Source organism: Grammomys surdaster, unplaced genomic scaffold (assembly GCF_004785775.1).
Source record: "Grammomys surdaster isolate TR1022 unplaced genomic scaffold, NIH_TR_1.0 63, whole genome shotgun sequence".
Classification (NCBI taxonomy): Eukaryota; Metazoa; Chordata; class Mammalia; order Rodentia; family Muridae; genus Grammomys; species Grammomys surdaster.
Window position 1 is genome coordinate 380794 of NW_021604565.1, and position 140213 is coordinate 521006.

At 37.0% G+C, this 140213-nt stretch overlaps 3 protein-coding genes across 6 annotated transcripts in view; all 3 read right to left on the reverse strand.

The window, feature by feature from the left end:
* Nucleotides 1–4350: 4350 nt before the first annotated feature.
* On the reverse strand, nt 4351–41739 carry Lrrcc1 (leucine rich repeat and coiled-coil centrosomal protein 1). Of its 4 annotated transcripts, none has more exons than XM_028767468.1 (19): nt 41506–41739; nt 39261–39466; nt 38923–38988; nt 38078–38245; nt 35425–35600; nt 35121–35324; nt 30035–30231; nt 28349–28496; nt 27507–27655; nt 23780–23984; nt 22665–22804; nt 19680–19881; nt 17107–17292; nt 16048–16222; nt 15068–15231; nt 14378–14586; nt 14150–14287; nt 13632–13767; nt 4351–4601 (listed from the first exon to the last, which is right to left on the reverse strand). In XM_028767468.1, exons 1-19 carry the CDS (start codon nt 41592–41594, stop codon nt 4578–4580), a joined length of 2982 nt encoding a protein of 993 aa, XP_028623301.1. In that variant the 5' UTR covers nt 41595–41739; the 3' UTR covers nt 4351–4577. The 4 variants fall into 4 exon arrangements, with proteins under 4 accessions (XP_028623301.1, XP_028623282.1, XP_028623284.1 ...); XM_028767449.1 differs by lacking the exon at nt 4351–4601 and adding an exon at nt 10106–11018 and having other exon boundaries at nt 41506–41663; XM_028767451.1 differs by lacking the exon at nt 4351–4601 and adding an exon at nt 10698–11018 and having other exon boundaries at nt 35169–35324; nt 41506–41663.
* On the reverse strand, nt 41652–95574 carry LOC114620635 (solute carrier family 7 member 13-like). Its single transcript, XM_028766771.1, is given in 5 exon segments — nt 41652–41814; nt 75747–76018; nt 84831–85191; nt 94953–95286; nt 95289–95574. Coding segments are annotated over 5 exon segments (1416 nt in total).
* Nucleotides 95575–124600: 29026 nt separating this feature from the next.
* LOC114619564 (solute carrier family 7 member 13-like) overlaps nt 124601–140213 on the reverse strand; it is a 24309-nt gene continuing 8696 nt past the window's right edge. Inside the window, exons 2-4 of the mRNA XM_028765388.1 lie at nt 131299–131430; nt 129204–129565; nt 124601–124858 (exon numbers count right to left, since the gene is read on the reverse strand). Coding sequence (XP_028621221.1) covers nt 124601–124858; nt 129204–129565; nt 131299–131430 — 752 coding nt within the window. The remainder of the gene's footprint in view (nt 124859–129203; nt 129566–131298; nt 131431–140213) is intronic.

The window sequence follows — 140213 nt, forward strand, 5'->3', positions numbered from 1 at the left end:
GATGTTAACCATTTCTTTAAGTGTTTCTTGGCCATTTGAAATTCCCTTGTTGAGAATTCTCTGTTTAGATCTTTACCCCATTTTAATAGGATTATTTAATTTGTTGATGTCTGATTTCTGGAGTCCTTTATGTATTTTGGATATTAGCCTACTGTCAGATGTGGAGTTGATGAAGATCTTTTCCTATTCTGTATGCTGCCAGGTTTTTTGTTTGTTTGTTTGCTTGCTTGCTTGCTTTTTTTCCCCTATCAATGGTGTCCTTTGCCTTATAGAAACTTTTCAGTTTCATGAGGTCCTATTCATCATTGTTGATTTTAGTGCATGTGTTATCAGTGTTCTATTCAGGAAGTTGTCTTCTGTGCCAGTGCTTTCAAGGCTGTTCCCCACTTTCTCTTCTATTAGATTCAGTGTATCTGGTTTCATGTTAAGGTCTTTGATCAACTTGTTCAGGGTAATAGATATGAATCTATTTTTATTCTTCTACATGTAGACATCCAGGCAAACCAGCACCATTTGTTGAAAATGCTTTCTTTTTTCCATTGTATATTTCTGGCTTCTTTGTCAAAAATCAGATTACATAGGTGTGTGGATTTACTTCTGGGTCTTCAATTCCATTAATCAATATGTCTATTTTTATGCCTAGACCATGCAATTTTTATTACTATTGTTGTGTAAAACTGCTTGAAATCAGTGATGGTGATACCTCTAGATGCTCTTTGATTATACAGGGTTGGTTTAACTATCCTGGGTCCCTTCCCCTCCCCCCCATATGAAGTTGAACATTGTTCTTTCAAAGTCTGTAAGAACTCTGTTGGAATTTTAATGAGGATTGTGTTGAATCTGTAGATTGCTTTTGTTAGGACAGACATCTTCATTATGTTCACTCTACTGATTCATAAACATAAGAGATCATTCCATCTTCTGAAATCTTTAATTTTCTTCATCAAAGACTTTAAGTTTTTATCATATGGGTCTTGCACTTGTTTGATTGGAGTTACCCAAGATTTGTAGTATTTGTGGCTATTGTGAAGGGTATTATTTCCTTGATTTCTGTCTTAGTCCCTTTTGTCATTTGTATATAAGAGGGCTATTGATTGTTGTTGGTTTTGGTGGGTTTTTTTTTGGTGTTTTTGGTTGTTTTTTTTTTTAAAGTTAATTTTGTATCCAGTCACTTTGCTGAAGGTGTTTATCAGCTGAAGGAATTGTCTGGTAAAATGTTTGGGGTCTCTTATGCATAACATACCATATGTGAACAGCAATTGACTTATTCATTTCCAATTGGAATCCCTTGATCTCCTTTGATTACAATATTGAATAGATATTGAGAGTAGGCCACCTTGCCTTGTGCCTGATTTTAGTGGAATTGTTTTGAATTTCTCTCCATTTAATTTCATGTTTTCTATAGACTTGCTGTGACTTGCCTTTATTATGTTTAGGTTTGTCCTTTATATCCCTGAACTCTCACAGATTTTTTATCATGAATGGGTGTTGAATTTGTCAATTTTTTTCAGTGTCCAATAAGATGATCATATGTTTTCCTTTCACTTTTCTTATACGGTGGATTACAATGAATATTTTTCATATACTGAGTATTTCCCATGTGTTTGGCATGAAGCCTACTTGATCATCATGGATGATCTTTTTAATGTGTTCTTGGATTTTTTTTTTCAAGATAAGGCTTTTCTGTATAACAGAGCCCTGGCTATCCTGGATTCACTTTGTAGAACAGGCTAACCTTGCACTCTCTGAGACCTGTCTGCCTCTGTCAAAGGCATATACCACCATGATCGGCTTTGGATTTGTTTTTTGTTTGTTTGCTTTGTTTTTTGTTTGTTTAAGATTTATTTATGTGTATGTATACACTGTAGCTGTCTTCAGACACACCAGAGGAGGCCATCGGACCCCATTACAGATGGTTGTGAGCTACCATGTGGTTGCTGGGAGTTGAACTCAGGACTTATGGAAGAGCAGTTAGTGCTCTTAACCTCTGAGCCATCTCTCCAGCCCTGTATTTTTTTTTAATTGAATATTTTTACATCAGTGTTCATGAGGAAAATGGCTGTATTATTCCCTTTGATGAGTCTTTGTGTGGATTAGGTGTCAGGGTGACTATAACCTCATAAAATTAATTTGGCAATGTTTCTTCTCTTTTTATTTTGTGGGATAATTTTGGGGTATTGATGTTAGTTTTTCTTTGAAACTCTGATAGAATTCTGGGCTAAAATGTTCTGGCTCTCGGCCTTTATTGGTTGGGAAATTTTAATGTCTGCTTCTATTTTCTTGGAGGTTATAGGTCTATTTAAGTTGTTTATCTGATCTTGATTTAACTTTGGTAAGTGGTATCCATTGAGAAAACTGCTCATTTCTTTTAGATTTTCCAATTTTGTGTAATACAGGTTTTTGAAGTAGGACCTAATGATTCTTTGGATTACCTTAGTGTTTGTTATGTCCCCTTTCTGTTTCTGATTTTAATTTGGGTATCCTTCTCTGCCTTTAGTTAGGATAAGGGTCTTTGTTGTCTTTGTTGATGATTTTCTTAAAGAATCAAATCTGTTTCATTGATTCTTCATAATGTTCTCTGTTTCTATTTTATTGATTTCAGCCCTGTTTTATTATTTCCTGCCTTCTACTCCCCTTGGGTGTATTTGTTTCTTATTGTTCTAGAGCTTTTAGGTGTGCTGTTGTTAGTATAAAATATCTAATTTCTTTATGAAGGCAAATAGTGCTAAGAACTTTCCTCTTAGCACAGCTTTAAGCATGTCCCACAAATTTGAGTAGTTGTGAATTCATTTCCATTGAATTCTAGCAAGCCAGTGGTCATTCAGTATAAAGTTCAGTTTTCATGAGTTTGTAGGCTTTCTGTTATTTGTCATTGCTGAAATCCTTTAATCTGTTCTGATAGGATTCAGGAGGTTATTTCAGTTTTCTTTTATCTGTTGACACTTGCTTTGTGACCAAGTAAGTGTTCAGTGTTGGAGAACATTCCATGAGGTGCTGAAAAGGTATATTATTTTGTTTGGGTGAAATGTTCTGTATATATCTGTTAAGTCCATTTGGTTAATAACATTAGCTCCATTATTTCTCTGTTTAGTTTATGCATGCATTACCTATCCATTGGTGAGAGTGGGGTTTTGACGTCTCCTGCTGTCAATGTGTGAGGGTTGATGTGTGGTTTAAACTTTAGTAATGTTTCTTTTACAAATGTGGGCGCTCTTTCATTTGGGACATAGATGTTGAAATGGTATCTTGGTGGATTTTTCCTTTGATGAGCATGAAGTGTCCTTCTACATCTCTTTTGATTAACTTTGGTTTGAAGTCTATCTTGATAAATATTAGAACAGCTACACCAGCTCATTCCTTGGGGCCATTTGTTTGGAAAAAGTTTTCTAATCTTTTACTCTAAGGTAATGTTTATCTTCGATGTAGAAGTATGTTTCTTGTATGCAGGATGGTTTTGCATCCATTCTGTTATTTTGTGTCTTTTTGTTGGGGAATTGAGTTCATTGTTATTGAAAGATGTCAATGACCAATGATTGTTAATTCTTGCTATTTCATTGTCGTTATCGTTGGTGGTTTTGTGTGTATATGTGTTTGTATATGTTTTGTTTCTTGAGATTTTAATTAAGGATCATTCTGCTATATATACTAGGTCAGAAATTGCTGTGAAATAAAATTATTGCTATTTCTAAGACAATTTTTGTGTGTCTTACTTAGCTCATGTTTCCTACTACATCAGAAACTGGTTATTTAAACTGAAAATAGTCTCACAGTTCAGGAAGCGGCAAGTCTAAGATCAAGGCATAGAACTTCCTGAGTTCTGGTTAGGAACCTTTGGCTGGCTTGTGAATGGTAGATTGATTCTTTGCACTTTGTCTTTGAGTGGCTAGTGAATAGCTTTAGATTTCTCTTCCTACAAAGGCGCTAATGCAAACTTCCCTCTCATGATGACATCTAATGGTAATGATCTTATAAAGCATCTCCAAATATCATAAGGGAGGAGAGGGCTGGGGCTTAGGGGATGCATTAGAGTTTCAAAACATTAGTTTTGGGAAAGCAACCATACAATTTTACTTTTTCAATAATTTTCTGGGTAATTTTGTAAACACGTTTTAATATAATAGTTTAGATATTTTAAAAAGAGAAATATGACTATCAACTCTAAAAGTTTGATTGGTAACTATGGTTTCCAGAATAGAATATTAATTTGTTTAAATTTTCTCGGTCTCAAGTATAAATGTGTTAACTAATTAGCAAACATTTCAATTAGCCATCAAAATCTTTTTTTTTGCTGCCTGATATTGAAAATAAAATTAAACTACTGTTTCCCTAATTTCAGAGAGAAAAATGTTATAAGTGTAGACTTTTGCCTTTATTCTTTTATTTGTTGTAAAAACATTTCATAGATGTAAAATTTATACACAATACAATTCAGTCTTTGTGAGTCGTAATATATAGAGCAGTGCAACTGTCATCAGCATTGTCAAACACAGAACAATGTCGGTGCTTAAGTCCAAGCTCTCAGAAGCACATCCGCAACTGAGATGAGAACATGACCTGGAGGGTGGTGTTTTTCAGTCTCAGTCCTCACGTGCATAGTCACCCTGTGAATAATGAACAGCACAGTGAAAAATAATGATGTTTCTTTTTCCCCAAACATTGCTGAAAATGAGATTGATGGTGAAAAATCTTTCTAATACTGCTGGACCTTTTTGAAATTTCTGCTCATAATGCAATATTTAGAAACCAGAATACAAAAAACCTTTAAGATGCTACTACTGGTTATTATTGCATACTGTTCACTTAACAAATATTAAGTGACTAAAAACATCATGCCTTTAGTTTTAGTCTGATTTTGATTTCCAATTTTTTGGGGGGTGGCTATAAAGGATACAGTACTCAAAAAAGAATCAACTTGCTACACACTTATGTGTGCCTTTTTGGAGAAAGGCCTCAAAAATCTTTACCTCAAGTCAGTGTTCAAACCAGTTGGCAAGCTGCAAGTCAGATGTTTGTGCACTTGTTAGTACAATGGAGCTAACCTGCATTTCTTTGACCTGTAGAGTAATATTTCCAGGCCAGCAATCTTTTAATAAATGTAGGTTAATCACATAGATTTATCTGGACTATACTGTGACGTGTTGTAATAGTACTTAGTAATTTTTCATACATTTTAGAAAATGACTGTAATTCAGGATTGAATTGAGGGATGAGTTGCAAGTATTTTGTAATAAAGAGAATAATCTATTAGTTCACAGCTTATTGGATTTACAGTATATGACATTTGTGGAACATCACATACACCATTCGTATATACATAGAATTAAAAATGTGCACTCTGTTATAATATAGTAAATAGTTAAGAAAATAAGTTTTTATTTGATGATGGCAGTACACTGTTTCTTCTTCTTCCTCCTCTTCTTCTCCTTCCTCCTCCTCCTTCTTGCCATTCCCCCATCTGTAGGGGAAGAAGTACTGAGGATTGAGGATTGAACCCAGAGCCCTGTGAATGCTAATTAAGTGCCCTAATACTGAGTTATGTCCTCAAGCATAACTGAGTTTAAAATAAATAATCTTATTCAATGATCACAGATAATATCAATGTTCAACTGCTAGATCTCCCTTGCACTAATAATCCATCAAGAGATTCTATATCACAACTCTTCATTGTCACATTTCTAAATTCAAATTTGGCTATTTTTCTTTCAAATGCTCGAAGCATACAAACACTTCTCTTCTGCATTTTCTAGGTTAAAAGATGTTTCAAGGATAGTTAATCCTCTCATGATGAATGCTCCTGCTCACAGCACTCCTGGCATAGCAATCTGACAGACAATGCAAAGACCTTTTGAAAGTCTATATCCAGTAATTACAAGCAGGAAGTACAGACTGTATTTAAACACAGAATGTGCAGTGGAATGATTTTTAGTCTTATACTCTTCTCTTTTGCCTTTTCAAAGCTACTTACAAAAGGAGCATACATAGTATATAATTAATTTCTTTTTTTTTGCTCTGAATGGAACTGAGAATGTTTTGACATTTTCTTTAAAAGCAGCATTCATAGCAATGGTTTTCATCAAGATATCCTCATATGTACATGTCACTATTCTGTTTTCATTTATTATCCTCTCCCTGGTTTTTCTTGTGCCCTCCCCTTCTACAGCTGTTATGCCCCCTTAGTCCTTCTGCTTTCCTATTACATGTATTCCACTACTTTAGTTCCTGCCCCCTTAAGGTCTCCTCTTCATTACCCTCATCTTGATTCTGATTTACAAATGTACATGTATGCACATATGTGCATGTACACATAGTTTTAAATTTAAGTTCTGCATATGAGAAATGTATTTTTATTTGAATCTAATTTTGCTTAGCAATGATTCTAATTCCCAACACATGTGATTTTTATTTATTTACATCTGCATAAAATTCCACTGTGTTTATATACTACATTTTCATTATCCCTTCATCTATTGATCCATTTCATAGTCGTAGTGACTAATACTGATAATCACCTGTATGGTATTTTCACTTAATAATCCTTTGGGTATATATCCAGGAGTGTACAGCTGTGTTCTATGGTAGGCACCTCCATGCTTGATTTCCAAAGTGCTTGCATGAAATGACACTCCCAATTATTGATAAATTAAACTCTTCTTCCCAACATTTTTCTCTTTTCCACATCCTTACCAGCATTTTTTCCTTTCTCGTTCTTTCTCTTCTTTCCGTGTTTTTCCTTTGCTCCTCCTTTTATTTATTTATGTTTTGCTTGTTTTTTGATTTTTTTGAAACAAAGTTTCTCTGTGTAGCCTTGGCTGTTGCTTTATAGATCAGGCTGGCCTTAAGCTCAGAGATCTGCTTGCCTCTGTTGGAATTAAAGGTGTGGACCACCACTGCCCAGCCACCATTTATTTTATTGATAGCATTCTGACTGGGGTGGTATGGACTAGCAAAGCACTTTTAATTTGTATTTCCTTGATGGTGAAGGATGTTGAATACATTTTCAGATACATATTGACCATTTAACCTATTTATTGGCTAAACGATTTGAATTTTTTGGTGATAAACTTTCATTGTTCTTCATGTACTTTTTAATTTAATTCCGTGCTTAATATGTAGTTAGCAAAGCTTCTGTTCTCCCATTTGGTAAGGTATCTTCTCACTCCCTCAGTTATTTCTTTGGCTGTGCAGAAACTTAATTTCATGCAATTCTTATTTTTAGTAAATCTTAAAAGTTATTTCTCATGCTATTGGAGTCTTTCAGAAAATGCTTGCCTATATTTATATTTTGAGATACATCAGCTATGTTTTCTTCTGCAAGCTTCAATGTTGCAGATCTTACATTAAAATCTTGATCCATTTTTGCATTGATTTTGTGGAAGGTAGTTGACATTGACTTACTTTCACCTACATTTATAAGCCCACTTTTCCCAGCATCATTTGTTAAAGGGGCTGTTCCTTCTCTGATGTTTATTTTCAAGAGCTTTATCAAATGTTAGGTGAGTCTAGCTCTGTGGATTTACTTCTGAGTCCTCTGGAATATTCCTTAGGTCTACATGTTTATTTTTATGTCAACATTATGCTGTTTTGTTGCTAGGCTTTATTATGTAAGTGGAGATAAAGTATTGTTCATTTTCCATTGTTTCTGAAAAGGACTGCTTTAACTATTCAGAGCCTTTTTGTGCTGCCATATGAATTTTAGGACCGTTTCTAGTTCGGTAAAGAATGTCATTGGGAGGCCGGGCGGTGGTGGCGCACGCCTTTAATCCCAGCACTTGGGAGGCAGAGGCAGGCGGATTTCTGAGTTCGAGGCCAGCCTGGTCTACAGAGTGAGTTCCAGGACAGCCAGGGCTACACAGAGAAACCCTGTCTCGAAAAAAAAAAAAAAAAAAACCAAAAAGAATGTCATTGGGATTTTGATGGGGGTTGCATTGAATTTATATACTGCTTTTGATAGTATAATTTTCATAGTTCTTCCAGTCCTTGTAATCTTTTGATCTTCTTGTGTCTTCAATTCTTTCTTTTGTATCTTAATTTTAATGGTATAGGTATTTCACTCCTTGGGTCACCTTCTTTCTTTCCTGCATTTGCTTTCGCTGTCTCTCTCCTGAGTTACCTTTATTTTTTCATTCTTTCTTTGTTTCCCTTCCTTCCTTTTGTCTTCTTTCTCTACTGTGAAATTGAAGGTTTTAAAATTGTATTATATTTGTGTGTTCACACACGTGTGAGGTCAGGGGTCAATTTGTGGGAGTTAATTTTCTTCCACCATGTGAACCCAGGGGTCAAACTCAGGTACTCAAGTTTAGCAGCAAGTACCTTTAGGAGCTGACCCATCTCACCAGCTCAGCAATAAGAATTTTAATCTTCTCCTTCACTATCCTAGTACTTATGATAAGTGAAGCCTGAAATCATATTCATGCATAGAAATGATGCACATTGAAATATAAGAAATATAAGTTTGTGTTTGTTATAACAAAACAAATTCAACAAAAATATAGTGAAGGGGCTGGAGAGGAGGTAAGAGCATAGACTCCCTGGGTTCAGTTTCTACCACCCATATGACAGCACACAACTATTTGCAATTCTGAGTCCAGGGCATCTAATACCATTTTCTGGTCTACATGGGTACCAGGCACACATGTGGTACATAGATATATATGCAGGCTAATCATTCATATACAGAAAAGAAGATAATAATAAAATATAAAAAGAATATATTGGAAACTTCTACTTAAACTGCAGCAGCCCAAAAGTCTACTCTTGTGGGTAAAATGGAAAACCAGATTGTGGTCCATTACTGAAGCTGATGCCATTGAAACCCATATCTTGTCCCTAACAGTATGGCTAACGGGGAGCAGAAGAAAATTTACAGCAGGAAGAACAAGAGATAATTAGGACTACTCTGTCATTCCCATTCTTTCACATCTGCTTATAGCATACTATCCCCATAAATGTAAGTCAGATGAGTCATCCATAGTTATTTGAACCGCTACCATTGTTGGCAACTTTACTTTTACCCTACTATATGTACATTTCTCTATTATTTGTTTCAGGAATGTTTAAATGGCTTGAATAATACTAACCTACTGATATTTGTCATTAGCCACATGAGTGATACATAAAGCTACTAGAGTTGGGAGCACTGCTCTGTATTCCTGGACACTTTGATGAAGAAGTGAAGGGTTAATCTGTTATCCTTGAAAACATTCAGGATCCTACCCCATGCACAAGTATATTAGGATTCCAATGGATAACAGTAGGTACTTTTTTCTAGATATTACTCAAAGTACTCAACTAGCCCTCTGAATCTAATATCAACGTTCAGGAAAAGTTCAATGGTCTTGGAGAGGGGATTCTGGCTTTGAGAATTTGGTTAGTTGTATGAATGAGTTCCAAGTTGGGATGTAAGTATGTATTAGAACCCAAGTTCATGTTATAGTATATAAGTTCAAAGAGCATTAAGTTGAGGTGCTTTTAAGTCAAGAATTTAGATCTGAAGATAAGTTGGTAGATACAGGATTCTTGGAGAATCCCCTAGATTTAGAAAACTGAAAGATTTCTAAAACTGGTATTTCAGTGAATGTATGGATTATCTGATTCCTCCTGCCCCTGCTAAAAACAAAAGCAAAACCACAAAAATAAAAATTACACACACACACACACATACACACACACACCAATCCAATCATACTATAATCTATCCTCCTATTGTGAACTTCAGCATTCTATTCCTTCATCTCACAGATAGGGGAGCCCAGTACTCCGTCAACAAGCAGAAATGGAGTACTCAGGAGTGCAATGTGGTAATAATTAAGCAAGGTGCATGGAATGTTTTCCTCTATAGAGAACACCAAAGGTTCCACAGCCTTCCTGAAACATCCTCTGTATTACAGAATCTGCATTCACATATCTGTGCCAACTCAACTCCATGCTTGCCATTAGACAACAACAACAAAAAAATTATGGATGCATGAAACTGCAAGTGTCAGGCACTGACTGGTTCAGGTAAGAATTAGACTGTAACCTACCATTTGACTGAAGCATGTAGCTCTGCTATAATAACACCATGAGACCTTCTCTTCAGCAATATTTAAAGATTATTTGGGTTCTATTTACTTTTTAAAATTTAGTTTATTAATATTAGTTTTTGAATGTGTTATACTTTCTTCCTCTCAGAAACAGCACAGGGGTAAGGACATTATTTACCAACATAAGTGTTGACAACAGTGAATTAGCAATACAAGACTAGATAGGAAATGAGATGAATGTTTCCGCTGCAGAGTCAGACATCTCTTCACTCAGTGAGTGGAATTCTGAATGAGGGTGGACTGCTGTGCTCTTCTAGGTCAGGAAATATTTATAAAACTATACACTTCATCTTTAATGAACAAATGCACCAAAAAAGAGGAAACTGAGTCATGTGGAGATAGCTAAACCTTTCTGAATGAGAACACATTTTTGTTTACCCTATAGACTTTCAATATTTTTTCACTACATCTTATAGACATTTTAAAAGGAGTTGCATCAACTAATGGACAACCTGTAAATACAACTAGTTCTGTATTAGCACAACCTCAACAATGATTATTTTTGTATCTTTCCTACAGGCAAACTGTATAGTCAATTGTAAGTGTGTAATTATCAACAAGGTACAGCACAGAGACAAGAAAAGTGCTTTAAGTCTAGTTATTATGATAGGTCCATCTAATCAACATAATTAATAATACTTTATTATAAAAACCCCACATATACAATATTTCATCAAGTCTCTTAAATATATTCATAATGAAATGTGTAGAAAGAGACATTTCAAAGTCATAGCAGTTACTACTGTTACAGTATTTAATCATTTTTACAATAGGTCTGTTGGTCCGTTTCAACTAAATTTGTTCCCACCAACATCACATTTCTTTCTGTATCTCACTTATAGCACAAGCAAGTTGCTTAATTTTTCCTTCCATCATTTTTTTGTTCTTGCATGTTTCTTCCAGAAGTCCTCGCATTTCGTCTTCAACTTGTTGAACCTAAACCAATGTATACATTTTACATTTTAATTTTCTAAAAATATTTTAAGTGCATTTTGAAAAGTCAACGATGTATTTTATGTACTCTATAAGTTGTTATTCATTAAATGAAGTTAGTAAGATGCAACTTTTTTCAAATGATAAAATGGAAAGCTATATAAAGTACTTTCATGTGTATTACCTATTTAGTCCTCATAAGATTCTCCTGCAAAGGATAAAGTAATGTATTTTAACTACATTTTGAGTTTAGAAAATGTGAAATTCCTATTTTACAGAGAACAGAAACCTAGTTTTCTGATTCCATCATCCCATTGTCCTGAGCAGCCTGTCAATGGTGAGTTTAACTTAAAATACCCACACCTCAAAGACTTGCAACTCACACAAGCTTCCTCCCAAATCAGTCTTTTCAATGTGGTCCCTCCAGCATTTCTGAAAGTTCTGGTGGTGTTTTCTCTTTGCGATATAATTTTACCATTCATTCTTAGCCCATATTTCCCCAAGATCTGTGCACTGCATACTACAGACCTTTGCTTGAAACTTTCTTCTATTTAGCTCAACATGTCTGACAGATTCGGCTACTGCAACAATCTTTTTCTGCTACTACATTCCCTTAATAAGATCTCCTAATTTCTTTTCCCTTAGAAAATGACTTTTCCTAATTTATTCATTTAAAAAAATTTTTTTTAGATTTTATTATTTTGTGTAAGAGTGTTTTGCCTGCATATATGCATGTTTTGCAAAAGCATGGTTAGGACTCATGGAAGTCAGAAAAGGGCATCGGCTCTCTTGGGACTAGAGTTATAGATGCTTGTCACCTGCCATGTGGGTGCTGGCGATAGAACTTGGGTCCTCTTCAACAGTGACTAGTGCTCTTAAAGGCTGAACTAACTCTCCAGCCCCAACTTCTCCTGCTTTAAATTTTTACCTATCAGTGATGCCTCAAGTTCTGTATACTTCATATGCCTAATTATTATTTTTAAGCTCTGGTTCTATTTTTCTAACTTTTTTTTAAAATTTAAAATGATTTTATTGTTTTAGTATACAAGGCAAATTTATGGCATCAGAGCAGAGGCTGAGGAAGACTCATATTTCCGGTTGGATGAAAGACCCACTTAAGCTTATAATGAGCCAATCGGTGAATCCGGCTCTATCAGAATCAGGTAGAATTTAGCATCCATGTCCTTTCTGTTCATCTCAGAGGCTTGGGAACAGCAACTGCTTTCGATCTTCAGGACAATCAGGAGCAGGGCCTTTGGACTTAAGAATTCTCAAGAACTTATTACATCATGAAACAGACTTGTGCAGTATCAGGGAGTCTCTCAGCATCATCCTGAAAAGAAAGGCTTGTAACTTCTAACATAACGCAGACTTGAACGTGTGATAAACCTCAGGTAGTAAGACTCTCCTAAGTCTCCTGTCTGTCAAAAACAACAGAAGAAAGCATTTCTTTACCTCTTTACCAAATCATGTTGCTAGTAGGTCCAACATTATACTCTCAGTACGTTCAGCCGCAAGCCCAGTTCATGTTTTATTTTGTATTGCCCACAGTATCTTTGTATCATGTTAAACAAAATACCTGAAGTCACTACTGACTGCAAGTGAAATAACATGGTCATTATGCTCCTAATAATTGATTAAATAAGACTGTCAAATTTCCTTGCAGAGTCCTAATGGTAATTCTACCTTAAGCACATTCTGACAGTGACTCTTCCTTTGTATATAAACTTTCTTATGTGTTAGTACTGTCTGTAACCACATTTGTGAATGTGTGTGGAAGCCAGAATATAGCACTGGATCCCTCAGACCTAGTTATAGGCATTTATAGAGTGCAGCAACCTTGTTACATGAGTGCTAGGATCTAAACTCTGGGCCTCATTAAGAGCTCAATGCTCACGACAGCTGAGCCATCTTCTCAGTCCCTCCTCTCCTGCTTTTTGGAGACAGGTCTTCCTGTTTAGCCCAGTCTGGCATAAATATTTGATCTTCCTGCCTCACCCTGAGTACTGAGATTACGGAGTAAGCTTGCATTATGTGCTCTCTGTTCTTGAATGTTTTTTGGTTGCTTATTTCTGAATCTTACATACCTTAGTTCTTTTTGGTTGCTTTTTCATTACCACTTGAAAATTGATGAAAAGTTCTTAAGTATCTTTGAATCTAGTGGATCTCAAAAAGGTAATCATATCAGAATATTTGTGTGTTTGTTAAAATACCTTGATCTTCATGAGGGTAAAGCCCATGATGTTTGTCTCAGAAGCACCAGAAACTTATTTTTATCAAGATGACAAACCTGATTGGCTTAAGCCCTAATGAACAGGGAAGTGATCACCAAGAACTTTCTCCAGGCAGTGTAGATTGCACTTCCACAGGGATGTTCATGGAGACTGCTGAGATCATAGAGTGTTGCAAGCAGGGATTTAACTTACTACTCAGTTCCCTGGAGTTATTATCTGTTAATGATTGAAATGTTGCCTAGATTCAGGATAACTTTAGTAATATGTTCTTTAAAGGTTAGGTCATCAAAATGTTCAACCTTTCCTCTTTTAGTTTCCAAAAATCTAATTTGTTTAACCATAATAATTTAACATTATCAAAATAAATCTTAGCTTACTGTACCTTTAAATTTGCACAGTCAATATATTTCTGCTTCTCATTTGCTAGCTGTATTATTTCAGCTTGATGAGCTTCAACAATTGCATCAACTTGTTTTCTAAAGGTGTCATCCATGTTTTGAAGCTTTTCCAGTGCATCCCTTAAAAAAAAGAGAGAGAAAATAATCCCTATGCATATGGATCCACAAAGAGATTAAGAGGGCTTTCTAGTGAGAAGCTGTCTGCAGGCTCTGTTATTAATACCATTCTGCATTTTGAAATAAAAACTAGTCCTTAAACTGTATTACCTATTTTTCATGGGAATTCAATGTTTCAGGTAAGAGGAAATTATATATATTCAAATCTAATCTAATTATTACCGGGAACTTTCTTATTTTAGACGTGTAATGAAAATAACTTTCTTTCTTAGCGAATTATGCCCTCTGTATCTTTGGCATCTTCTTTCTTTACATGTATTTCATCCATTCTAGTGTAGTATGTGTGTTTAAAGGGATCCCACATCCTCCATAACTTAATACTTACTTTTGTAGCTCAAGACTTTTGTCTCTCTCTGCTTTCAGTTTCCTTTCTTTGTTTTCAAATTTTTCTTTTACTTCTTTTACTTGCGTTTCAAGATGAGAGAGTAGTTCTCCTTTATCATGCCATTTCTTATTTAGTGTGCTAAAAAGACAAGAAATAACTTTAGAATTAAGTGAGGAACATGAACTCACTCATCTAAACCTTTTTCTCACTGACAATACTGTATAATACCTGTAAGCTTTTCTGATTTCTTCAAGTTCTAATTCTTTTGCTTTCAACTGTTGCTTAAGTTTCTCCTTTCTTTCATTGTGTCTCTCCAGTTTCTCAACTATAGAATCTAGTTGTGAAGACTTTTCATTAAGTTGCTCTTGAGAACATTTTTCTATGAAAGTGATCTGTTCTTGTAGCACTTTGATTTGCCCATCTTTTTCTTGTAAACACTTAAAAAGAAAACCAGTAATTTATTTTAGATGTTGCATATTGGTATGAGTGAAGATCTAAAAGAATATGGACCATAAAAATATTAAAGTTTCTTGATATGTATAATCTTTTACTGATGACTCATATTTTGTTATTTTCCAGGTAATAATAATAAGGCAGGCTTGGTGCTACATGCCTTTCGTCCCAGCACTCAAGGCAGTGGCAGGCAGATCTCTGTAAGGCTCGCTTGGTTGCTAGCCAGCCAAGAATACATAGACCCTATCTCAAAAAACAATAACAACAACAACAAAAAAGTCAAAGTAGAATTCAAGTTCATCAGCATCAGATACTGCTTTTAAGAGCAAGGCTGAGAAACTATAAAAGGAAACATGATATTCTTTTTGTCTTTAAAATCTACAACAGTCGAGGATCACAAAGATAAATTATCATTTTCCAAACCTGCTACCCTCTCTAATCTTAAAGGACCAATATCAGGCTTACATCTTTCAGTTTCCGGATGGTTTCAGTTTGGTCCTCGATGATCTTGCACTTTATTCTCAATGCATCACAGTCACTTTCATGGGCTTTTCTCAGAGATTCATTTTCTCTGTATAAACTTTCAATTTGGGCTTCTAATTTCCCACGACTCTGCGATAGTGATGAGCCTAAGAAATAATTACCAGTTAGGAACTTAATACACCTTGGGGATTTTTGTACTTATAAAATGCTACCTAATAAGGTGAAAAACAAGCAAACCAAAAAACAAAAACAAAAATAAAAACAAAACAAAACAAAAAAACCAACTGATGTAAAGCCCAAAGTATACAATAATGCAAATCAACAGGAGAAGGAAAGTCTTTTTAACATTTGAGCTCTATTTAAGTAAAATGAAGCAAACACAATCACAGTAGAAATTACTATAAAATAAATAAGCAATGCTTTATTTTGACCACTAACTATTCATAATTTTTAAGCTATCTGTTAATGTCAAGACATAGTATTTATTTTTTGCTATATAGCAGCCAGAAAGAAGACTAAGGGTTTACCTGAAATCTACAGTGACTTTCATTCATGTACAATTTTACTTCTCTCCATGCAAAATATGGAAAAATGTTACAAATATGAATACTCATTTTAGATGATTTTAGTATTAATATAAAGAACAGTATTATCACAGTATCCCAGGAATACATTCAACTTTAATCCTTTTATGTTACCAGTGCAAAGGCTTACTCTTGAGTGACTTCTCTCAGTCTCCAGAGCAGCAGTAGGTATAGGCATGTATCTCCATTTCTGGCCACTTAAACATCTTAGTTATTGAAATGCCTTACTTCCCTAGAGACTTGTGCTCCTGTTTGGCTGGTAAATGCCTATGTATCCTACTAGACAACATATTCTTTTTAACTTAGCACTGGGAGGCAGTCCAGATATACTGCTTTGTAATAATGGCTATTTTCCATTGAAAAACTTGAGACTCTTACTCTGACATGCCAGTTCTTGTCCCCATACTTTTCTCTCAGTTCGTAAGCCATAAATCAGTGACTCTTTGGCTGCCAGCTCAGAAATCAGCTGGTTTTTTTCATGTCTGAGAAGTTCTATTTGAATGCTCTTCTGCTTGTCATCTTCAATCAAAATTTCAAGAGTGTTGATTTGATTCTGTACACCCCAAAACACAAATTATTTCACTTAATTATAAACATTAAAATTATATATGCTATAAATTATTAAAGTTGTTCTTTTTGTATCTTATGAAAAATGCTCTTTAAGCAATTAAAAAGTAAAGATTACCAACTTTTACACCAAAAGTTTTAAGGTATACACTATAAAACGAAATGCTAACATTTAAAAGGCTACTTTTTAACACCGAGTTTCACTCCATATTTATAAGAGAAAAGTTGAATCCGTAATTGTCAAAATTTCTCATGAAATATTTAAATCAACAATCTATATATAATTTATTTTCCAGAAGTTGATTTCTTAGGTGAAGTAGCACAATTATTAAGAGATAATTTCAAGGCTATTATGGTTAAGTGTACCTGAAAATACCATTACCACCATCGAATTAATACTAATAATACGAGTAGTGTTTCTCAAAGCTTAGCACCTTTTCAGTATCACTTTCCCATTCTCAGTCCTAACACTGTACAACTGGTGACTACTATATAGAATAAGTTTACTGTCATTTATTCACATAGTTTTATTTATTTTTGAGAAAGGGTCTCACTATATAGACCCGGTCAGTCTAGAATTTGAAATGTAGACTACAATGGATTCAAATCCACAGAGATCCATCTGCCTGCCTCTGCCTCCCAAGAGCTGGGGCTGAAGGGGTGTGCCACCATACCTAGCATTCTTAAGATATTTTGATGAAAGCAGTATCATCTATGAAATCATGAATCTCATTAGGTATACTTTCATTATGAACACCAACTGTATGAATAATACAATCTCAGAGTTATTCCTGAGTACTTCCTAAAAGTCACTGCTCACACGTGAGACGATGTGAAAGCCCCAAGGGAAAGCACACTGCAGATTCCTGCCTGTAAATTTGCTGCTGCTTCCTGCTTCAATTTGCAGACTTCTGAGAGTTTTGTCTTTTGTTCCTTCACCATACAGGTAAGATCTTTAATTAAAGATGAAGATTCATTTTCTTTGCGTTGAGCCCAAATAAGAGCATGTTTACTCTTCGCTAACTCAGTTGCAACATCTTCAAAGCCATCTTTAACCTGCATTTTAAAATCATATTATAAGATTTCCAAGTAGAAAATATTTGCTTCTATAAATAGTTTACACTTTTCATTTTAAAACTTTTAAGTTTAAGTAAAACAAAACTCAGAGGCATCATGTTTCAGTGTACTTAATATCTAGAAAGTAAAACGCAGACCTAGGGAGTTTGCTATTCATTTGTCCAGTTACTCAGGGAATTAACTACTGAATATAAGAACCAGGATTAATTTGTATGACACATAATTCACTGAGCAACTACTGTATGTCAGCTATTGTTTGGTATTACAATGATCAGCAGACAAAACAGACTAATCTGTTTTCCAGTAGGTAAGGACTAACAATATAGCAATAGGACCACACTATGCACTATGAAACTATATAGAAAGAACATCCCTTTACTGAGCAAAGCTTAGAGGGATGCACAGTATTGTAAAGGGAATGTTTAATTTTAGCGAACATTATTATCAAGAGGTTAACAGGGAATAAAAGGCTGTAAGGCTGGAGGGCTGGTGTTCCAGGCAGTAAGGTGCTTACAAGTCCGAGTAGAAGACATGGTGACGTTAGAGTGGCATGAGTGGGGAGATGACAGAGCATGAAATCAGACAGAATACAAAGAGTTTTGATTATTATTCTGAACAGAAGTATCTGAGGAGTGGCATAACAGCTAACTTACACATTCTAACACAAAGGTGGTAAGAAAGAAGATTATTATTATAAGAAGCTCTTGAGGTTATGGAATATCAGAGAAAGAGGCATCAATGAGAATCAGAAAAAGAGGAACATTAGTTTTTCACACAATCACTTAGAAGCCTAGGAATAGACACGAATGGAAAGACTTGAAGTAAATGTAGAGAAATTTCAGTTTAAGAGAAATGCTAACTAGTAAAAGGCAAAAGATTTATACCCACCTACTAAAAACAATGATATCCTGAAATTTGCAGGCAAATGAATGAACGAGGAAAGATCATCCTGAGTGAGGTAACTCAGACACAGAAAGACACACATGGTATGTACTCACTGATAAGTGGATATTAGCCATAAAGTACAGGATCCACACTACAATCTACAGACCCCAAAAAGCTAAGTAACAAGGAGGGCCCAAGAGGGACACTTGAATCTCACTAAGAAGGGAAACAGAACAAGACATGGAACTCAATAAGGGAGGACAGAAGGAGAGAATACTGGGAGAGACAAGTTGAACTGGTGGTGGCGGTGGGATCTCTAGGACAAGCTAGAGATCAACAGACACTCTCAGGAATCTATGACGGTGACCCTAGCTCCTAGTAGTGGGGGATACAGAACCTGAAACCGCTATCTCCAGTAACCAGAAAAGACTTCCAATTGAGGGACTCGAACACCAACCTAGCCACAAAACCTTAGACCCACAATTTGTCCTGTTTAAAAGATGTGCAGGGGTAAAGATAGTGTAGAAATTTAGGAAATAGCCACCCAAAGACTGACTCAGCTTGAGACCCATGCTGTGAGAGGGAGCCTACCCTTGACACTGTTAATGATATTCTGCTATACTTGAAGATAGGAGCCTAGCATAACTGTCATCTGAGAGGCTTCACCCAGCAGCTGATGGAAACAGATGGAGAGATCCACAGCCAAACATTAAGTGGAGCTTGGGAAATCCTATGGAAGATAGAGAGGAAGGACTGCAGAAGCCAGAGAGGACAAGGATACCACAAGAAAACTAACATAATCAACTAACCTGGGCCCACTGGGGCTCAGAGATTGAACTGCCAAACAGATAGCATGCATGGTATGTACCCAGGCCCTCAGTACATATGTAACAGTTCTGTAGCTTGGTCTTCATGTAGGACTCCTAACGTCAGGAGCAGGGGCTGTCTCTGACTCTGTTGCTTCCCTTTGGATCCCTTTCCCTTAACTGAGCTGCCTTGTCTAGGCACAATAGAAGATACTCTTAGTTCTACTCCAACTTGATATGCCAAGGTGGGCTGATATGGGAGGCCTCCCCATTTCTGAGGAGAAAGAAAGAATGGGGAGAGGGTTTTAGGAGAGGGGAGAATGAAAGGAGAGGAGGGAGGGGAAACTGTGATTGAGATATACAGTAAGTTAATTAATAAAAATAAAGAAATACTAATTAGGCAGTGGGCCACCTTTGTCCCAGGAGCGGATGGAGGACTGTCAGTTTTGCTGGCCCCTGCTGTACAAATTCAGGTTTCCCATTCCTATTCTGATTCTCACTTTAGATCCTCACTGATCACCATAATTAGTTTTCCCAACAGCAATAAAAAAATAGCTACTGTTATATGAGGAAATGAAAACTCTACAAATTCATTTTTTAAAACATCATATCATTTTGGGTGGGATTTTAAAATGTAGTCCTCTCATCAGTAGAGAGCGAGATAGCAATTCTTACATCTTTAAATCTTCTAGCTTCAACAGTTAAAGCAATACGGAATTCATTTTCTAAATCCAAATACTGCTGGTTTAATATATCAATTTTTTCTTGGTATTCTTTTACTTCTTGCTCATGTTTTCTTTCTTCTTTGGACAATTGTTTAGCTAATGCATCCTGGAACTCAGCATCAGTGAAAAACTCCCGAGTTTGAATTTCTTGCCTGAAATGAAAGCCAAAGCAATGCGATTCACATTAATAAAAACTCAGTGGTCTTTAATTAAATGGTGCTGGTCTAACTGGCAGTCGGTATGTAGAAAAATGAAAATAGATCTGTATTTGTCACCTTACATAAAGCTCAACTCCAAGTGGATCAAGAACCTCAACATAAAACCAGATACACTTAATCTAACAGAAAAGAGTGAGAAAGAGCCTTAAACATATTGGCATGGGGAGGAGGCGGAGGGGGTGTAAGGGATTTCCTAAACAGAACTCCAATGGCTCATAATCTAAAATCAAGAAATGATAAATGGGACCTCATGAAACAGGAAAGCTTCTGTAAGGCAAAGGACACTGTCAATAGGACAAATCGGCAACCTACAGATTGGAAAAAAAACTTCACTAACTACACATCTGATAGAGGGCTAATATCCAAAATATATAAAGAACTCAAGACGCTAGCATCCAAAACACCCAAACAACTAAACAAGTAATTCACAAGGAAGCAATCTTGAATGGTCTAGAAGCACTTAAAGAAACGTTCAAAGTCTTTAGTGATCAGGGAAATTCAAATCAAAACGATCCTGAGATTTTACCTTACACCAATCAGAAGAACAAAAACTCAGGTGATAGCACATGCTGGTGAGGATATGGAGAAAGAGGAACACTTCTCCACTGCTGGTGGGATTGCAAGCTGGGACAACCACTCTAGAAATCAATCTGCAAGTTCCTCAGAAAATTGGAAATAGATTCAGCTATACCCACTTTTGGGCATATACCCAAAGATGCCCCATCATACTACAGAGGCATGTGCTCTACTATGTTTATAGCGGCCTTATCTGCAATAGTCAAAGCTACAAACAACCCAGATGTCCCACAACAGAAGAATAGATACAGAAAATGTGTTCACTTACATGAAATATTATTCAGCTATTAAGAACAAGGACATCATGAGTTTTTCAGACAAATGGATGAAACTAGAAAATATCATCCTGCCTGAGGTAATTCAGACCCAAAAGAACATGCATGGTATGTACTTACTAATAAGTGGATATTAGCCAAAAATGTACAGAGTACCCAGGATACAATCCACAGAACTTAAAAAGGTTAACAATTAGAAGGACTTAAGTGAGAACGCTTCAGTCCCACTTAGGAGGGAGAAGAAAATAATCACAGGAGGCAGAGGGAGGAAGAGAGGGAACTGTGTGGGAGAGGGGACAGGGAGAGGAAAAGGGGAACATGATCAGGTATTGGGGAGGGGAGCAAGAGAGAAGCCCTAAGGGCCAGCAGAATGAGTGGAAATATGCAACTTGAAGAGTGGGAGGTGAGAGGTGGGGGAACCCTCTAGGATGTACCAAAGACCTGGGAGATGAGAAACTATCAGAACTCAAACCTTAGATGAAATGCCCAACAATGGGGAACTTGTAGAATCCACCTCTAGTAGAAAGACAGGGCCTCAAGTGAAGGGATGGAATTGATATCCCATAGTCAAAAACACTGACCCAGAATTGTTACTATCTAAAAGAACTGCAAGGACAAAAACAGAGAAGAGACTGAGGGAAAGGAGTTCCAGTGACCAGCTCAACTTGGGATCCATCTCATGGGGAGGCTTCAAGGTCTGACACTATTACTGATGCTATGGTGTGCTTACAGACAGGAGCCCAGCATGGCTGTCCTCTGAGAGGCTCAACAAGCAGCTGACTTAGACAGAGGCAGACACACCCAACCAATAGACTTTAGTCAGGGACCCCAGTGATTGAATTAGGGAAAGGCTGGAAGCAGCTGAGGAGGGTGACTCCATAGGAAGATCAGCAACCTCAACTAATCCGGACCCCTGAGATCTCTTGACACTGAGCCACCAACTAGGCTGCATATAGTAGCTGGTATGAGGCCCCTGGTACATATATAGCAGAGGACTGCCTGGTCTGGCCTAAGTGAGAGAAGATGCACCTAACCCTGGAGAGACTTGAGGCCCTAGGTAGTTAGGTGGCCTGGTGGGGGTGGGCTGGGGACATCCTCTTGCAGACAGGTTGGGAGGAGGAATGGGATGAGGAACTGTGCGAAGGTGGACTGGAAGGTGATAATGACTGGATTGTAAAAACATTAAAAGTCATAAACAAACAAACAAAAAACCCTCAATGGTCTTTAAATAGCTATTAACATTTTGTATTACCCAAGGTTAATGGAAAACAAGTTCCTTTTTTTTTTTTAAATCACAGAAATGGTACTTAGGTAGACAAAGAAAGTTTATAGTCTACTGTTGTAACAGAATCAATCCTGAGTAATTTTATAGAGTTATTTGGAAGTGAATTAGGATGGCGTCCTCTCTATATGATGAACCATTTCTGGTAAAGTCTGAAGAAATATAAAAACAAGGTGCATTATTATAAGTCTTTCTCATACCGACACTAAAGTCACATATTTGATTTTTAGCTCCTAGCATTTCTATAGGACTGAATCTAATATAGAAGCAAACACGGTATTGTCTATGAGTTAATTCTGATTTTAATCTTTCTCTCACTACACTGATTGATGGATTGCTTTTATGTGTGTCATGCATTGAAGGCACAGGGCACCAGGTGGGAGTTGGCTTTCTTCTTATCATGTAGATCCCAGGAACCACACCTTTCAAGCTTGGGGACTAAGCCATCGTGCCTGCCCTCCATGGGTTAATTCTGCCAGATTTCACCAATGGTCAATCACTGCGTGAGGAAGACCAAGGAAAGAGCCAGGAACTCCCTTTTATACTTTTAAATGTTAGTATTATCTTGATACATGTTCACTCACCTGTGTTCCTGCTCTTTCAATGCCAGAAGTTCATGAAGTTGTTGCACTTGCTGTTTTTCTTGGTGAAGAGAGGTTCGAAGTAAGTTTATTTCTCGATCAGCAGCTGAGGCTTTGAGTTCCACCTCTTGGATCAGTCTTATCTGAGTGAAGTACACATGGTCAGAGCTTACACAAGCATGTCCCTCCTTCTAGTTCTTGTCCTTAGCCTGTTCCTAGCCTCATCTGAGTGAAGTACACATGGTCACAGTTCTTACACACATTCTCCTGCTTCTAGTTTCTATTTGGTTGCTTTGTTTAAAGGCCAAGAGCAGTTTCATTAATTTAGAAGAAAGCCACGAAGCAGGCAAGCTGCAGATCTTTCAGCTGTCTGAAGGAGGAAGATTGAGAACAGGAAGAAAAAAAGTTAAAGGAGTTATGTCTTAGAGTTAGGCCTGGAAGTCAGGCAGGTCAGCCACATGGTGAGTGAGGGGTAGCTTTGGGGAGTGCTGAAACTGAAAGTGGTAGGGATGGCATGTCCAGATTCAGTCCAGTATCTGAAAGAAGAAGGGGAAACAAAAATAGAAAAGAAAATGAGAAAGTCCTTCCTCAGAAAGACTGGCCTACCTCAGAGCTTCATGGCCATCCCAGTAACTGTCCCTGCTTCTATTTTAATACCAGCTCCTCTAAATGCTCATTAAATCACATGGCCTAACAACTAATCTGCTTTCAAACTTTATAGAATTAAGAATGGCATTGCCAATGTAGAAGCATCAATTGTACTAGTATCAATTGTACTGGTACTATTGATTTGCATACATTTTTTTTTTGGACAGGAATTCAATGCCAATAGCATGAAACTGAAAGTCTTTCAAGTACTCCACAGATCTGAAAGCTGTCTCTCAAAAATATGAGCCTATCTCCCTCTATTATTTTTACCAACTCTACCAATTCTTTATCTAACTGGTATTGATAGAATAAAGATGTAACTTGCAGGCTGCATGATTGAGATATTACAAATAACAGTGACTTAATTTGTGCATACAGCCTGGCATCTTTTGAACTTACTATGGTATGTAATTAGTTTTAGGAAGAGCCCTCAATCTGTTCATTCATATCACTGATCCACTCAGGGATACCTGTGCCTGCTGCTGCTGTGCTTTCTGCTTCTCCATTTTTTCCAACGCTCTTTCCAGGGTTCTCAGGTGTCTGATGTGATCTTCCTGTTGATCTCGAGCTTTCATTAATTCAATAGTTAGTTTTTTAACTTCATTTTGAAGTCTGTGAACTATAATTTCAAGTTGAGCCTTGCAATGTCTCTCCTTAAAAATAGCATCCTTTAGTCTGGAGAATAAATTATATAATAAAAATATGAATGTTACAAGTTTAAAAATAATGAAAATTATACCCGATGTTAAGGCTTAAAACAGTGATAAATATCTGAAGTATTGTCAAACTCTAATTATACTTAAAAAAGGGCTACAAAACAGTATATGCCTTTGTCCCAACCCTGAAAATAACATTTTCCTGTAAGGGAAAAATATTCATCATAAACTAAAGACATTTACATAAAGTTATTATTTCACAGTAACTGTTTGCCCCTAGTGTGTTTTAGTTTTGAGATACGTGTGAATTTTTAAAAAACATTCAGTATAAGTAAGCCACTGCCCTCAAAGAGCTCAATGTCAAGCAGAGCAGACTGGCTTGGAATCGCTAAAGCTAGGAGATGGAAGTGCTGCATAAGCATCTGGTCAATTTTGACTTCCTTTTATCTTACCCAGACCAAAGTGGTGATACCAGCTTTGTATGCACTAGAGTGTTTTGCTTGCAACTAAAAAATTGACTTATGTAAACAACAAGGACAAGTTTACTGGCATACATAACCAAACTTAGGCAGACTGGCTGGTACTCTTCTCAGACACCACTGAAACCAAGCACTGAATCCCTTTAGAATTCTATACCACAGAGTTAGTTCTCAGGAACTGGTTTCAGCTTCTCCTAGTGTGGCAAGCACTTAAGGGCATGTATATATGTGTGTGGACGTGTGTGCATGCATGAAGGTCAGAGGACAATTTTCATATACAGGTCTCTCCTTTCATTGAAGGTTCTAGAAGTGAATTCAGGCTGTAAGGCTTGTGTGGCAAGTGCTTTTACTTACTAAGCCATCCTGCAAGCCCTGAGTTTACATTCTAACAGTCACAACAGGAATGATCTTTGCTTAATTCAACTTAGAACAGCCATAAGAGTCTCAGATTAGTTCATTTTAATTTATATGTGAACCCTGTGAACCAGTCATTGTGTCATGTTATTATATTATTAGCTTGGGTTATCAGTTCATACCTTATCCAAATACAAGAAACAGCTAAATGGTTGATATAACTCTAGTTTGTGGAAGAATCTCATGAATTAATTACTGAGCTAAAGTAGTTCAATGTTTATCAACTGCAATTTCTAGGATATATGTGTGTTATATATGTATGTATCCATCAACTGCTCTATGATGGTAATTTCTTCAATTCTTATTATCTCTTTCCTTTTGTCTTTAATGAGAACAGTTTTCAAAGTAGTATTCCTTTATTCAGTCAAATTCCAGGTTGACATGAGAAAATAACAGATGAGTGCTGTAGATAAGTAAGACAAATAGTTATCTAAGTAGTAAATCATAAGCCAAGGGTACAGTTTTGGGATACAGAAGAAATGAGTATTTTCACAAACAGAATCAAGAAGATATCAATACCAACTAGCTTTGAGATATAAGAAAGAGGTGGCAGAACAATTATTTCTAGTTTTGTTAGCAGACAAAATATTCATGGCATACCAGTTACTAAGGCAAAGAATACAAAATACGATACAAGAGATACAAGATGGTTTTTCCTCAGGATGGGCTAACCTGAAAACATTTATGAGAAATAAAGGAAAGGCACTTTTGGTAACTGACTAGGTCAATAAAGTCCAAGGAGGTTGAAACAATAAGCATAGTAAATGAAATTCACTTTTTGACATTATTCAGAGGGTAGCACCTACCTGCCAAAGACTTGGTATTCAGGGCAATGGATACAAGATATACACAAGAACATCAAGAGCTAGAAGGCATTAATCTCAAGATTTTACACCAACAAATACGGGTATGGATAGAAGCATCAGAACAACTGAGACTGACTGTTCAAGAGAGCAAGGAACATGGTGGTATGTTCCAAACCTCCCAAATTCAATCTGGTGAGCAGTTAAGATATTTTTTTCTAATACACCACAGTTAATACCTATACTATGAAATAAAGCAAAAACTATTTTCATATAGCTAAAATGAAAAGATCAAGAATGGCAAACTGGATAGTTGTACACACCTGTAATTCCAGACACCTGGAAGGCAGAGGCAGATAGATATGAGTTCTAGGCCAGCCACAGCTACATAGTGAGACACTGCCTCAAAAATCCAACATAACAAAACAAAAAGTATGCCGATACTAAAAGGAATTTCAATTATAATGCAAAGGAAAATAACATTTAATAAAAACAATTCCTAAAACAAGCTTTGCTTCATTCTGAAGAGTAGAGGAATTCTCTTGTGTACAGTCTCCCTGTGACACATCCTGAGATGTCAGGTAATGGGGCTATTCTGAAGAAGTTTGAGCACTATTCCTTTTCTTATGCCATTCTCTCATTTCCTGACCAGGATTTTCTTCTATCCATTCATGGATCCATAGCATGGCTTCTTTTTATCTTACCACACAGGTACAACATATAAAAGCAGGTAGTAGAGGCGGTTTTCTGTTTTCTTAAGGATCAGTATCACACAACCAAATGTATAAAATAAATGAGGGATCAGGTTGGAAACTGTTTACCTTAATTTAATATTCACATGAGATTTTGTAAGAGGAATTATCCATTCTATAGACACAAAATTGAACTAAGACTTCCAGATCCTACTTATGGCCAATACCAAGTCTGGAGACCTAGTGTTCCCTTAAAGATAAGAAAAAAAAAAGGAACCAAAAAGTAACTGTGAGGAAAACCAATAACTATTTGAAGAAAGGGATAACCTAACTATTAAATATAGAAATCAAAGAGGAGGGGGTAATACAATGTATCTTCATACAATGGAATAAGAATGTACTGGAGTGAAAAACTCCTTAGGCAAATAGGAGACTGAACAGACAAGAAAAAAAAAAAAAGAAAAGAATTAAGGAACTTGGCCTATGTAGTGCCAAAGCTAACACAGGAAATGAATACGTTAAAAGAGACAAGGATTCATAAACCTTAAAGAGAAATTTGTCAATGCCAGCCCTTTTTACCAATATGGCACTCTATAAAGCATGTTACCCTGACCAAAGCACTAAATCTTCAAATCAAATGAATGTCACATATATGCATTTTTCTATCACTGTTTTACACCAAGGCATTCCTATTCTAAGCCCAATAATCTTCATGTTCTGAGAGACATCTTTAGGCTCATATTTTTCCTTAGTTTTTCTTAATTTAGTCTCCTATATATTATATCCAGAACAATGTTTATCCTCCTTCCTCTCCCCCCAGTGCCCCTCCCCCATCCATTCTTCTGAAAAGGGTAGGCCTCCCAGTGATATATCAACCAAACACAGCATATCAAGTTCCAGAAAGACTAGGCATCTCCCTCATATCGAGGATGGACAAGGTAATCCAGTAGGAGGAAACATGTCCCACAGCTACATATGGAGAGGACCTAGCTCAGATTCAGTCAGTCTCCCTGGTTGTTAGTGCAGTCTCTGTGAACCCCTATGAGCCCAAGTTAGTTGATTCTGTGGGAGTTCCTGTGATGTCCTTGGGTACTCTGGTCAAGGTCCTTTCCTCCCCTCTTCTGCAGAATTCAGAGTCATATTTTTGCCTTACCTATCTGTGGTAATAAGAGCCTGGCTGTGAACATCTTTTTTCTCATCTGCTTGCTTATGTAGCTCATCAATATAATCCATAAGTTTCTTTTCCGTTTGCTCAGCTTTCCACTTCATCTCTCTCTCTTGGTCTAACTGTTCCATGAGGGACTAAAAGAAAACAGCAATGCTTCATGAACTTGGAAAAAGTAAGCACATTTCTCACCACTCCAGTTCTTTCATCTAGTTTACAGTAACTTATTGTAAGAAGTCACAATGAGAATTATAATAATGGACATAAAGCACACAGACGAGAATAGATAGTGCTGGGTACATAATCACTTCAAATGAGTGTTTATTGGTACTGTCATGACAGTTATAGAAGGCAATCTTATTATTAGATTATATTTTTTACAGTACATAGTAGAATATAATAACCAGTACTATAACATGTAAAATGAGGGCATGCTAATATATTCAATGAATCTTGAATATTTAAAATAATTTCAGCATCTCTGAATCCTTTTCCAAAACTAGGTTTCAGGACAACCAACTTCTTTGAGAATACACAGAGATTTATTTTGTTATTTGAAGGGTCCCAGTATCCCCTCTCAAAGCAGGAAGTATTAGTTTGGGAAACAAGAACTGGAATTTTCCTAATGTAACGTCATTTCAACTGATCTAGCAAATTTAAAAGCAGTAATATTATGCAAAAATCTAGAAACTGGGAAGGGTAAAATTAGCTAATTTTCATCATTCTGATAAAACTATAAACAACATATATTACTCATAGAAAATTTGATAACTTTCTAGGACTTTGTACCTAAATCTAAGATTATTAAGCCTTAATTCTCTAAATCATACCCGATAAGTGCTGTCATCCGAGACACTCTTGTCCACTTTAACTATGCCAGTCTTTTGCTCATCCATGTCTCGTAAGTTATTACAGTTTACCAAAGATGATCTGACATATAAATCTCTAAAGTAAGGTTGTCTCATTTTACGATTACAACTGCAAAGAATAAAAGGCAGAAAATATTCAAAAGTACAGTTTATGTTTTCTAATACAAACACCTGTAGCCACATATCTAGTATTTAAAACAATATATTAATTAAGGGGCTAGAGAGATGTCTCAGTGGTAAAAAAGCACTGGCTACTCTTCCAAAGAAACTGGGTTCAATTCCCAGCACTCAAATGGCAGCTCATAACAATTTGTAACCCAGGTCCAGGGGATCTTATGCTCTCTTCTGTCATTTGTAGGCACCAGGACACGGTGCAGACATATACGCAGGTAAAACCCTATACCAATACAATAATTGTTTTAACAAATTGTATTAAGTAAGGTAATAGTTAACTTGGAAAGCTAATTCATGAATTTTATATAAGGGATGTACTTTGCTGATTCACTATTTAGAATTTCAAGAGTTTTCAAAAAGATAATGATTTTATATGTGTAGTGTTCAAGATACTCAAGATGAAATAAACTATGATCATAAAATAGAAAAATTTGAAGAAAATGATTTAATTACCCTATGGCACTTAAAGGTTTAAAATTGATACAACATACCAGAGTAAACAGATTCTATCAATAGTCAGAATAAAAAGAAATTCTTGGACATATCCTAACTTTAAAGGACTGAATGATATTTTTTTAATACATGAAATTTTATAACCAATGAGTACATGTAAAAGAGAATTGTGTAGGCAAAAAGTAGATTATACCTACTCTGAGGTAAATTCTTTTCTTAACAGCTATCATGGTTGATACTCCAGCTATCAACTAAAATATACACATTAGATTTCTACATCTGCACATCAAAAAATAAATAATCATTTTGTCTGCCTCTGATCCTGGCTTAGTTGTACTGTTTAATTAGGCCTTGGCCTCCGAGCTAGATCTGTCTACAGACAGAGTAGAAATTAGTCAAGTAAACACAAGTGTATCAGCTTCACCTCCCACTCACTGCAAGTACTACAGTGGCCTTTTGTTTGGTATTATACATTAATTTCTCAAAGAGAAAACAATCTTTTATGAGTATACAATTCTCATGTTTCTGCAGTGGTTGGGTGCTGAATGACCTGAAAACACCAAAATCTTTCAATGCTTACTTTATTACATAATATAGCATAGCATTTTTATACATAACACATTTGAGTGTATATTAAACTGTCTAGACACATTTTAATATCCAATATAATATCTGTCATAATACCTATTAAAGCTAATTTATTATTAGTTAAGAAATAATGACAAGAAAAAGCTTGTGAATGTTCAATCAGAAGCAATAATTTTAAACCTAGTAAATTGTTCATATTAGTAAAGATGTAATTCTTTGATTTTATTTGATCAGTGGTTGGTTGAATCAATGGATACAGAAATGTAGGATATGAGGGGCCGAAAGCTGAACATATCTGAGCTCCCAGGCTAAAAAGGAAAAAAATTTTTGATGTCAGTAAACTGAGAAGTTTATCATCATGAAACAGCAAATAGGAAGCCAGTCAGTTACTCCTGTGTGACTTATTTGGACTACTAAAACCAAAGCAAGTACCTTACAAAAGCACCATTGTTTTTATTGTGGTGCTTAATAGTTTGAATAGTTCTGGCATAATATGGGATTTTTGTTCTTCTGGGAACTTTTCTGCTGCACTCTTTTCTGGTTCCATAGTCACTTTCAGAAGTTACATCTGTGTCTCTTTTAGGTCTGAGGTCTTTCTGAGGAACATTATCTATTAAGGAATTATTAGTCTAGAATATAAAAACAGAAAGGAAGTCTGTTAAAAGTTCTTCTCAGTATAACTAATTAAAATTTAATTCCTTCTTAAATATTAAGATACTTTATAAGATTACAGATTTATCAATTCTGTATTTTTGAAACTGAAAACAAGAAATCCAGCTCTGGCACAGGAGAAAAAAAAGGGAAGACAAGAGCTTTTAGTAACTCAAATCTGGGAAAATGAAAAAGAAAACAAAAACAGAAAAAGATAAAACTATTTAAAGACCTCAAGAAGTAGAAATAAAAGGCAAGACTACTTTAGCAAAATGGACCAGAATGAGACCATGCTTCAATCTGAGACTATCAGTTTACTACCGAGAAGTTGTGACTGCCAAGTATTCAAGGTTAAGAATTTGGGGCTGAAAACCAGAGACAATAAAAGGTAGTTTCTAAAAGCCAATGAAATATGAACTCAACAGACAAAATTAGAGTTAAAGTCAAATCAAATTGTGCTAAATAATAGAATGCCAACATTTTAGAACCCTAACAGAGCTTTCCAGTCTCCATCTGCACCCTGGAGCTAAGACTGTCCCACAGCCCTCTGTACCCAAATCCCACCAGGAGAGAGCTGGTCTCCCTGGAGTCCTCTCACTAAGCCCAGAGGTGAGATCACTACTTTTTAAATAACTGTCCAAAGAAGGACCCTCCAGGAGCACACATGACACAGGAACATCAGAGCAGCTGGGAACAGGATCCTTCCAGTCTCCATCTGCACTCCTGAGCTAGGACTGTTCCACAGCCCTCCACACCCAGTTCCCGCCCAGGAGAGAGCTGGTCTCCCTAGGAGTGCTGACACAGCTAAGATCACATGCTCACAGGCCTACAGGAGGGATAAGCTCCAGTCAGAGACAGCAAGACCAACTAACACCAGAGATAACCACATGGCCAGAGGCAAGAGCAAGAACATAAGCAATAGAAACCACGGCTACCTGGCATCATCAGAACCCAGTTCTCCAACCACAGCAAGTCCTGGATACTCCATCATGCTGGAAGAGCAAGATTCGGAATTAAAATCACATATCATGATGATGACAAAGAACTTTAAGAAAGACATAGATAACTCCCTTAAAGAAATACAGGAGAACACAGGTAAACAAGTAGAAGCCCTTAAAGAGGAAACCAAAAATCTCAAAGAACTACAGAAAAACACAACCAAACAGATGAAGAAATTGAACAAAAACATCCAGGATCTAAAAATGGAAGTAGAAACAATAAAGAAATCACAAAGGGAGACTAACCTGGAGATAGAAAATCTAGGAAAGAGATCAGAAGTCATAGATGTAAGCATCACCAACAGAATACAAGAGATAGAAGAAAGAATCTCAGGTGCAGAAGATACCATAGAAAACATTGACACAACTGTCAAAGAAAATGCGAAGTGAAAAAAGCTCCTAACCCAAAACATCCAGGAATTCCAGGATACAATGAGAAAACCAAACCTAAGAATAATAGGTATAGGAGAGAGTGAAGAATCCTAACTTAAAGGGCCAGTAAATATCTCCAACAAAATTATAGAAGAAAACTTCCCTAACCTAAAGAAAGAGATGCCCATGAACATACTAGAAGCCTACAGAACAAATAGACTAGTCCAGAAGAGAAATTCCTCCCATTACATAATAATCAAAACACCAAATGCACAAACAAAGAATATTAAAAGCAGTAAGCGAAAAAGGTCAGATAACATATAAGGCAGACCTATCAGAATTACACCAGATTTCTCACCGGAGACTATAAAAGCCAGGCAATCCTGGGCAGATAATCATACAGACCCTCAGAGAACACAAATGTCAGCAAATATCCAGCAAAACTCTCAATCACTCTAGATGGAGAAACCTAGTTATTCCATGCCAAAACAAATTTATACAATATCTTTCAAAGAATCCAGCTCTACAAAGGATAATAGATGGAAAACTCCAACAACAAGGAGGGAAGCTACACTCTAGAAAGAGCAAGAACAAACCCAAAAGAAGGTAGCCACACATACATAATTCCATCTCTAACAACAAAAATAACAGGAAGTAACAATTACTTTTCCTTAATATCTCTTAACATCATCCCCCAGAAATATCCTTCATCACACACTCTTTATTTTAAATTTTTTAACTTCGGATTCTGCAGGAAAATCTGCTGCAGATAGATTCTGGCATCCTGATACCAAAAAGAAATTTGCAACAGTCCTCTGGAAAGACCCATTAACTGGAACCTGGAATGGGCTAGATCCAGTGCTTATCTGGGGAAGAGGTTCTGTCTGCATATATTCCCAAACGGCAGATGCTACACGCTGGCTGCCAGAGAGACTGATCAAACAAATAGACAATAACAAATCCAGGAAGGAGAAACCCCCTGAGAAGCGTATTTTTTCTTTACAGGAAACATTTAGATGCTTCACAATTGTCTTCAAACAAGAGCGGATCAACAAGCATACCAGACTTGAGAAGTTCTCAGTGCAGAAGAAGACATCACCACCCACACCTCCAGGGTGGCTCTATTGGACTTTTGATTCCCTGATTTATGATTTAGTGGGAGTACATTGTTTAGACCCAGGAGAAAACGCATTACCACAGTTACTATAATTGTTTTTTGGGTTTGGATTAACTGGGACAAGAATGGAGATTTTCTTTATTTTTTTGTTAAGATCAAAGCTACGATCAGTTCTGAACTTCTATAGATTTAGATTTAGATTTAGAAAGAATAGAATCTGCTTATAATACATTTGTAAAATTCATTATCCTTCTTAGCTGAAATAGTCCTACAGAATAGAAGAGGCTTACACATTTTACTCCTCCAACAGAGGGAGTTATGTGCTACCCTAAAAAGAGTGTTGCTTTTGCAATAACCATTCAGGCATTGCTAAGTCTCTTGTCTCTTGGGTTCATGCTGTTCAACAGACTGATGGCTTTTGTACAACAATAGATAGACCCTATTCAAATGAAGCCCATACAGGTCCGTTATTACAGGCTGGAAGTAGGGGACTCCAAAACCTCTGTCATCAAGACTGATGAGGATTAACCCCTAATTTACGCGCTAAGCCGGATAGTCAATGACGAGTAAGAGAACACTTCAATACCCTTGCCCCAAACTGGGAGGCCTCACCATCCTAAGACAGGAGCTCAACCAATGGCTGTTCAGTATCCAGAGACGGGAAAGGGAGGCTGGGGTCCTTTGTTCCAACCTAAGACAGACACGGTTTCTGTAAGTTTCCCAGCCTTCCCTTTTAAAAACAAATTTAAAAAGGGGGACTGTTGGGAGCCGACTCTGAGCTGAAACTGGCTATTATCTTTCCAGCTATCTTGAGCCATATACCCTGACAAGAGACTTGTTTACAATAGCTGAACACACTGATAATTATCTTGATCCTTTTAGTCAAAGTCAGGCAGTGGTAGCACACGCCTTTAATCCCAGCACTTGATTGACTCAGGAGAGATATAAAAGGAGAGGCCAGAGCAGACCCAGAGTCAGAGCTAGTCAGACTTGACAGAGAGCTAGACAGACTTGACGGAGAGGCAGAGGCAGAGAGCAGACAGACTAGTCAGAGCAGACAAACTTTGTCTCCAGACAGACTTTGACTAGACAGACTTGACAGAGAACAGACAGACTCAGACTCCATCTCCAACAGGAAGACTTCATCTTTGACCAGACTTCGTCTTGTCTCCATTCTTTGCATCCCTGTCCCCACTCTCTCTCTTGCTCCCTGACCCGCGGACCGGAGCAGCAGAATGGCTCGCTACAGGAAGCAACAATTACTTTTCCTTAATATCTCTTCACATCAATGGACTCAATTCCTCAATTAAAAGACATAGACTAGCATGGTATGCACTCACTTATAAGTGGATATTAGCCCAAAAGCTCAGAATCTCCAAGATACAATTCACAGACCATGTGAAGCTCAAGAAGAAGGAAGAACAAAGTGTGGATGTTTCAGTCCTTCTTATAACGGGGAATAAAATACTCATGGGAGGAAATATGGAGACAAAGTGTGGAGCAGAGACTGAAGGAAAGGCCATCAAGAGACTGCCCTACCTGGGGATTCATCCCATATACAGACACCAAACCCAGACACTATTATGGACGCCAAGAAGTGCTTGCTGACAGGAGCCTGATATAGGTGTCTCCTGAGAGGCTCTGCCAGAGCCTGACAAATACAGAGGTGGACGCTCACAGCCAGTGAGGTCCTCAATGCAGGAGTTAGAGAAAGGACTGAAGGAGCTGAAGGGGTTTGCAACTCAGTCGGAAGAACAACAATAATGAAAAAGACAAATCAGAGTCAAGTATGGTGGTGTATGACTGTAATCCCAGAATTCCAGAAGCAGAGGCAAGATATCAAGATCGTCTGTGTTACATAATAAGACCTCATCTTAGAAAACTAAAGCAACGAAGGAAGGAAAAACTAGAACCCTCATGAATTGTCATTAGGGACATAGAACGTTGCAGCAACTCTGAAAAATCTGGCAGTTCCTAAAAACATAACCTAGGGACAAGCAATTGCACATGAAGGTATTCAATTAAAAACTTGAATAGTAGTATTATAGAAGTATCATTCAGTTGCCAGAGTAATATTAGTAAAATGTCTATGAACTGATATCACATATACAAAACAAGAAAATACTATTGGCAATACAGGTACTGACACTCATGAAGGAAGGCAACAGAAAAAATGAGTGAAAAATATCTTCCATTGTTTTCTGCCATTGTTACTGTACATAATTCTATTTCTGTAAAGAAAAAATACAGATACAGTCAATCTGATGTTTCTGGTTGGTCAACTTATGTACAATTTCTACTTTATACTTTGTTCAATAAAATAATTTTTGAACAAATTATTGTTCAAAAATTTTTCTTCAATAAAATAAAAACAAATTACTTCATTGAGAAGCTGTAGGATTTGATCATCTAATTTCTGAAGTTTCACCTCATTCTGAAAATCGTTTTCATGATTATTTTTTTCTGGTTCAGAAGATGGACACACAGATAAAAGTGAGGCCAAAACATTTTCTTCTGGAGTATTTGTAAATTCCTTCAAAGGAGGCAACACGTCCATTGGTGGTGCTGACATATTATCAATGACCTATGATACAGAAACAAACCAAAGTCCTTTAAAGTTCATATTCTGATACATTGACTCTTGAAGCTATCATTTCTCTCAGAAAAAAACATAAATACTTTACCTCATCTTCACTTATATTCAGGGGGGAATCAGAAGAAACTAAGTTATCCAAAAGACCTTCTAAGCATTGTAGGTGTGATGAGTTTATTTCTTCCAAACTTACTGGCTCACCAAATATATTCTTACAATCTAAGATTCTCAGTTGTGGTAAAGTCTGGAGAATGATTGCTCGGTACCCTTGGAAACAGAGTTCAAAATCAAAGCATAAATACTTTAAGAAATTATGTCTAAAACCAACCAAGCTATTAGGTATACTGCCTGAATGGGAATAAACATTATGAACTCAACACCTTCAACATCCAGTCAGTAAATACAGAAGAGGCAATGTAGTCCTGCCCCATTGTAAGCACCATTCCTGATAGTCAGATCACTGAACCATATGGTATGAAAAATTACCTCAAGATTATAAACGCATTCTACCCTAAGAAGGAAGATAAACAGGGCTTTTGCTTATTTTAATATGACCATCATAAAATGAATCAAAATTGTAATTAGAGTGGCAGAATTCCACATAGTGAGACATTAATGAAATATCTCACTTTTCTTAAGTACACATCATTAATATTAGCATATGCAATATATCATATATTAAAGAAAAATATATTTGTTTTTCTTAAGAACAATTAAATGAGAAATCTGTCAAATTAACATTACATTGGTATGCAACCAATGACCCAGATTCTCTGGAAGAGCAGCCAGTGCTCTTAACCATTAAGCCATCTCTCTAACCCCTCAACCAATTCCTTCCATTTTCACTCTGTGTAGATCAAGGGACAGCATATGGGAGTCATTTGTCTTCTTTCACCATGGGGGTTCCAGGAACTGAACTCAGGTCATCGGGGTTGGTGGCAAGCTATACCAGCTCTCGAACCACTCAAGTAACTTCAATACTAAATATTTCTAAACCTTTTAAACCAATTAAGTGATTGGAAAGACTCCAAAAGTGAGATCTAGAAAATCAGGGCTAGAACTTTTTTTTATGCATTTTAGTGTTGCCTCTGTATGTATGTGCCACATGCATGCTTGGTGACTATAAAGTAAAAAGAGGGCAATGGATCACCTGGAACTGCAGTTATGTATAGTTATGAGCCACCATACGGCTGATGGGAAATGAACCTGTAAGTTTAAGCTTTCAAAAGACACATTTATTAATAATACAATAAATTCACATGGCATAAAACTCAAAAGCTACAAATAGAGCTTCTTCAATACTCACATTCCCTGTTTTAAGTCTTGTTATCAGGAGTTACTGTGCAGTCTTCTAGATGTCATACATATTAATATATAGGTATGCTATATTTAAATATATATGTAATATGAAGGGTGGTGTTATTTTTACATAAATATTACTTGCTTTTGTTTCTCTTAGTATAGCTGGGGATAAAGGACCATTGGTAGATAGAAATATTCTACTTTCTCTTTTCATGGTGACATAATATTACAATACTAGAATATAACTGTGGTGGTTTGAATAAAAATAAAATCCCTATGGACCACCATAGGTTCATAGGGATTGGTGCTATTAAGAGGTGTGGTCTTGTTGGGGTGGGTGTGGCTTTGTTGGAAAAAGTGTGTCACTAGGAGCTGGGCTTTGAGGTTTCATATGCTCAGCTCTACCCTGTGTGGCTCACATTCTCTTCCTGCTGCCTATGGATCCAGATGCAGACCTCTCAGTTACCTCTCCAGCACCATGGCTGCCTGCATGCCACCATTTTTCCCACCATGAATATAACTGACTAAACTTCTGAACTATAAGCCAGCTCTAATTAAATACATTCCCTTTATCCTTGGCTATATTAGGATAAAGGAAAGAAAGGAAATGTTGCCATGGTCATGGTGTCTCTTCACAGCAGTAAAACCCCAACTAAGACAAAACCATAGTTATAAAAATTTGAAATATTCACCATCAGATATATAAACTATCTAAATAACACCACCAACCTATTTACCCTGCTGGGGATGCAGCTCACTTACTAGAGTGTTTGCCTTGGTGCATGATACCTAGGTTCAATTCCCATGGTATCTTGGGTTCAATTCACAGCACCACTTAACTGGGCACAGAGGTGCATGACTATGAACTCAGCACTTAAGAGAGGAGGAAGGTCCATGCTTATCCTGTACTACACATCAAATTTGAAGACAGCCTAGGCTGTAAGAGATATTGTCTCAGGGAGAAAAGAAAGAAAGAAAGGAAGGAAGGAAGGAAGGAAGGAAGGAAGGAAGGAAGGAAGGAAGGAAGGAAGGAAGGAAGGAAGGAAGAAAGAGGGAGGGAAGAAGAAGGGAGGAAAGGAAGGAAGGAAGGAAGGAAGGAAGGAAGGAAGGAAGGAAGGAAGGAAGGGAAAGAAGGAGAAAAGCATGCAAGCATGCAAGCAAACAAGAGGGAGGGGAGGAATCCTATATACTTTAAACATAGAAGCAATTTAGTTTTTTTCTAATTAATTCTTTATAATTATGTTTTCCTAAACATACACACACCCCATCCCCCGTCCCCCGTGTGTGTGTGTGTGTGTGTGTGTGTATGTGTATACATATACACATACACATACACACATATATATGGAAAGCTTTAGAGTAAAATGAAGAGGTCATAACTTCAGGAAATAAATGTTTTCCCATTTAAGTATTAGAAATGTATTTAATTAATCATTTCATACCTGGTATAAGACAGATAGGATTGCCTTCTCCATCTTTCTCTAAAATAAGATTGGTCAGGAAGTGCAATCCTACTGTACACTGAAGTAAGTGATGGATGCTATCTATATAATTACTATGTAGGTCAATATATCGAAGTTTGTACTTTAGTCCATGAAGGGGCATCAACCCTGCAACAGGAAAAAAAAAATGTTTTAAGGCAAAGAAACATCATATGAGAATAATTAGTAAAATTTTGTTATTTCTAACATGTAATTCTAAAATTGTAAATCAGCTATATCACTTAAAATAAAAAACAGGTAAAAATTTCAAAATATTCTTAAGACATGTAGAGCACATGAAAAACTGATTTTAACTTTTAAGATACAAGTCCCTGGAATCATTCATATCTATACTGTATAATGTAGTCACTAGTTACTTTTATATTTAAATTAATATTTAATTAGATATACAGTACAACCATCAAATTTCAAGTCAATATAGTCACATCTGGCTAAAGGTATCCACATGAGAGAGGGCATCAAAGTTTCCATCACATCTGACATTCTACTGGAGCTGCCTCTCTCTATGTGAGTATAGTGAGTAGTCATTGAAGATTAAGCAGAACCCTCCTAAAGTAGGGTTTCCTCATTTTAGCTTTTTCTGCTACTGATCATACTTGTCTTCATTTCTATGTTTTACTCAGGTATTATTGTGGCAGCACCAAAGTTTTAATAGACGTATATCACTCAGATAAAACACTTGGTCACAACATCATTATTCTTTGCAGTTTTCCAACAGTGAGCTAAGTAAGTCCTCATAGCCTGCAAAGCTTCAGCATTATAGAAATATAAACAAATCTACTTACCACTAAGATCACTTATGTGATTATAAGACAAATTCAGTCTAGTCAGATTAACCAGTGCCTCAAGTCCTAAAAAGGAGGGGGAAAGTAACACAGCCTTTATAAGCTTTAAATAAAGCAACAACATTGCTTCACATTGATAGTGAAATCAACTGCCATTTTTGTAGTTATTTAACTATTTAAAAAGACAGCTTTATGGGAAAAATGTGCTTAGGTAGTTTTAGGGTCAATTTTCAAAAGTTTATGATTTTATTAATTCCATTCATTGGAAGAAAATACACACATAATCTTATTTTTCATTTTTTTCTAACAGAAAATACCACACATAGTTGTTTACAAACCTTCCACTCTTGTGATCAAATTGCAGGACAGGTTTAAAGTGCATAGCTTTGTCAGTGTGTTCAGGCCTTCAATCTGACTTATTTGATTAGATGACAGATCTAAATGTCGTAGGTTCCAAATGTGGTCAATGGATGAGATCTTGGAGATGTTATTACAATGCAAATTGATGGCATGAAGGGATGAATCTAAAGATAACTCTGATATACTATAAAAGAAAATGTTGTAAAACATATTTTAAAAGCATAGCCAAATAGTTACAGTTAAATTAAGTAGAATGACTATAATGAATTATTTACTCTACTTACTTTAGAAAAAAATCTGTCCTAGACCCATTTCCTTTCCTACACAACTTGTGCCCCTTTTGGTTGGATTGTTTTCATAATTAAGACCAACATGTGCAGCCAAAATACCCTTGGATGTGCAGCCTTCTACTAGAGTATGGTAGACTTATCAAGGACAACATTCTTAGAGAAAACTGACCTTCTTCTGGTCACTAAAAACGAGCAACTGCAAGCTTTAAAGCTATTTTCTTACTAATTTTCAAAGTGTTAAGTGGTTGGTGTTTGGCTGTGCCAACTGAACAGACCAAGGGTGACCTGACATGAATCCAGGATGCGTGAGTTTATAACTTTATTTTCTTTACTGTCAATAACAGCTAGTTAGTCCAGACTGCAGTTGATTTCTAAAAACAAAACAACACAACAACAACAACAACAAACAAACCAAAAAACCTCCCCACTAATTATTGCTCTTCCTGGTGTATAGGCTCAGGTCCTCTCTAAATGCAGGTTGGAATGCATTTCCTCCAATCAGAAATCATCTCTTTACTCCCTCAATTACCATTTATAAGTTGAACTTGCCGAGTAGAACGTTTTTTTCCCTGGAACTATAGTGCACTGGTCAGAGGCGGTAAAAGTAGTTTGGAACAGCAAACACAATGTCAAGGGCATTTGTGGTAGATTTTTGTTCTGGCTAGTATAAAGTCGCAGGAAACCTATTAACTGGCAGCAAGGAAACATTTGCAAACTTCAAAACACCAATTTCTAAAGGTGTCTTAAGTATTTTCCAATTATCTAGCTTCTATCATTTACAGAATTATTTAGGGACAGATTTTGTGGTATTACTATATGTTCTTAATAGTAATCTGTTTTCTGTTATCAGAAATCAATACTGTTGAATTTAATTGCTCACTAGTTGCACTGTCAAATTATATAATGTATCCAAAATATAAATTTCCACATTCATTGTGTACTAGAAAAAAACGATCTTGCCTAATTGTTGTGGTGATTAGTAATAACACATATACCATTCACATAGACACCATCCTCGAAGTGATTAAACATAAATGTAAGCATTCTTTTGAAAAACCTCTTCATTGACAACTCTTAGATCAGGACTGAGACTAAGCTGTTTTCATTATATTATAAATACCAAGGTTCAGAAGGAGTGGAGCAGGCACTTCCACAAAGACACAGAGACTATTGTAATGGAAATGCCTGAATCTTATAAATAGCTAGCTGTCCTGTGAAACTGAAGAAACGGTCTAGGTTGAACTGGTAAACCGGACTCAGAGTATGGAATACCCAGGGGCCAGAAAAAAAAAACACTGAACCGTCTGTGCCACATAAAACGGTCAGCTAAAAATTACATTTGGTACCTTCAGCAAGTATAGGGATATGTTTCTGATTGTGCCTTATGTATATGAACTCAAAAAACAGACGAGAACTGAGGTAAGGGGTGTACGCAGGGCTTGCTGTGCTACTGGATGCAAGCCCTAGGGCCACTTCTCAGGCTCAGGGAAGAGCAGGAAGAGCGAAAATGGGGCCGAACAGTGGGGAAGGAGGAAGCCTGGGTTTGGCAGTGAAGTAAGAAAGAATCTCAGGCTGCGCTGGGTTGGGGAGAGAAAGGAACCCCAGGATCTGTGGAGAGGATGAGGAAGAACCCCTGGCTCAGCAGAGTGAGCCAAGAGGGACCCAGGGCTTGACAGGAAGCAACCCTGGGCCGTGCTGGGGGAACAGAGGAGGAGCCCCGGGCCGTGCTGGGAGGACAGAGAGGAATCTCGGGCTATGCTGGGGGGACAGGTAGGAACCCCAAGATGAGCTAGGAAGATAGAGAGGACCCTGCTGGGAGGACAGAGCGGAGCCCCGGGCCGTACTGGGAGGACAGATAGGAACCCGTTGCCCACCCTCAACCCCCCTCCCCGAAACCAGCCAACCCGAGGTCCAACCGGGTGGCGGCTGCTACCTGTGCAGGCCTTTGTCCATGAAACACACATCCCCGCAGCTGCTGTCGCCATCCTCCGGTTCGATTTCGGTACACACCGCCGCCTCCATGGTACCCGCGACGAGGAGTGGGTGTTAACCGGCGCCCAGCGCTGGGTCCCAGCTTGCTCACGGCTCCAAGTGCGGGAGCAGGGCGTGAGCAAGGGGCGGGGCGAGGCCTCCAACCGCCCGTCGCACTTTCCCGCCTTGCGCGGCCGCAAAGCGTGGAACCGCGCCACTCAAAGAGAGCTTGACTTTTACGGCATCTGCCTCTAAAGTACAGGCTTTCCGGCTGTTAGTTTGGGAATGAGTGGGCCTAGCCTAGGTCCTTGTATATGAACATTATTTATAGTCTACTGCCATATGAAGGCGTTTTCCACAATAGTTTGGTTTTATACTTCATGACATGATCTTACAGTCATAGTAACGTTTCCCTTTTTTGGTCACTGACTCTCCTGTTAGGTCGTTAAGTATTTGTGCACTGCCTTTATGTATGTTGGTCTCCCTGTGATGAGAAAAAAAATGTTCAGCTTTTTAATGAGTTCGCTCAGGAGACACTCTTTATGCCTCGGCAAAGCAAACACTCCAAAGATAGTTCATTGGGCTATTCCAAGATAGAGTTGGTGGTACATACAATGGTTTTCCATTGTGGATTAAAAGAATTCTTTTTGGTAGGTGATGACAGTCATGAAATAAGTTGATCCCTTTCCCTCCCAACTCATGGGACTGATCTCCTTACAAGAACCGTATTTCCACAGTTCTTCAGAAAATCTCACAAAATGTTAGGGGATATTCAAACTTTGTTGAAAAGGATATTCTAATGAAGCCAAAGTGTTTGTATACTTTGTTAGTGCACGCATGTAGAAAAATGACCTGATGCTATAGTATTTTTATGTAGTAGGTACAACCTATTTACAGCTTCAAGGATTTGTAGCCACACAAAGGCATTGCAAAGATAGGGAGACAGTCACCATAATACAGTTTTCCTGGCTACCACATACATAACTTGTTGGGGACAGCATACCATGACCGAGACTGCTAGCAGTAGGCTGGTATGGAGACATTTTAGTAGCCTGCTGCAGCTCTTTCTAAAAACAAAACAAAACAAACAAACAAACAAACAAAAAATAGTTGTTCCAATTTCTCCTAACCTTAGCCCTGGACAACAGCTGTATAGATTTCATCTGTGTGTGAATTTTTCAGTTGGCCTTGGTGTGCGTAATTATTCTATTATATCTAACTTTGCTATTTTTTCTCTTTTTGCTTTGATGAATTCTGTGAAACTAGATGGTCCTTGATGTAATGATTCTTGAACAATTAAAAACTGAGGCATTGGGCACAGCACAGCACAGCACAGTCCTAATGGCCCAGGTGCATGCTGTGTGTTCTCATGTTGGAAACAATGCAATAACTGCACAATAGTAGTTACAGATTAATGCTTGACTTGCAAAGATTTGAAGAAATTATAGAAAATGAATTAGAGCCAACATAGGGACTCCAAGAAAGGAAAAAAAAACTACTAAAGTTATGAAATAAGTTTTGCACAACATTTAAGAGTGGTTTCTGGATAAGAATGTAAAGAATACATAAAATTATATATTAGTAAACCTAAGTCAAAACACTGGAACTCTCAGGAGAGTAATGTGTGCAATGTACAGAAGCAGAAAGCTAACAGAACTACTGAGTTAAGGGTTAACTTGATTCTTTCTAGCCACTGCCTGGCAGCTTTGCCCATATCATTAGAACTTCACAAGAAAATGCAAGTAGCTGGACTCAGAGCTCTGAGCTCTGAAATATAATAAGTCAAAAGTTAAAGTTTAAATAATAAGTTTGCAATTATTATTATTTTGGCTATAGGCCTGGGGATAGGGAAAGCTTGAAACTTTGGGGAACAATTATAATTCTTGATTCTTGGTGGGATGTGGTTATTCTTTTGAATTTGATTTGGCAATCATAATACAATGTCTTTTTTTTCTACCTGATTTTGGAGTATCAATAAAAGACTAGGGCAAGAGAAAGGCGAGAGAGCATGTGAAGAGTGAGGGTGGAAAGAATGAGATGTGTGTGAAAGTGTTTGTGTGAGTGAAAAGAGAGTCTATGGGATGTGTGTGAGATGTGTGTGAAAGGGGAACACACAGAGGTGTATAGGAGTGTGAGAGTTTGAGAAAAGAAAAGCACATAAGAGAAAAGCAGAGTGCTGGTGGGCAGATCTCACACCAGGGTGGCGCAGGGGCAGCCCGGGCCTGGGCGCAGGTCAGCGCCCATGTGCCCACGCGCATAGATGTCAGGGCGGTCTCGGGAGCCCTGACCTTGGCTGGAGGCGGCACTCTCTGGTATAAGCGGCTGTAGAGTCCTGAGAGCTGAGATGCCTGGACGCTGTGCGCCAGATGCTGGGGCTCGAACAAAAGCGCCACGGCTCTCCTAGGCTCTCAGGAGAAAGTGTCCGGCGGCTCGCTAGCTCTCTCTCACTCCCACCCCATCCCGTGGGTTTTGGCTTACACAATGAACCCAGGATTTCACGAGACATGTGGAGATTTAAGATGCGTTGATTTATTAACAGACAGGTTTGGATGGTGTGAAACTCTCCCGAAACATGTTGGAAGGTGTTTGCTTATATATTGGAACCGGGGGAGAAGGGCGGGGCCAGGGAAATCTTGAGGCAGAGACTTGTTCTCCCCACCTTCTACTTGGGGCATGGAGACCTCGTGGCAGGGCTCTGGAGGCGTGGCCGAACACCCAGGATTTTAAGTCCCACAGAGTGCAGCCTCAAGCTGTGTGTGTGTGTGTGTGTGTGTGTGTGTGTGTGTGAGAGAGAGAGAGAGAGAGAGAGAGAGAGAGAGAGAGAGGGAGGGAGGGAGAGAAAGTAACTTTAAGCCTTGAAAAATTGCCTGTCAGTTTGTACCCAAAAAGTATTCTGTGTCTATTTATTATGTGCATTCCAGATATCCCTGCTTCCAGTTGAGAGCTCTGATCCTGTGTTGAGGCTGGACACCAACAATAAGTCATTTTGAGAGTGTTCAAGGTCATGTGATTGATCTCATGACAGATTATTCCTTAAAATATTTTGTTATTTTTGAAAGAGATTTGAGTCTATGGAGATGGCCAAGTGGTTAAGAATATTCACTGTGGAAGTAATTGAATATGAATTAAAAAACCAAAACACATAAAAATTGAGTCATCATTAGGCATGGCTTTGTAACCGCAGCACTATGAGTAGACTGAGACAGGAGGGTCTCTAGGACATGATGGCTGCCAACCTAGCTCCAGGGAGAGACATTTTCTCAAGGACACAGGTCAAACAGTGGTTGAGTGGGACACCCAAAATCCTCCTCTGATCTCAGGATCATACTTGTGAACATATCTACACATGGCTATGCATATACCACACACATGCACCAGGCTTACATTTGTATAAACACACATAAGTACAGAGAAAAAAAAACTTTAAAAATTAAGGTTTTATATTGATAGCTGCGGTAAAGTTCTGCAGTAGATTGGCAGGCTGTGACAAGCATGAAAGAGCACTTACTTAGGCTGTAAGACTTTCTTCACTCAGCTCCACTTATATAACTGAAAGGGCCAGTGATACATTTGAAACTGCAATGACGGATTCTGGCCAGAGAAGCACATAGGCTAACTGCAAATCTTCACCTCTAGTCCCTTTCTTCCAAATCCAATTTCCCAGGCTCATTTCCAGCTCTGTGCCCCATTCCTCACACAGCTCCAGTGACACACACACAGATCTTCCCCTCCAACCTTGCTTCCTCCTACTCATAGCTTTATGTGAGTTGTCACCTCCAGCAGGCATTCCCTAAGACCCACAGCACACTCCAACAGGTAAGCAGGTAGCCTAATTGCAGTTCTTCACTGTTCCTTTATCCTTTCCAACCCACTGAGTCTCACCCACAAATCAGATGTGGCCTCCTTCTTGTCTCTGTTCCCATCTCCAGCAGATCACTCAGACCATCCACTCCAAACTTTCTCCCTGCTCATGCTATTCCAGGCCCAAAGTCCAGCAGCCATTCCTACTTAAATCAGAACTGACTTCACTGATCTTGGGAGACTTCAATAGCCCACTCTCACTAACAGACAAGACATCAGACAAAAGCTAAACAAAGGAATGCAGCAACTAGCAGATGTTATAAACCAAATGGACCTAACATATTTAAAGAACATGTCACCTAAACACACAGAAAAAATGTACTTTCTTCTCTGTGCTTCATGGAACTTTCTTTATAATTGATCACATATTTGGAAACAAAGTGAGTCTCAACAGACAGAAGAACTAACTCCCTGCATCCTCTCTGACACTACTGATTTCATCAACAACAGAGAACTTAAAATACCATGGAAACTAAACAATGCTCTACTGAACGAAAATGAGTCAAGATAGTATCTAAAGATTCAACAGAACTGAGTGAAAATAAATACAAAACATACTGAAAATTCGGGATACAGTGAAGGCGCTTCTGAGAGGCAAGCAAGTTCATTATGCTAATTTACCTCATAAAATACTTGAAAATATCTCATATTAGAAGCTTAAGTGCACATCTGAAAGTTCTAAAACAGAAAGAAGAACCCCCCCCCAAAGGAGTAGACCACAAGAAATATATACAGGACTGAAATTAATAAAATAGAAACAAACAAAAAACAGTAGAGCCAGTCAATGAAACAAAGAATTGATTCATTGATGAAGTCAATAACACTGACAACACTTATCCAAAATAACTAAAAAGTGGAGAGAGAGATGACAACATTAAAAAAACTAAAAAGTGAAAAGAGGTTGTAACAGCAGATACCAAGAAAATCTAGAGAACCATGAGGATAACATTTACTCCATCAAGTTGGAAAATCTAAAAGAAAAGAATAATTTTCTTGATATGCATCACTTACTCAAGTTAAATAAAGATGATATAAGTAACTTAAACATACATATAAACCATACTGTTCCAGGAGGAAGAGAAAGGGATGCGGAGAGGATTGAGAATTTGGACCAGGCTGTAGAGCAGATAAGAAGGACAGACAAGTAGATCTCGGGGACTGATAGTTTGTTGCCTCTTCAGCTGCCTGCAGAGGCTAAGGAAGATGGGGCAGGATATTCTTTGCCCAGCAGTTGTGTTATCTGGCTGGTTTTAAAATATTAAGGCAGTCTGATGTTTTCCATCAGCAGTGACTCAGGTGAGCAGGAGAAAGGGCGGCAGTTGGCTGTTGGCAGAGCTGACTGGGGAGGTTAGCTTGTAGCATGTGGAACAGCAGGTCCCAGCGTTTTTTAGGTAGGGCAGTTGTCAATAGCTTAGCAAAGCCAGCTGGAGGAACAGGCAGCACTCTGGGGGTGGGGGCAATGCCAGCTGGCAACATAGAGGCGGCTGTTCTCAGAGCATAGCCAGGAACTCGGGGAGAGCTTCCAAAAAAGAGTAAGACTGTTTTTAAAATTTTAAAACACACAACATACAAGGAACATTCTTAAACATAATAAAGACAGTTTACAGTCAGCCTATAGCCAACATCAGCTTAAACAGAGAAAAACTCAAAGCAATTTGGTGGACACCATGGATGAGGAGCTGCACTGGGCAAGTGGGCTTCCTGGAGATGGCTCACCATTTTGCATGACTATAATGGGTGAATCACTGAGAGGCACAACCTCAGGGAGTTTGTTCCAGGATTGCTTCTTGCAGCTGATGTTCCTTCTCATGTCTGTCATTGCTGTATTCCTCATATATCTGACATAGTGTTACTAGGCACTGGGAGACCTTCATAGCCTATAGTTTGGTGTAATTTCTTCCTGGCTGATAGTCTACTTTATCGGGCAATTTTCTTGCAGAGCAATATGAAGATAAACTTCCAAAAATAATATTGTTTAGATGAATTAATGAATTTATAGAATTCTTGATTTGGGTTAAATAGTTTTAGGAAATTAGAGTAATTGATAGAAAGCTTGAGGAGATGGTTAAAGTTGTTTTGACAGAAATATATGATAAAGTTAGAATCAAGAATAGAATGTACTCCCTCCTTATAGAATAGTAAGTAAAAGTCCCCAATGGAGGAGTTAGAGAAAGGACTGGAAGAGCTGAAGGGGTTTGCAACCTCATAGAAAGAACAACAATGTCAACCAACCAGACCACACAGGGCTCCCAGGGACTACAACAACAACCAAAGAGTACACATGGGGCAACCCATGGCTCTAGCCACATATATAGCAGAGGATGGCCCTGTTGGGAATCAATGGGAAGAGGGGCTCTTGGTCCTGTGAAGGCTCAATGTCTCAGTATAAGGGAATGCCAGGGCAGGGAGTCGGGAGTGGGTGGGTGGTTGGGGGAACACCCTCATAGAAGCAGGGGGAGGAGGGATTAGATAGGAGTTTCCTGGGAGGGGAAACTGGGAAAGGGGATAACATTTGAATTGTAAATAAAAAAATCCAATAAAACAAAGGGAAAAAAAGAATAGTAAGTAAAGGCTGCATAAGTTATAAAAGGAGTAAAGTGAGCTTTCAGGCATTCCAGGCGTGTAAATTGCACTAGAAAGAAAAATAGACTTGGAATAAATTAATGACCAAGGAAGAAGAATTCATTTTAGGTTAGGTTAAATAGTTTTAGGAAATTAGAGTAATTGATAGAAAGCTTGAGGCCACAGATCTTGGTGTGAACCATGATAAGTACCCACTCATGAACAATTCTATTATGAGTGTAAGAACAAAGAATGGATGATTAGCGAGACTTATAAATAAGACATAAGATAGATGACCTGTTTCTTGGTAAAAACATTGTTAGCCTATGACATAAAAAATATTGTTTTGAACTTATCATGAACATATGGAATAAAAGGTAGATAAAACTTACCTGAAGTTATAATAAATTTATGAAGTAGAAGATAAAAAATATTGCTTTGAGGTTATAAAGAACTTATAGGATAAAACATAGATTAAAAAAAATGTTTAGTTAGCTATGGGTTTTAATAGAAAAATATGTAATCAATAATCCTGCTGTAACTCCCTCTTGTGTGATGATTTTATCTGTTTTGAATAAGATTTATTTTCTAGATAACTTTGTCTTAGGGGATATAAAAAGGCTAAGAGAAAAAAAAAGTTGTTAAAGCTAGATCACTAGAGCTTTGCTCTAACCACCAACTGTATGTGTATATATGTGTGTATACATGTAAAATAGTTGGAGCCAGCTCATTAGAGTTTGCATCATCCACCAAATGTGTATATGTGTATATGTGTAAATGTATATTTTAAGATTTCCATTGCTATGAAGAGATATCATGACCAAGACAACTATTATAAAGGCAGACATTTAATTGGGGTTGGCTTAGAGTTTCAAAGTTTTAGTCCATCATCATAGTAGGAAGCATGGCAGCGTCCAGGCAGATATGGTGCTGGAGAAGGATCTAAGATTTCTACATTTTTATTTGAGGGCATTCAGGAAGAAGACTATCTATAGGCATCTAGAAGGAAGGTCTCAAAGCTCATCCCCATAGAGACATGCTTCCTCCAACAAATTCACACCTCTTAACAGTGCCACTCTCTAGGACAAGCATATTCAAAGGACCACAATGTATATGTCTATGTGTAAAATGTTTGGAGCTTGCTTACTGGAGCTTTGCTCCATCCACTCAATCTGTGAATGTATATATGTAGGTCTGCATGTGTGTATGAATCTATTTGTATGTATGAAGTTGTTGGAGCCTGCTTGCTTTATCCACTAAGTTTGTGTATGTGAGTATATGACTTTTCTCTCTTCCCTTTTCTTTTGTGCCAGCCCCTAAAAAGTTTAAAGTGTTTAAACCAGAGTTTGTCTCTGGTCACAGAGAATATGAGCCCCAGATAATTATGTTTTGCTCTGATCAGGACTACCAATGTTGGCTGGTAAACAGCCTGCTACTATATCAGTAGGGGAGCCCTGTCAGGTACTATCAGAACCAGCTCCAACCTGGCTTTGACAGCAATTTTATTAAAATCAGGAGTACGTCAAGAATAAAAATCTCTCCATACCTACTGAATATAGTACTTGAAGTATTAGTTAGAGGAATAAGACAATTGAAGGAGGTCAAAGAAACACAGATTGGAAAGGAAAAAATCAATATATTTTTATTTGCAGATACCAGAATGAGGTGACTCAGATCCAGAAAGAACTAACTTGAAAATCCATGAAAATCCACCATGTCTCTTCCAAAATTACTAATCCCATTAGTAATGTACCCAGTGAAAATGACCTTGACAAATGTTCAAAACATTCAAAAGAATAATAACTATATTAAAAAACTCAAGATGATATGAATATACTCCAAGAAAACAAATAGTTGAATGAAGCAAAAAAGTTAATGGAAGACATACTATGGAAAGCTTCCATATGTGACAAACTTCACTAATAGAATGGATCATATGCAAAATAGGTTATCAGGACAGAAAGACAAAGTAGACTGTAGGATTTTTTTTTTTTTGGACAAATGTTGTTTAAAGTTTTCCTTTACACATCAAACTTTTACCTAACTTGTAACCATATTAACTAGGAGCTTTGAGAACATTTATATTATGTGCTTATTCTATTTAGATACTGTATCTCTAACCTGTTAACTAACCACTAAGAAAAACATTGTATGGATTCTTATTATACTTTGGACTTTCAATATATTTAACATGTACTAGTTTAACTAGAATGAACAACTTTAATTGTACAATATTCTTTAGTCTTCTTTTGTGCCTCATGCTTCTGACATTGAACAATGTATGCTTTTATGAAATGTGGTAACCAGATCTAAGCACAAAGATGGTAACCAAAGGGAAGCACCAAGGCATTGAAAGCAACACCTTCTCACACAAAATATGTTGTAAAAAACTCATGGGTATATTTCAGTCATAACTGATTGTTGCTTTGTGTACTGTTCTGAGAAGCAGGGCCAGGAAAATAATTTTCACTTAGGATATTCTTGTAAAAGATTGAGTATGATAAAAGTTCTCCATTTCTTTTCACCGTCATATTTGTTCAATATATAAAGAGGACGGTTTTGGTTCATGATAAATGTCTTAGATTAGGCTCCTTTTAAACTTCTAGGTTATTCTATAGTTAAAAAATAAAACATAGAATAAAGAAATGATACTTAACTCGGCAAGAGAAAAAGATTAAGTGAACTACAAAGGCAGTCTCATGAAAATAATATCTGATTACCCAACAGATAAATTCATGATCAGAAGGTTCTGTAAAGATGTATTCAAAATTCTGAAAGACTTTCAACTTGGATTATACTCAGAAAATCCTGCCTACTCCATTGAAGAAGCAATAAAAATGATAAAAACAGATCCATGATAAAACAGTTAGAAAGAATGTATGTCTTCATTTTATGGCTGAATAAAAGCAAAACCACACCAAAACAAATCATCACAGATATGTAAGCCAATACTAGGGCAATTGATATAAATAGGTCTAAAAAATACTAAAATATTAACAAAAAAGACAGAAATTAATACATGTGCTTCAATAATACTTTATTCCCCAAATAAAAAGACACAGATAAACTGACTAGATCAAAAGCAAGATTCATTTCATTGCTCTCTCCAAGAAATACACCTTCCAATTAATGATACATACCACCACAGGGTTAATGAATTAGAAAAGGTGTGTTAAGAAAATAAATCTAGAAAACAAGTTAGCATAACTATTCTAATATCTTACAAAACAAACTTCAAAACTGTAAAAAGAGATACAGACATCATTTACCGTTTAACAAAGGAACAATAGACCAAAAGGATATTATGTTTGTTACATATATCTACCAAATACAAATTTACCAAATTTCATTTACAAAATAGTACTGTATGAAAAAATCACACATTAGTGATTTTGCAGAGTGAACATCACCCAACAGAGGGATGGTGAGTGACTGCCAATCTACCCTATTATCACCAGTAGCCCAGTCGTGTGAACAAAGACTAAACATACATTTAGAAAGTTAACTGACACCAAAATACACCTAAGATACATATGTAGAAAACTGTACCTGAACACAAAAGAATGCATAATTTTTTCCAAATCCTATAAATTTTATCCTAAAGAGACTGTTTATTAGGACACAAAGCAAGTTTTTTTCATTCATTAACGTATTCACTTTACATGCTGATCACAGAGTTCCATCATCCCAGTCCCACCCTCATACCATCTCTGCTCTATATTTATCCCAGCTCATCTTGTAGGCAGAACACATTTTGGGTTGAAGGTTTTGTGGGTGGGTTGGTGTCTCCCTCTGTCTACTAGAAGTCCTACCTAGTTACAAGAGGTGGTCACTTCAGGTTCCATTGACCCTAATATTAAGAATCTTAGGTAGGGTCAGCACCATAGACTTCCAGGAAGCACTATCCCCATTCCGTGTCCTCAAATGTGGAAGAGATGCCACAAGTTGAGGCAGAGATGCCCCCTCCACTGATTTCTGATCTCTCTCCCAGTCCTCTACACCCCCATTCTTTCCATAACTAATGTCCACTCAGGTTCCTCTCCACGCTCTCCTTTCCACTCAGTTCCCTCCCTCCATCCAATTCCAATGTCTGTTTTATTTCCATGTCTGAGTGATATTCAAGCATCCTCCCTTGGGCCATCTTAACTTCTTTGGGTCTGTGAATTGTAACAAGATTATCCTGTACTTTACAGCTAATATACACTTATAAGTGAGTACATACTATGTGTGTCTTTATGGGTCTGAGTTACCTCACTCACAACATATTCTAGTTCCACTTATTTGTCTGAAAACTTTATGGTGTCCTTGTTTCTAATAGCTGACTAATATTCTATTATGTAATATACCACATTTTCTTTATCCATTTTCTAGTTGAGAGACATCTAGGTTGTTTCCAGTGTAACACACAATGAAGGCAGACTTAAATGCTGCCCCTAGCACTAAGTGCCTACTAAGAAAATTTTACAGATCCAGAATTAACGACTTAATAGTGCTCTTGAGGGATTTGGAAAACTAAGTACAACCTAGACCCTCAAATTAATGATGAACGCCATGATATAAAAACAAGGAAAAGTTACAAAGAACAAATGAAACAAAGAAGTGATACTTTGAAGAAAATCTATCAAATGTAGCCAAGTTTATCAAAAGAACCAGAATACATAAATTAAGAAAATTAGAATCTGTCTCACACCAGTCAGAATGGCTAAGATCAAAAACTCAGGTGATAGTAGATGCTGGTGAGGGTGTGGAGAAAGAGGAACACTCCTCCATTGTTGGTGGGATTGCAAGATGGTGCAACAACTCTGGAAATCAGTCTGGTGGTTCTTCAGAAAATTGGACAGAGCATTATCTGAGGACCCAGCTATACCACTCCTAGGTATATACACAGACGATGCTCCAGCCTATAATAAGGACACATGCTCTACTATGTTCATAGCAGTCTTATTTAGAATAGCCAGAAGCTGGAAAGAACCAAGATGTCCCTCAACAAAGGAATGGATACAGAAAATGTGGTACATTTACACAATGGAATATGACTCAGCTATTAAAAACAATGAATTCAAGAAATTCTTAGGTAAATGGATGGAACTAGAAAACATCATCCTAAGTGAGGTAACCCAATCACAAAAGAACACACATGATAAGTGGATATTAATCCAAAAGCTCACAATATCCAAGATACAACTCACAGACCACATGAAACAGGAAGATCAAAGTGTGGGTCCTTCGGTCCTTCTTAGAAGGAGTAAGAAAATACTCATGAGTGCAAATATGGAGACAATGTGTTGAGCAGAGACTGGAGGAGGGACCGTCCAGGTTCCCTACCTGAGAATTCATCCCATGTGCAGTCACCAAAGGCAGATGCTGATGTGGATGCCAGAAAGTGCTTGTTGGCAGGCGCCTGATATAGCTGTGTCCTTAGAGGTTCTGCCAAAGCCTGACATATACAGAGGTGGATGCTCACAGATGACCATTGAACTGATCATGGGGTTCCCAATGGAGAAGTGTGAGAGAAGGCTGAAGGAGCTGAAGGGGTTTGAGGCCCCATGAGGAGAGCAACAATACCAGCCAACCAGAGCTCTTAGGGTATAAACCACCAGCCTGGGTGCACATAGGGAGAGGCCCATGGCTCCAGCTATATATGTAGGGGAGTATGGCTTTGTTGGGCCTTAGGTGGGAGAGGAGATTCTTGGTCTCATGAAGGCTGGATGCTGAGTGTAGGGGAATTTGAGGGTAGGGAGATAGGAGTGAGGGGTTGGGAGCACATCCTCATATAAGCAGGAGGAGTAGGGATGGGATAGGGGGTTCCTGGGTGGGTGGGGCAATGGGGTAAGGGAATAACATCTGAAATGTAAATAAAATATTAAAAAGTCTTCTAGTTATTTTTGGTCTAAGTGAAGTTTTTAAACAGAGGAACAAACCTTCTCACTACTGCTCTTTAGAAGTGTGGGGAAGTATCCACAGTTCTGTGATGGTTAACTTTGTGGGGAGGGCTGTGAAAGTGGGCCTCTATTCTTTCCTCAGCAAGCCTGGGCTTGGGTTACAACAATAAGGATTGGTGCTTGCTGAGGTGGCCACCCTTGATGGCATGGAAGGGAAGGGAAAAGAAGAGGAGAAAACCTGTGTAATAACGCTCCAAAATATAACATGGAATGGAGCTGGTTGTCAGGATTAGCATCGTATTAATGCCACTTGCAGCCTTCTCCATGAATCTTACAAAGTTTTGACATTTTACCTAACTATGGTGACCCTAAATAGAGAGAAATTAATCCTTTCAATTCTGCCTTCATATTTTTTTTGATTGGACATCAGTGAACAAAATAAATTATATATTTCTAAATCTGAAGAGATATCACAGACTCCCAAGAATCACTCTGCATATTTTAGACTCTTGCCTGACAGAAAGATCTATTATTGGGGTCTGAGCCCTGAATACTTCCATCTAAATCACAGAAATCTAATATTCAGAGAAATCTCTAGAATTGGGGAGTCTCTTAACTGCAGTACTGGCCACACCTTGATTATATGATCAAATGTATCTTCTTCCATGGTATGATTAGTGGATGAAAATCTTGAAACATTACCTAATTTTATTTTTAAGATAGAATAATAGAAAATGGAGGCATTCAAGCCAAATTTGTGTTCCCAAAGAGTAGAATAAATTTAATAAAGTGAAAAAAGTATAGTATCTGAAGAACATTTAATTCATTTAATTAAGTGAAGAAGAGTAGTGCAGGTTTTCCAGTATTTCAACTTTATAAAGTTTACATGTGTTTTTCAAGAGATGTGAACGATCTTACTTAAACAATTGACAAATCTTTTATTTCTCATTTATTGTAGCTATGTTTTGCTCTTTGTTTAATATATCCTATTAGGCAGTTTTGACACTTCATGAAACATTGCTTCAGGTATGTCTCGGTATAAAGAAGGATAAATGTTCACATCTTCTTGCTTGTAATTAGTTTTTAATTCTCTTGCACACAAGCACATCAGGATATTGGGAACTCACTGTCCAGAACAGACACTTCTGCCTCCAACATGCCACCCGGAAGCCCTCAGTCTCAAAGTCCTATATTTCACTCAAGTTGAATTGATTTTAAGTTCCATACCTTCTGAATGTAAGGGCTTTTTTAAAGTTCATGTCCATCTCATCCTGGAGAGAGTGAAAACAATATAGTATCTTTAATATAATAGCAAGACTGTACTCAAAATTAGAAAGCAATGATATCTCTGAATAAGAAGTTTTTTGAGGTTCAGATTAAAGATGACTTATAGAAGCAGAGCGTAACACTTTTAATTTTTCAATTACTGAAGAAAGTTCTAGATATCTAAATACTTGTGATGGAAACAGTAGTAAAAAAATAATTGAAGAGTAGTGCAAAAATATTGTCATAGCACAGCAATATAGCTGTAATAATAATATATCTCAATATTTATATACAAAGTTTGGATCAATTTTGACCATGTAGGACACAGTTACAAAATATCTGCATCTGACTCTTTCAGCTGCTTGTTGGGTCTTTTGGAGTGCAGTCATGATAGGTCCTTTTTCATGAGCACTCTAGCAAGAGGTATTAGAAAACACAGCAGTGTGTCCTGCTAGCTCCTGGCCGCAATGTTCCTGCTTTAAGTTCCAGCACTAAGGAACCGCCTAGCTAGGAGCATGGGCCCAGGACCCACAAGATGTTGGTGTGGCTGTTGCCTCTGCTGGTCAGCTCTGTGGAGTCCATGGGCCCTAGGCCAACTCTGCCACCCTCATAGTGTTTGGCTCAACCCCAGACAATAACTGCCATCCTCAAGGTCCCCGGGAGAAAGAAGACTCTTAATGCTTAAAGATTAACCAATAGATTATATATTAGCAAACACTAAATGCACAAGATGCCCACACAATTAGAATTGTAAACCCAATTGCCTCACTTGAATGAATAAACTACCTTAGACTGTTAGAGCCACATGGACATCCTCAGCCATCTTCTCTTCCCTTCTTGTTCCTCCTCCTCCAACCTTTACCTACCTCTTCAACTGCCCAATCACTGGCTATTGCCTTTATTTTACAAATTAAGGTGGGCAGAAGGTTCACAAAGTCACCTGTATACTGATTCACTCCTCTGTAGCCCCTCCCAGGAAAGTGGAATCAGCATCAAAATACAAGACCAGGGCTATCCCACCTCCCCCTTGTGATTGCCTTCTTCTCCCTCCCAAATCGGATTGAGGCATCTTCACTTGGACCTTTCAGCTTTTTGACCTTTTTGGGTTCTGTGAACTACTGTATCTTGATTATTCTCTCTCTCTCTCTCTCTCTCTCTCTCTCTCTCTCTCTCTCTCTCTCGGCTAATATTCACTTATTAGTAAGTACATACCATGCATGTCCTTTTGGGTCTGACACTCAGAATGATATATTATAGTTCTATCCATTTGCCTACAAAACTCATGATGTCCTTGATCTTAATAGCTCGATCCTGTAAATGAATCACATTTTCTTTATCCGTTCTCCAGGACATTTGGGTTGTTTCCAGCCTCTGGCTATTACAAACAAGGCTGCTATGAACATAATGAAACACATGCCCCTGTGGTCTGATAGGGTATCTTTTGACTATATTCCCAAGAGTTGTATAGCTGAGTTTTCAGTTAGATCTATTTCCAATTTTCTGATTTCCAGAGTGGTTGTACCAGTTTGCACTCCCATCAGCAATGGAAGAGTGTCCCTCTTTCTCCACATCCTCGATAACATGTGCTGTCACCTGAGGTTTTGATCTTAGCCATTCTGATTGGTATAAGGTGGAATCTCAGGGTTGTTTTGATTTGCATTTCTCTGATGACTAAGGACATTTCTTTAGGTGCTTCTCAGCCATTTGAGATTCCCCTGCTGTGAATTCTCTGTTTTAATTCTATACTCCAATGTTTGAGTGGGTTGTTTAGATTTTTGGTAGTTAGCTTCTTGAGTTCTTTACATATTTGGATATTAGCCCTCTACTGGATGTGGGGTCAGTGAATATTTTTTCCCAATCTGTAGGTTGCCGATTTGTCCAGTTTCATGAGGTCCCATTTATCAATTCTTGATCTTAGAGCATGAGCCTTTGGAGTTCTGTTTAGGAAATCCCCATATGCCAAGCCAATGATTCCAAGGCTCTTTCCTAGTTTCTCTTCTATTAGATTGAGTGTATCTGGTTTTATGTTGAGTTCTTTGATCCACTTGGACTTGAGTTTTGTGAAAGGTCACAAATATGAGTCTATGTTCATTTTTTTACATACAGATAGCCAGTTAGACCAGTACCATTTATTGAAGATGCTTTCTTTTTTCCATTGTATATTTGGGTTCTTTCTCAATGAACAAGTATGTGGTTTTATTTCTGGATCTTCAATTCTATTCCATTGATCAACATGTCTATCTCTATACCATGCAGTTATACCAATACCATGCAGTTTTTATCACTATTGCTCTGTAGTAAAGCTTGAGGTCAGGGGTGGTGATCCCCCAAACCTTTCTTTTTTTTGTTAAGTATTATTTTCACTATTCTGGTTTTTTTGATGTGTCAGATTAATTATGAGAATTGTTTGTTCTATGTCTTTGAAGAATTGTGTTGGCATTTTGATGGGGATTGCATTGAATGTGTAGATTGCCTTTGGTAGGATGCCCATTTTTTACTGTGTTAATTCTGCCAATCTATGAGCATGGGAGATAACTCCATTTTCTGAGATCTTCTTTGATTTTATTCCTGAGAGACTTGAAGGTTTTGTCATACAGATCTTTCACTTGTTTTGTTAGAGTTACCCCAAGATATTTTATATTATTTGTGGCTATTGTGAAGGGAGTTGTTTTCTTAATTTCTTTCTCAGCCTGTTTATCATTTGTATAAAGGAAGGCTACTGATTTATTTGATTTAATTTTATATTTGGCCATTTTGCTAAAGTTGTTTATCATCTAGAGAAGTTCTCTGGTAGAATTTTTGGGGTTGCTTATGTATACTATCAAATAATCTGAAAATAATGATACCTTTATTTCTTCCTTGCCAGTTTGTATCCCCTTGATCTCTTTTTGTTGTCTTATTGCTCTGGAACTTTGTTCTGTATTGAATAGATAGATATAGGGAGAGTAGGCATCCTTGCCTTGTCCCTGATTTTAGCGGGATTGCTTGAAGTATCTCTCCATTTAATGATATTGGCTATTGGTTTGCAGTAAGTTGCTTTTATTATATTTAATTATGGGGCTTGAATTCCTGATCTCTCCAATACTTTTAACGTGAAGGGGTGTTGTATTTTGTCAAATGTTTTTCCACATCTAAGGAAATGATCATGTGATTTTTTTCTTTGAGTTTGTTTATATAGGGAATTACGTTAATGGATTTTCCTATATTGAACCAAACTTTCATCCCTGGGATGAAGCCTACTTGATTGTGGTGAATGACAGCTTTGATGTGTTCTTGGATTTGGTTTGCAAGAATTTTATTCAGTATTTTTGCATTAATATTCATAAGCAAAATTGGTCTGAAGTTATCTTTTTATTGTTGCATCATTGTGTGTTTTAGGTATCAGAGTAACTGTGGCTTCATAGAAAGAATTAGGTAGTGTTCCTTCTGCTTCTATTTTATGGAATAGTTTGAGGAATTTGGTCTTCATTGAAGGTTGGGTAGAATTCTGCACTAAATCTGTCTGACCATGGGCTTTTTTGGGGGGAGGGAGGGTTGCTAGGTTTTTAATGACTTCTTCTATTTCCTTAGGGGATATGAGCCTGTTTAGATAGTTTACCCACCCTTAATTTGACTTTGGTATGTGGTATCTGTCTAGAAAATCATCCATTTCACCTACATTTCCAGTTTTGTTGAGCATATGCCGTTGTAGTAGGTAGGATCTGATGATTTTTTAAAAATTTCCTCCATTTCTGTTGTTATGTCTCCCTTTTGTTAATTTGGATACCAGCTCTAGGCTCTTTAGTTAGTTTGGCTAGACATTTATCTATCTTGTTGATTCAAAGAACTAGCTCCTAGTTTCCTTGATTCTTTGTATAGTTCTTTTTGTTTCTACTTTGTTGATTTCAGTTCTTAGTTTGAATATTTCCTGCCATCTGCTCCTCTTAGGAGTATTTGCTTCTTCTTTTTCTAGAGTTTTCAGATATGCTGTTAAACTGCTAGTTATGTTCTCTTCAATTTCTTTATGGAGACACTCATTATGAGTTTTCCTCTTAGCACTGTTTTCATTGTGTCACGTACGTTTAGGTATGTTGTGCCTTCATTTTCATTAAATTCTAAAAGTATTTGATTTCTTTATTTCTTCCATGACCAAGTTATCATTGAGTAGAGATTTGTTCAGTTTCTATGTGTATGCAGCTTTTTGTTGTTGGTTTTTGTTGTTTTTGTTGTTATTGAAGACCAACCTTAGGCTATGATGATCTGATAGAATGCATGGGATAATTTCAATATTCTTGTATCTGTTGAGTGTTGTTTTGTGACCAATTATATGGTCGAATTTGGATGAGGTACCATGCAGTGCTGAGAAGGTATATCCTTTTGTTTTAACGTGACATGTTCTATAGATATCTGTTAAATACATTTAGTTCATAACCTCTATTAGTTTCACTGTGTCTCTGCTTAGTTTTTGTTTCAGTGACCTGCCCATTAGTGAGAGTGGGGTGTTGAAGTCTTGTACTATTATTGTGTGTGGGTTCAACATGTTTTTTGAGCTTAAGCAAAGTTTCTTTTATGAAAGTGGATGTCCTTTCATTTGGGGAATCGATGATCAGAATTCAGACTTTGGGTGGATTTTCCCTTTGATGAATATGAAGTGTCTTTTTCATCTTGCTTGATAACTTTTGATTGAAAGTCCATGTTACTGGATATTATGGTGGCAACTCCAGCTTCTTTCTTGGGACCATTTGCTTGGAAGACCTTTTTCCAGCCCTTTACTTTGAGAAAATGTCTGTCTTTGGTATTAAAGTGTGTTTCTTGTATGCAGCTAAAAGCTGGATACTGTTTGTGTATACAGTCTGTTAGTTTATGTCTTTTTATAGGGGAGTTGAGTCCATTAATATTGAAAGATATTAAAGACAGATGATTGTTAGTTCCTGTTATGTTTATTTTTATAGGTGGCATTATGTGCATATAGTTCTTTGGTTTTGTTTCGAGATAATTAATATCTTGTCTTTTCTTTGGTGTCAGTATCCTCCTTGTGTTGGAACTTTCCTTTTAGACTCCTCTGTAGGGCTGGATCAATAGAGAGATACTGTTTAAATTTGATTTTGTCCTGGAATATTTGTTTTCTCCATCTATATTGATTTACAGTTTTGTTGGGTATAGCAGCCTGGGCTGGGATTTTTGTTCTCCTAGAGTCTGCATGACCTCTGACCAGCATCTTCTGGCTTTCATAGTCTCTGTTGAGAAATCTAGTGTAATTCTGATAGGTCTGCCTTTGTACATTACTTGACCCTTTTCCCTTGGAGCTCTTAATATTCTCTCTTTGTTCTGTGCATTTAGTGTTTTGATTATTATGTGACGAGAGGGTTTTCTTTTCTAGTCCCATTTATTTGGTGTTCTATAGGCCTCGTGTACATTTATGGCCACCTCTTTCTTTAGGTTGGGGAAGTTTTCTTCTGTGATTTTGTTGAAGATGTTTTCAGGTCCTTTGAGCTGGGAGTCTTTGTTCTCCTCTATTCCAATTATTCTTAGATTTGGTCTTTTCATTGGGTCCTGAATTTCCTGGATGCTGTGGGTTAGGAGATTTTTATGTTTTAAATTTTCTTTGTTTTGTCAATCTCTGCTATGGTATCTTCTACATCTGAGATTCTCTCTTCTGTCTCTTGCATTCTGTTGATGATGCTTACATCTGTAATTCCTGACCTCTTTCCTAGATTTTCCATTCAGATTTGCCTCCATTTGTGTTTTCTTTCTTGTTTCTACTTCCACTTTTAGGTCTTGGGCTGCTTTATTCAATTCCTTCACTTGTTTGATTGTATTTTTCTGTATTTCTTTAAGGGATTTGTTTCCTCTTTTAGAGCTTCTACCTGTTTACCTGTGTTTTCCTAATTTTTTTTTTCAGTGAGTTATTTATATCCTCCCTAAAGAACTCTATTATCTTCATAAGATAGGATTTTAAGGTGATTTTCAGGTGAGTTGGTATATTCAGGTTGGGAGAACTGGGATCTGATGATGCCCAGGTGTATTAGCTTCTGTTGCTTATGGTTTTGTACTTGCCTCTCACCATCTGGATATCCCTGGTGTTTGCTGGTCTAGGTGTCTGTCTGGAGCCTGCCTCTTTTCTCCATGGGTTGCTTCAGGTCACCTGGTAGACCTGTGGCCCTATTTGTAGCAGACATTTTGTGGGACCTTCTGACTGTGGGATGTTCAGAGGGGCAGAGGAGTTGCTGATCTGTTGTCTTGGCTTCAGCAGATCTCCCCGGAGGCCTTCACTGGGTTGGGTCTTCAGAGAAGCAGTCAATCTGTTGTCCTGAGTGAAGCTGTTCTCCAGGAGGGATTAAAACTCTGGTTTCTGTTTACCTGTGTGCAGCAGAACTCCAGGGAGGCTTTCAGTCTGTTGAGTCAGTTGCCCTATATGCTCAGGAGCCCCCAGGAGGTTTTCAGACTCTTGTGTTGATTTCCCAATTGCCTTTTGTCCAGAGGAACTCCTGGAATGCCTTCAGGCTGTGGTGTCTTCAGGGGAGCAGGGTACTTAGCAGTCCTAATTTATTTTTTTCTCTTATTGGATATTTTCTTTATTTACATTTCAAATGTTATCCCATTTGCCAGATTTCTCCCCAGAAACCCCTATGCCATCCCCCTGTCCCTGCTTCTATGGTGGTGTTTCACCACTCGTCTACTCACTTCCCCCATACCCATGCTGGCAATCCCCTACACTGGGGCACTGAGCCTTCACAGGGCCAAGGGACTCTTATACCACAGATACTCAACAAGGCCATCCTTTGTTACATATGCAGCTGGAGCAATGGGTCCCTCCATGTGTACTCTGGTTGGTAGTTTAGTCCATGGGAGCCTGGGGGGGGTCAGATTGGTTGATATTGTTGTTCTTTCTATGAGGTTGCAAACTCCTTCAGCTCCTGCAATCCTTTATCTAACTCTTCCATTGGGGACCCTGTGCTCACTCCAATGATTGGCTGTGAGCATCTGCCTCTGTATTTGTCAGGCTTTGGGAGAGCCTCTCAGCAGACACCTATATCAGGCTCCTGTCAGCATGTACTTCTTGAGATCAGCAATAGTATCTGCATTTGTTGACTATATGGAATGGATCCTCACATGGGATAGTCACTGGATAGCCTTTCTTTCAGTTTCTGTTCCACATTTTGTCTCCATATTTCCTCCCTTGAGTATTTTGTTCCCCCTTCAAAGAAGGACTGAAGCATCCACATTTTGGTCTTCATTCTTCTTGAGCTCCATGTGGTCTTGAATTGTATCTTGGGGATTCTGAGCTTTTGGGCTATTATCTGTGGAAAAAAATACTTGCGCTCGGGTGGCTGCTTGGGCTCTTGCGCTGACCAGGTCAGCGGTGGAGTCCTGGAGCATCAGTGGAGGGGGCTCGTGGGGACACAGCAGCACAGGAGGCCTGTGAACCCAGGCGGAAGGGGAGTCCTCGACAGCAGCCCACCTGTCCTGGAGGCTTTTTCTGTGGCGGAGGAGTGGCCCCTAGCTGCAGGGGAGGTTCCTACATAAGTCCACATAAGTCCAAGGTCCAGAAGACATGTGGAATCTAAGAGATGAAAGTTTTATTGTCCATGATGGTGAAAGTTAGATCTAGATGTTAGTGTGCCCCCCGACCAATGCCAGGAGGAGCTGTCTTATATGGGGAGTAGGAAAGAGGAGGGATTAGGGAGGGGACAACTTAATTATCTAGGCCCCCCGGCCTTATTTATATGTAAATATCTCAAGGCAGAGGCCTGTTAGTCACACCTTCTACCTGTGTCTTAAGTGACTGATGGTATAGGCTAAATGGAGATGAGACCGAGTGTCAGAGTCCTGGGTTCTGGGGGCGTGGCCAAATACCTACAGTCTCGAGGTTCCAGGCCCGTGCCAACCCAAGATGTCTACAGCCCGACATCCCACTCTCTTCTCTTTCATAAAAGGAGGGGCATCTCTGACGGTGTAGGTTATTGGAGATGTATGTAGGCCACATGTGGGGGTGCTACTCCTATGTGGCCAGTGGCCATGGGCCTCTCTGTGGGAGGGACTGTGGGGGGCTGAAGCTGAGAGAGCCAGAGGCCTAGAAACAGAGCTGAATACCTTCCGTCCCAAGGGATCTCTGGGGTTCAGAAGCTTGTTTGACCAGGTACCCAGCCTTTTCTCATAGCTCACCACCCACAATTCCCTCTCTTTTAGGAGAGGTATCATCTGAAGTGAAAATTTTGGATGAAGAAGTCAAAAGAAAACACTATGCAGGTCTGGGGTGTAGCATAATTAAGCCAAGGGTAATAGGAATTTAGGGTTGGATTTGGAAAGCAAGGAATCATTGAATCAATTAAATACATGTTGTACAGTTTGAGGGTACTGACATCTGATTAATCTAAATAGACATTATGTTTTCCTCACTAACATGTTACTTCAGCTATGTGACTTTGGCAAAAGAGTTCATCTGCGGTTGGAAGGTCTGGATCTGTCTTCCGTCTCAGCATGTGTTTCTGTGTCTTAACGAGCATCTCTGGGTCTTCAGTCAGAGGAGATGGCTGGGAGAAGGCAGCTTGGCAGGTTCCAGGAGGTGGCACTGTCTCTGGATCTCAGCATGTCTCTGGATTCTGTAGTCCGATGAGATGTCTGGGAAGAAGGCAGCTTGGCATCTCAGCCAGGTTCCAGAAGATAGTGTTGTCTCTGCTGGATCTGTGGATCTAATCACAGGGAAGCAGCATCTCCGGCGGGGAGATGCCTGGAAAGCCTGGATATTGAGCAGTAAATTACTTGGGAGCATGCACATCGTGTTCTGTCATTGAGATCCTGGAAAGGCAAAGGTATTTGAGGAAATTTTAGTCTTGGAAGGTATTGTTGAGTCTGTTTTTGGATGGCTGAAGGAGAAAACCATCATGTTAATCATGTATCTGGGATAGGCAGCAACACTTTGTCTGTGAAAGGAAATTAGTTGTTAATTAAGAGCTGAAAGATGGTGATCAGCATGTTGATTTAACCTGTAGAAGTAAATTAGATAGCTTTTGAACCTTGAATACATTTTAAAAAGTTGAAGAAAGTGTTGGACATATATCATGAGTATTAGAGAGAAAAGGAAATATTAAAACAAAAGGCAAAAAATTTTGGGTTGAAAATCATGAACATTGTTGTTTTTAGAAGTTCCTGTTTGGGAAAAGGAAACATTTAAATAAAAGCAAGAAAATTTTGGGTTGAGAAGCACGAACATTGTTGTAGGTATTCCTGTTTGGGAGAAAAGCATTGATGGTGGGTTCAGAAGCAGTGTGGGGGAGGGGCTTGCTCTGCCATGTGGTGTATAAGCAGAGAGGGCCCCTGTATTCCTCATTATTTTTTTCTTAGTCTGTAAATTTTAAATGTAGAGAAGAAGAGTAAAGGCCAACCTTGAAGAAAAGTCTAAAGTAAGAAACTTAGGGGCTTGTTGGAAGAGTCAGAAGCAGTGAGATTCTGTGTAGAAAACACATGGGAGCTGAGTTTGGAGCCAACACCTCTTGGGGGAAAGAGAGAATAGTCTCAGCTGAGAGAAGGAGTCACTCAACTAAGGGAAAGTCTTAGAACGACGATAACAGCAGGCGCTGTGGCCTGAAGGACAGCTGTTAGCTGTGAAGGAGTCCTATGTTGAGCTAGGGGGATGAGAAGGGTGGGGGGGGGTTAGGAAGCCACCACCATCTTGCCCTTGAGCTGGAGAACACATGGAAAGAGAGACTTTGTCTTTTGAACTAAGCAGGAGTTAGATTGTAGCTAACAATTAGAGAAAAGAAGTTAGCCAGTAATATGAGAGAGGGTGAGAAGGGAGGGGTGGACAGAGAGAGATGTTACACAGTTTTCACAGGCACCAGCGGGGAGCGCTCTTGGAGCTGGCTCTGCATGCATTGCTCACTGCTAGCAGGGGTGAAAATGATGGCCCGTGTGCCTCAGGGGTGTGTGCGGGCATAGAGTTCTCTGTTGTGTTGAGTTATGAGTCTCTGTGCATCTTCTGTTCTTTGCAGGCACCGGAGAGAGACAGAAGCATACAGGTATAACTGAGTAGGTTCCACACACAGTGCCAGATGGGTGGGTGCATGGAGCCAAGTCCGGCAAGGGGAGTCCTCACTCAGCTTTGTTCCACAAGGCAGGGCAGAGTCCCACAAGGGTGGACCCAGAGGTCGATGTCTCTATTTTGAGCCTCCAGATGCCACTGGGTGGGGGAGGCAGAGCAAAATAGAGATGGGGAAGCCAAAGCACAGCTGGCAGCTTGCGTGCGGAGAGACTGGAGGCCCTGGCGCGGAGTGTTGTGGGGAGTGGGGAATGTTCACCTGTAACAGACTTGGGAATGTTCACCTGTAACAGACTTGGGTTCTTGAAGTCCATGGGTGTCCGAGTTCCATGTTGGTGCCTCAGCTGTGGGAAAAAACTCGCGCTTATCAGTGAGTGCATATGTCTTCTTTTATGATTGGATTACCTCACACAAGGTGAAATTTTCTAGTTCTATCCATCTGCCTAAGAATTTCATGAAGTTATTGTTTTTAATTGCTGATTAGTATTCCATTGTATAAATGTACTACATTTTCTGTATCCATTTCTCTGTTGAGGGACACTTGAGTTGTATCCAGCTTCTGAATATTTTAAGTAAGGCTGCTATTAACATACTGGAGCCTGTGTCCTTGTTATATGTTGGAGAATCTTTTGGATATATGCCTAGGAGTGGTACAGCTGGGTCCTCAGGTAATACTATGTCCAGTTTCCTCAGGAACTGCCAGACTGATTTCCAGAGTGTTTGTACCTGCTTGTAATCCAACCAACCATGGAAGTGTGTTCCTTGTCCCCATCCTTGCCAACATCTGCTGTCATCTGAATTTTTGATCTTAGCCATTCTGGCTGGTGTGAGGTGGAATCTCAGGGTTGTTTTGATTTGCATTTTTCTGATGACTAATGGGTTTGAACATTTTTTTAGATGCTTCTTGGCCATTCCATATTCCTCAGTTGAGAATTCTTTGTTTAGCTATGTACCCCATGTTTCTAAAAGGGTTATTTTCTTCTGTGATGTCTTAACTTCTTGAGTTCTTTGTATATATTGGATATTAGCCCTCTATCAGTGTAGGATTGGTAAAGATCTTTTCTCAATCTGTTGGTTGCCATTTTGTCCTATTGACAGTATCCTTTGCCTTACAGAAGATTTGCAATTTTATGAGGTCTCATTTGTTGATTGTTGATCTTAGAGCACTAGCCATTGGTGTTCTGCTAAGGAAATTTTCCCCTGTGCCCATGTGTTTGAGGCTCCTCCAGTTTTGTTCAGTATAGGCTTTTGCAGTAGGATCTGATGATTTTTTTTTTTTGCATTTCCTTGGTTTTCATTGTTCTGTCTCCCTTTTCATTTCTGATTTTATTAGTTTTGATACTGTCTCTGTGCCTTCTGGTTAGTATGGCTAAGGATTTATCTATCTTATTGGTTTTCTCAAAGAACCAGCTCCTGGTTTTGTTGATTCTTTGTATAATTCTTTTTGTTTCTACTTGGTTAATTTCAGCCCTGAGTTTGATTATTTTCCATCATCTTCTCCTCTTGGGTGTATTTGCTTCTTTTTGTTGTAGAGCTTTCAGGTGTGCTGTCAAGCTGCTAGTGTATGCTCTCTCCAATTTCTTTTTGGAGGCACTTTGAGCTATTAGCTTTCCTCTTAGCACTGATTTCACTGTGTCCCATACGTTTTGGTATGATGTACCTTCATCTTCATTAAATTCTAAAATTTTTTCTTCCTCCACCAAGTTATCATTGTGTAATGAGTTATTCAGCTTCCATATGTATGTAAGATTTCTGTTGTTTTTGTTGTTATTGAAGAGCAGCCTTGGTTTGTGGTAGTTTGGTAGTATGCATGGGATTATTTCAATATTTTTGTATCTTTTGAGTCTTGTTTTGTGACCAATTATATGGTCAATTTTGCAGAAGGTACCATGAGGTGCTGAGAAGAATGCATAATTTTTGTTTTAGGATGAATGTTCTATAGATACCTGTTATATACATTTGGTTCATAACTTCTGTTAATCTTATTGTGTCTCTGTTTAGTTTCTGTTTCCATGATCTGTCCATTGCTGAGAGTGTCGTGTTGAAGTCTGTTACTATTAATGTGTGAGATGCAATGTGTGCTTTGAGCTTTAGTAAAATATAGTGCTTTAGTATATATTTTAGAAAAATAAAGAGCTTTAGTATATATATGTGTGCCCTTGTATTTGGAGCATGGATGTTCAGAATTTAGAGTTCATCTTGGTAGATTTTTCCTTTGATGAGTATAAAGTGTCCTTCCTTATCTTTTCTGATAACTTTTGGTTGAAAGTTGATTTTATTCAATATTAGAATGGCTACTCCAGCTTGTTTCTTGGGACTATTTGCTTGGAAATTTTTTCCATCCATTTGCCTAAGAATTTCATAAAGTCATCGTTTTTAATAGCTGAGTAGTGTGTAAATGTACCACATTTTCTCTATCTACTGCTCTGTTGAGGGACATCAGGGTTGTTTCCAATTTCTGGCTATAAGGTTTCCATGAACATAGTGGAACATGTATCCTTGTTGGAGCATCTTTTTGGTATATGCTCAGGAGTGGTATAGTTGGATACATCCAATTTTCTGAGGAACTTTCAGATGGATTTCCAGAGTGGTTGTACCTGCTTGCAATCTCACCAACAATGGTAGAGTGTTCCTCTTTCTCCACATCCTTGCCAGCATGTCCTTTCACCTAAATTTTTGTTCTTAGCCATTCTGGGTGGTATGAGGTGGAATCTCAGGGTTGTTTTGATTGGCATTTTGCTGATAACTAAGGATTTCCAGCATTTCTTTAAGTGTGTCTCAGCCATTTGGTATTTTCAGAAGAGAATTCTTTGTTTAGCTCTGTATCCCATTTTTAAATAGAGTTATTTGATTCTCTGAAGTCTAACTTATTGTTTGTGTGTGTATGTGTGTGTGTGTGTGTTTTGTATATATTGGGTATTAACCCTCTATTGGATGTAGAGTTGTTAAATATCTTTTCCCAATATGTTGGTTGCCCTTTTGTCTTATTGACAATGTCTATTGCCTTACAAAAGTTTTGCAAGTTTTTCATGTCCTATTTGTTGAGTCTTGACCTCAAGAGCATTAAGCCATTAGTGTTTAGTTCAGGAAAATTTTCCCTGTGTCCATGTGTTCAAGGCTGTTCCCCACATTCTCTTCTATTAATTTCAGTGTATCTTGCTTTATTTGGAGGTCCTTTTATCCATTTGGCCTTGAGCTTTTTACAAGGAGGTTTGAATTTATAATAAGCCTTAATGGCACTAGAGTTTGGAAGATATCACCTTTCTAAACTATTTTATCTGCTTTCCTGTCAGTGACTCCAAGATATAACTTGTCATGTTCTGTCTGAGCCACTTCACTATCCCTTACCCCATGACATATTCTCTCCTCTCCCCTCCTCTCCCCTCCCCTCCCCTCCCCTCCTTTCCTCTCCTCTACCCCTAGTATCTGCAAGCCCTGCAACTGAAGCCCTGCCTAACTCTCTTTTATCCATCAATTTTAAATTAAGGCGCAAAGTTACATAACATCACTTGGTGTATATGAGGATTTTCTTGTCCCTGACGTGCTGAGATCTTGTGGTCCAGTGTCTAGTATTACCAAAGATAGCAATAGACCAAACAGTAAGCATAAGTGTCACACATGCAATATGCCAATACTGCTTGTCTTACTAAACTGAAATAACCTACTTATCCTTCCTGTTATGTTCTTGTTAAACCCTGAGGTTTTGAAACATCTCACAGGTGTGAGATCCTGTGGGCTGTATCCTTTTTTATTTTTTCCCCTTTATTAAACATAGATTCTTTTTTTTTTGTACAAGATAATCTGAATAAAGTTTTCCTTCTCCTCTTTCTAATTCTTCTTCACCTGTCTTTCATTAGAAAAGTATAGGATTCTCAGAGATAACAATAAAACAAAAATAAAATATACTGATATAAAAAGCAATCATATTAAAATTGGACAAGACAAACCAAAAGAAAAATGAGTCCCAAGAAGTCAAATGAATCAAAGACTCACTTGTTTACACATTTAGGAGTCCTATAAAAGTACAAAATTTAAAACTATAGTATATATACAGAGGATCTGGTGTAGACCTATGCAAGCTTTTGCATTCTGCTTCAGTTCTTGTGAGTTCATATGAGCTTTACTCAATTGTTTTAGTAGGCCTTGTTTTCCTTGTGTGCTCCATTGTCTCTGTTTTCTCCATACCTTCTGTGCCTCTTTTGAATATTCTTTGAGCTTCAAGGTCTCTCTGTCTGTGTAATGTCTGGCTCTGGATCTCTGTATTTGTTCCCACCTGTTGCAGTAGGAAGCCTCTCTGATGATTCTAGAATAAGGCAATCTATGATCTTTTCAGAATATCATTAGGAGTCTATGAGCTTTTCTGAATATCATTAGGAGTCATTATTGTTACTTTTTTAAAAAAAGATTGTGGTATTTGGTCTTCGTCCCCATGTCTCTGTACTATCTAGACTCTGGATCTTGGTCATCCAAGCGTTGTCACATAGAAGTTCCATCTCCTGAAGTAACCTTAAGTCAAATCAGACTTGTTTTGTTACTGCCATGTGGTTTGTGCTGCCATTACCCTAGCAGATTTTTGCAGGCAAGACAGAATGTAGATCAAAGGTTTTATAGTTGGTTTGGTCTTTGCTTTTCTTTTTAGGTTAGATGCTGAATACCTTTCCATGTCATAGACATTATAACATGTCTGTGAAGGTTTTAGTAGGCACCAGTGCAACCTCTTCAGGCTTAATGATTTCTGTGGATGTTGTTTTAATCAGTAAGGACTTGCTTTGTGGTGAGCAACCTACTGTCATGGCTAAAGCCTGGGTCATTTACAGATTTCCATTGAAACTCTTTGGCCAGCAACTCAATTAAATGAAACCTAGTCCACACACTGGAAACTTCATTGCTGACAAGAGATAGCCAATAGTGTTTCTGTCATCCTCAGTATTTGGATACTTCATTAGGATCACCTCTCTGCGTTTCAGAGATTTTCACTGCACAGTGTTTCCATACCACCACTTAAATGTTCCTTAAATGTTCTTCAATTATAGCTCTGTCTCTTCAAGAGACATCTCATGTCTCCTCTCCACAGTCCCTCCTGATAACTCCCATTCCCGTGCTCTCCTGCACTGCTTCCAGTCTACTCCCTTCAAATCTAATTTATCCTCCCATTGACATCAGTGTGTCCTCACTAGTCCTTTCCTTTATGTCTGACCTCTTTGGGTCTATGGACTGAAGCTTGGTTATCATTTACCTAAAAAAATAATACTGACATAAATGCCATACTTATCATTCTGAGTTTGAGTTATCTTACACAGGATGACTTTTTTCTGTTTCTATCCATTTGCCTGAAAATTTCATAATGTCATTTCTTTCTATGAGATGAATGGTATTCTATTGTATAATTGTACCATATTTTCTTTATCTGTTCTTTTGTTGAGGAAAATATAAGTTAGTTCTAATCTTTCACTATTATGGATAAAGCAGCAAGAGAACGTGATTGAACAAGTGTCCTTGTGGTAAGATGGTGTGTCCTTTGGTGTGTATGCCCAAAAGTGGTAGATCTGGATCTTGACATATATTGATTCCCATTATTCAGAGAATTTGTAATACTGATTTCGATAGGTGTTGTACAAGTTTGCACTCTTACTAGCAATGGAGGAGGAGTGTTTTTGTTTGTGCATTCCATCTCCACCATGATTTGTCACTTTTATCATTAATTTTAGGAATTCAGAAAGTAGTAAGATGAAATCTCAAAGTAAATCTAAATATATGTGATATTTCCATGCAAATGAAAACTAGGTTTGCATTTCTCTTATGGTTATGGAGGTTGAATATTTCTCAGCCATTTTGAGTTTTAGCTATTGAAAACTTCCTGTTTAAATTGGGTTATTTGATTTTTGGTATCGAGTTTCTTGATTTCATTTTATATTTTGGATATCAGTTTTCTTTCAGATGTGTAGTTGGTAAAATTCTTTTGCCACTATGTCGGCTGTTGCTTTGCCTGAAGGAGTTTTCTCTGTCTTGTACAAGTATTTTAATGTCTTGAGGCTCAATTTAATTGTTGATGTTAGTACCTGTGCTATTAGTAGTTTGTTTAGAAAGTCTCCTATACCAATGCATCCAAGACTATTCCTCATTTTCTCTTGTATCATTCAGTTTGTCTGAATTTATGTTCATATCTTTGATACATTTGGAGTTGAATTTTGTTCAGCATGATAGGTATGGATCTATTTACATTTTTCTACTTGTAGTCAACCAGTTTGATAAGCATCATTTGTTGAAGATCCTGTCTTGTACTTACTGTATATTTCTGACTTCTTTATCAAGAATCAGATGGACATACGTATGTGGATATATGTCTGCCCCGCCCCTCTCTCTCTCTCTCTCTTCCTCTCCACATGTTCCTGGCCAGCTTCTTCCCTTTGATCACTAGCTACAGCCTCCAACTCATTGGGAAGATGGCAGGAGTCCCCTAGCCTCCAGTCTCTGCCCATCCCTCAGCCCCAGAAAGGGCTCCTTCACAGCTAACAGCTGCCTTTCAGATGGTAGTGTCTGCCCTGACCCTTGTTCTAGGATCCTTTCCATTGGCTGAGAGATTCCTCTTTCCTTTTGAGACAGTTTCTTTCTTGCAACTGAGAACTCCAGGCTGGGCCAGAAGGAACTGCTCTCAGAAGCGCAGGCTCCAACCCAGCTTCCACATTTCTCCCCTCATGGGTCAAGTCTTTTCCACAGCCTTTGACTCCTTCTGGCTCTGACTGTCCTATCAAACTTTTATTCTTCTTCGTTTAAGCTTTTCTTCAAGGTTGATCTTTCTTCTCCTTTTCTACATTTAGGATTTACCAGCTAAGAAAAAAACAAATGGGGAATACAGGAGACGTCTCTGCTAGAGCACTCAAGCCACCACATGGCAGAGCAGGCCCGTCACCCACTGCATTTAAACCTGCCAAGGACAATAGAGAAGCACACCTGAGACCCTTAACCCAAGTTTTTAATGCTTGTTCTACCTATACGAATAAACTGAAACGATGTTTGTGCTTTTCAACCCAAGATTTTCTTGCTTCTTTATTTAAATGTTTCTTTTTCCCTCTAGCATTTGTGATATATGTCCAAGATTTTTCAATTTGATTCAGATTTCTTTGAGGTTCAAAAGTCTCCTAATATAGTTCCACAGGTCAAATCAACTATGCTGATCACCATTTTTCAATCCTTAATTAACAACCAGTTTCCTTTTACAGAAAAACTGTTGCTGCCTATCCCAGATACATAATTAACATGATGTTTTTCCTCCTCAGTCATCCAAAGCAGACTCAAAGGTGCCTTCCAAGACTAAATTTCCCCAAACACCTTTGCTTTTCTAGGATCATGTTGGCAGATCATGATGTGCTCCCAAGTAGCTTAATGCTTGCTACCCACCCATTGTGGACATCCCCCTGCTGAGGTTCTGCTCCCCTCTTGAGATTACATTACAGATTACCTAAACAAAGTAAAAGGACAGTGCTGCTGCCACAAATCCAGTGGAGACAATGCCATCTCCTGGAACCTGCTTGGGACAACAAGCTGCCTTCTTCCAGACACCTAATCAGACTGAAGACTCCTGAGACACACACTGAGATCCAGAGACATTCGCTGAGTCCTACATCAGACAGACTTAGATCTTCCAGCTACAGATGAATTCTCTTGCCAAAGTCAAATGGCTACTGAACTTGGAGAAAATTACATATTAGTAAGGAAAACATAATGTTTATCTAGATTAATCAGATGTTATTACCATCAAACTATACAACCCGTAAAACAATTAATTGGTTCATTGATTCCTTGCCTTCCCAACCACCACCCTCATCCCTCCTTAGTCTGTGACTTAATTGTGCTACCCCCTACAGCCTGTGTAGTGTTTTCTCTTGACTTCCACCTCCTCCAAAATTTTCAATACAAATGACACAGTCACTCCAGTGATGCTTTTTTTTTTTTTTAAAGTAAATGCAGAATAGTAGGACTGTGAAAGGACTGCATGGTTTGTCATCAAGCACTGGCTAAAGATGGCTGGAGACTCAGAAGATTGGAGACCTCACAGGTTTCCCTGCAAGGGACAGTATACATTTCACCATGCTCCCAGACTCCAGGCTCCTGACATGAGGCTGAAGACCTCCATATATCTGTGCCTTTCTGGTACAAAGGACAATGCCCCTATTAGCCCCTCCACAGGTAGAGGGCATGACTACAGGCCACAGAGCCTCAAAACATCTTCTTTTTCATAAGATACCTAAAGGGCAGAAGACATAGCCAATTAAGCATTCCTTTCCAGACCCTCCTATTTGCTAAAGGGATTTAACCTCAGGCCCACCCTGAGAACATAGACTACAGCTTCATCCACTTTCTGCCATGACAATAAATGTTTTAAGATCATGGACTACCTCTCATCATTGGGGTCCACTGTGCGGAACTGTGGAGAAGACCTTCAACTACTGAGTTACCACCTAACCTCCCACTGAAGACCCCTCTACATTCCAGCCACGGAGGCCTGCCAACTCAAGCAAGCAACTGGAACCAGCCAAGGCTCAGCTCTCTGCCTGGTGCCCTGTGGAGTGCACACAGTTGAAAACCTGCTCTTCTGCCGCCTGATCCAAGGCCCTAGCCCCTTGGGGCAGCAGACATGTGGGACCCAAATTCATGCATGCCACAGCCCCACAACTGCTGGAGGATGTGGACATTCATTCCTCCAGTGTCCAGCCTCTCCACATTTGAAGCAGATTCCTTTTGTTTTTGCTGCTGCTACAAATGCCTGTATCATGGATTCAATCTGGTGTGATGGAGTTCCTATATCGTGGGTTGTCACAATCCACCTATCATGATGCTCTTCCTGGAGACCCTGGAAAGCTAGTCTGGACTCAGAAGTCATACATTGCCAAATAATGGTTTTAAGAAGGAGGTCCCTAGCTGTGGAGTTGGAAATTTTTCTTTCTAAGCTCATTTTAGTTCTGAGAATAAAATCAGATAGGGAATTCTCTGGGCTTCTGATGGAGAGAAAGCAGGGAGGAGGCAGGGTCTTGTGATGCCAAGGGTGGAGTGACCCTATCCCAAGCTTGGGTTGCACAGAGGTGGACCTGCTTATAGTACCCTGCTGGCTGAGTTGCCTGGTATGATCCAGTAGAAAAGTCTTCCTGAACAGAGTTCATTAAAATCTCATGGGATCTCATCACCTCTGTCCCGGTTTTGTCTGCCTTGTTGACGGCATTCGTCATGAAATAAGGCTTCCTACTCTAGAAACATTTGGGCAGGGAGGGTAGAATGGCAAATCTCTCTCCATTCTTGGTGGGTGTTTACGTTGGCAATATGGCTCTGTAGGAGAGATTTTGTTCATGGTGCATGAATATCATCTTCCTTCACTGCTTGCCTGAGTTCTTTTAAGTCTGAGGCTTGGAATGGGTACCAGTTAAGTGGTTTAGTTCCAGTGGGGTTGATATTAACCAGGAATGCTCAAGCATTTTGGGTTTCAAGTTCTGTATCAGACTCCTGAGTCGCATGGGAGACAGGGTTAGTTTTTGCAAGAGAGTCCTGAAAATTGCAAAGTTGTTGGGTGGTAGATGGTTGGGTGTAAGGGACTATGGAGTTTGGCAGGGTTCTTTCTATGAGTTTTGAAGGTCTTTCACTTTTGTGGCTTGGAGAACTGGGAGGCTCTCCCTGGTTGGATGGGAGTTGGTGGAGTAAGGAGAGAGGCAGGTGAGATCTCCTTTGGTATTTTAATGGAGCCTTAGATTTGGTTGAGGGAGGAAGTGGCAAGAGGAGCAGATAGTTTGTTTAGTGTTTCCTCTCAGGCATAAGGAGGCAGAGGTAGGTAGATAGATTTTATTTCCCTTATTAGTTTGGTAAGGGCTGTGAGGTCTGAAATATGGTGATTTGGGAGACCTTGTTCTTTGCGTTTATTTGACTGAGGAGTCAGGAGCTGCATTGTTCTCAGTCTGTCCTATTTTAGATGGCCCAATACATTGCTGAATTGCGGCTAAGATCAGCAAAAAGTCAGAAGACCGTGTTTTTCCTTCTTTGGTATCTCTGTTGTTGATGAGAGAAGCTACTCTGCTCCATGAGTCTGGGCTGTAAATATTGTCATTGGCCATGCATGGTGCTATCTGAAGGACTTCCTCCCAAAACAAGGAGACTTGTTTTTTGGCTATTTTTATTCCATGGGATTTTAGTAGGGCACATATTTCCCTGGCCTGGAGTGATTTTTATGTGATGTTGAGTTGCCTATGACAGAAAAGAGGAGAAATGATTTGTCCAATGGGAAAATTCCCTTAGCTTATTGGCTTTGGGGGATTCCACAGAGATCCAAAACATTAAGCCTTCCTGCAGATTTAAGAATTGGCAGCCACCTTGTGGCTTTTAAGTGGCTGCTGCATTACCTGGTTTTCTTTTTGTTTTAAAGAGAGTCTAGATAGAGAGTCTTTGCCAACTCCTGTTGAGACCTATTGGGATTTAAACAGAGACCAGGGGGACCTTCAGCCAGCACCAGAGAGTAGCTCTGGCCAGGAAGCTTTAGTTGCCCCTTTAGCTTATCTAAATCCATGAGATGGCACTGACTGAAAGCACAGCAGGAAAGGACAGGTTGTTTGTCTCCAGAGTTGGAGGGCTCACCTTCTAGTGATATCAGTTTCTGCAGCTGTGTTGCTGTTTGAGCCCCATGTGGGTCCTGGTGCCAAAAGGCTTTCCATGAAGATCTCTGGCCTGGCTGGGTATGGGGTTTGGGCCAAGGGGATAGAGTGTAAGCAGGGAGGGGCAATCATCTCCGTTGCCTCCGATGCTGCCTCTACCTGTGTCTCTCCTGTCGCCACCCAGTTGTTCCCAGGTGCTGCACCTGTCCCTGTGCTCTGAGCCAGTCTGGGATGAGCCAGTGAGAAACTGACTAACTAGCAAGAAGCATGGGAAGTGTCCTGAGGGCACTTCGCGAGAGCAGATCTCTTCTCAAGTTGTAGTGTTACAGCTCTTGCGACAGAAACTCTAGGACAACCAGATGATTCTCGCACATCTTTACTTCTCCCAAATAGGATTCTTATATACAGTTTTAGAGTGGGTTAGAGTCTGGCAGCAGATAACTTCTATTGGCTTGGTCTGAGAGCTTGGAGATACCTCATCTACATGCCACTATACCTATGTGACTGATGGCCATAGACCTCTCTGTGGGAGAGGCTGTGGAGGGCTGAAGCTAAGTGAGAGGAACCAGGAAGCTCAGGAGCACCATCAAACTCCTACCATCCCTTTAGGTTCTCCAGGGTTCAAAGTAGGCTCAACTGCATACCCTACTGCCTCTCACAGCCTACCACCCTACACCTTTACGCTAATATCATGTAGTTTTTATTGCTATAGCTCTATTCTACAACTTGAAACCAACATTTCTTTTCTTGTTCGAGATTGTTTTAGATTGACATTTCAAGATCTGTTAAAACTTGAGTTGGAATTTTGTTAGGTATTGAATTGAATCTGTAGATTGTTTTTGGCAGGATGGCCATTTTTACTATGTGAATCTTACTGATCCATGAGCATGAAACATTTTTTTAAATCTTCTGCTCTTTCTTTTTCTTTTTCTCTTTCTTTCAAAAGACATTAAATTTTAAATCATGTAAGTTTTTTTTTTTTTTTTACTTTTTTCAATATGGTTACTTTAAAAATACATATTATTTACTGATGAGTGATTCGGGGCTTTCTTCCTCAGGAGAGGAAGAAGAAAATCATGCCTAATCTCTACACTATTTATTATGATGTCCAATGAAGCAAGATAAGAATTTTCTAAATGTTCATAGAAGATGTAAGATATTTATTTACATTTTATTATCTACAGAAATTCCAACTATTTCACACACACATAAAAATGCTTCTAAATACCTACACAAGCTTTAAAAGATTTCCAGAAAAAACATTAATACATACAGATCAATTATATTCTATATATTGTAATCAATTATATTCCATATATTACATTTTATAATCAATTATATATTATATATAATATAAAAGATATCCTAATGTATAAAAGATCAGTAATATTTTATATCATAATTAGCACATGAGAATTAAACCTTACAGTGGTGCAGAAATAGTAGGTATTATTTTGACCAAGGTTATGATAGAGCTCTATGATGACACCTGTAGAAAAAGAAATATAAAATAAAATAAAATAAATATCAATTCACTCTGTTCATGGATTCCAACAATCAGTATTTTAAGATCTCCCAAGATTTGCCTATAGTACAATGTAATTATATCAAAATTTCCAGGGAAAATGTTGCATTCACTTTATCCAAAGGGTTCTAAAATTGATACTGAAATGGAAAGGAATTTGAATAGTCAAAACTGATACTAATTTGAACATTTTTTATTATTATTTTATTTATTTACATTCCAAATTTTTCTACCTTTTCAGTCTCCTGTCTACAGGCACCCACGCCACCCTCCCACCCCTTTGTGTTTAAGAGGGTGCTCTCCCACCCACCCACTTATCCACTCCGGTCTCACCCCTCTAGTATCCCCCTCCATTAGGGCAACAAGTGTCCACAGGACCAATAGCCTCTCCTCCCACTGATGCCAGATAAGTCAGTCTTCTGCTACATATGTAGCAAGAGCCATGGGCACATTCATGTATACTCTTTGATTGTTGGTTTGTTCCCTGAGACCCCTGAGGGGTTCGGTTAGTTGATATTGTTGTTCTTCCTATGGGGTTGCAATCCCCTTCAGCTCCTAACTCTTCTATTGGGGTCCCAAGGCTCAGTTCAATATGAATATCTGCATCTGTCTTATTCAGGTGCTGGCAGAGCCTCTCAGAGAATATCAGTAAATACAAAGTCATCATCTAACATTTTGTGGTATCCTCCATAAGATTGAGGAAATTTATATTTCTCCTTTACAGAGTTTTAAAAAATTATGAATAAGGGAAGAATTTGTATTAATTGTGTTTCATCAAATAGATATTATTTATTTATTTATTTTGTAGTTCTAGTAAGAAGAATTGTATGGTTTGGTTCATTTAAAATTTATATTTCTTCTGTAAATATCATATAGTCAGAGGGATAGATAAATAAATGATAGATAGATAGATAGATAGATAGATAGATAGCATATAACAGAACAGGCTAGCAATTATAGAAAAGAAATGAAAAGAAATTTATCAAAAGAGCTCAGCCTTTCCTCTCTTTTAGGCTTTGGTATAAAAGATAAATCATAGTTCTTTAGTTTATTTAATGTTCTGTAATAAACTACCCCTTTTACACAGCAGTGACTTTCAGGGAAAGAATTTTAGAATGACTGTCCATTCCATTTCCTTAATAGATGTTTTTGCACTTACAGAATCATTTTTTTTCAGAACTCAAATGAATGCCCTAGAGGAGAATTTTGCGGTGTAGAAGAATAAGCCTCCAATCAATGTATCATTTATATTATTTCTCCAAGGGGAACAAAAATCTTCTCCTCTGTAGTTAAAGGGCCTTTTCCCTGGGAGAACGAAGAACTTGTACACATAAAAACTCCTAAGCCTACTGCCCCGGGAGTAGTGGGAAACACAGAAATTGGAAATACTTTACCCTGAGATTTGTAGTCTCTAGTGCATTTCACCAAGTCTGACTTAAACAAAACAATTTCCTACATAAATTACTGTTTCCCAGAATGTTTTAGTAAGAGTAGTAGGATCCTCTTCCCTTCACCTGGGCCTGGTAACATCTTGATTTTATTTGTTACTATTTTATTTGGAACTTCATGTCGGTTCTTGAATGCTTATGAGTGACATCAATCTGTAGTTGCAAATAAATGCTATATATTCTGCCAATTTGCTGACTTCTGGTATTCTATTAGTGTGCAGATTCTGTTGATTTATCCATATATACAATAATGGTTGTAAAATGGAGTATTTTTATTATGGGTCTTCATTAAAAAAAAAGATATATTATTTGAGTCTATTGGGAAGTTCGTGCTTCCATAATTTCTTTCTTTGGAGGTTTGCCTTTTGTTTGTAGGAGAACTACATTTTTGTAATTTTTGTGAGTTAATTTTGTATCCAGCTACTTTGTTGAAAGTGTTCATCAGATATCAGAATTCTCTGGTGGAAATTTTATGATTACTTATTTATAGTATCACATCACCTGGAAATAACGATATTTTGACAATCCCCACTTCTGCCTCCCCATGCTTTTGTGTACCCTTAGTCTTCTTGTGTTGTCTTATTGTTCTAGCTAAAACTTTAAATATTACATTGAATAGTGATTGACAGAATGGACATCCTTGTCTTGCTCTTGATTTTAATGGAATTGCTTTGTGTTTCTCTCCATTTAATTTGATGTTGACCATTGTCTTGCTGTAGGTTTCCTTTATGATGTTTAGGTATGTCCCTTTTATCCCCAATCTCCTCAGGACTTTTATCATGAAGGAATGTTAAACTTTTTTCACACCTTTCCTGTACCTATGGAGATAATCACGTGCTTTTATCTTTACATTTTTTATGTAGTCGATTACATTTATTGGTTTTCATACATAAGACCATCCCTGTATTTCTGGGATGAAGTTTAGTTGATCATGATGGATGAAATTTTTGATGTGTTCTTGGAATTGGTTTGGAAGTATTTTCTTGAGTATTTTTTGCATTTGTGTTCATAAAAGAATTGGTCAGTAACTCTCCTTCTCTGTTGATTCTTTGTCTTATTTGGTTGTCAGGATAACTGTGGCCTCAGAAATGAATTGGTCTATGTTTCTCTTTTGTGGAATATTGGAAGATTATTGGTGCTACCTTTTTTAAAAATTATAATCATGAGAACTCCATAAATAAATGATATAAACCATCAAAAACAAAGAAATGGAAAAACAGTCACACATATTTTGTGGGGTAACCTCTTGTAAACTATATGACAATTGTCTATGCATGCTTAATTGTTGACTGTCAAAACAGCAGAGAGCTGAGTACTGGGTTTTTCTTCTAGTACTGTGTATAGGGTAGGATTTGTAGATAACTATTGCTTAAATTTGGTTTTATCATGGTGACTTGGGGTTTTGTTGTTGTAAACAGACATCTAGACCAAGGTAATTCTTATAAGAACAAAACTTAATTGGGGCTGGCTTACAGGTTCAGAGGTTCAGTCCATTATCATCAAGGTGGAAACATGGCAGCATCCAGGCAGGCAGAGTTTACATCTTCATTATAAGGCTGCTAGGAGAATACTGATTTCCAGGCAGCTAGGATGAAAGTCTTAAAGCCCATGCCCACAGTGACACAACTATTCCAACAAGGCTACACCTTTAAATAATGCCATTCCCTGGGCCAAACATATTCAAACCATGATACTTGGGGTACCTTATTTTCTCCATCTATGGTAGTTAAAGGTTTTGCTGGGTCTATTAGTCTGGGCTGACATGTGTTCTCTCTTAGGGTATATAGCATGTATGTCCAGGACATTCTTGTATTTAGCCTGTTCAGTGAGAAGTTAGGTGTAATTCCAATAGGTCTGACTTTATGTGTTACTTGATCTTTTTTCCTTGCAGTATTTAATATTCTTTTCTTGTTTTGTATGTTTAGTGTTTTGATTATTATGAGCCTAGAAGACTTTATTATCTATAACAATCTATTTGTCATTCTGTATTCTTCTTGTACCTTCTTAGGCATCTCTGTTTTTAAGTTAAAAAAATTTTCTGTGATTTTTTGACAATATTTTTTGGGCCTATATGCTGTTTTCTATCTCATTCTTTCAATCTTAATATTCCTAGATCTGGTTTTTTCATGACCCAGACTTTATAAATGTTTTGCATCTCAAAATAATTTTAAGCCAGTATTTGTCTGACTGGATTATTTCTGAATGTAAAGGAAATCTCTAGAGCCTGTATGGCTTATGACTTTCAAGAGGTAGAATCCAGATATTTTTTTTTACTTTCATATTATTTTATACATATAAGTTTTTGTTGGCATGTATATTTACATTACATGTGTAAATATTAATGATTGTTATCTTGAGAGCTTAAAAGAGTGGTGTTGAAGTCACCAGACTAGAGTTACAAACAGACTTACAGATGTTTGTGAACTGTCATATTGCCCAACTTCAATGTAATTGTTTTTTTTTAAATCTTTTTGTATTGTATTTGGTTATATGTTTAAAGGAATGAATGAAACATAGCCACTAGGGTAAAGGTTAACAGCTGTGCTATTGCTTAGACTTGCTAGGGGATGTAAAGTCAATTTTTTTTCAGTAGTGTAATACTGGGTACATCAACCATTCTAGGAGAGGTTGCATGTTCAGAAGTAGTTTACCAACACATTATAGTCTCCACAGTTTTGTTGGTGTATGCTATTTGCACTTGATTTAACATTAGGAATGACTTAAAAACTAAAATAATTTTTCTGGTTGTCTGGATTTCTTTTTTCTCTTTTTTTTGAAAGACGAGTTTGTTTGTTAACCATGTTAGTAATGATGGATTCATTTCTATTTCTTCTTTGTGATTATATTTCTCCCATGAAGTGTATCCTTTATGGTGGTGTCAGGCTACAGATAGTCTTTCTTGATCAGCTACATATAGTATTCTTTTAAGTACATTCCCCACAGATTGATGATTTGTCTTGAAATGTCCTTATTGCCCCCATTAGTTTTAAAAGATAGTTTTGGTGGATATATCAAACTTGCTTAGCTGTTATTTACTTTCAAACAAAACTTGTTTTGTTGTATAACCCCACCCTTTTCTTTTAAATAATATTTACTTCTCTCCCTTGTGTCTCCTTCATTACCTTCATTATCTTCTTTTCTACTATCAGGAGTTATGTTCATTCAGAGTTTGAAATATAACATCTTATGCTTTCAAAACATGTAGTGTTTCTGATGAGTGATCTAAAATAATTTGATGTGAATGGGTTTTCAAAATCCAGTATTATATTATATGTTACAAAAAGATGTGGATTTTCTTTTGAACATCTCTATCACTCCTAATATTTGTCCTTTTTCCATTCTAAGAAGTATATTTCTGGTGCTTCCTCACCTACAACTTAGCAATTTATATGTAACTCTAACAAGTATCTTAGTGTAATATCTTAACAAGATCATGGTTTGGAATGTATAATTACAAAGTAGAACATGATGGTGATTTTATGATTTTTGGTGTCTCTTTAAAGAGGTGCTTTTAGCAATACATCAATATTCTGGATGGCTGAAACACTTTGATAATCACTTGACTTAAAAATCTTATTTAAAATTTGCTGGTAATATCCATCAGTAATTTCCTTTGGACTCTGTAATCAAGTAAACATCTGAAGGTTTAACAGACAGTATCATATTCATTACTAGCAACAGAAGAGTCTATGAATAGTTCAATTCTCAGGATGAGGTCCTTTCTGAGAAGATGTTTTCAATGGAAGAACTAGTGGACTGTGAGCTTATTTGAATATGCTTTCCAAGCATTCTGAAAGTCAATGTTGCTTCAACCCAAGTGTTATAATTTATTTTTTTCTAGAGAGCAATTTCCCAAGTAGAGTTCATCTAAATTACTTTAGACACCTAGCTATATTCTGTTTCAAAGTTAACTCAGAGACTCCCTCATACCTGATTAATACATTTATAATTGTCTTTTGGCATACTAGGATGTCACGGAGGATGAATTTTCTGTTTTTTTCCCCACAGTACCTGTTTTCTACTTACATTTCCTACCAATATATGAAAGAACAGTATATTTAATGCACAAATTTAAATGATTCCTCCTTAGTAATATTCATAGAATAGGATATTACTTCTAAATATTCTTTCACACAAATACTGATTTTTCATGATATAGAAAGTTTTTTTTACAAGAGATTGGCTTTTGAATGTACTAGAGAGCCTGGTTAATTTACCTTCAATTCTATGTGTCAATGGCAAGTGCTGTTCTCTGTCTCTTATGGAGGTACCATCTCAATTTTTTGTTCTATTTATTGTCGCATGACAGTGTTTCTCAGTCTAGTTCTTTCTCTTTGTAGGAACAATTGTGCCTAAATGAATTCTAATATCACAAGAACATGTTTAGCTTTTGTGTTTTTAGGGATATCTCTCAGTTTTATACATTATGTTGTTACACAGAAGACTTCATTTTCTTCACTATGAGTATTTTCTGTATATTCATTTTATAATGTCTGATAACAAAGGTGTTCTTAATGTAGGTGTAAGCCTTATTTAATTCAACAGTTTTACAACAGTTATTGCTCAGTCTTTCAGTGACTTCATACTGTCAGAAAGTTAATGTTTTCAGTTTAAGAGCACTGGCTGCTCTTTCAGAAGTCCTGAATTCAATTCCCAGCAACCACATGATGGCTCCCAACCATATGTAATGATATCTAATGCCCTATTTTGGTGTGTCTGAAGACAGCTATGGTGTATTCATATACATAAAATTATTAAATAGATATTTAAAAATTGGCATTTCACTTGATTTTGATATTTAAAGTTTATATGATAGCATCACATTCACTAGATTTTGTTCAACGAAGTAAAACTTTTATATTGACCTTGAGTGATGTGTATATATTTCCTTTTTACTCTGATATAAACATAGTAAATCTAAAAATTATGTCTATTCCCATTTGTAAAAGCAACTTTAATTCACCAGATATAACTGTCATCTTGGAGCCTCACTTCTGGATAAGCTCACAGTATCTAGCTCTTTCTGAACTCTGGATAACTAGTTCAACTCAACCATTTTGTCTCAGACATTGTTCTAAGGTGTCTGATTCAATAGGACTTTGCTAGACTTCTCATTGAATTGCTCTGCTTTGCCTCAAACTAACTTGTTAAAATTATTCTAATCTTCTGTCTCCTTATTCTCTGACTTCACCCATTTACTGAATCATGTACATGAATGTCTGAAATATAGCTGGTGTATACAACATATCCATTATTTCATTTACCTCTGTTAGTATAGGATACACTTGAAGAGGACATGATTAAAAAAAAAAGAAAAATGTGGAATCTGTTATATTGTGACATTTCTCAAAACATGGTCAGTAATCCACTGTTTGTAGGAATCCCAAGATGACTGATATTAATACACATTTCTGTTGGCCAATAGAGACTGAATGAATCAGATCTCTAGGGGAAAATCTGTGAATATGGATTTTATTAACCATATTGACGTGCTAATTATGCTTACTGTAATAATATATGAGTTTTTATATTTTAATATTATCTCAGGAACCGTGAAATGCTTCTGAGATGATAATTATATCTGGTGAATAAAAGTTCAAGTCTTGATTAAATCTATGGGAATACTGAGAAGGAAATCAAAGATGATGGCTCATCCTTAGATTTATATTTTATTAATGTATGACTTACACATTACAAAGAAAATGTAAATGAAACTCATTTATGATTTCTCTTAAAATCTTGAATTAAATAAAATATTAACTAAGAAAATAAGCAAGAAGAGGAAGCTACCTCGATCATATTATTGAGATATTAGTATTATGATGTGAGTTCATTTGAGCATGGAAGCTATTGTCTTCTCAATAGTATTGGTATTTGGTCTCAAAAAGATAATGATAATATCTGTCTTTTCTGAAGTGTATCAGTTTTCACATTTCATACACTAAAATGGAATCCTCAAATATCTCTTGTCACAAAAGCTGGAAAGGAAGGCATAGGGCAGTTGCTTCATATGCGGGGTCTGCAGCTGATTAGAAGATTATCACAGAGCTTGAACAAGATGATATTCAACTCTAGTATTTAAATGTTGACTTACCTTATAACGTCTTGGTAGATCAGGGTTCTGGTACCTTAGCTTAAACAATGCAATCAGCAGCAGCAAATTTGTTCCCGATACTCCTAGACTAACATATTTCACAAAATAGATCGTGCTTGAAAATATTACTGCAGCAGAAGATAAAATAATAATCTGGTTCACAGCCACAACTGGAATGTGATGGTCATTAAGCACTGAGTAGATAAAAGGAAATTGTCCCTCTTGACTTGCAGAGTAGAATATTCTCGATGCTGCAACTATTCCACAAGAAATGGAACCAAGTAGAAAGCTGAGATCAACAAAGAAATTATCCATTGTATGGAAGGAAAGACTCCATTCATCCATGTGACACCAACTGAATCTACAAAGTTTAAATGAAAATTCAGAATGTCAAAGTTGTTTTTTGCTTGACCTAAAATAGAAGAACTTTTTTTTCCTGTAGCCATACATTTTAACTTGGCAAATTCTTTCTAAGAGGAGTCTCTTACTGCTTACATATGTTGTGTCATGTGATTGGGTTTTGCCCAGTAAAGCACATTAGAAGTGGATATTTGTGAACATCAAGACAACTCAGTCGCAGAAAAATGAATTCTTGTTTTCCTGATTGTTATCTTGCCTATCTCATATGTTAGCAAAATCCTCTTTTTTTTGTCAGTGATAATTCAGAAAAAAAGGACATACTATTTGTGGAGCTCTTGCATTGCTTGATAGAGATATCCCAGTATAAATGGTCTAAAACTCAGCTAATATAGTGTAGAATGAGTTGTAAAATTGTGAAATGCCATGCCTCCCTCAAATAACTCCTTTTAAAGTCCCTGTTTTGCAGATATACTTGTATGTCTTCTTTGAGTAGGCATTTGCTACCAATCCTTCCTTACGCATCTCTGTCATTTTATAACCATCTATATGTGAATGAAACTCTCCTACAGAAAAACTATGTGTGCCCCTCTGTTTAAAATCAATGAATCTATTGTGGAACAGAATTTTACTCAGAATTTTCATGGATGGGAAAACTAAAGCTTTGCATCCAACTAGAATAGATATTTACTTCTCAGGAAAGGGTTTTTAATATATTTTTGACAACTTACCAGTATAAACAAAGCCCAGACAATAATCAATAATTGATGACGCGTTCACCTCTTAGTCAGATTGTGGTGACTGTTTTTTGAAGAGCAAATCATGAAAATTGTTGCTCATATTTACTAAATTACTGCTCACATTAACAACATACTAGACTATAACAGTGTGCTACAATGTGGAGAATGTGTCTGAGAAGTGTTTTTCACTCACTTATTTGTCCAGTTGCAGATGGATGTAAAGGATAGCCTCACCTATCTTCTTGACATTCATTTCTGCATCTAAGAAAATAAGAAGCTGTTGCCTATTTGGTCAGCTGAATTTATTGCAAAGATGTAGGTATGTTTTGAAAGATGAAACATCTGTGCATAGTATCTATCTTTGTGTTCTTGCTTTGCTTGTTCATATGTATTCTCATCTTTTTCTTTACTCATGTCCTCATCTTCCTTTTTTCCTTTATTTTAGCTTTTATTACTACATGTATTACTTGTTCTATAATTTAGTTGTTAAAATGTGATTGATTATTTTTAACAGACGATTTATGTAGTTGTGTTTCTCTTTGATTCCTTGAAAATTTCAAAACAAAAAATTGTTCTTGTAATGTGTTTTCTTACTTATGTGATTCTTCTTAATTCTCAGAGTATAAATTGCCTGATGTTTTGAACAAAAGTTGCTATTACATGAGACTTTAATCTATCTCAAGTTTATGTCCAACTGTCCCAGGTTTATGCTGCCTGCCAGAGCATAAAACTCACCAATTTTTCCCCCACCAATTTTTTTTACTCCCACCATCAATAGATGAATGTTCCCCTTGCTGAGATATACTTGAATCATAGCCATTCAGACAAGCATAAGATTGAATCTCAATGTAATTTTGATTTCCATTTTACTAAGGACTAAAGATGTTGATTACTTCTTTAAGTTTTCTCTGCCACATGTGTTTCTTATATTGAGAATTATGTGTTTTCATCTGTACTATACTTTTTAATTGGATCATTTTATAATATTGTTTTTCTTCAGTTCTTTATATATTTTGTATACTAATCATTCAACTGGATGTAAAGTTAGAAGAAATATTTTCCAATTGTGTAGTTACCAGATTCTCTACACGATGGTGTCCTTTACCTTACAGAAGCCTTTTTGTTTTATGAGGTCTCATTAATTGTTAATCTTACAGCTTGTGTTAATGATGTTCTGTTCAGTAATGCATCTTTTTGCCATAATAGGACACTATATCCTATCACAAGGACACTTGCTTAAACATGTTCATTTTTTTCTATTCATATTAGTCCTAAATTGGAAACAGCTGATATTTCTTTTAACAGAAGAATGGATAACAATAAAGTGATGAGGTAACTCAGGTTCAGAAAGATAAATATGGTTTATATTTTGTTATATATGGATATTAACCATTGCATAAGTGATAAGCAAGCTAGAATCTGTTGACCCATAAAGGTTATATGTAGAGGAAGGAATTGGGAGACACATATATTTCCTGAAAACAGGGGAAATTGAATAGAATTTTAAGGTTACCTGGGACCAGAGAATGGGATGGAATCAGATAATGAAGGAATAGGTGTGATTGAAGGAGTAATTGTGGAAAGAGACATCTAGAATTGAGGAGCATTTGAAGGTTATGAAAATAGTGCAGTGAAAATGTAAAAACATACAAAGACAATTCTATTATTTTAGACAATTCTAAGAAATCTCCAAATTATGAGGGAGATGAAGCCTCATCTGTCCATCTCTTATAATCAAAGAAATCTTCCAGTACTGCATTGCATCCAATTTATGTTGTCTGAAAGTATCCCATAGAAAGCACCACACAACACAGATTATTGAAAACAGAACAGGTTGCTCTGCACAAATGGACAGCAAAGGCTGAAGAAAATACCCACAGAACTCCATGAACATCGAGAGATTAAACTGGTACCTATATAAAACACCCACAGCTAAAGACCTTGATATAAGAAGGAAATTTTCAGATATTGAAAAGGGAAATGTAAACTCCAACTCAGATACAAAACAATTGGTCCAAAATATATCCTGTCTGCAAAAATTGCCAGATGACTGGTGGCACAAAGTTTGTGGGAGTAACAAATCAATAACTGGTGTGATTTAAAACATACTCCATTAGATCAAACCTGCACAAAACACTGTTTGGGTAACTAAAAACCAGAGACTAGACAGCCCAGGAACATAGGATAAGACAAAAAAGTACTTTTATAAAAACATAAAATGTAACAATAAAATGTCTCCTAATGACATTTTCTAAGACCTGTATATTGGTGCCTTATTATTCTGTCATCAGAGAGGCATTCTCCTGCATCAGGTGGAAATAAATATAGAGACCCTCAGCCATGCATAATATATACATAGAGAAATCTTGGAAAACACAGCTCTAAATGAAATGACTTCATCAAATCCCCTCTCTCAGAGTTCAGGGAATCCAATGAAAATGTAACAGAAAGGATATAAGAATAGAGAAAGACACCAGGAGAACAAGGACTTCTCAATCAACTGAGTAAGTCTCATTCAAATCCACAGAGACTGAAGCAACAAGTACAAGGTCTTCAAAGGTCTGCGTTAGATCCTCTTCATATATACTATAGTTTTCAATTTTTTACTTTTATGGGACATCAGAATATGTGAAAAAGTTAGCCTCTGATTCCTGTGCTTTCTCTTATACTTTTGAATATGAACCTATTTTTAAAGATTAATCATCACTCCAGCCAACTTCTGCCTTCTAGTAGTGCTCTCTCCTTTCCCTTGGATTGCCTTGTCTGTTCTTGATGATCACATCAAGGTTTTGTTTTATTATTATATTTTATTTTGTTATATTTTATTGTTTTTTATTAGAAGCCTGTTTTGGTTTCTCATAAGAGACAGAGAGGGAGTGTATCCAATGGGAGAATAGGTAGGGAGCAACTGGGAGCAATAGAGGGATGGAAAACTGTAATCACCATATGTTGTATGAGAAAAGAATTTATTTTTTGTAAAAGAGGAAAAATAGGCACACCTAAGATCACAGGTGAGACCAGTCCAGCCCTATAGAGGATAATAGAAGGATAACTCCTCGGAGAGGAATTATACCCAAGAAAAAGCAAGAAACTATTCTCACAACAACCCCCCCCCAATAAAAAAGAGAACCACACATCATAATTACACCTCTAACAACAGAAATAACAGGAAACAACAATCAGTGATCCTCAGTATTTATGAACCTCAATGGACCTAATTCCCCAATAAAAAGACATAGACTAACAGCCTGAAAACATAAACAGGATCCAGCATTTTGCTGTGTACAGGAAACACATTCCAGTGTCAAAGACAGACAATACCTCAAAGTAACAGGCTAGAAAGAATCCAAGCAAATGATCCCAAGAAATAAGCTGGAGTAGCAATTCTAGTATTCAATAGAATAGGCTTTCAACCAAAAGTTATCAAAAAAGATGGGGAGGGACACTACACACATATCAAAGGAAAAATCCACCAAGAGGAACTCTCAATTCTGAACATCTATGCCCCAAATGCAAGGGTACCCACATTTGTAAAAGAAACATTATTGAATCTCAAAGCATACATTGAACCTCATACAATAATAGTAGGAGACTTTATCACTCCACTCTCACCAATGGACAGATCATGGAAATAGAAACTAAACAGAGACACAGTGAAACTAACAGAAGTTATGAACCAAATGGACTTAACAGATATCTATAGAGCATTTCACTCTAAAGCAAAAGAATATACCTTTTTCTCAGCACCTCATGGTACCCTCTCCCAAATTGACCATGTAATCGAACACAAAACAAGCCTCAACCAATACAAGGAAATTGAAATAATCCAATGCATCCTATCAGATCACCACGGACAAAGGCTGGGTTTCACCCAAGAGGTTTCCAGGACCCAACAGGGAAGACACTATCTGAAATACTCAACAAAAGGGAGAAAGAACCTGAAGAGACCATATCCAGTGGATAGGCATGGCCTGGGTTGAGTGATAGGCCTACTCACCTCCAAAATATTAATCTAGAATTACTCCTGACAAAAGGAAGTGCAGGGGAAAAGTATGGAGCAGAGACTGAAGGAAAGGCCATCCAGAGACTGCCCAACATAAGGATCCATCCTATTTGCAGAGACCATACTTCAACACTATTGCTGATGTCAAGAAGCGCTTGTTGACAGGAGTCTGGTATAGCTTTCCCAAGAGGTTCTGCCAGAGCCTGACCCATACTGATGTGGATATATACAGCCAAACATCAGACTGAGCATGGGGACCCCTATGGAGAAGTTAGGGTAAGGACTGAAGAAGCTGAAGGGGTTTGCAACCCATAGGAACAGCAACAATATCAACCAACCTCCCCCTCCCCCACCCAGAGCTCCCAGGGACTAAACTGCCAACCAAAGAGTACACATGTGGGCACTCATGGCTCCAGTTTCATATGTAGCAGAAGACTGCCTTATCAGGCATCACTGGGAGGGAGACCTTTGGTCTTGTGGAGGCTGGATGACCCAGGGTAGGGGAATGTTAGGGCACTGAGGCATAAATGGGTGGGCAGGTAGGGGAGCACCTTCATAGAGTCAGGTGAAGGAGCAAGCGAATAGAAGTTTTCTAGAGTGGAAACTGGGTAGAGGGATAACATTTGAAAAGTCAATAAGTAAAACAACCAATAAAAATTGAAAAAAAGAATAAAAAATAAAAATAGTACTTGTAAAAGAATAAAAAGAAAAAAAATTGATGCTGTCCCTGGAAAGTTCATTCCACGTCAGTGAAGAGTACATATTCAAGAATATATTAATGTACAAGTTCAACTTGATGAGTGATAAAATAGGAGAGAGAAAATTGGGTGAGTGTATCTGAAAGAAGTTGTGAAGGGGGATATATGATCTTGATACAGTTACAAAATTCTCAGAGAATTAATGAAAAGACTCACTGGCTGTAAATGATAAACACTAAAAATAGAAATGCTACTGGTTAAAGTGAATGGTGAATTATGTGTCATCATGACAGTATCTATTAGTTTCCCCAAATTAACTTCAATTTCTATTCAATCACATTAAAGTACAAATAGAAGCTTTTTTAGAACTAGAACTCTTATTTTAAAATTTGTACCATTATAAGGTATAAGAAACTGATAAGTAAAACTGGATGCAACATATTATAAATCTATCACTATTATAAGTGAGAGAGAAAACAGTGGGTGAATCAAAGGTTTAGGAATAAAACTTTATATGGTGAATTTACTAGCCATTGTTGTCATTTGAATCAACATTTGGGAATAGCATAGCATATTTAGTAGGTTGAAACAACCATTTAGAAAAAATGTACAAAAATTTAATGGTATATTTATAAGGTAATAGAAAAATGTAAAAGAAAATATCTTCTGGTGAGAGCAGGGTAGGTGCACATTTGTACTCAAAGCAGTAGTTACAGCAAATATAAAACTGCAACCAATCTTAGCATGGAGAGGGAAGTTGTACACACAATCTCACCGCAGTTATGGTGCAATAGACAATTGCTAGCTTCTGGGACGGGGCAAGAATGTTTTATCTAATAGGATAGCTTTGGGAAAGTCTACTATACCATAGTGGTAGATGTCACATCTAAGATTACTTAGCAGCTCAAATTGGAAATAAAGGACTAGAAAAAATAGGCATAAAATTGGATGTATAAGGAAGGGGAAATAGAATTGGAAAGACTTGAATATTATCAAAAGATATAGTATAAAACTCATAAAGAAATAGCAAACAAGTGAAGAAAGCACTAAAGTCCTCATCTTATCAGCTGAAAACTGTATATTAACCTACTTGTATAACAAAAGAGTCTCATCAACTGAGATCATCAAAATTTAAAGAATTTGAGGTATGGGAGCAAGGTTTTTCCTGTGCTGTTATTCTATAATCTACAAATATATATATATCTATATATATATATATATAGATATGTATATATATATATATATATTACTATCAATGTCCTGAGCTCAGAGTCTCTATTTTAAATCAGTTTTTTAACTTCAACTGTGAATACAAAGACAAAACTAGGATGACATTGTACCTTAGTGGAAACTATAAACAATACTGTATGCCTAGCACCATTCACAAGGCAAAGACAGATCAATAACACATTTGTATAACAGATGCAACCACATACATTTATCACTTATTTGGAAATATAGAATCTCATAAAGTTGAAACCATAGCAGGAAATCCAGTATTATGGAGTGACTGGGTACACTATACAGAAGAAAAAAATAGAAACACTCTTACCTAAATTCTATTAAGAGGAGGACACCTTACACTCAGTTGTGTTTCTGACAACACAACTGAGCTATTATCTGGCTATGTGTAAGTATATTAAAGGACTAACAGACACAGAATTTTCAACTATCCGAGCACCATCATTTTGGCCCTTTCCTCATTGTTGATGCACTACACTTGGATTTCTGTCAGTCTGTCAACTGTGCCCTACTTTACTGCCTATTTACTCACCCATTATATTCAACTGAACACATTCTACCCTTTACATTTACAGCCTAGTACATTGCAAAACTTATGTTTGTGGTGTGGTTTGCATGTGAGGTTCAGGTAACCTCTATCCAGTTGTTTTATCCTAGGGTTGTCATCATCATCATCAACATTCATCATCATCATCATCATCTCCAGTTGACTTCTAGCCTCATTCATTATTTATTTCCAGATAAACTCTTTACATCTCAATCAGTTTCCTGGATTTTGTTTCTCAGATCTTTTTGAAACTCCTTGAATTCTGCTGCAAATACTTTAGACTTTTGTAGCCATTCTATAACCCTCCTCCACTTCTCCCTCCCCCCTCTCTCTGTGTGTGTGTATGTGTGCATGTGTGTGTATTTAGTTTGTGATCAGCAATGCATTAACTTAAAATCAACTTAAAATCATTTTGGAGTTTGGTACATTTAATCTTGGGGCCAAACTGTGGAGTCAACTATCTTTCCTTCCTTGATGAAGACCCAGAGAACTTTGAGGTCCCAGAGATGTATGTAATACTCAAAACAGAATCAGTACAGTGATTAATACTCATTTGTCTTGAAAGTTAGGCGATAGTTTCTCTATACTTATCTCTGTACTGTTGTTGCTTCTCATAGACAATACACTGGGAAACACACACAAGCTGAAACATTATCCTCTTCATGTAATAAAATCTGTAGTCTTAGGAGAGTGAGAGTACCCACAACAAATTACCAGCAGATGCCACATTTCCACAAAACAGGAAAAATAAGCTAAAAATAATTGAGAAAGACAAGAGAAATCATGAAATTAAATGAAGAAAATAAGAGAACCAAAAAAATCTGTGAAACTCCATGAGCAGAAGAAATTTATAAATTGTGATCACAAAAGAAGAACTCCATGTTAAGGCATAGAAAATGTTTTCAATGCAATTATCACAGAAAGTTTCCCAAAATCTAGGGAAAAAAGATTTGACTCTAAGTGCAAATGGCATATAGCACACCAAATAGAGATTACTGAAACAAAATCTCCTATGACATTTTATAATAAAATATAAATATACAGAATGAAGAATATATATTAAAGGCTGCAAGGGAGAAACTCCAAGTCATTTATTTAAAATAAAATCCTACTGCATCAGAATGACAGCTGATTTCTTAACAAAACTGAAAAAGTTCAAAGAAAAGACCATCTTTGCCCGTCAAGAATATGATATACAGCACAACCATCTGTGATAGTGAAGAAAACATGCTAAAAGAAATTATGCTCACTACATTTATGATCACTGCAAGACCTTCTAGAAATAAATTTAACCAAGGAAGTAAAACATCTGAACATAGAAAACTTGAGATAACTGAAGAAACAAATTAATCAGAAAAACACAAGGATATAGAAAAAGAATTTCAAAACAAAATTTCAGAGAAATTACATAAAAATTGAAATTTATATTGAAAAAATAAATAACCAAGATAGATAAAATAATCTCAAACAATGAAAACATTGCTGATAGCATCAGAAGTTCTCATTTTATGTTATTTTTACAGAGTCATGGCTATAAAAAGAGCATGGTACTGCAAAAACCTCACCAAACCCCAAAGAGCTACCAGATATCAAATATATTTATAAGAGAAATAGATTTAAGTGTCCAGATATATGCTGACACCCCATTACCATATGATTTTTGACAAAGAAAGAAAAAGAGATCTTACAATGAATAAAATGCATCTTTCAGAAATGGATGTGGAAATATACATATAGAAGTATTAAATTAGATCTCTATCTTTTACTTTACAAAAAAACTGAAGGCTAAATGGTACAAGAAGTTCAACAAGAGATTTGGTATTCTGAATAAGTTAGATGACAAAGTAAGGGTTCATTTGGTAGACAAGGATAAAAACTTTCTGAATATGAAAGAACTCTAGTAGTAGAGGAATTAAGACCTAAAATTGATGAATAAGACATTGCAAAATTTAAAAACAAATCCCCAAACATCAAACAAACAAAATCATTTTTAAAGTAAAGAAAAACATAAAAACAATGAAACTGGAGCCTATAAAATTGAAGAAACAACTTAATTTGCCTTATGTCTGATAGAGAAGTGATATTTAGAGTATACATAAAAACTTAAAAATGTTAGAATAGAATAACAAAAAAGGAAGATACAGGAATGGAGAAATAACACTGAAGACTTTATTATTATTATTATTATTATTTTATTGGATATTTTATTTATTTACATTTCAGATGTTTTTTTTTCTTTTCTCCATCAACACCCCCAAAACACCCCATCCCATCTCCCTCCCTCTGCTTCGGTGAGGTTGTACTCCCACCCACCCACCCACTCCTACCTCCCCCTCCCCTGAATTCCCCCACACTGAGGCATCCAGCCCTCATGTGACCAAGGACCTCCTCTCCCACCTATGCCCAACAAGGCCATCCTCCCCCACATATATAGCTGGAGCCACAGGTCCTTTCCTGTGTGTTCCCAGGTAGGTGATTTAGGCCCTGGGAGCTCTGGTTGGTTGGTATTGTTGCTCTCCCCATGGGGCTGCATACCCTTGGAGAATTCCATCTGCAATCTGTGAGACATTAAGAACATCAGCATCCAAAGCATTCTCAAATCTGGACACATTCTCCTTTTTGCCAATCACTAACAGCACAATCCCAGTTAAAGAAATGAGGCAAAGAATACTCAACTTCATAAAACTGCTGGTAGTATTAAACCAAGCCACTGTTTTCATCCCTTGAGCACTGAGAATTCTAATTGACCACAAAATAGCCAAAGCCAGACATTTTGTTGCTAGCTCTGGAGCTGGGCATCCAGAATAGAAACACTGGATTAGAGAACTAGCTAATAGCAAGCACTGAGCACCAATGGCTAGAAAATGAGAAAAAGTTTAATCCAGACACTGAGAAAAGCAACTGATGATCTAAGAGTTGTTTTGAGAAAATAATAAGGTGCTCCACTCACAGGGTAGATGGTTGCCATCTCTGCAAGACAAAGAGAATTCATTATGGTCAGCAAGCCACAGCCTGCCAAAATACTTAAGAAGACAGGAATGTTCAGTGAGGAGTATTTTAATACTTCTTTAGGAGTCACAAAATTCCCTGTCCCCAGAGTGGCACTAAGTAAGAGCATGTTTATGTGGAAGAATCCTAGTGCCCTCAAGAGTTGCATGGTTATGCCTTGTTTGCTCTTTCAAGTACTGAAAAATACAGTTTTTCTTTATGACACTTCTCTGTCAATTTGTGAAAAATCCTGTCAAACAGGATGTTGCCTTTGGAATTCATTTATTCTTTACATAAGTTTTTAAAATCTGATCCTAACTTGGGTTTGATAATAATTAACTTCTGAATTACTCTGTGGAATTGTCACTTCTTTCTAAACAGATTCATACCAAACAGATTTCTTGTTAATACCTTTTTTTAAATTACTTTTACATTTTTTACACTCCAGTCCTCCCTCTCGCAGCTCCTTATCCCATTCCTCCTGGCTCCTGTCTTCAAGAGGATTTACCCGTCACTCTGAGACAGCCCTCTCAACTCCCAGGCACCTCAAGTCTCTCAAGGGTTAGGTGCATTTCTCCCACTGAGGACAGACCAGGCAGCCCTCTGATCTACATGTATCTGGGAGCCTAGGAACAGCTAGTGTACACTATATGGTTGTTGGCTCAGTGTCTGAGAGATCATGGGGGTCCAGATTAGTTGAGACTGCTTGTTCTTCTTATGGGGTCATCCTTGGCCTCAGCTTCTTCCAGCCTTTTCCTAAGTCAACCACAGGGGTCCCTGACTTTACTCCAATGGTTGGTTTTAAGTATATGCTCCTGTCTCATTATGCTGCTTGTTGGGCCTTTCAGAAGACAGCTATGATAGGTATCTGTCTGTAAGTGCACCATAGTATCAGTAATAGTGTCAGGGTTTGGAGCATCCCCTTGAGATGAGTACCAATTTGGTCCAGGATCTGGACCCACTTTCCCTCAGTTTCTTCTTCGTATGTCTTTAGTTCTTTTAGACAGGAACAATTCTGGGTCAGAATTTTTGACTGATGGCATCCCCATCCCTCCACTTGATGTTCTGTCTTTCTAGTAGAGGTAGATTCTACAAGTTCCCTCTCCTCACTGTTATTTTACCTATGGTCCCTCCGATTGAGTCCCAAGAGTCTCTCACCTTTTGAGTCTCTGGTACTTTCTAGAGGGTTTCCCCGCCTCCCACACCCTGGAGTTTCATATTTCCATTCCTTCTGCTGGCCCTCAGGGATTCTCTTCTGTCACCTCCCCCATGCCTGATCATTTCCCCCTTTTCTCTCTCCCTCCCTTTCCCACCCAGGTCCCTCCCTCCCTCTGTAGATGGAACTAGAAAGTATCCTGAGTGAGCTAACTCAGAATCAAAAGGACATGCATGGTATGTATTCACTTATAAGTGGATAATAGCTAAATATTCTGAATAGCAACAATACAATCTACAGAACTAAAGAAGGTTAACAACCAGAGCAGAAGGATCCACGTGAGTGTGCTTAAATCCCACTTGTGAGGGAGAAGAAAAAAATTTGTTAATAAGTTTGAAATGAAAGTATCAAGTATGCTGATTGTCAAGTTACTTGATGGTAATCAGGAGAAGTATTTTCTGTAGTGTGGAAAGGTACTTTTGGATACAAATATAGTTTGTTTACTTGCTGTACTAAAGCCAATATATGTGAGGTAATTGGAGGGGAATAAACAAGAGTTTTCAAGTACTAGACCTTGGAAGATTATAAAGACATACTTTTCCAATTACTAAACACACACACACACACACACACACACACACACACACACACAAAGAAAAAGCCAACCCAGGTAGGTAAAATGTTTGAATGTGCTTTTATAAGGTGATGCAAAGGGCAGCGAGATGAGCATAGTGGAAAAGGTCTGTTATGATCCTATTTTCTTTTTGTCTTTCTTGTCCCTGTCTGAAAAAATGCAAGTCACCTTGACCTGCTGAAATTAGTTTCTGGAATTCTTTAGTCAAGTGCATTTTTTTCTACAAGTTAAACATTATGACAGCTTACCTACTTTCACTCAGTTGATATACATGACTGAAGAGGGAAGAACCCTCACCAACATAATATGAATTCGTCAGCAGATGTTCTGGCTTCTGCCAATCAAAATACAATTATTCAACAGTGAAAGTCTTAGTTAGTTAGGATTGCTTTTCTTTAGAATGTAGAAAGCCGTATTGAAGGGATGATATAATCTCAAAGAACAACACTGAAGAAAAGAATTACTGCTGTAATATCATTATGCAACCCTGAAATATTTCTTTATGTATTTACATCAAGACTGTGTCTTAAAGCTCTATTGTATTCCTTTTAGTTTGAATTCAAGTGGGAAAAGAGTTGAACTTCACTTTGCCATTCAACAATTTTTAGTAAGGTGCTATTATTCCAATTTCAAGAAATTAATCTATTTTCTTACAGTTATTGATATACATTACTCATATTCAGCAATGCATTTCAAATATGAGAGTTTGACACATGAATAGATCATGATCTTGTGAACAGAGGGAGTCTCTGTGGTATGTCTTTGAGCTGATTTCTGTATTCTTTGTAGATTGAGTAAAAGGAGAAATACATGGAGTCTTAAGTGAATTTTTTTTCTTGAATGCTGTGAGTAATAGCATACAGCATCTCCACAGGATGTTATCAGGTTTGAGTAATCATGCCACTTCAAAGCTCCATCTTTCCTGGTCCAACATTTTTATTCATTAGAAATGTCCACTTCCCAGGGGCCCACCCAATGCAGCCGAAAAGGAGTGTGTGGTGCTGGGAATGGGTGCAGCCTACATGGCCTAAGACAGGGCTCTCACCCTCCTTTCACCCACATCAGAGTCCCTTGACGTTGCCCATCGTCAACAGCCTAAAGCCTTCGACCATCGATGTGACTCGTCTCACATCAGTGTTTTGGGGTTGTGAACTTGTCTAAGACCCCCCATAATTAGACATCCAAATTCAAAACTCACATAGTTGGGATTGAACATAAGACGCCTTCTCTAACTAAACAGAGAAGGGGGAGATGCCAGAAGCCAGGACCCTCGCCCTTACCCTTACCCCCTATCTTTCCCCACCTGCACAATGTCCTCTGAAGCTTGGCAACTGCAAGATCCTGCTTAGCAACTGCAGATAGACTCAAAGCAGAGTACCATGTCTTCTTAAGAATAGCAGGGAGACCATAACTCAAGCAGTGTACCATATCTTCTGAAGAACTGCAGGTAGATCATAATTCAAGGCAGTGTACCATATAGACCATGACATGTTTCAAGGCACAGGCCAAGAAGATTTTGTACTTTTCCACCACCTGGACCCTCTTACCCCCTCCCGTTGTAAAACATGCTATAAAAAAGCATTTCATGTTCAAAAAAAAAAGAAATTAAAAAAAATGTTAAAAAAAAAAGAAATGATATGGAGTACTTTTAGAAGGGGTTATCCTTTTAGGCTCTGACAGATGATTTACTGGCTATGTTCAGTACTGGAACAGGTTTATACAATCCTTGAGATGGTCCAGAAAAATTCCAAAATGTGTTTTCCTTATTGTTGAGTTCTCAGAACAACTTCTTTGTGGCTCATAGTTTTATGTATGTGGCTTTATTTTCCCATTTTTTTCTATCACTGAGAAAGACAATCCTTGTCAGTCTTTTTGAGAAGCTGAAGCATAGGAGACCACATTTTAAGTAACTACTTCCAATTACATAGATATGTTGTCTCAATCTATAAGGGACCATACACTCTAACCCTATGTGACCTAGATGAGACGATGAGACTCAAATCTTGTTCCAGGATTTATCTGAAACCCTGACATAATAATGGGAATTTAATATCATCTAGGTACAAATTAACCAATTAATTTAGAATTTTGACTGGAAAGATTGGAAGAATAGGACTAGGAAAAAGTAAGCAACCAAGACATCTGATATCAAACTTTAGACCATGAGTCCTATGATTCAGATAGCTGCTGAATTTTGGTACATGGCCTGTTAGATTTTGTCCAGCATTTCTGACTGATCATAATTGGTTAATAGAAAACATCGTTATTCCTCAAAGAAGAGGCACAATTTCTTTTTTAGTGGTTAAGTGATATAATTAATCCCTTACATTTTTAAAGTTCTTGTCACTAGTAGACTTTCCAGTTTATGGCTATTACAAATAAAGCTGCTAAACACAGTGGGGTACGTTGTGTTCTGTACTGTAGGCATCTGCTTTTTGCTAGAGTTGTAGGCCAGATAATGGAGGTCGAGGTACCAGACTCTGCTGGTTGTGGCTCTAGCAGCAGATTGGTGGGGAAATGTTCCAAACTCTTAGATGTTAGGGTCTCACAAGGCTATACATGTCCTACATGTCATAGTAGGAGAATATTGGGGTCTCATAAGACTCTTCAGGACCCAAGAGAATACCCAGAGATAAACAGTGGAGCTCAGGGCTCTAAGCACTACTCTCCTCTGTAGGCTGTGTTATGGGCAGACCCTACTTGGAAGGTATTGATTCAGCAGGGTACCATGCTGTTGAGCCTTTGGGCTCAGATTATTTCCTCAAGGTAGCAGGATGCTCTTAGAGTTCTCAAGTCTCCTCCAGACTGAAAAGAGAGTCTAGTGCTAGACATAGAGATCAAGGGACAGAATGCAAGTCAGCTCTACAGAGTGTATCCCAGGCAGACAGATGGGGTATAAGTTAAATTTTTCAAAATGTGGACCCAGTTAAAAATGTTATATCATGGGAATTTAATATACCAAAATAAAATGGTGATACATCATTTTTATATACATATTTGAAAGCACGGAAAAAAATAAAAGTGATGATGATCTGATTAGTTTGTGTTGATATTTTCTAATTGCAAGTACAAGGGAGTTAAGATGTTCAAGTGAATGGCGAGAATATAATTGAAATATTTGGACATAGGAATGCAGATAGATATGGAGATAAGTAACTTTTAATCCAATAAGAGAGGAAAATCACTGAAACCGAACAAGGTTATGTCAAAAAGAAATTCCACATTATGATAAGATAGATGTAAGATGACTATGGAAGTAGACTTGGAAAGTATTTAAGCTAAAGGTGTTATTATAATACTATAACAAGAAAATGTGCCATATAACCATATTTAACCCTTTCACTACTTAAAAGTTCGGATTTCTCTCTAATGTTCATTTATGGAATGAATTATAACATTTTTATTTATTTTGAAAAATAATTTTGACATTTTCTTGTCTTTTATTTTTGATTTGTGAACCTTTGATCTCAAAGTATACACTGTTTTATGCTGTACAAGAGATGTAAATTTTGTGTTTGAGAGAATACATATTGTTTTAAAATAAAAGGTTTCATTTAAAATATTATAGTTTATGAAGCAAAATATTTCGTAGGGTTTCCTAAAAAAATCACTTTTTGGTCAATTTTACTCTGTGGAATATTCTTTATTTTGTTTATAAGGTGGTAAATCATTACATAACAACTACAAATAATGTGTTTTAAAATAATCAGAGTGTTGGAGAAAGTCAACTTGAACACATATAACACAAATCCACTGAAAAGAAAGATAACTTGAGAAATATGCTCTGTATTAGGAGACTGAGTTACTGGCCTCAAAAGGAAAAATAAAGACAGAACTTAAGATCCAAATACAAACACCAGGTATAAATGAAAGTAAACAGAAAAATTTTATCAATGGTAACGTATTTTTCAATTTCTTAAAATGCAAGCCATAGAACATCACACATATTCCAGACTCAGGGATTTGGATATCTACATATATATGGGTACAGTCTCAGAACTATCATGTTACAATTGCATTTATTTCACAGTTGACCAGTTGTAAAACTGTAGAGCTGAATCCACGTATACATTTTGAAATTTCCTTGAATCATTTCACTATTTATAGGTTTGCCCATTCATTCAGTAAAATCAGTGCTATTGTAGGATAAGGACTTATGAACACTTTGAAATATATCACTTACACTGATCATGATTTAACTAATACAAATTGGTTAAAAAATTTTTTTGATATGTCCAGACCTGGAAAATTAAGAAACACAGCTATGTCATAACCAACCTTCCATTCAGAATACAATTTTAACAGTTATCTACCAATTTATCTCAGAGTATCATCATCAAACTACAGAAATAGAAAAAAATTGATTTGTGTAAATCTGGTTTAAAATAAGAGTATTATTCTTTTTATCAATTATTCTAGAAATATTCACTAAGTGATTCCAATATTTAGTTGCTTGTATTAAAGTTAGATAAAATAATTTTCTATCTTGGAAGCTATTTTTCACTCTCTAGTTTTGTAATCTTGCACTACCTATTGAATGTGCCACTCAGTCTCAAAAACAATATTCAGTGCATCTAACAATGATAGACATGAAGCATGGTTACTACTCACATCAGCTTCAAATAACAGTGAATCTGGAGTGGGGCATCTTGATCACTTATACGATGAATTAAGCATAAAGTAAAGACCTTATAGAATGTCTGGCTTTCATTTTCCAAAGATAGAATAAGAAAAAAAACCCATCTAATTAAAAATGCAAATAAGAGAAATAAAAAAAAAACCTAGATCAAAAATAACTTTCGTTCACACAAATGCATGTCACCCAGTGTTCTCTGGTTTCTGAAGGCAGCTACCACAAGGCACAAGGAAATAATTTGTTCTGTCCAGGCACACACACACATATTCTTGACACTAGATCAGAAAGTAAAGTAAACCCACAATGAATTTTTAATAAACAGTATTCATTACAATTCACATATAAATAAGCTTCATTATAAAAATATCTAGCTCTATTTTTATGTTAAGGTAATTTATGTGAACCCAACAGTTGTTTTGAATACATTATGGCAGATGTGCTCTACCTATGGATGCCTTTTACTCATTCAAATTCTGCTAGATTTTCAGTATGATTTTTTAAAAGAAGAGCTTATTTTTATTGTTGTTTGATTGCTTAAATATTTCACTTTGCAACTGTGCACATATCTTCTTTGCAAATTTGTTTGATTTCTCATTATATTGTCATCACGATCTGTGTTGGCTTGGTTACATATCTTCTCAGGGGAAAAGGAATATAATTCAATGGTAAAGCACTTGCTTAGAGTTTGTGTATCACTACAACATGTAATTTATGTTAGATGGTGCAAAGGACAGTTAGTTTTGTATATTATCAATATTTTATTACCCAGGTAAAAACATAGACTAGTTCTTAAATCATAATGAAAATGACATATGTATTCATCAGAAGAATATGTTTTCAGTCTTCATATATTAAAAATAAAAAATTTCCCTATCCTAACATTGGGAAACAGATAGCAGATTAAATGTATCAAAGATTAAGCTTATAATTGATTTGAAGCATATACACATGTGTCGGGTGCCGCGCTCGCTCTGGTCACAGGGCCGCAGTGACAGAGCAGCGGTCTCCGGATGGGTGTGCGGAGCCGACCGCAGAGAGAAAGGCTTCTCATCCCCTGTCCCGTGAGCTGGCGCGCAACAGCAAGAGACACAGGACACAAGCCGCCCGGGTAACTAGAGTACAGAGAGCGCTGGGGCGGAGGAATGACTTCTTTCCCTCCCACCGCCCCACGCTGACAGGGGCCTGCGCGAGCCTTGACTTACACTAACGAGGAGTCCAGAATTCAAGAGACATGTGACAATTTAAGATGTGTCTTAAATCATTCTTACTCTGTTTTCTCCAACACAACCACTTGCTTTTATTCAAACCTCATGCTTATAAACTGATTTTGGAGATTGATTTTCAAAGGCTCAGAACTAACCTTCAAGTGAGAAGTAGAGTCCATGTAAAGCTCCAGGGCTGCTTTCTAGGCTGGAAGATTCTACAGACATGTAAATAACTTAATAGTCAACACAATTGCTTTTATGAATATATCCTAAATTGTTAATTTGAAGGTATGTGAACTAAAAACAGTTGATGTGTCAGGAAATATCTGAAGAAATAATAGGATCCAATAGATATGTGAAACAGACAAGGCAACCTTGTGCAATAAATTAAAAATGGAAAGGTTTTTCAATGTATATAAATATTATGCTATTTTGAACATTAGTTTACTTATTGTGAGTATTTTTATGTGTGTATGGGTTAAGATATATCTGCTCTAATGTTAATGTGGAGTTTATAGAACAACTTATCATGTCTCTTCTTCTAAAATATGGGTGTATTGATTCTAGGTATTGAACTCAGGTCATCAGGCTTGGTGGAAAAGCCCATTACCTGGTAAGCAATCTCACTTTTCCTGATTATAACTTTCCTCATGAATCTAAATGTTTGACGTTAGGAATGTATATAATTATGTTGGAAAATGTCAAACATTGTGAAAATATTTCAAACTGTATTAATGACAGTTAAAGTTTAGTTAAAATTAATTGATATAGTTATATTTTTAAGCTAAAGTACTTTTTTACATGCCCATTTGATAAAATAATTTGATTACTATTTTTATTTTGTCACAATAGTTACACACTTAGCAATGTGTATATTTGAAAAACTAATTTACTGAGCTTTGTTTTTAGAGTTCATTTCTGAAATAAAACACAAAGTGTTTATTATCCAGAAGAATCAATGGTTTCAGAATTTGAGTACATACCTTGCACTGAATTTTACATTTATTTACTTTATGTATATGCATACATATGTGTCTTTACATATCTGTCTTCTGACACATCAAACGAGGGCCTCAAATCTCATTACAGATGGTTTTGAGCCACCATGTGGTTGCTGGGAATTGAACACAAGACCTCTGGGAGAGCAGGCAGTGCTCTTAACTGCTGAGTCATCTCTCCAGCCCCACTTTTATTGAATTTTAGATTTTCAACTGCATTTCAAATTCTCTACAAGATAGAGTTAGACATGGCTTTATGATCCATTTATATTCAAGAAAATCAGAACTTAGAATCCTACTATACATAGAGAAAGGTTTATACATGAGTCTGAGAGCATACAATAGTCATAATTGTGCAAGAAGAGTCTGTTCTAAAAATGGTTCTTTAGAGCCTGGAATGTCTATGTGAAGGAAAATGCAAGTTCATTCTGGGTAGAAAGGTGTGGCCTTTGACTGCTAATTTATACTCGGTCATACCTTAAGATGTGATTTCCTTCAATGTCTAAACTGCCAGAGTGGATATATTAGCCGATAAATAAAACACAGCTACAATGAGATATAGTACAGAAATGAATGATTTGAGAATCATTTCCACAGGATGTTTTATTGAAATCTCTCCTGAAAAACAAAAGATATGTTTGGTAGAAAAAGAACAAACTGTAAAGCTTGGAATTCTGTGAAATAAAAGGAATGGAAGACATTCTTTGTCACTGTTCTTTCACTAATACTATTTTGGTTCTATACAAAATTTTCCTTCAATGAAGAATTTTATTTTGTGACACTATGTTAAATAAAAAATTGTATAAATTTTTGAGAGTCTCCTGTACTAATCTCATGAAAGTGGAGACATTTGATTTTAAAACTGAGGAGTAGGTAATTGTGGGGCAAGTGCAGGTAGGGAATGGGCTTGGAACAAGAGTGAGGTCTAGAAGTGTCCAAACTCCAAAATCGTCATCTTGAGACAAAATTCTCATTGTGTAACTCAGAAACACAGGTGATTATTGGCAGTCTTTCTAAAACTAGAAACATCTCTAAATATCAATGTCAGGATTCACTGATGGGTCAAAGACTCAGTAAAACTCAATTGTCAATCATGCATCTAACAACTCTTGAGTAATTGGACATGCATAAATCAATATTGATTCACTTCAAAGCTTCATCTCTACTGACTATCCAGTATTGGGAAGTAGTATGCACACAAATGGAGAAGAAAAGTTATCATCAGTTTTACTCGGCTGCAAACTCCATGATTTATAATAAGAACTGGTCTGTCAAGATATGACCATTACTGCAAAAGTGGCATGAATGTTGTTAGAGTACCCAACTGTTTTCTGCTTGGACCTAATACTCACTACATGAGAAGAAACCAATACCTGGTACTGATCATAGGGCCAACAAACTATTGCTAGATGATCATAGATCTAATAGTATTGTTTTCCTAAATGGGCATCATATTAAAAGAAATACAAATAACTTATATATCCATAGATCAGGGCATCTCTCAACTCTTACCAGAGAAACTGCTTCTTCGAGTAGCTGACAATTAATATAAAGATTTCCAATTGATCAATATACAGACAGTAAAATCCAGTGTTCAGTTCTAAACACTGGGATGTACATACCACATTCTTTCCCCTGAAGCTAAAAGATCTTATTAGTATAGGGAAAAGAAAGACTGAAAAGGCCAGAGGTGGTGAATATTTGAAGAAATAAGTTTTTCTGACACAAGAAGGTCACTAGTACATGTGAAATCATAGCAATTGTGGAAGCATACACAAGAGTTTTCCAAGTTCAAGCCAACAAAATCCGAGTACACAGAAAGGTATTATGTGGGCATAGAATTCTACCACTGGCTGAGAGCCATTGAAAATTCCATAGCTGCAGGAAGAAGGAGTCAGATTTCTTTAATGTTCTGAGCTCTTCTTGGCTAACAATTTAGCAGGGCTGTCAGCTGCTTGCTGGCAGGTCCAGGATAGAGGAGAGAGGTCCTGGTCCTGCAAGGTCTCTCCCTGGGGCTGAGCTGGATGGTGAGTGTTGATGGCCCAAAAGAAACACACCAGGCCAGGAGTCTTGTCGAAGCAGGAACTCAACTTTAATGCATAATCCTCTTGCTTATATAAGCTCTGAGCATAGGGAGGAGGAATATTGGTGGGGTGAAGTGACATAGGGAGCTGGCAAGGGTGATGGAAGGTATGGGGTAACTGGCAGGGCAAAGCCCTAAATCAGTAATGTCGGCACAGAGGAAGGGCCAAACAGGATTTGCTGAGTCACCCTGCTATGGAAGTGATTGAGATAGGTCTCAAAACTTGAGCCAGGCTACGGCTTTCCCATAAGGTCCCAGAAACTAGAGCCAGGCTTGCATTTATACACAAGACCCAAACAAGGGCTGAAATGGGGCTCAACACAGGGCAAGTTCTACTCCTAAGAGTATTTGAGAAACACAAATTGGACTGATGGAGAAAGAAAGAAAAGCGCAAAACTTTGAAGTGACCAGAAAAGAAAGAAAGGAGTATGAAAAGTGTTCATCTCTCAAAAAGTGTGGGAGAGAGAATGAACATGGTCAAAATATATTGTGTGGATGGCCCTGTCGGGCATAGGTGAGAGAGGAAATCCTTGGTCCCATGAAGGCTGGACGCCGTGTGTACGGGAATTCGAGGGTGGGGAGGTGGGAGTGGAGGGGGTAGGTAGGGGCACATCTGCAGAGAAGCAGGAGAAAGGGCAATGGGATAGGGGGTTCCTGGGCTGGGTGGGGATTGGAGTAAGGGGATAACATCTGAAATGTAAATAAAATATCCAATTAAAAATGGAATTCTCAAAGAATTAACAAAATTACTTCAGCAGAGAATATAGACTGGTCACTGGTATACATGTTGTCCTCTGTGATGGTTTGAATATGGTTGGGAGTGGTACTGTTAGCAAGTGTGGCCTTGTGGAGTAAGTGTGTCATTGTTGTGGTGGGCTTTGAAGTTCTGCCCAATGTGGAAGATATAGCCTTCTCCTGTCTTCCTTTAGATCAAGATGTAGACTCTCAGTTCCTCTAGCTTCATGCCTGCCTGGAAGCTGCCATATTCCTGTCTTGATGATAATGGACTGAACCTGTCAACCTGTAAGCCAGCCACAATTAAATGTTGTCCTTTATAAGTGTTGTCTTGGTGATGGTAAATCTTCACAGCAATGGAAATGGGAACTAAGCTATCCTCTAAACATAATAATCTAGACACATAACATTTATTTGATTTATATATGACCAATCAAAGTTATTAGGGCTGACCTTGAGGGAGTGAATTCCTTCTAGGTATAATCACTGTGCTGTAACCCATAAAGTTCCAAATGTGTAAGAACAAATTAATACACCATGATGTCAGGCAGTCTAATTGATTAAACCAGATCGATTAAGTCTGAAATCCTGGAGCATTGTCTTAAAATGTCTTTATCTTCATACTCATTACACTGCTGTCTGAGCAAAGAAGCCAAATCTTGGACTAAACTACTGGCTCAAGAAAAAAAAAAACATCGTAACAACAAAACATTATAAAACAAAATAAAAAGGAATAAAAATACTCCTGTTGATAACTCTTCAATTGTCTCAATTTACTAATAAATGAAAATAACAGACTAGCAAAATGGATACAAAAGCAGTATCTGTTATTCTTCTACATCTAAAAAACACATCTTAATCTTAAGGATAGATATTGACTCATAGTCAAAAGATAGAAAAATATTTCAAGGATATGGACCCACCAAGCAACCAGTGTAACTATTTTAATATCTGACAAAATAAAGTTTAAACCAGAACTAATCAAAAGAGATAGGGAAAGAAACTGTATATTCTTCAAACGAAAATTCCCGAAAGATGTCATTGTACTTCTTAATATCTTCTATGCACCAAACAAAAAGGCAAACAAGTTTATAAAAAAATACTTCTATAGCTTAAATCACATACAGACCCTTGCACACTGATAGTGGGAAACTTCAATCACCCAGTGTTGCCAGGTTATCCAGACAAAACCTAAATAGAGGAACTGGAATTAAATAACATGGTAAATGAAATGGATGTAATGGACAGAATATTTCACCATCAACTAAAGAATACATATTCTTTTCAGTAGCTCATGGAACTTTCCATGAAATTGAATACATACTCAGACATAAAGGCAGGTCTCATCAGATACAAGAAACTGAGATAATACCCTTCATCCTGTCTGACCACCATTAAAACTGGACACCAACAATAGAAATAACCGAAACCACATAAATTCATGGAAATGGAATAACTCTCCATTGTGTGAAAAATAGGACAAAACAGAAATTCCATGAGTGTTGGGGTTCAGGAATCGTCACACAATTCATATAAACACTGATCTCAGTTAAGCAAGAACTGTTTATTGAACACACACCCCAAGATTGATTGAACAGGACAACAAATAGGACTGGGGAGCCTAATTGTGGTACTGATCTGTTTTTAGGGCATGCTTTTTATAGGAAAAATCAAGTTCAGAATTTCAAAAGGCAAGGGTTGAGACAGCACCATATTTTGGCTACAGTCATGTTAAAAGGACCAGGCTTTAACAATGAGGAAATAAAATAGAATTGAATGAAAATTAAAACAAAATGTACTGAAATGTATTGGGTCCTATGGGACCCAATGTGAGGAAATAAAGGAGAGATCACATATTAACAACTTAGAGCCACCTGACAGGTCTAGAACAAAATTAATAAATACCACAAATGGAGTAGATTGCAAGGTATGATCAAACTCATGGATGTAATCAATAAAATAGAAACAAATAAGCAACAACTGATACAAATAATCAATGAAACCTAAAGTTTGTCATTGAGCAAATCAAGATTTATAAATGCTTAGACAAATTAACTAAAGTTGCAAATAAATTAAATTAGAGATGAAAAGGAGACAAACACTGAGGAAATCATAAAGATATACTTTAGAAATCGGAACTCCACCAAAGTAGAAAACCAAAATGAAATGGATGTATTCTATGATACATATTATTTTCCAAAAACAAGCCAAGAGTAGATAAACAATTTAAAGAGATTCGTAACCTTCAGTGAGATAGAAACAATAGTTTAAAAAATATATAAAATACCCTCAGACCAAAACAAACACAAACACAAACAAAAACCCCAAGGCCAGATAAATTCAATGCAAAAAAAAATACCATATCTTCAGAAATAACTAATGCACCCACTCCTCCAATTCCTCCACAAAATAGAAACAAAAGTTTCAGAAGAGAAAAGAAGCATGAGGTAGTTTAACATATGTAAATTAATAAATGTAGTTTATAAAAAGATTTAAAACAAAAATCACATGATCATCTCATTAGAAGCAGAAAGTTTTTTTAAACAAAATTCAACATCTATTTATGTTAAAATTCCTGGAGAAACTAGGGACACAAGAAACATAGAATCATAACATATTAAAGGTGATTTAGACCACCCCACCTGAGTATCTATCCCATGTGCAATCACCAAAGGTAGATGCTGATGTGGAAGACAGGAAGTGCATGCTGATAAGAGCCTGATATGGATATCTCCTCAGAGGCCTTCAAGAGTCAGACATATTCAGAGGCAGATGCTCACAACTAGCCATTGAACTGATCATGGGGTTCTCAATAGAGGAGTTAGAGTGAAGACTGAAGGAGCTGAAAGGGTTTGTGGCACCATGAGGAAAGCAACAATACCAACCAACCACAGCTCCCAGGGTCTAAACCAGCAGCCTGGGAGCACTTAGGGGGGAATCCAGGGCTTCAGCTGAATATGTAAAAGTGGAGGGCCCTGCTGGGCATAGGTGGAAGAAGAGAACCTTGACCTCATGAAGGCTGGATGCCCCAGGGGGTGGGAATTTTGAGGGTGGGGAGGTGGGAGTGGGGGGGTGTAGATAGAGGTTACATCCACAGAGAAGAAGGAGGAGGGGCGAGGGGATTGGGGGTTCCGAGGGGGTGGTGGGGGATGGGGTAAGGGGACAACATAGGAAATGTAAATAAATCATCCAATAAAAAATAAATAAATAAATAAAATAAGCCCATAGAAAATATCAAGGTAAATGAAGAGAAACTGAAAGCATTCCCATTCAAATCAGGAAAGAGACAATTTTGCCCATTCTTTCCATACCTATCTAACTTACTAGTTGAAATTTTATCTAGAGAATAAAGACAAGAGGAAATCAAAGGGATTTAAATAAGAAATTAGGAAGCCAAAATATCTATTCACAGACAATAATGTTTTTATGTATAAAAGACCCTAAAATATTCACCAGGAAATCTTGACACTTGATAAACACTTTTGGTAATATCCAAAATTACTGAAATTACTAAAAGAAAAACGTCAACAGCCATCCTACACGCAAATGACAGACTGAGAAAGAAATAAGAGAAAGAGTACTTTTCATAGTACCATCTAAATAAAAAAAAAACCTAACTAAGCATGTATATGATTTACATTGTAAAAAGTTTAAGACATTGAAGAAAGAAATCGAGGAAGACATCAGAAGATAGAAATATCCCCCACACTCATATTAGAAAGATTACTACAATAAAAAATGACCATCTTATGAGAAGCTATCACTAGATTCAATGCATGTGCTATCAAAATTCCAACCTAATTCTTTACAGATCGTGAAAAGACAAACAGAGCTTCATATGCAAACAAAAACAAACTAGGACAGTTAAAACAATCCTGAGTAAAAAAAGAACTGCTGGAGGTATCACCATCCCTGATTTCAAGTTGTACTACAAAGCCATAGTAATAAAAATGACATGGTATTAACATAAAACCAATATGTTGAAGAACTGAATCAAATTAAGACCCAAACATAATACCCAAGGACACCTGATATTTTGTCCAGAAATAAACATGGGAAAATAGCATGTTCAACAAAAGTTGCTGGTCAAATTGGATGGCTGCATGTAGAAGGACACAAATAGATCCATATTTATCACCCTGGATTAAACTCAACATCATAAAGGCTCTCAAGATAAGACCAGCTATTCTGAATGTAGTAGGAGAGGAAGAGGGTGATAATCATAAACTTATTGTTTGTGGTGGTTTGAATATACTTGGCCCAAAGGTTAGCACTATTAGGAAATGTGGCCTTGTTGGAGTAGGTGTGGCTTTATTGGAGGAAGTGTATCACTGTAGGGGTTGAGATTTGGACCATTCTTCTAGCTGGCTGAGGGCATTCTTCTGCTTTTTTGCCTTTGAAACAAGATGCAGAATTCTCTGCTACTCATGTGCCATGCTTCCTGAGATATTGCCATGTTCCCACCTTGATGATAATGGACTGAATCTCTGCACCAGTAAGCCAACCTCAATTCAATTTTGTCTCTTATATGAGTTTCCTTGGTCATGGTGACTCTTTGCAGAAATGAAACCCTAAGACATTGACATGAGGTATGATTTTCTTAACAGAACATCAACAACATGGAACCTTGTGAAACTGAATAGCTTCTGTGTAGCAAAGAACTCCAATTTTTGAAATGTGTCAGGCTACAAATGGAAAGTATGTACCAATTGCAAATATATCAGAGGGATAAAATTTTAAATATATAAACAACAACAACAAAACCTAAACCAAAAACAAAACAAAGAATCAACTGGACACCAAGTAAACAAATTAACCAATTAAAATATGGTAAAGAAATAAGCAGAGAGTTATCAAAAAATGAAATACCAATGACTGGAAAACAAACTATAATGTTAAAAATTATTGATGAATTTTGAAAATGAATCACAGATCATTCTGACAGGGACATGGGGGAAACACAGCACTTATCTACTCCTCGTAGAAATACAAACACAGAGCCACTACAGAAGTCTGTATGGCTCATCCTCGGAAAGTTGAAAATAGAACTTCTCCCTCATGATGCAGTTATACTACTGTTAGACTTATACCAAAAGACTATATTTTCTCTTATATAAAGTCAGCAATGTTCATTACTGCTCTACTCATTATAGCCAAAAATTAGAAACAGCTTAGATATCCATCATCTAAGGAGTGGATAATGAAATTGTGGTACATTTATGCAACTTAGCTGTTAAAAATTAAATTATAAAAATTTTAGCTATTTGGATAGAGCTATAATAAATTATGCTTAGTGATGAAACCCAGACCCCAAAGACAAATGTAATATCCTTTCTCTTAATTTTGGTTGTTAGCTTGAAAGACTTGATCAGCATATTATAGATTTTATAATGACAGAGGTTAGATGTAGCATAAAGAACAAGGAGGATTAAGAGGGGAAGATCTCACAAGGATTGGGGAAAATACAGTATTGTTATGGAAGACAGATGAGGCTAGAATAGGATGATCAAAGGAGTAGGGAGAGGAAAGAGAAGGAAAAAAAAAGGAATATAGGAAAGGGGAAAGATCATACTAAGGGTCATTTGAGGGATCATTTTTAAGCCTACCATTGTAGAAGATTAAAATATTCACATATCTGAAAGAAATCTAAATGGAATCACTAAATCTTTTAGGATATATTTTTTAGCCATACGGTAAACCTCTTTTTATAGGAATGGGTTACATCTTGTTGAATCACTGGCCAAAGCAACCCAGACTGTTGCTATGTCAATTGACTGTCCTCTGCAAACTGATGATAAGGCACTGAAGGCAACACTTACAAATGTCATTGAAATAAAATATCAAGCTGGGGACTAATTAAAGTGTTTATGAAACCAGAATGAACTCTGCTCACTCCTAGGGGACAAATCAGCTATAAACCTTGAAATCCACAATGGTGACCTGCCTGCGTAAAATGTAGGTGCTTTGGTGACAAGAACAATTTTTGAATAAACAACTGCTCTCTAATTGGATATAAGTCTCAATCCATGTCTTGGAATTCATGTCTGAAGTTGCTATTGTGGCCAAGATCCTGTGACTATTAGCCCAGGTGCCCATGAGAAAACCAAATATTATTGCTAATATAAAAAAACATAACAATAAAATGACTCATAAGGACAGTCGTCTATACCCATGTGTCTAGGTCAGTCACCATTAGAGAAATTTTCCCATGAGGCAGATGGGAACTAACACATGACAGGAGAATATGTAGAGAGTGAGAGATTTTGGAACACTCATACTGCTCATAAGGGGTCAGAGTGTCAAGTAGAAGTTGAGGTGCAAAGAAAAAGACCATTTAGGGCTGGATGACATCAAGGAAACTTTTTTACATACAACAGGACATTTGAAGCCACAGAAGCTGACAGCATGCACAGGGACTGCAATGGTCTAAACCAGATGGAGTCTTAATGATGAGAATGGGAAATGGACACAAACTTCCCCCATGAACCACAAAAGTATTGGTAATTAATAACCACTTAAAAAGTAGAAACCACTGGAATCTCATAAAGTCTCTTAATCCCATTTAAGTGTAGGCCCTATGCCAAGAAATAGATAGCCGATGCATAACACAGTCAATAACATGATATTTTAGAAATCTTGTATCGTATCTGTTTGAACATTTTTTCTCTTATTGGCCTTTTGAAGGTATATTGTTATTATTTTTGATTTTGCTTTTTTAAATAGGTTTTATTTTTATATGTGTGTTTCTTTTTCTTTTATTTTAAAAAATCTGGTTCTATTGTTTGTTTATGACACACACACACACAGAGAGAGAGAGAGAGAGACAGAGACAGAGACAGAGACAGAGAGAGAGAGAGAACACACAGAGAGAGGGGGGGAAGGGTTTGGAATATACAAAAGTGAAGATCTGGGAGGAGTTAGAAAAGGAGAAAGCGTGATCAGAATATTGTATAAATACTTACTGAATACAAAAGAAACAATTGATCTATAACTGAAAGTAATCACTAGCGTGCCTTTTTTCTGATGCATTGTGCCAAAGTCAGCTGAGCCAGTGTGACTCATGGAAAATTGTGAATTGACAGACATTCCTTTAGAACAGTTAGTCATTTTTCCTGCAGAGATTATACAGTAGCATATTATCATCATTTACTAAAAAAATATGATGTAAATTTATGAAGGCTAGCTTTTCTCATGTGGAGATGTAGGCACTAAAACATCTTTCCATTGCATGGAAAAAAAATTCTTTTCCTTGGTCAGGACAAGCTTATAATTCAGAAAATCACAAAGGAAGTGGCATAAGACAGACAGAAAGCCAAAGATTACTGGGCATACATAAAAGCAGGAAAACAGTATGAAAATAAATAATAATTATTTTATCACATTACCAACATAATAGGATCAAGAAAACTTGCCAAGGATCAACCTTAGCTTGGAGAGGGGTTCTGAGAGATGGGGTGTCTGGGAACAGTGGAAAACCAAAGACTCAAATTCAAATCATCAGATATAAGCTGCTAGCCTATGTTCAACTCAACACAGCTACTTAGACCACTCTCTGTGTTATACTGGAGACAGCTTTTCAGATCTCTCTCTCTCTCTTCCCTCCTTCTTTGTCACTTTCTCACTCTGTTCTGCTTCAGATAGCCTTTTCTAGCTATTCTAACAATCTCTCTGATTGAGACAGCTCTCTCTGCTTGGTAAGAAAAGAAAAGCTCTCAGGATAGCTCATGGGTTTTCTGACCACAGTCAGAAAACTGCTATAATTCTTGGATTTTCCAACCAAGTCACAAATCCTGTTAGAATAATTCTAAAATTAATTATTGGGATTTCTATTCAAAATCAGAAAGTTTGCAAACATTCAAAAAAAAAGCTGTATTTATTCTCTAAGTAATGCTTGTTGTTTCAGACTAAGGCCAGAAAATTCTGTTTAAAAAAAAAATCTTTAAAAGCTACAAAAAGTTTTAAAAGAGTTGTGCTCTTTCTCCATGGATTTTTCTGAACAAAATCAGAAATCATATTAAACAAATTATTGAAGAAATTTGTTTCCTCTCCAGATATCTCCAGACTGTTCCACTCTCATTTGAGAACAATTTTAAAAAAGGACTACTGAGTTCTGCTAGCTCACCATATGGTGACCAAATCCCAGGGTTTTATTTACATAGAAATTCATTTATTTATTCCAGTTTTCCACTTGATTCCCATGAATCAGCATTTTATGACTTGAGCCCCTTTACTCTTAGAAACAGACAGCATGCATAAATTCACACATTAAAATACCTATGTGGGACTCTGCCCTGGAATTACAGTTCTGACCATGCCTGGACCTAAACTCAATCTGTTCCCAGCTGGCCTGGAAGTCAGGAATCTGCCTGCATTTGTGTCTATCTGTCTTTAATTTATTATTTTTTTCTTTTTTTCCTTCTTTATTGGGTATTTTATTTACATTTCAGATAGTATCTCCTTTCTCCATTTCCCCCACTCACCCAGAAACCCCCTTTCCCATCCTTGCTTGCCAGGGGCCAGGCCCAGCTTCGTGGGAAAGTCATCTTCTTGTGGGTTATTTTTGAGGCAGTGGAGGGAGAAGAGCATTGGCAGGGGTAAGACTTTGGTCTTATGAGATATTTAGGGTTTCTGTATAGTAAAAGTCTACTTATCTACGCTAGAAAAGTTTACTTACTATGCTCCTGTATCTGACCTGCCTTCTGTGATCCTCTGAGACCAAAAACTGCAGTTTCTTGCACTTATCGCCTCATCTTAAAAACAGCAAAAGATTAAGTAAATAGCCTTTGTTCTATCTCAGCAGGACCTGCTTAGCTTTAACTTTCACCCTGCTAGTCACAGGAAGAAAAGACACGTAGAGGTGTGGTTATAGCATTTATTACTAAGTTGTTAAAAGTTTCCCATGAAGACAGGCAGTGGTGGCACATGCCTTTAATCCCAGCACTTGAAAGGCAGAGGCAGGCAGATTTCTGAGTTCAAGGCCAGCCTGGTCTACAAAGTGAGTTCCAGGACAGCCAAGGCTACACAGAGAAACCCTGTCTCAAAAAAAAAAAAAAAGGTTTAAGGTTTCCCATGAAAGCTATCTAATGGGAAAAGTGGAAAGGTCCTAAGTGAGGAAAAGAAAAACTTCTACCTGGGAAAAGCAAAAAAATTCTATTCTATATACTACTGTAAATGGGGAAAGGTAAAAAATTCTATCTCTCCATTGTATCTCCCTATTCTATCTGCCTCTCATCATTTTGTCCTCAGTACTTATACATCTTTCAGAATACGTGATCACATATTACAAAATCCATCACAAGTTCACACCAAAAATCAAATCATAAATTGGAATAGAAGTTTACAACAGAGAGTGTTTACATGCATATCCATGAGGAGTAATTATCTGGCTAAACATCCTTCACCTGTCTAGCTCCACAGGTTCACTGAAAGTTTAAAATTATAACTAGGTTATTAGTGAAGTTTTGTATAGATAAACCCAGGCAATATTTAATTTTCTGTCCTAGTACCTATAATAAATCATTAGTTCTCTTTTAATAACCTTTGGTTAATTGTTTTACAATCTCTTGGAATGTGCTCTGAGTAGTAGAAAGTCTTACTATCTAGGAGCAATTAACTGATGACACTTGGGAGACTGGCAAAGTTCTCATTGCAGTTTTGACTATCAGAAAGGGACCTAATAGCAGTCCCACTATAAAAGAGCTTAATAATAATCATTCTTATAATTTTAGGAATTCTTATAGGATCATCATTAAGACTTAAGAAGTCATCTATTTGTCTATATAACATCACCACAAGACAGTACATCTTCGTGGATCTGCAGAGATCTGCTCCAAAGGGGTGTGGTATTACTTAGTGATTGTTACATATGTTTAATAATAATAATAATAAATAATAATAATAGGAAAAGCATATTAATAGCAGGAATCTTTCCTAAAATAAGTCCCTTTCAGCCTTGCTGAATTAGGACTCACTTGTCTCAGATTATATAATAATCCAAAGCAAGTCATTTCAGGATGATCACATGCTAATTATTAGCTTGTCCCATTATGGCTCCTGACACTCTCTCCTCCTGCTTCTATGAGGATGTGCCCCCATCTACCCACCTACTTCCACTTCCCTACACTGGGGCATCCAACCTTCACTAGACCAAGGACCTCCTCTCCCACCTATATCTGACAAGGCCATCCTCCCATACACATACAGATGGAGCCATGGGTCCGTCCCTATGTACTCCCAGGCTGTTGGTTTAAACACTGGGAGCTCTGGTAGGTTAGTATTGTTGCTCTCCTCATGGTGCTGCAAACCCTTTTATCTCTTTCAGTCTTCTCTCTAACTTCTCTATTGGGAACCCCATGATCAGTTCAATGTTAACTGTGAGCATCCACCTCTGTATATGTCAGGCTCTGGGAGACCTCTAAGGAGACAGCTATATGAGGCTCCTGTCAGCATGTACTTCCTGGCATCCACATCAACATCTGCTTTTGGTGACTCCACATGGGATGGATACCCTAGATGGCCCCTCCTTCAGTTTCTGTCCCACACGTTGTCTCCATATTTGTGCTCATGAGTATTTTGTTACTCCTACTAAGAAAGACCAAAGTACCCACATTTGGACTTCCTTCTTCATGAGCTTCCTATGGTCTGTGAGTTGTATATTGGGTATTGGGAGCTTTTGGGCTAACATCTACTTATCAGTGAGTGAATATCATGTGTGTTCTTTTTTGATTGGGTTATCTCACTCAGGATGGTATTTTCTAGTTCCATCCATTTGCCTAAGAATTTCTTGAATTCATTGTTTTTAACAGCTGAGTAATACTCCATTGTGTAAATGTATCAAATTTTCTGTATCCATCCCTCTGTTGAAGGACATCTGAGTCTTTCTAGCTTCTGGCTACTATACATAAGGCTGTTATGAACATAGTGGAGCATATGTCCTTGTTATATGTTGGAACATGTTATGAGCATATATCCAGGTGTGGTATAGCTGGGTCCTCAGGTAATGCTATGTCCAATTTTCTGAGGAAACCAAACTGATTTCCAGAGTGGTTGCGCCATCTTGCAATCCCACCAAGAATAAAGGTGTGTTCCACTTTCTCCACATCTTCACCATCATCTGCTATCACTTGAGTTTTTAATCTTAGACATTCTGATTGGGGTGATGTGGAATCTCTGGGTTATTTTGATTTGTATTTCCCTGATGACTAAGGATGCTGAACATTTCTTTAGATGCTTCTTGGCCATTCAAGTTTCCATAGTTGAGAATTTTTTTTAGCTCTGTAACCCATTTTTAATAATAGGGTTATTTGGTTGTCTCAAGTCTAATTTCTTGAGTTACTTGTATATATTGGATATTAGCCCTCTATCTGCTGTGAGATTGGTAAAGATCTTTTCCCAATCAGTTGGTTGCCATTTTGTCCTACTGACAATGTTCTTTGCCTTACAAGAGCTTTGCAATCTTATGAGGTCCCATTTGTCAATTCTTGATCTTAGAGCATAAGTCACTGGAGTTCTGTTCAGGAACTTTTCCCCTGTGCCCAGGTATTCAAGGGTCTTCCCCACTTTCTCTTCTATTTGTTTCAGTGTATGTGGTTTTATGTGAAGGTTCTTTATCCACTTGGACTTGAGCTTTGTGAAAGGAGATAAGAATGGATCTATTTGCATTCTTCTACATCTTGTCCTCCAGTTGATTGAGCATCATTTGTTGAAAATGCTGGGCTTTTTCCACTGGATGGTTTTAGCGCCTTTGTCAAAGATCAAGTGACCATAGGTGTGTGGGTTCATTTCTGCATCTTCAATTCAATTCTATTGATCTTCCTTCCTGTCTCTGTACCAATACCATGAAATTTTTATCACTATTGCTCTGGAGTACAGCTTGCGGTCAGGGATAGTGATTTCCCCAGAAGTTCTTTTATTGCTGAGAATAGTTTTTGATATTCTGGGTTTTTTGTTATTCCAAATGAATTTTAGAATTTCTCTTTCTAACTCTGTGAAGAATTGGGTCGGGATTTAATGAGGATTGCATTGAATCTGTAGGTTGCTTTCAGCAAGATGGACATTTTCATTATATTAATCCTCCCAGTGTATGAGCATTTGAGATCTTCTGAGATCTTCTTCAATTTCTTTCTTCAGAGACTTGAAGTTCTTGTCATACAGATCTTTTACTTGCTTAGTTAGATTCACACCAAGGTATTTTATATTCTTTGTGACTATTATGAAGGGTGTCACTTCCCTAATTTAGTTTTCAACCTGTTTATCTTTTGAGTAGAGGAAGGCTACTGATTTGTTTGAGTTGATTTTTTAACAAGCCACTTTACTGAAGTTGTTCTATTAGGTTTAGGAGTTCTGTGGTGGACATTTTGGGATGACTTAAGTATTCTATCATATCCTCTTCAAATAGTGAAATTTTGACTTCTTCCTTTCCAGTTTGTGTCCCTTGCACTTCCTTTTGTTGTCCAATTGTTCTGGCTAGGATTTCCAATACTATATTGAATAGTTAGGAAGAGAGTGGGCAGTCTTGTCTAGTCCCTGATTTTAGTGGGATTGCTTCAAGTTTCTCTCCAGTTAGTTTGATGTTGGCTACTGGTTTGCTTTATATTGCTTTTGCTATGTTTAAGTATGGACATTGGAATTCATTGTTTTTAATAGCTGAATAATACTCCATTTTGTAAATGTACTACATTTTCTGTATCCATTCCTCTGTTGAAGGACATCTGGGCACTTTCCAGCTTCTTAGTATTATAAATAAGGCTGCTATGAATATAGAGGAGCATATGTCTTTGTTATATGTTGGAACATCTTCTGGGTATATTCCTAGAAGTGGTATAGCTGGATCCTCAGTTAATGCTATGTTCAATTTTCTGAGGAACTGCCAGACCGATTTCTAGAGTGGTTGCACTATCTTGGAATCTCACCAACAATGGAGGAGTGTTTCTTTTTCTCCACATCCTTGCCAGCATCTGCTATCATCTGCATTTTCAATCTTAGCCATTCGGACTGGTGTGAGGTGGAATCTCAGGGTTGTTTTTATTTGGATTTCCCTGATTTCTCAGGATGTTGGATATTTCTTTAGGTGGTTCTTGGCCATTCGAGTTTCCTCAGTTGAGAATTGTTTGTTTAGCTTTGTATTCTATTTTTTTTAAAAAAAAATAGGACTATTTGGTTGCCTGTATTCCAATTTCTTGAGTTCTTTGTATATATTAGATATTAGCCCTCTATCATATGTAGGATTGGTAAAGATCTTTTCCCAATCTGTTGCTTGCCATTTTCTCCTGTTGACAGTATCTTTTGCCTTACATACGTCTTTATGTCCTTCTGAAATGCTGGCTCTTCCTTTAGATCTGTGAAGCTCCACATACAATTCACATTGCATGCTTATATTTATGCATAGATGAGAAATTATATATTTTTGAACTCATGGTTTTAGAATTCATTTCCACAGCCTTAGGGCTGTCCTGAAAGTCCCAGTGTTTATGATTTTGCTAAAGCAATAGAGTAACCCTCAACTCCTGGATTGTTGATGCTTCTAATTATCATGAAATCATTAAAGTTAACAGAGAGCACATTCCTCTGAGGAATGTGAAAATATGTACATTATTACACAAACAACCCTTATTCCACAGTAACCAGTAACCATCAACACTTGTGTCCCACACCTGTAAGCCTTGCCCCAGGGGCAAGAACCATGTCACTCCACCCCTACCAAGGCAAAAACTAAAAATTTAATAGAGTAGGATATGTGGTCTTTGCCACAAAAAACACAATAATTGCTTGTCCACTGCCAAATAGTGAGCCATGAAAAAACATAATACAATTAATACGTTGACTTAACAGTCATATTTAAGATATATATATATCCATGAGTTTAAAGGAGAGTATGTATTAGAGCATAGGGGTGTTTGGAGGAAAAAAGGAAAGTAAAATGTAAAATTATAAAATAAAGCGAAATATATCTGCATTAAATTCTGATTACCAGAAAACCAAATAGAAGTGAGTCTTCTGAAAATGCTAGAAGTTTAAGAAGAGAGGGCAGGTAGTATATATATGTGTGTATCCCTTCATCCATGCATTTCCCCTTTGTCATATTCTTACCACTATCAGAGAACAGCAACTAGTAATCATTTTATAATATATTTTGTTCATTTAATTTTATTTATTCGCTTCCTTACTATTCTTTTCTTTTCTTTCAGTAGGATGTATAAAACCTAATTCAGGTTCTCCAAAGACTTATATTTAAAAATTTACAAATCAATTAAAAATAAAAAGAGAATGTTAGTGAAATATGAGAATATTGATAAGTAGACATAATCTGAAGTGACATCAAAGATGTAGCTCAGAACTGTTCAGTCCAGTTTTCCTAAAACAAAATGGAGACAAAAGCCACAATAGTTGTTCCTAAATCTACTGGAATTGGAGAAAATACAGATTTATGTTTTGGTCAGTGAAGTTCTATATTATTTGAAGAGCCCATCTTATCTTGTCTTGCTTCCATATTGTCCCCAGGAAGGTGGCTGTGTGTCGCTGGGGGTTTCTTTTCAGGAGTTACAAAGGAGGTTTCCACTTTGTAAGGATCCATTATGTTCCTAAGCCAGCTATACTTGATAGCAGTATTCCAAAGAACAGAACTTTTTAGGCATTGTGTACCCAGTCCACCATTCAGAAAAGTTGAAGAAAAAAGTAGACTAACACCCAGTACCCCATAAGATGGTATATAATCTTCTAAATAGTTTCATTTCAACGATGAGAAACAAAAAGAAGTTCATAGCCATGAAGTGTTTGTGTTCTAAATCTCTAGAATAATAAGAGACATGTATACAATAGGCATTCAATCATGTGCCTTTAATAAATAATAATTGATTGATCTCTGATTGCTCACAACAGACACCACAATAATCCAGATGAACTACAATTAGTCCATAATGGAAGTTAGTAATCATAAACATAATTCATCGCCTTAGAGAGATGTAATAGGACAGTCTTTGTGTAAGAGAACTAGGAAGATAAAATAAACCTTATATTCCAGTGTTATTCAAAGTGAAGTTGAAACAAATTTGATAAAGAAGATGTAAACCTTTAGAGAAAAGTAAATTATTGAGCTAAATATTTATACTAGGGTCATTAACAGGGTAGTCAAGAAGTCTAGTATGAAGGGGGAGTAGAAAAACACAAAGTATCTTCAAGGTCAGTAAAACATGAAATCTATGAATAGTTTTATGGACCAAAACAACAATGCTGGAGATAAGTATTTAAATAAACAGTAGTACACAAAGACACATAAAATATATAGAATGGTACAGAGAAAATAGTAAGCTGGATTTTTCAAAAAGGTTTCAGGAAGTTATTGTTTTGAAAGTGTTGGAACATTGTCAAAAGACTGACCCATGGTGAACACTGATTTAGTAAACTGTGAGTGAGCCTCTAGGACAAAAGGCAGAGGGCCTTTTACCTCAAGTTTACCTTGTGTTACTATTGGACATGATTTTATGCCTCCTGTAACAAACACTTTTGTTCAGTTTTTAAGACATATTTATTTTTCTTGGATGTCACATTGAAGCTATTGAACCAAGTCTGGTCAGTTGACCCTGAATGAGGATATAGCCTTCTGTTTTGCTTTCATGCTTTCCCATATATAATCTATATTACATGCCATACAATTATGTTTTAATTGGTGTGTTCTGATTGAGTTCCGGGAATGGGGTGCTTTTTTAAATATTCAGATGTGCTTTATTTACATGCTTTTCTGAACTCAAACAATCTTCCTTGGATCATAGCTTTCATTGTTACTTTCATGTATAACTGTACACTGAACTGAAGGAAGATGGTGTATAGCTCAGACTGTAAGTCTGCTTCATTTTTGCGAGTTTTAAAAACTTATCTATTTATTCACTTCACATCACAATATCAGCCCTCGCTTTCCTCTGAGCATCCCCTCACACAGATTCCTCCCCCACTCCCCATTGCTCTTCTCTAAGAAGAGAGAACACCCAGAGTATCATCCCTCCCTGACATCAAGTCACTGTGGAGATAGGTGTATTGCTCCCACTAAGGCCAAAGCTGCCTAGCTAGGGGAATGGGATCCACAGATAGGCAACAGATTCAGGAACAGCCCCAGCTCCAGTTGTTGGGGGACCTGTATGAGGACCAAGCTGCACATCTGCTACCTATGTGTGTGTCGGGGGGGGGCAGGTAGGCTCAGTCTCTGCTTGCTCTTTGGTTGGTGGTTTAGTCATTTGGATCCCCAATTTTCCAGGCTAGTTGACTCTGTTGGTCATCATATCATATGCTGCAATAAAATCTTTACTTTAATCTATTTGGTAAAAACACATAGGATTGACATACTTTGTCTTAAATGGACTAAATATGATTGCTTTGATTAATTTGAGGTACAAGGACAGAGATCTACCTACTCCTTATAAGGTGAATCAAGGTACTAGCAAGTTTTTCTTGTCTTTATATGAACAATATGGAATGCATCTTGTTTCTCGTTGCATGCTCAATCTACAACAACTTTGATATGGTTCCAAATATTGTGATGTGAACCATTTGGGTGCTGGGTTTTAATTTGTAAAAACACAAATTTATTCTTCATTGGATTATTTTTACTGATGCTAAGCATTGGACTCAGTGACACAAAAGCCCATGTTTTAAGAACAATTAAAGTATGTTTTTGTTTGTCATAGAAAACTTTGAGAACAAAGGTACTAATAATTTTACTTTTCTCTTTCAGGTGTGATGCCATTTGAATAAATAATGTTTGTTTCTACTCTACATGACAATTAAGGATCCAGAGTAGATGATAACTACAGGGTCATCATGTTTTGCAGGGGACTTTCATGTTACTGGCTTCATGTTCTCATTAATAATATATGTGTGTATGTATGTGTGTGTGTGTGTACTGATCAAAATAGAGAAATGCCGCTTTTTTTCTTGTAAGTCTTATATGTTAAATAATAGTTTGCTTTTTACATTAAATTTATTCACATAGGACAGGAACTCAGTGTACTTTTTTAAAAACGTAATTACCAGATGCTATGTGGTCTCCTTCAAAGTTGTTTGTTATCATAATTGCTATGTCTCCCTAAATTTGCATATGCAAATACCTCAGAAATTGCAATAGGCCATGAATCATTACTTGTTAAGTCACAAAGTAAACCTTTACTCATTCAGAATTCTGGGCATTATAAACCTTTTCAACTTAGCAGTATATATAGGACTGGGTAACTTTCTCTGAATAATCAATGAGAACACATTTTCATCATTGAAGGTTGTGTGGTCTTTGTCATCACTCTTGAAGTCTATCAGTTTCAAGGGAGAGTAGCCAGAGATGAATCATTGACTCTGGCTCTGTGGATAGAGTACCATCAGGTTTTGCATATGAAGCATATTACACAAACTTTCCCTTTTAGTTAAAATATGTTAAATGTGACAACTCTACCTAAAAGTTCTAAGTTTTTCTGTGTAGCGAAGTCCATTGGCCAACATGCTAAAGCACTGTAGACACTTACATCAATCTTAATGAGAAATAAAATTTCAACATTTTTTTAATTAATTTGGGTTTGTAACCTTTAATCTTATTTCTACTTTTATTCATAGGATAAAGACATTTAAGAGGTGGAACTAAAATTTGTGACAATTATTTTGGGGATGGGCATAATGTGAACAAGCATTAAAAGCATATATACTTAAAACCAAAATTGCAATAAAATTGTACTTGTTTTTATAAAGCTTTGATTCTTTCTTTTCAAATCTTCTTTAGTCAGGATTTGAAGAAGGAATTAATTTTTCTGGGTCTTCAGATGGGGAGACGTTGAAAAGTAATTGGCAGTAGCAAGTGATTTTGTCAAAACAAACAGCATGTCTATTAAGGTTAGCTTGAAACCAATAACACAGAAGTCCACAGAAAAGAAACCCAACTTGATAGACATGCTCTATACTGGGAGACTGGATCACTGGAGTGAAAATGAGGAAAAGCGATGAAGCTATAGATCCAAATATAAATGGCAGCCACACCTGAAAAAGAAAATGAAGATTTTTTGATGTCATGGTAAGGTCTTATTATCCCAAGGGACATTATATATGTTACAGAACAAAGAGGAAGTGAGTGCATGCATGTCTTCAAATGGTTTAAAGTAGGTAGTCATGATATTACCTTATACAAATAAATTGATTGCAGATTAAGTATTATTTAAAAAATTCAATGTAAAGCTAATTATGAACCTGTAGTGTCCATGAATTTTTAGTCTATCTATTACCTTGAGTCTTTATTCACTAAAGCCAGTACTTTATTTTCAAACCTTAGCAACAATGGTTCCAGGTAGACACCATTGCCATAAATAAAATAACAGCATCATAGAATTTTAATCACTACTATCTTTTACTGAATTATGAGGTCTACCTACATATTTAAACATTGTCTACATTTTTCTCTTTCCCTCCCACCCTCTTTCCTTCACTTCCTCTCTTTGTTTTTCTCTTAATTTGTTTCCTTTTATTAATTTGTAGTTAGCAGAGCATAGTGGTCTATTGTAGGTATTGGTAGCATTCTGTCTAAGTCCCACCCTATAGTTACTTGGCTATAGCCAAATATGCCTGACTCACTAAAAAGGGGGCTGCTTGCACTCTCCTGGCTCTCTTGCCCCTCTCTAGCTCTCTTGCTCTTTCTCTGCTTCTTTTCCCCCATTTCTCCCCATTCCCTTCAACCGCCCTCTTTCTGTCTGTCTTTCTTTGCCTCTACTACCCTCATGATTTCCCTTCCTGTATTCTTAATAAACTCTATTTTGTATTATACTGTCTTCCATCAGGGACAAGGGATGCCTTGGCATGTGTCTGCTAAGGTACTTCCTTCCCCATACCTCACCACACCTCCATAGACCATATCTTCCCTCTCCTTTTCTTTTTATAAACACATCAGGTATAGTGATGTTTACTCTCATGTGTTTCATATACATACAAAATTCTATTTTTTCTTATTCTAATCCATGACATTCCCTTTCACTTCTTGTTTATCCATTCCCTTCTTGAAAATTGTTCCCTCTTAGACTTTCTAATGTGTGTTTAATTATCATCTTTCATTTTTATAAATCTGTCTTTTAGGCAATATCATCTGTTCTGATCTCATTTCTATGTTTATGTCCTATATATGCATATGAATAAACAAATATTGAAAAAATAAATGTAATTTCAAACCCTAAGTCTAGTTATGTTTAATATTACTTTCATTTATTTAAATATGCTCAATTATTTCCTGTATTTAAACCAACATTTTATATGTCTTATCTTCTTGATATACTCTCAAATTTAGATTAGAAATATTATATTACAAATTGCTGCATGTATATTCACTAACAAAATTCTTTAATAACTTTTCTATTTTTAATTGGATTCTTATTATTATGGGCTATTATTGTAGTGTTATGGTAATGTTGGCTTTGTAGAACTGTTTTTAGCATTTCTGTTCTCTAGACTTTATGGAGTTGTTTGAGAAGCATTGGTGTCAAAGGTTGGTAGAAATCAGCAGCACCTTAAAGCTTTCCTTACAATACCAAGAATTCTCCAGAGGAATGAAGGCTCTAGGTAGGCCAAAGCTCAACATCTCTTTGTTGAGTGAGTTGTGAAGGTGTTGTCTTCAATAGGGCCATACTGTCAGCCTATAGGGATCAGGAAATAGCCTAGGTTGTTTAGGAGTTTCCATGTAGCCCCTTTATACATTTACACACATTTTACAACTTATTTTGATGTAACCCATTTCTGGTACTTAAACTTCATCTGGTGAAAAGTGATATCCAATTAGACTTTTCTCTCCCCCGTTATTTGTTGGTTTAATTTATTTTACCTTCATATATGTATGTTTTTTGGAAGCATCCATTGACTTACTTTTTGCTCAGATGGCTTTTAGTTTTAGCTGACCTGCCCTTCACCAAATTCTATGTATTCCTACAAGTTCCACTGTCTACTTCATTTTAGTATTAGACACCCACACATGCACACATACATGCACACATATACTCATGAAGGTTTGCATTGTTACCTAAAGTATTATACTTTTGAGAAAAAAGAATAATTCATCGATATTAAGTGGAATTCTGAAGCTACCTTCATTAATTATTAGTTTGGATGTACTATATGAAGATTAGAGTGCTATGTGGAAGTCATTCAGCAATATTACAGCAGGACTATCTGATATTTCTATTTCATGCTCATTAGTGTTTATTGACTTTAAAATGAAACTGAGAATGCCAATCATTTAAGTGTTTGCTATTCATATATACTCCCGATGAATTGTTCATTTCAATAATTTATAGTGCTTTACTAATCATTTTTTTTTGAATTTTGAAGTCCTATGTCAACACCAGCTAGATTTCAACTTCCCTTTGCTCAGTAAGAAATCTTGAACCTATTTATTAATTTGTAGGTGATTTTGCTAATAGGATATGTTTTTAATGATGCCATGCAGCTAGATATTATTTCTCACCTATTAAGCTAGTCTTTTCCTTTCTTTATGAGATTCGAGGCTATTTGCACTTGATTTAACATTAGGAATGGCTTAAAACTTAAAATTTTGTTTTGTTTTGTTGTTGTGTTTGTTTTTTGCTGCTTTTGGTTTTTTTGTTTGTTTTTTTGTGTTGTCTGGATTATTGTGTTTTCTTCTTTCTCTTCTATTTGTATGAGGAGTTTATTTGTTAACCATGTTAGTAATGATGGATTCATTTCTATTTTTTCTTTGTGATTATATTGCTCCCATGATGATTTTATGACTTTTGGTGTTTTTTTTAAGAGATTGTTTTAGGAATACATCAACATCTGGATAGTTGAAACACCTTCATAATAATTTGATTTAAAACTTTGATTTAAATTTTGATCTGTAATTTCTCTTGGGCTTTGTTGTCAAAGAAACATCTGAAGGTTTAACAGACAGTGCCATATCAATTACTGGCAACAAAAGAGTCTCTAAGTTTGATACTCAGGATAAGGTCCTTCCTGAGCAGAAGTTTTCAGTAGAAGAACTAGTGGACTATGAGCTTATTTGAATATCCTTTCTTTCCAAAACATACTGAAAGTCAATATTGCTTCAACCTATTTGTTATAATTTATTTTTTAATTGAACAATTACCAAATTAGATTCCATCCAATTTACTTTCGACCTCTAGCTGTTGTCTGTTTCAAAGTTAACTCAGAGATGGCCTCATAAATGGTTAATACATTTGTTATTGTCTTTTGACATACCAGGATGTCACAGAAGATGGATTTGGTGGTTTTGCCCCACATTCTTTGTTTTCTATTTACATTTACTACTAATATATGAAAGAACAGTATATTTAACACAAGAATTTAAGTGGTTTCTTCTTAGCAGTGATATATCAAACCATTCCTCCATCCAAATAGTGACATTTCATGATATAGAAGTTCTTTCACTAGGCATTAATTCTTGAATTTAATGAATATCTTGTTTGTTTTACCTGCAATTTTCAAAGTCAATGGCAAGTGCTGTACCCTGTCTCTTATGGAGGTTCCATCTCAATTTGTTGTTCCATTTGTTGTCACCTGACAATGTTTCTAAGTCTATTTCTTGAGCTTTGTGAAAACAATTGTGCCTAAATGAATTATAATATGAAGATGTTTAGTTTTTGTGTTTTTAGGGACTGTCTCTCAGTTTTATAAGTTATTTTGTTACACAGAAGACTTTGTTTTCTTCCCTATGGGTATTTTCTATATATCCATTTTAAGATCCCTGACAACAAATAGATTCTTAGCATAGGTGTTCACATTATTTCAGTTAACACTTTTGCTTAGTATCCAGTCTTTCAGTAACTTCATACTGTCAGAAAGTTACTGTCTAAATAATAACTAATTTGTTTTTTTCCCAGATTTTTTAAAATGTTAAAATGGCATTTAGGTGCTGTAGAGACGGCTCAGTGGTTAAGAAGACTGGCTGCATTTATATGACTTACACATTACCAACAAAATATAAACGAAAATCATTTAAGATTAGTCTTAAAATTTGAATTAATAAAGGATAAATAAAGGAAATAAGCCTGAAAAGGAATCTACCTCTACTATGTTATTGAGGTATTATTATTATGTTGTGAGTGAGTTCATTTGAACAAGGAAGCTATTGTTTTCTCCTTAGTATTGCTATTTGGTTTCAAGAAGATAATGGTGACATCTTTCTTCCCTGAAGTGTATAAGTTTTTACATCTCATACAATAAAAGGAATCCATAAAAATCTCATATCACAAAGACTAGAAAGGACAGCATATGGCAACTGCTTCACATATGGGGTTTGCAACTGGTTAGAAGACTATCACAGAACTTGAACAAGGTGACCTTCAACACTAGTATTTACATGTTGACTTACCTTATAAGGTCTTGGTAGATCAGGGTTCTGGTACCTTAGCTTAAGCAATGCGATCATATGTAACAAATTTGTAAACCATGCTCCTATACCAATATATTTCAGTAAATAAATTATATTTGAAGATATTACTGCAACAGAAGATAAAATAACAATCTGGATGACAGCTATGACTGGAGCGTGATGGTCATTTAGCATTGAGTAGATTAAAGGAAATTGTTCGCCTTGACTTGCAGAGTAGAATATTCTCGATGCTGAAACTATTCCACAAGAAGTGGAGCCAAGTAGGAAAGCTGAGATCAACAAAGAAATTATCCATTGTATGGAAGGAAAGACTCTGTTCATCCAAGTGACACCAATAGAATCTACAAAGGTTAAATGAAAATAGAGAATGTCAACATTATGTTTTACTTGACCTAAATTAGAAGAGTATTCTGCTTTTTCCTGGAGTGGTACACTTTGTAATGTAACTTGGCAAATTCTTTCCAGAAGGAGTCTATTACTTCTTGAATATGTTGTGCCTTTTGATTGTTTTTATTCAATAAAGCACATTAGAAGTGAACTTCAAGACAAGTCAGTGGCAGAAAAATGAATTCTTGCTCTACTGATTATTACGGTGTCTATCTCATGTGTTAGCCAAATCTTCCTGTTTGTCAGTGATAATTCAGAAAAAAGACATCCTATTTGTGGAGCACTGGCATTGCATGATAGAGATATACCAGTACAAATGGTCGAAAATTCAGCTAATATACAGGAGAATGAGTTGTAAAATTGTGCAACACCATGCCTCCCTCATATAACTTCCTTTGAAGTCCCTGTGTTGCAGATATTCTTGTAAATACACCAATCCAATGTCTTCTTTACATAGGCATTCCCTGCCAAAACTTCCTTATGCGTCTCTGTCATTTTGTAACCATATATATGAGAATGAAACTATCCTAAAGGAAAACTATGTGTATCCTTCCCTTTGATTAACATACTGTTTTAAATCAATGATCCTCTTGTAGAATAGACTTTTACTGAATATTTTCATGGAAGAAAACCCTGAAGGTTTGGTTCCAACCAGAATGTGTATTTACTTCTCAGGAAGGGTTTTATGTATTTCTGACAACTTATCTGCATAAACAAAGTCCAGACGATGATCAATGAGCAAAGAAAGGTCCACACTCCTAGTGGGATTGAGATGACTCTTTTTTGAAGAGCAAATCATCAAAATTGCTGCTCATATACACTAAATGACTGCTCACATTAACAACATACTAGACTGTAACAGTGTGCTACAATGTGCAGAATGAGTCTGAGAACTGTCTGTGACTCACTTCTCTGTCCAGTTCTGGACAGATGTAAATGACAGCCTTACCTAACTTCTTAGCACTAGTTTCTGCATCTAAGAAACTGAGAAGCTGTTCCCTATTTGGACAGCTAAATTTTTTGTAAAGTTGTAGGTGTGTTGTGAAAGATGAAACATCTATGCATAGTATCTATCTTTGTGTTCTTCCTTTGCTTGTTCACGTGTATTCTCATCTTTTTCTTTACTCATGTCCTCATCTTCTTTTTTTTCCTTTATTTTAGTTTTAGTAGCTTTAGTTTTGGTACTTAGAACATGTATTACTTGTTGTATAATTTAGTTGTTAAAATGTGATTGATTATTTTTAACAGATGATTAATGTGATTGTGTTTCTCTTAGATTCTTTGAAAATTCCAAAACATATTTTTATATCACTGTAGATATACCAAACATATATGCAGCTCATAAAATTCACTCCTGTTGGACATTGTTCAATGGTGTCATATGAATGTGCTGAGTGGTTGTGGGAAAATCTCAAAAAATAAAAGTCCTGTGACCTCAGTTTCTTCAACAAACAGAATTGTTTTTGGATTGTGTTTTCTTAACTTATGTGATTCTTCTTAATTTTCAGAGTATAAATTGCCTGATGTTTTGTACAAAGGTCACTATTACATGTGATTTTAGTCCACCTCAATTTTAGGTCCAGGTGTCCCAGGTTCATGCTGCCTACCAGAGCGATAAAGTCTCTCATGTTTTTTTCCCAAAGTACAAAGGGACATTTATTTTCTATTAAAAGTTACTTCATCATACCTGAAGAGATGATTTCCTTGGGTGTCAAAACTGTCAAGTATGATATATTAGTCAGCAAGTATAACACAGTCACAAAGGATAGACCATAAATTAATGCTTTTGGAATTGTTTCAATTGGCGTTTTTATTTCTCCTAAGAAAAAGAAATAAACACATTAGAAAATTATACACTGAGCATGTGAAGATTCCAAGATCCCATGTCATGGAAATAGTGCCAATAGGTCTCTGATAAAGTAATAATTTTTGCCACTTAGGATTGTCTATTATCTTCCTTTTACTGAGACAGAAGCATTGATGGTTTAAATATCCTACACATGTACTCATTTATTCAGTGTGTCTAAGGAATGTAAAATAGTGCTTAGTTATCTTCAATGCTTCCTCAACACAACAATCTATGCATATGTACTCTGTTTCAGTTACTTATTGTAGAACAAAATGACTGATGTGACAATGTTTAGAACACTGTTTTGTTCATTCATAATCACCAATCTTATTTCAGAATCTAACTCTGTAAGTTTCATGTAATAAATTTATAAATGACACTATCTAGTGTGTCCTCTAATATCCTCTTCCATTCAGGCAGTGTTCCCAAAACTCCGGTTCTTGAAGTGTGTGTTATGATCACATATGAGTCCACTTAGCTGAACATGGTGATTATGAGAAGTTAGCAACAATAAGAAATTTTTGAATATACAATGTCAAATGTTAATTCAAAATCAAACACATAACAAACTTGAGGTGTTTATCACAGTGCTCAATTATGCTCAATAATGCATCTTTACTTCAGCCATGAATATGAAGGCATAACACAAGCACATTGCACAGTTCATGGTTGTCACACTGCAGAGTATCATCAACAAATGCTACTCATAATCCCTCAGCTCATCCTTTCTAGTTCTTTCTAAGCTTTGACTGTGTAAGTTTTTACTCCTACTGACAATAGGTAAGTGTTCTTCTTTTTGTACATCCTCACCAAGATGAGATACACTTGAATCATTGCCATTCAGACAAGTGTAAAATTTAATCTCAAAGTAATTTTGATTTCCATGTCCATAAGGCCTAATGATGTAGCTCACTTCTTTAAATTTTCTCTGCCAAATGTGTTTCTCCTATTGAGAATTATGTTTAAATCTGTATTATGCTTTTTAGTTGGATTATTTTGTTTTTTAGTACCATGTATCTTCAGTTCCTTATATATTTTGGAAATCATCCTTCAACTGGATGTAAAGTTAGAAAAAAAACTTTTCCCATTGTTTAATTACCAGTTTCTCTACAGGATGGTGCCCATCACCTTACCGAAGCCTTTTAGTTTCATGAGGTCTCACTTACTGATTGTTAATCTTAGGGACTGTGTTAATGATGTTCTGTTCAGTAATGCATCTTTTTGGCATGATAGGACACTACATCCTATCACAAGGACACTTGCTTAACCATGTTCACTTCTCCTCTTTTCAAATTAGTCCCAAATTGGAAACATCTGATATTTCCTTCAACAGAAGAATGGATAACAATAATATGGTGATATCATTGAGTTCCGGAAGGATAAATTTGCATTTTGTTTTATGTGTATATTAACCATTACATAAATGATAAGCAAGTTACAATCTGTTGATTAATAGAGGTTATATATAGAGGAAGAGGCTGGTAGACACATATATTACCCTGATATGGTGGAAATAGAAGATTTGTTTTTTTTAGGTTGACTGGGAGCAGAGAGTGGGATGGTATCAGGAGCATCAGATAGTGAAAGGAATAGGTGTAGTTGAGGGAGGAATTTTAGAAAGAGACATCTAAAATTCAGGAACATTTGAAGGTTATGAAAACATAGTGGAGAGGAAATGTAAAAGTATATGAAAGCAATTCTAATAAAATCTCAAAATTATGAGTGAGATGAAGCCTCCACTGGCTATCTCTTTTTTCCAAATGAATCTTCCAGTCCTGGGTTGTATCCAATTTGTGTTAGCTGAAGATATCCTATGGAAAACATCAAACAACCCAGATTATTGAAAACTCAACAGGTTGCTCTACACAAACACACAGCAAAGACTCATAGAACTCATTGTACATGGAGCAGTTAAGCTGGTGCCTTTATAAAATGCCCACATCTAATGATTTTTGATATGAGAATGAACTTTTCAGACAATGGAAAGAGAAATGTGAACTCCAACTCAGATGAAAAAAATTGGTCTGCAATTTTTCCTGTGTGCAAAAATTATCAGTTGAATTGTGGCACAAAGATTGAGGGAAATCCATACCAATAACTTATTTTACTTAAAATGTACTCCATTAGATAAAACTTACACCCAACACTTTTTGGGTAACTCAAACCCAAAGACTACATAACCCAGGAACCTAGGATAAGACAAAAAACTACTTTTATAAAAACCCCAAATAGGTCAGACAAGAAAAGAAATTTGTCACATCACATAAAAATTAAAACACCAAATGTACAAAACAAAGAAATAATATTGAAAGCAGAAAGGCTAAAAGGTCTAGTAACATAAAAGGGACACCCGTCAGAATTACAGAAGACTTCTCAACAGAGACTCTAAAAGCTAGACTATCTTGGGTAAATGTTATACTGACCCCAAGAGACCAAAAATGACAGCCTAGCCTACTATACTTAAGAAAATTCTCAAATACCATAGAGGGAAAAACAAGACATTTCATGACAAAACCAATGTTAAACAATGTCTCTCCATCAGTCTAGCCCTACAGAGGATAATAGAAGAAAAATTCCAACACAAAGAGGGTTATTATACCCAAGAAAATGCAAGAAGCTATTTTTACAACAAACCCCAAAGAAGAGAAGCACACATCATAATTACACTTCTAACAAGAAAAATAACAGGAAGCAGTGATCATTGGTCCTTAGTAATTGCTAACATCAATGGACCTAATTCCCCAATAAAAAGACATAGACTAACAACCTGGATACATAAACAGGATCCAGCATTTAGCTGAATACAAGAAACCCACCTTAGTGACAAAGACAGATAATACCTCAAAGTAAAAGGCTGGAAAAAAATTTCCAAGTGTGGGATGGTAATTCCCCAACAAAATGACATAGACTAACAACCTGGATACATAAACCGGATCCAGCATTTAGTTGAATACAAGAAACCCACCTAATAATTCCCCAATAAAAAGACATAGACTAACAACCTGGATACATAAACAGGATCCAGCATTTAGCTGAATACAAGTAACCCACCTTAGTGACAAAGACAGATAATACCTCAAAGCAAAAGGCTGGAAAAAAATTTCCAAGTGTGGGACGGTGAGCTATGAGAGACAGCCAGGCACCTGGTTGAATGAGCTTTGAATCCTGGAGAACTCTCTGGGATGGAAGGTTTTCAGCTTTGTTCCTGGGCCCCTGGCTCTCTCAGCTTTAGCCCTCCACAGCCCCTCCCACAGAGAGGTCTATGGCCATGGGTCATGTAGCAGTAGTTTCCCAGGCTCTCTCACATATTGATGAGGTATCCCCAAGCTCTCAGATCAAGACAATAGGGGTTACCTACTGCCAAACCTTAATGCACCCCAAACTGTATATATTTAGCCTAACTCAGAAGTAAAGGTATGTGAGAATTATCCTGTTGTACGAGAGCTTCTGTTGTGGACCCTCCCTCCCTTCACTAGCTAGCTGGAGCCTCACTGGGGCACCTCACTGGCTCAGCAAGAGCTGTTAACACTGGGAAAGAGATCTGCTCCTCTCTTTGCTAGCTAGCCAGCACCTCTCAGCTCAGCAAAGAGCTGTAACACTAGAGCTGTAACACTTCAGAAGACGTGAGCCCTCCTTGAAATGCCTTCAGGATTCTCCCTTCTCTGCTGCAGAGACACGGTTAGAAGCAGCAGCGGACACTCCCCACTCACACTCCATCCATGACCAGACAGCTCGCAGAGTCAGTGGCAGAGGCAGCTGCAGAGGCAGTGGCTGTTTGGACCCTGTCCTCAGTCAAGCTAGAGACTCTCATGGGATCCCTTCTGGAGCCGGTTCCAGCATGCAAGCACATGGACCCAAGAAACAAACTGGAGTAGCAATTCTAGTATTCAATAAGATAGTCTTTTTTTTAAAATAATTTATTTTTTCTCAAATCGTAATTCATTCACACAGGGGTTATAAACACAGAAAGGCAGGATGTGGGGAAGGGAATGACACTGGAGTGTGGGTGATCAGCGGGAATACAGATATCATCAGAACCGGGTATCAGCTGGGTGAAGGTTCAGGGGACAAGTCACTATGACTCTTCTTATGACTCGCTTGTCCTTATCTAAGTTGGTATTGTCTTTTAAAGAAAAGTTATCAAAAAAGATGGTGTGAGACACTACATACTCATCAAAGAAAAAGTCTACCAAGAGGAACTCTTAATTCTGAACATCTATGCCCCAAATGCAAGTATACCCATAATTCTAAAAGAAACATTGAAGCTCAAAGCACACATTGAACCTCACACAATAATAGTAGGACACTTTAACAACCCACTCTCACCAATGAACAGATCATGGAAACAAACTAAACTAAGTAAACTACCTACCTACCTACCTAACTAACTAAACAAACTAAATACAGTGAAATTAACAGAAATTATAAAACAAATGGACTTAAGAGATATCTAGAGAACACTAAAACAAAAGAATATACCTTTTTCTCAGCATCTCATGGCACCTTCTCCAAAATTGACCATATAATCAATCACAAAACAGTCATCAACAAATACAAGAGAATTGAAAAAAATCCCATGCATCCTATCACATCACCATGGATTAAGTCTGCTCTTCAATAAGAACAAAAACAACAGAAAGCCCACATACACATAGAAGCTGGACAATGCTTTACTCAATGATAACTTGGTCAGGGAAAAATAAAGAAAGAAATTACATACTTTTTAGAAGTTAATGCAAATGAAGCCACATCATACCCGATGTTATGGAACACAATGAAAGCAGTGCTAAGAGAAAAACTCATAGCTCTGAGTGCCTCCAAAAAGAAATTGGAAAGTGTATACACTATAAGATTATCAGCATATCTGAAAGCTCTAGAACAAAAAGAATCAAATACAACTAAGAGTAGTAAATGGCAGAATATAATCAATCTTAAGGGTGAAATCGACCAGATAGAAACAAAGAGAACTACACAAAGAATCAACAAAACTAGGAGCTGGTTCTTTGAGAAAACCAACACAATACACAAAACCTTAGCCAGAGTAACCAGAAGGCACCAGGACAGTATCCACATAAACAAAATCAGAAATGAAAATTGAGGCATAACAAAAGAAACCAAATGAATTTTAAAAATCTTCAGATTTTATTAGAAAAGCCTATACTCAACAAAACTGAAAACTCTAGATGAAATGGATGTTTTTTCAGAGAGATATTACGTATTAAAGTTAATTCAGCATCAGATAAACCATGTAAATAATACCCATAATCTGTAAGGAAATAGAAGCAATAATTAAAAGTATCCCAACTAAAAGAATCACCAGGACCAAATAGTTTTAGTACAGAATTCTATCAGACCTTCAAAGAATATCTACTACCAGTACTTCTCAAATAATTTAAAATAGAAACAGAATGAACAATACTGAATACATCCTATGAACTCATAGTTACACTGATACGTATATCACACAAAAAGGTAAACCAATCAACAAAGAAAGATTACTTCAGACCAACTTTCCTCATGAATATTAATGCAAAAATACTCAGTAAAATTCTTGCAATCAGAATCCAAGAATATATCAAAACAAACATTCACCATGAACAAGTAGCCTTCACCCTAGAGATGCAGGGATGGTTTCAAATATGTAAATCCATCAACATAATCTACTATGTAATCAACATGAAAGAAAAAACAAATAAACGATCATCTCATTACATGCTAAAAAATCCATTGATGAACTATAACATCCCTTCATGCTAAAAGTATTAGAGAGATCAGAAAGTCAAGGTTCATATGAAAACATAGTAAAAACAATGTACAACAAGCCAATGGCTAATGGAGAGAATCTTGAAGCAATCCCACTAAAATTAGGGACAAGATAAGGATGTCCACTCTCTCCCTATCTATTCAATATAGTACTTGAAGTTCTAGCCAGAGAAATTAGAATAGCAAAGGAAGTCAAATGATACAAATTGGAAAGGAAGAAGACAAAATATCACTATTGCAGATTATATGAAAGTATACTTTAGTGGCCTCCCTGAATTCCAAAGAAGAACTCCTACAGCTGATAAACAAATGGAGCAAGTGGCTGGATATAAAATTACCTCAAATAAATGAGTAGCCTTCTTCTACTCAAAGGATAAATGATCTGAGAAAGAAATTAGGCAAATGACACTCTTTACAATAGTCACTAATAATATGAAATGTATTGCTCTGAAGCTAACCAAGCAAATGAAAGATTCATATAACAAGAACTTCAAGTCTCTGAAGTTATAAATTGAAGAAGACTTCCTAAGATGGAAAGGTCTCCAATGCTCATTGATCAGCAGCATTAACATAGTAAAAATGGCCATCTTACGAAAAACAGTCTACAGATTCAGTGCTATCCCCATCAAAACTGCAACTCAATTCTTTACAGAGATAAAGAAGGACTGTTCTCAAGTTTATCTGGAATAACAAGAAACCCAGGATAGCAAAAACTATTCTCAACAATAAAAGAACTTCTGAGTGAGTCACCATTTCCAACAGATAAACTCTTTACATCTCAATCAGCTCCCTGGATTTTGTTTTTCGGGTCTTTTTAAACTACTTGAATTCGGCGGCAACCACTTTAGCCTTTTTCAGTCATTCTATAACCCTCCTCTTCTTCTACCTCTCCAATTCCCTCTCCCCCTGTCTCCTTCCCACCATTCCCACTTCTCTCTATTTTTGACTTTCTATCTCTCTCTGTGTGAGTGTGTGTGTATTTAATGTGTGACCAGAAATGAGTTTATCAACTGAAAATTTCCTGGAATTGGTACATTTACTCTTGGAGACACTAGATGGGTCAAACTCTGGAGTCAACTATCTCTCCTTCCTGATGCAGACCCAGAGAACTTTGAGGTCCCAGAGATGTATGTAATATTCAAAACAAAATCAGTATGGTGATTAATACTCATTTGTCTTGAAAGTTAGGAGATAGTTTATCTATACTTACCTCTGTGCTGTTGTTGCTTCCCATAGACAATACACTGGGAGACACACACAAACCGAAGCATTAACCACTTCATGTAATAAAATCTGTAGTCTCAGGAGGGTGAGAAAACCTATAATGAGTTACCAGCAGAGGCCACCTTTCCACAAAACAGTAAAAATACACGAAAATAATTGAGGAAGACAAGAGAAATCATGAAATTAAATAAAGAAAGTAAGAGAAATAAACAAATCTGTGGAACACCATGAACAGATGAAATTCATAAATTGTGGCCACAGAAGCAGAACTCCATGGGAAAGCATAGAAAATGTTTCAATGTAATTATCAAAGAAAATTTCCCAAAATGTAGGGAAAAAAGATAAGACTTCAAGTGCAAATGGCATTGCACACCAAATAGACATTATTGAACCTAAATTTCCTACGACATTTTATAATAAAGACACTAAGTATACAGAATGAAGAAGATATATTGAAAGCTGCAAAAGAGAAACACCAAGTAATCTATTCAAGAAATTCTACCATATCAGAATGACAGCTGATTTCCTAACAAAAATGAAAAAGTTCAAAGAAGGACCATCTTTGTCCGTCAAGACTATGATATACAGCACAACCATCTGTAATAGTCAAGAAAGAAAAATATTGTAAAAACATGCTTAACGAATTTATGGCCACTACATTTATGATCACTGCAAGACCTTCTAGAAATAAATTTAACTAAGGAAGTAAAACATCTGTACATAGAAAATTTTAGATCACTGAAGAAAGAAATTAATCAGAAAGATACAAGGATGTAGAAAAACAATTTTGAAACAATTTTAGGAGAAATTACATAAAAAGTTGAAATTTGTCTTGAAAAATAAATAACCAAGTTAGATAAAATAATTTTAAACAGTGAAAACATTGCTGATACCATCAGCAATTCCCATTTTATGATATTTTACAGAGCAATGGCTATAAAAACAGCATGGTACTGCAAAAGCCCCATGAAACCCCAAATAACTAACATATACCAGATGTATTTATAAGAGAAATAGATTAAAGGGCTCAAATATAAGCTCACACCCCTACAGCCACATGATATTTGACAATGAAGGAAAAAGAAACCTCACAATGAATAAAATATCGCATCTTTAATAAATGGTTTTGGAAATTTACATGTAGAAGCATTAAATTAGATATTTATCTTTCACCTTACAGATAACTGAATTCTAAATGAATCAAGAAGTTCAACATGAGACTTGGTATTCTGAGTATTTTAGATGACAAAGCAAGGATTCTTCTGGTAGACAAGGGTAAAACTTTTATGAATATTGCAGAACTCTGCTAGTAGAGAAATTAAGACCTACAGTTGATTAATTGGAGTTTTCAAAAAAAAACCCAATATCTTAAAACAAACAAAACCATTTGTACATTAAATAAAACCATCAAAACAATGAGAATGAAGCATACAAAATTGAAAAAAAAAACCTTAATTTGCTTTATATCTGATGAAGAAATGATATTTAGAGTGTACATAGATACTTAAAAATGCTAGAATAGAGTAACAGTTAAAGGAAGTTTTAAACCTTGGTGAATTGTGGGAGGGCAGAATAGATGGAGGATACTGAAAAGGAGAAATAACATTAAAAGTGTTTATAAAAGACTACACATACCTATGACTATAGAAACTTCCAAAGACAGTAGTATATTTACACATAAAGTCATACACATACAGGGAGGGAGGGAGGAAATGGAGAAGAGAGAGAGAGAGAGAGAGAGAGAGAGAGAGAGAGAGAGAGAGAGA

Excerpts from the sequence above, each read along its gene's own strand:
- Lrrcc1 (XM_028767449.1), bottom strand. The coding sequence starts at position 41,594 with ATGGAGGCGGCGGTGTGTACCGAAATCGAACCGGAGGATGGCGACAGC. Across the intron at positions 39,467-41,505 it reads ATGGACAAAGGCCTGCACAG|TATATCAGAGTTATCTTTAG; the intron begins GTAGCAGCCGCC and ends TTTCTTTTATAG. Across the intron at positions 16,223-17,106 it reads AAGCAGCAGCAAATTTACAG|AATCAAATCAACACTCTTGA; the intron begins GCAGGAATCTGC and ends TGGGGTGTACAG.